At 48.3% G+C, this 144179-nt stretch overlaps 1 protein-coding gene across 1 annotated transcript; it reads right to left on the bottom strand.

The window, feature by feature from the left end:
- Positions 1-27363: 27363 nt before the first annotated feature.
- Positions 27364-115257, bottom strand: DOK5 (docking protein 5). The gene is made up of 8 exons (XM_066586818.1): positions 115033-115257; positions 63027-63134; positions 52026-52140; positions 50215-50334; positions 49567-49756; positions 47474-47609; positions 37561-37681; positions 27364-29317 (listed from the first exon to the last, which is right to left on the bottom strand). The coding sequence occupies exons 1-8, from the start codon at positions 115096-115098 to the stop codon at positions 29253-29255; spliced, it is 921 nt and encodes a 306-aa protein (XP_066442915.1). The 5' UTR covers positions 115099-115257; the 3' UTR covers positions 27364-29252.
- Positions 115258-144179: the final 28922 nt, after the last annotated feature.

Genomic DNA, 144179 nt, shown 5'->3' with positions numbered 1-144179 from the left:
TGCCCGTATCACATCTTGTATCCCAGCTAGAGGTGGTACAACAGGGTACTAGAGCCTCCATGCCTGCCTGTATCAAATCTTGTATCCAAGCTAGAGGTGGTACAACAGGGTACTAGAGCCTCCATGCCTGCCCGTATCAAATCTTGTATCCAAGCTAGAGGTGGTACAACAGGGTACTAGAGCCTCCATGCCTGCCCGTATCACATCTGGTATCCAAGCTAGAGGTGGTACAACAGGGTACTAGAGCCTCCATGCCTGCCAGTATCACATCTGGTATCCAAGCTAGAGGTGGTACAACAGGGTACTAGAGCCTCCATGCCTGCCCGTATCACATCTTGTATCCAAGCTAGAGGTGGTACAACAGGGTACTAGAGCCTCCATGCCTGCCCGTATCAAATCTTGTATCCAAGCTAGAGGTGGTACAACAGGGTACTAGAGCCTCCATGCCCACCTGTATCACATCTTGTATCCAAGCTAGAAGTGGTTCAACAGGGTACTAGAGCATCCATGCCCTCCCGTATCACATGTTGTATATTTCGGGGGTGGGGGTAACTGACTACAAATATATATACACTCCTTCCAGGGGGGTGCTACTAACAATGACTTAAATAATTAATTACCAGCAGGATTTGCCGGTTTTACGGATATACAGAAATTGCCCTCTTTTTTGATGACTTCTTCTACTGATGAGGATTGGTATTAAGTCAGGGGCCGGCGAGAGCGTCTTTATTAGAACTCCGCCCCCACCCATACGGCTCCTCCCCTTATGATTTCCGCTTCTCTACAATCACTCTGCTCCATCTGTACGTTGGGAACAGGAGAGTCACACGAAGTCCGGAGTGACAAGGGTGAAATCTACCGAACAGAACTCCACCCTCCATAGTCAGAGGAGAAGATGGCGGCGACCCAAAAGGTTTAATTAACACAAGTGTATTTTCAGTCCGTGTGCCTTTCAGATCTACAACACAGCAGACTCTGACCGCACGAGGACACAAGGTGGTCAGCGCCGATCTGCTCAGCTGTTTGTGTCCCACAGGCACACGGCGCTTAAAAGGCAGCCAGCATTCCCTAAAAGTGCGCAAGTGACCAACTACCGCGACGGCGATGACCCCCACCCAGATGCCATAGTACAAACAAACACCGACCCAGATCCTCCCATCAAACTATAGCTTGTCATTTAATGGGTTATACAAATACGCACCTGACGGCCGCGACCAAATGGCCGCCATTTTTGTTTTCTTTGCGCACAAGTTAATAAGCTGGAGGGGTTATCGTCGGGATGTACAAGCAGCCGCAGTACTTAACGATGTTTGTGCTTAAATACTCGTAACGCGCCAGCCACCTGTACATCAGCCGCGCGTGTGCCGCCATAATAATGGCGTCCCTTTACTACCGCATTAACACCTAATATTTGTGGGGTGGAAAAAAACTTTCTGTAAAACGATGAAAGAGTCAGAATTTATTTAGATTTCTTCCCTTTATGAGCTCGGAATGAAGTAACAAGCTGCAGAATAAACCAACGCTGAAACCGCGGAGCTGCGCGTACAACACCGCCACCCTGTACATAGGGACAGGAGGACACCTAGTGGCCGGCAGCAGAACTGCAGGAGCGGAGGATACAGAGAAGACTGTGCTGGTAATATACGGTCCAAGCTGGAGAAGAGACCCAGCAGCACAGAGGAGGTCAGCAGAGGAGAAGAGACCCAGCAGCGCAGAGGATGTCAGCAGAGGAGAAGAGACCCAGCAGCGCAGAGGATGTCAGCAGAGGAGAAGAGACCCAGCAGCACAGAGGATGTCAGCAGAGGGGAAGAGACCCAGCAGCGCAGAGGATGTCAGCAGAGGAGAAGAGACCTAGCAGCGCAGAGGATGTCAGCAGAGGAGGACGCTGGTCCTGCTGGTGGTCACAGATTAAGGTTACATTCACACATGCGAGCGCAATATTGGGAAACTCGGCTTGATATCGCACTTGCCAACATTTTTTTTCTACACAACATTTTTTCAGAAACGCCTTCTCATCACTTTTGTGAAATTGCGATTCTCAGGCGTTTATTTCACATCAGAGAAGCGCAAGAGTGTCTCACTGATTTCAATGGGAAGCATAACATCGCACACGCGTGCACGTCACACGGGATACGAGCGCCATGCGATGTCTTGTAAGGACCCATTGAAAACAACGGGCGAGGCGTTCTGCGGGACGCCACAAGATAGAACACACTGCGATTTGTACATTCGCAGCATTGCTCATGTGAATAACTCCGTTCTAAAGAATAGAGTTCATATCTGCGCACCTCGCAACGGACAAAACCCACGCACGATTCTCCCCCGTGTGCATGTAGTCTAGTGGTTAAGCCAAATGCACACGGCCGGGTCAGATCCTGACTGCGAGATCTCGCTGCGGAATCAGTCCCTGTGCCCCGGCAGTGCCCCCGCGTACCTGTCATGTTGTCTTCTCTCTGCTCTGTGGATGTGCCGGCTGGCGTGCCGCCACACATGCACAGTGCAGAGAATGACGCACCGGCATCAATGGAAGCTGTCTGTGCGAGGTTCACACTAGAAAAGGAAATGCTGCAATATTTTTTTTTTTTTTTCTCCCCACGAGCGGAAAATCGCAGTTGATTTCCGCTCGTTGGCATGGAAAAGCATTTTGCCAAGCATGTCTATGGGCAGTGAACGCTCGCTCCGGACCCCGCAGTGCGAACACACCCGTGTGCCTTAGGCCTTACATAGTGGAAGAAGCATGGCCGCCCAGCAGCGCAGAAGATTTCGGCAGAACAGTGACATGCTCTTGTGGGGGGCCAGATTAAGGCAGCTTTCACACGACCCAGATTTGTGTGCTGCGAGATGCACAAGTCGTACACGAATATGAACTTCATTCTTTTGAATGGCGCCATACACATGAGCGGGGTTTTTTTTTCCCCACCTTGCGGCATGGGAAAAATCGCGGCATGTCCTATTTTCGGGCGTTCCCTCGGATGGGGCGAGCACAGCATCACGCAGCGTGCGAAGTGCACTGCGATGTGGGGTTTCCCTTGAAAATAATGGGAAACAATCCGCAATCCTAAAAGCGGCGGCGGTGGAGCGCTACGTCCCTGAAGCCATGCGAGGCGTCTTTAACATATATGAATAAAGGTTCGGTCCGGTGTCATCAGAAGAGCGAAGTGTGAGAGAAGCCAAGTCATCCTGTAGATAGGAGACCTTGTAATGGCTAACAAAGATACATGATATCACAGCGAGCCTTCGGGGATATCGCCCCCTGCCTCAGGCTAATGAATGAAACGAGTGTGGATGGCACACAATTATAACATCCAGATGCAGAGGGGGGGGGGGCACTCCTCTTAATCTGAATAAATGTTCACACACAGAAAATTGACACGAGAAATAATACAAGACACTCTGAGCAAAGAGACAAACACTAAATCAGTCCACTGAGCTGAGGAATGCGACAGTTTTGTGATGTTTCTTATCACTAATGCACACATATGAATATAAAATACTACCTCAACAGCACCACCTATTGGATAGAAACATTCTTACAATCAACATCTGAATACTTATGAGAAAAACAAACAATGATTGGGAAGAGGACCCCCATCTTGACCTCCTTCAGACCTTTCATATTCTCCACTTATGCAAGAACCCCGGGCTGAGGTTCACTCCATTCTTGAGGGTATCAAACGTGGCCATTAATTTGTACTCCCTAATTCTTCTGTGACGCAGCGACTTGAAGTCTCCCTTCAGTATGATAACTCTCATCTGCTCTATGTTGTGTCCCTGACCACAAAAATGTTTTGCCACAGGTAATTCCGTCTTTCCCTCTCTAATTGTGTGGCGGTGAGATCTCATCCCGGCTCTCAGTTTTTGTCCTGTCGGGAAAACATTCCTCATGTGTATGACACCATTCAAAAAGATGGGGTTCGAATTTTGGCGAGATCTGTGCATCTCAAAAGGCACAAATCTCACACGATTTTATTGCCCCTGTGAAGCCGGCCTGAGTTGTGTAGTGCAAAGATCAGGGTTTACAGCAGCACAGAGTGTTTCAGCAGACGATTGTGCAGATCCTGTGGGAGGCTGAGAGCTGCGCAGAGGGAGGATCAGGATGCCACAGCAGCACAGAGTGTTAAAGCAGATGATTGTGCAGATCTTGTAGGGAGCTGACAGCTGCACAGAGGGAGGAGCAGGGTGCCACAGCAGCACAGAGTGTTTCAGAAGATGATTGTGCAGATCTTGTGGGAGGCTGAGAGCTGCGCAGAGGGAGGATCAGGATGCCACAGCAGCACAGAGTGTTTCTGCAGATGACTCTGCTATGCTCCCTTCTACTTTTTTGGCCCCCCCCCCATAGGAGCTCCATCCGCCCTCAAATTCGTTCTACGACTTTCTAATTATACGATTAATTCCTGCAGACGTGTTCTGTAAAATGTTCTGTTTCGTGTGATTTAGCGCCGTTCAGCCCGGTTTATGGCGCGATGTCCGAGTAATTTACAAGAGGAAAATGAGAAAATGAAGCAAGAAAATTGCAAGCTGTGAGTGCCATCTGGTGGTGCTGCCCGGTACTACAAGGAGTTGTGCATCAGATGTTCACACCTGGTCGGAGGCTTCCCACATCTCATGGAATAATGGCACTCCTTCTGTCTAGACGGGACGGGTTGTCGTGTCCATCCGGCGCCGCTGATCTCTTCCTGCGATGGATCTGGCAGAACGCAGTGGGAAGTGTGAACAATATATCATCAGATGCTTCCAGGCACTTCACCCTAGGATGCCCCACAGCAGCACAGAGTATTTCCAGGAGGGGGGGGCAGGTGGGTATATTCACACAAAGGATTTTTTCCGTCTGATTCTCTGATTGAAATCGGCCGGAAATAAAGCGCAAAACCAATTATTTTATGGTCTCATTCACACATGCGATTTTTTTAGAAATCAGATAAACAATGAGAGCACAAAAATATCACCCGCGTCTAATTATGGCGCTATTGTTGAATGAAACTTGCTCATTCCGGTCTACAGGTGCGATATAAGCCAAACTGCCATTGTGATCCGTGTATTTGTAACAATGGTAACCATAAACAAGCCGCGGGACCGCTGATTACACCTTTGGCGCAGCGCGAGTTTTGTTTTTTAAACACATAAAAATCTGATGCAAAACTGATAATTTGTGCAAAAATAGCAGAAAAACAAACAAAAAAATCACCCAGAAAATTGGACCAATTTTTCATGACTAAAAAACCAGCTGTGTGAATATAACCTTAGGTGGGACAAACAGCGGCGTCCGGCGGCACCGAGGACTGCAGCAAGGGGGCGCTGATCCTACGGGAGGTCACAGAGCCGCATAGTGGATGGTGCTTCTCAGCAGCACAGAGGATTTCAGGGATGTCAGGCGGAGCTTCATAGAAGAAAGCATGGAGGAGCGTGCCGGCCTTACGGGGGACCACAGACTGAGGGCGCCGGCCTTACGGGGGACCACAGACTGAGGGCGCCGGCCTTACGGGGGACCACAGACTGAGGGCGCCGGCCTTACGGGGGACCACAGACTGAGGGCGCCGGCCTTACGGGGGACCACAGACTGAGGACGCCGGCCTTACGGGGGACCACAGACTGAGGACGCCGGCCTTACGGGGGACCACAGACTGAGGGCGCCGGCCTTACGGGGGACCACAGACTGAGGGCGCCGGCCTTACGGGGGACCACAGACTGAGGGCACCGGCCTTACGGGGGACCACAGACTGAGGGCGCCGGCCTTACGGGGGACCACAGACTGAGGGCGCCGGCCTTACGGGGACCACAGACTGAGGGCGCCGGCCTTACGGGGGACCACAGACTGAGGGCGCCGGCCTTACGGGGACCACAGACTGAGGGCGCCGGCCTTACGGGGACCACAGACTGAGGGCGCCGGCCTTACGGGGGACCACAGACTGAGGGCGCCGGCCTTACGGGGGACCACAGACTGAGGGCGCCGGCCTTACGGGGGACCACAGACTGAGGGCTCATTCACACGTTTTCACTACCTCCGCTATACGCTGCCCATCTGATGCATTGGTTTCCAATGCATGTGTTCAGATGGGCGATTTTACGCAGCATGAAAGCACCCAGCCGGTGAAGATAGCGCATTCCGCTGCACGTTCTGGCTGGACGCTTTTACACCGGCTGCGAAAGATAGTTCTGCACCTATTTTCCTGCTTGAATACAGCGGCGACTCCATAAACTCCTATGGGAGCCTATGACAGCTGCTGGATGCCGGAGCTGGGAGGGAGTTTAGCAACGTGACTGCTAAACTCCCTCCCTCTTCCCACCTCCTCTCTGCCCCCTGCCGGCTGTCTGTAATGGGAGGGGGCGGGAGCTTGTGCGCTAGCAGTCGACAAGGGGTGGAGAGGGGGCGGGATAGAGTGTGGTGGGAGGGGTAGTGTGCTAAACTCCCGCCCCTTGTCGGCTGCTAGCACACTAGCTCCCGCCCCCTCCCATTGCAGACAGCCGGCAAGGGGGTGGAGAGCTAAACTGTCTCCCCCGCCCAACGGTATTCCGGATACGGTTTATGATCGCCGCACTTCGCTGTCTGAATGGGTGCTAAGACGGGAGTTTTAACACTCCTTCACGCAATTTTCAACCATAACACGGCCGGCTGAAAACCTTCCCGCCCGTCTGAACAATCCCTGAGGCTGCCCTGACATGAGCGTATATATATACACCGCTAATTACCCATCTGAGTGACTGTATAGATTCCGTGTGTTCATTCAGCTGGCCCGCACGGGTAAATAGCTGCGTATATATACGCTCGTGTGAAGGCAGCCTGAAGTGCGCAGTGGAAGGAGCGGGACTCCAGCAGCACAGAGGATGTCAGCAGAGCGGGTGCGGGGATTAATGGGTTCGCTCACAAGTATTTTGCGTGTGCAATTCAATTGTGCAAAAAAAAAATCCGCAGTAAGTTCCGTTTTCTGTATATTTGTGCAGAGAGATAGAAGCTATGAAACTAATGAGGCTAATTAGCCATTTCCGTGTACGGGACCGCGGCTGCACGATTCGCACGCACAAAGACTTACAGTATATAAAACGCAGTTGTGCGAGCGAATATACAGTGTGTGCTGCGCACAAACGCCTGCCCTCGTGTGACCCTGGCCTCAGCGGGGTCCTCGGCAGCGCAGAGCATTTCAGCAGAGGGCGTGGCTGATGGAGTCTATGATCCTCTCTCTAATCTTGATGATTTAGGGATCGTTCACGCGGGCGGAAATATTCTGCAGCGCAGCGGATGGTTTTGCCATTGTGGGAAAAAATTGTGTACCAAAATCCACTTGTCAAACGTGATGCGGAACTGAAAATGGCGCATTCTGCCACTGCTGCACAAATGTTCCACCCATGGGAAAGGCCGCCACGTCCGTCTCGGTATTTATCTTCTCGTCTCCGCGGATCATGAAATGCGTTAATTAGTGTTCTTAGGTACCACATGACCACCTTTGTCCGATGCTCTGCGGCGCGGTCCGCGAGGGGCTCTGGATTATTATGACACTGGTCTGTACAAGATGTGCGCGGTTTTGTTTCGTGATGTTTTTCCGCCGCACACCTTGCGCAGGTGAAGCGCATTACAATCAAGCGCTCCGTGTGTAATTAACAACGATGTACAATCGCCATCGGAACGCGCTGGAAGCGCCAGAACTGTTCCTGGGCTTGTTACTCCCCGTTAGCAGGTAGTTTTAACTCTTTCCTCTCCGGCTCGTAGGGAGCCGCGCTCATGATGTAGGCTGATCGCTGGATCCACGGTAAAGGGTTAACCTCTGTATTCCTCCGGACCCGTTAGGATATGATGGATGACTGCGCCGCAGGCGATTTACTGCTGTGATTTAACACGACGACTACAACATCATAACGGACAAAGAGTCAGATAAACCGATTACTGAGGAACGTTCAGAGATCCCATGGAGGGAGGAGCAATAATACCTCCTAGATAAAGTCTTACATGGGACTGCAGATCACATCTACTATATCATCTGTACTCAGGGTTATCACTGTGTTATTTGTGGTTTTACATGGGACTGCTGAGCTGCTGTATCCGCCCTCTGACTTCCTGTGTGCAGTTGCTAACAGCTCCAGACTTCTCTCTATTACCTCCCAGGGCCGGGGGCTTTTGCCCTCTCTTACCCAGGGAACGGTGAGGTCCTGGGCCATGGTTAGAGGGCGGCCCACTCCCCCCACTCTTGGAAGGCAGCAAAATGCTTAATGCAGCTGCCAGGGACTGGAGGGCGCTGTTAGGATGGAAGGGGTGGCGACCCACATTAGGAAGAGGCGGAGAGAAGTATTAGGAGGGGTGGAGATGGGGAAAGAAAAAGAGGAAGCAGAAGGATGAAGAAAGAAGCAGTTTGGAGCCAGGAGTCAAGTGCAAGACAGCAGGAGAAGACCCGGGCGGCAGGAGGGTCATGGATGGCTGGAGCGGCTCTTGGAGACCTGCAGGACGTCGAGCACGGAATAGGAACAGCCGGCGGGGGATGGAAGAGCGGTGAGAAGTAGGCCTCAGCAGCGGTGAAACTCCCCAGCGCAGCTCAGCCCCATCCTGGCCGTGAAGCACAGAAGAACCAGAAGGGGGCGAAGGACCTGACAGCAGCAGGCACTGGCGAGGAGCGGCGGCATGTGCCAGGGTGCATGGAAAGAAATTCCAGTGGAGGAAGCGGTGGAGCGAGGAGAGCTGTCTGGAACAGGTAAGAGGACCACGTGGCCATCCAGCGTGGCGGCACATGTGCGCCATAGCCCCGGGGGAAGAAAGTCACGTGTCAGGAGGTGAAGAGGGGGTAGGAGTCAGCCGGGGGATCACAGGGTAGCTGAGGCTTTGTTAGTGGGTCACTATTCAGCACAGGGGGAATGTGCAGGGGAGCTCAGTTAAGTGTGGATCAGGGGGAGAGGACAGGGGAGAAGAACAGGTGGGGGGGGTGAGCTCAGGGTCTGTTGATAGAGCTGGAGTCAGTATAGAGTTGAGGGGGAGCAGCAGGGGGCTGAATGCATGTGGCATACAAGGAGCAGCAGGCAAAAAGGTAGACGGACAGAGGAAGGGGAGGGCTCACTGGGGGTTATCTGCAGGCAGTTGCACAAAGGTTGGAGCTTGGTAGGAGGAAGAGACTGGGTGAAGTGAGTGCCCAGCAAGTAGTAGGGGGAGCCAGGGCATCGGCAAGGCCATGGGTAGTCACAGCAAGGTGGGAAGGCACAGGGAATTTAGGGTGTAGGAGAGAGGAGGGGAGAGTGATGAAATCTTGTGGTCAGTTGGAGAGCACCAACGGCAGGGAGAGTCCTGCATTTGAGAGTGCACAGTTCATCTTTGTCTGTTTCCACAGAGGGACACCAGCATAACCGGAGGAGCATTGGACGAGAGTATACTATCCAAAGGCGGGTAGTGGTGATAGACAGAGAAGGCAACATGGATGGCCTTACCGCTCAGGATACCACTGTTCGTCGTCAGCTTCATCCTCGAGATTTTCGGGTGACGCACAGGTCAGGCAGCAGAGGAACGGAAGAGTATCAAGTCAGCCAACCCGAGGCCTTTCCAGAGGTTGTCGGAGCAAAAGCTTCCGTGGTGGCTTGTCTAGGTGCTTCGAGGAGCAGCACACCTCAACGCAGAGCAGGCGACAGCAGTCCGGAATGCACGGAGTCCACCCTTGGCGAAGGCGGAGAATGGACGGGCCAGTGAGTTGATCTGTCAAGATGCTTGGGGAAATTTGGTGATTCTGGTGATTTGTATTGGCGTTAAAATCCCTGTTAAATTATTTTGAAAAGAAAAAAGTCTTTCAGTGTCCTATGGTTCACCAGGAGGCTTGGTTAGCCCACCTGATGTGAAAAAGGGGCTTTTAGTGTCCTGTGTTTTACCAGGGGGCTTGGTCAGCCAGCCTGACAGGGGATCCGCTGTGGACGGTTTAACGTTCGCAGATTCCAGGTCTTGTGGAGTGGCCCCCTTGGGGGTGGGTGAAGCAGAAGAAACATTTGAAAAGATTAAAAATGGACAGTATGGGATACGGGGGATAGTGATTTTGTTTTCGTGCTAAAATCGCTGTTGAGTAATTTTAAATGCGAAAAGGGGTTTTAGTGTCCTGTGGTTCACCGGGGGGTTTGGATAACACGCCTGAGGGACATCCGCAATGGATGGTTTGAGGTTCGTGGATTCCATGTTTTGTGGAGTGGCCCGCTTGGGTGCCCCTCCTGCAGTGGGTGATACCGGTGGTACGGGTTCGATCCCTAACAATGTGTTTGCAACGAACGTTGGCAAAAAGCAATTTCCCGACGGCCGTGGTTGGATAGGTACCACAGGACGCAGGAGGCATACCTACTCAGGAAGGGCTTCTCTGAGGGGTCTTTTATCATGCTTTTTTCCAAACATCACTAATGTTAAGTGCTGAGATAAAATCGGTGTCAGAATTGTTGAACTGGTTAGCTAGCAACTTTGTTGTTACTCCCCGCTGAGCTAGGTCGTATGGTGGGCTCATTCCGGAGCCCCCCCATTTACAAATTTGTGCAGGCCCCAGTTGAGTTTAATTCCTAAAAAAGCCCTTCACAGACTAGAATCTTTAAAATAATTATTCTTTATTGGGGTTAATTATTCTCGACAAATGAGCCTCACTTTGGGCCTGTAGTCCCCCACTCATCGCTTTGAGCCTGTAGTCCCCCACTCATCGCTTTGAGCCTGTAGTCCCCCACTCATCGCTTTGAGCCTGTAGTCCCCCACTCATCACTTTGAGCCTGTAGTCCCCCACTCATCACTTTGAGCCTGTAGTCCCCCACTCATCACTTTGAGCCTGTAGTCCCCCACTCATCACTTTGAGCCTGTAGTCCCCCACTCATCACTTTGAGCCTGTAGTCCCCCACTCATCACTTTGGGCCTGTAGTCCCCCACTCATCACTTTGGGCCTGTAGTCCCCCACTCATCACTTTGGGCCTGTAGTCCCCCACTCATCACTTTGGGCCTGTAGTCCCCCACTCATCACTTTGGGCCTGTAGTCCCCCACTCATCACTTTGGGCCTGTAGTCCCCCACTCATCACTTTGGGCCTGTAGTCCCCCACTCATCACTTTGGGCCTGTAGTCCCCCACTCATCACTTTGGGCCTGTAGTCCCCCACTCATCACTTTGGGCCTGTAGTCCCCCACTCATCACTTTGGGCCTGTAGTCCCCCACTCATCACTTTGGGCCTGTAGTCCCCCACTCATCACTTTGGGCCTGTAGTCCCCCACTCATCACTTTGAGCCTGTAGTGATGCTCATTTGTCGACAATATTTAACCCCAATGCACTATTGAGACCCTCTGCTCCTTATCCATTACACCCGACCCTTACACTAGGGATACGGATGGGCATTGGGTCTCCTCGTATCACCATCTTTAGCCCTTGATGGGACTTGACTAGAGAGTGGTGTCTCTCCTTGTTCTTGTTTGTGTCTGAGTCCGTTTTTGTGTGTTTTTCATGGGATTTGGGGGCATATTTACCCCTATCCCATTTGGTCTAGGCCTGTGTGTATGTTTTTAGATACGTTTCCATAAAGAATAATCATTTTAAAGAGTCTAGTCTGTGAAGGGCTTAGAATATTTCGAGACTTTCTGCACGCTGTGAATACTAATTCCTAAAAATGAAGCCGGTAATTTCAGGTTGAACCACCATTTGTCTTTCCCCGCGGGCGAGTCGCAGCGGCATTTCTAAGGAGCAAGCAGCCGTGCCCTTTACATCATTTGATCGTGCAGTATTGTTGGGACATTGAGTCAGCATTTCGCTTATTGCCGGTGACCCGGACTGCTTTTCCTCACTGGGTTGCAAGCGCCGTTTTTTGCTGATATGTGCGTGCCGGTGGGATGCCCCATTTTGTGCTATTATTACAAGCTGTTTAGCTCACTTTTGTACTGTAGGCTGATACACGAGACGGGCATCACATGGGTCCTTACGTTTCTGGATGATTTTACTGGTGGGCCCGACAGAGTCCCCGGTCTGCAAATTTTTTCTTGTTTATTGAAGTCATTCCACAAGCTGATAAGACACGCTGGTGTCCATATGTCAGAGCTGGTTTCGTGCTGAGTTTCTGGGTATTGAAATTGACACGGACGGGCATCAAATACAAAATGCTCTTAGGACTGCTGAATTTTGCAGCTTTGCTACTCACTATCCCAAAATGGCGCCCAGCCACGTGTCCCAATCAAGAGACAGGGATTCACCTACAGCCAGTCCTGACAAGAAGAGACCCAGGCTAGAAAATGCAGATCCCACACTACTCCCCCCACCCCACCCCACCCCCATCAGATTCGGCAGAGCTAATAAACAAGGTCCCATCCTGAGATCAGCCTGCGTCAGAGGCTTTTACTAAGGAGATGATGCTGGCATTGAGAAGCTCTTTGCTTGGTGACCTCAATGCTATTTTCAAATCTTTCAGCTCTTCTATAAAGAAAATTGAAGAAAGAACCTCGCATGTAGAACATAAGATGGAAGAGCTGACCAACTCGCATAACTCTTTAATATATGTGCACTATTCCCTTGAAGAGGAAGTGGATCACATTAAAGCTAAGATGGTAGATTGGAGGACTGTAATGGACAGAATAATATTAAATTCCGGGATTTCCCCAAAAAAATTGGTCCAACAGAACTTGCGGACTTCCTGACACATTTAATGAAAAAGCTTCTGCCATCCGTCCCTAATCAGGAACCCATTGTTGATAAGGCGCACCGTTTACCGAAACCCAAATTCCTCCCTGAAAATGTTTTGTGAGAAGTCATCGCAAGAATTCACTTCTTTCACATTAAGGAGGCTCTTATGGCTCCCCAAAAGGTGACAGATCTTCCGGACCAGTTCGCAACTACCCAGTTGTTAGCAGACCTATCCTCAGTTACAATTCAGACCAGGAAGGCGATCTCACATATTACTTCCACGCTTAAGAGAGAAAAAATCCCATATACATGGAGCTATCCCACTAAGCAGAGGCGTAACTTGAAGCTCCCGGGCCCCGATGCAAAGCTTGTACCAGAGCTCCCAATTATAATGCTTTATTCATAGTACTGGGCTCCCTATATGGAGAAGAGAGGCCTTATGGGCCCCCTAAGGCTCTTGGGCCCGGGTGCAACCGCAACCCCTGCATCCTCTATAGTCACGCCCCTGCCACTAAGCTAATATTACACAGAGATGCATCCGAATACACGTCCAGCAGACTGGAAGATGGTGAAGAGACTCTCTTGTCCTGGCGAATGTGCCTTGAAAACCCGTGAAAGAAAGCAGATAACAACCCCGCCGGAGTACCCCATAAGAATACACAACCCTCCCCGCTGAATCAGTAACCAGAATGGAGGGTTATCTAACATCAGGCAGATTCTCTTCTCCCCCATGTTACGCAGGCGGTGAGTCCTGCTAGAAGAGACCTGTTCATGTTGCTTTTGTTTAGGCTCTCTTGGTTTCTGAGCATCAGGTTCAGGTAAAGTTTCTCAGCTTGCGTCTCTTATGTCAGTCCTGGTCAGCTGCGTTTGTTGAAATTCTGTGTGTTTCCTTTTCTACCCCTTCAAAAAGTGGCAGTGCTCTGAGGGTCCAAGATTCTTGTAATCCCTTCCCAACTTTAAAATGGTGATCAAAATATGTTCACTCAACGCTAAAGGGCCAAATTCCCCATTTATAAGATCAGCAGCCTGGAGAGACGTGCTTCATGACAAAGTGGACATCTTATGCCTTCATGAGACGCATTTAGCGTTTGCGTCTGCCTCGTGCCCTTCATTTTCTCACAGAAAATTCCACCCATAATGGAAAATGTATAATCTGCGTCAATTTTAATATAATTCCAGACAAGCCACTTGACTCCCCTGACTGTCTTAACAGATCTTCCCCAGTCCTGGCTCCACAGGGAAGCATTATATGACGTATTTAGATGCCTTAACTCCTCCTCCAGGCAATACACATACTACTCTCCCCAACATAGATCCTTCTCCAGGATTGACTGTTTCTAGTCGATAGATGGACCCTCCCTGGCGCTCTGTCTGCAGAAATGGGCGATACAACCTGGTCAGACCAGTCCCCTATTTCCCTTACTCTCGAAATGACTAACCTTGCAAGGCGCTTAGGAGCTGCAGAAACAATGTTTCCATCATGACAATTCCTCAATACAAACAAACGAACAAGGAATCCTTGGATACTTCTCAGTCAATGCACACCCAGACACGGACATACTCTCCACCTGGAATGCCCACAAGGAGGTCATGAGAGGTATTAGGATTAAAATTAGTTCTCAACACAAGAGGAAAAAACAACTTCTCATAACTAGCATTCTTGCAAAGAATTCAATCCTCTCCCTCGACCTCGCTTCATAAAGAATTAATGTCATTGCAGCACAGCCTTCGTCGGGCCCTGAATATGATAAATTTTCAAGGTTTTCTAAAATTAATTATTACACGTTCTTTATCAAGTCTTCGAGACTAATGGCCAGGCTTGTTACATCCAGCGTTCATTAAATGTGCGCCAACAAATAATTCACAGCGACCGGGTGGGTTCCACAAGGGGGAGGCAGGCATCTGATGGAACTAGAAGTAGACTCATGGCAGTGGCGAGGTCAGGCCGTGTTCCATCTTTGCTTCTGTCTCTGGATACAGAGAAGGCCTTTGACAGGCTACATTGGGAGTTTGCTTTTGCTACGCTAGAAAAATGTGGCTTACGAGGTGATATCCTTAGAGCCATACCGGCTCTCTACAGCTCTCCCTCTACCAAGCTCCTGGTGGATGCTACCTTCTCAAGAGCTTTCCAAATAACAAATAGAACTCAGCAGGGGTGCCCCTTGTCTCCATTATTGTTTACGCTAGTTATGGAAGCTTTTGCAGAATCCACTATATTAAACATGGACATCAAGGGGATTTCAGCAGGCCTTAGGCAGCATAAAATTAGTCTGTTTGCAGATGATGTCTTATTCATTCTCTCAGACCCCATAGTGTCACCAAGAGTGGTATGCAAGATGATTCAACGCTTTAGCAGAGTATCATACTACAAATTGAATATTGATAAATTGCAGATTTTGGGTATCAATATAGACAAATCCCTAAGGGACAACATCCAAAGAGTTCTTAGTATTGATGTTCGGAAAGCGGCTGAGGATCGCTAGTTGGTTGTTTGGACAAATCAGTTCTTATCCTCCAGGTATGGGGAGAGCTGCAGAAACAGTTGGGGGTTTCTCTTGACAGAGAATCTCCCCCAAAATTGGAAATGATAGAAAAAGCTATTAGTAAAAAAAAATCTGCACTCTTGAACTGAAAGGTTCAACAACCAATATCGTCACAAGACTGAAAAAAAAAAAGAATGACACTTACTCAGGAGGAGGGGGGTATGATGACGAGAAATCCCCCTCCTTGAAGTGTCAGCTTCTTAGACTCAGTAGACTACCTCTTTACCGCATCAACAAAAGAATTTTGCCTTTTATTCCAAGTTGGAGTGAACGGTACAAGGGTGGACAACGCGTTTCTGTGCTCAGCGGCACCTCCTCAGCTCTCCAACATAGATGTTGCGATCGTGTGGGCAGGCAAAGCACGGGACCCACACGATCGTGACCAAGAGGGCACACACACGGGTTTCATGCAACAGGCCCTGGCTATAAGGAGGTAGACCTGGCCCTACCTAAGTGGGGACATTGCCCCAATAAGGGCAGCCCAGCGGTCTTCGGATCTAGGCTCTAGCTGATCCTGGGTGCAACGCACCAGAACAGGATGCATTCACATGCCACATGACAGACCCAGAATACACTGCACACAACATGCAACCACTAGTAATGGATAAGCTGAATATAAATACCAGGTATTAGTTGACATTTTGTACAAGATGTTGAAAGCTAGCAGGCTACTTCACAGCTCCTGGTTATACTGCTAGTCCCTACACTAACCAGGAGTCCAGCAGAACCGGACACCGTTCACACTGCACACTGCAACAGGACAGGACACAGATAGCAGGACACACAGCAAGCTAACACAAAACTGACAGAATTTAAACGTACAAACGAACATAAACCAAGTCACACTGCAAACCTCACCAGACAAGCATTCATGACTGCTCACCTTAGTGGCCATACAGAGACTGACCAGGAGCTGGGTTTATATGCGACCAAACCAGGGGATTGGCTAGCAGACAGTACCACACCCAGCCAGCTCAATCATTAACCCTGAGAGTGCTGTGCTGCTGGAATCACAATAGTACAACATGTCTCAGCAACACACGTAACAATAGACACTTCAAGATGCTCAATATAAGTGTAACAAATCTTCAGCTGCGCAGTAAGTCGACACAGGGTTTCCACCTCTGGATGTAAATATGTTCCTGCTCTCTTTCAGCATTCACGGATTGATAGAAGAGGGCAGGTATGAGCAACACAGCGCACACCATGCAGACAGCCAGATGGCTATATGGAGGAGCAATTTTTGTCCTGGGTAAAGAAATGCAGCAAAATAATTTTGATAGCTAAAGGGAAAAAAATGGGCAATAAAACTACCACATGGGTAAAATCCCTGTCTGGTCCTTAAGGTACAAAACAGCCTGATCCTTAAGGGGTTAACCTCTGACTTCTCTGGGACAGTGAGTGAGGACAGTAGCCCAGGAGGATGACTAATGGCATATATAATGCACCTGGAATCCCCTGGAGGCCTAGAGGGTCTCTGCTTTGGGAATGACCTCTCTGAACAGGACTCCCTGGTTAAAAAAAAAAAGTCAAGAGACCGTTTGATTACTATAGAGGGTGAAGCACGCAACCGGTCTTTTTGGATGGGTTTGATGTCAGCTTGGTGAGACTAGAGGGGCTTGAGCTCTGCTGGTCAAAGTACAAGCTGGCTCAGACAAAACCCGAGTGGATTTTGTGGCTCAAGCAATTTCCCACCAGAATGACACTAAGAGAGTGACTGTTGAGACTAATAATGGGGATATTTCCCATCCTCTCCAGAAAAACAGGGGTGTGCACAGTATCTGGTCAGGGGCCTGAACTGTCGTAGTTAAATTGAAATGTTCAAGTAATTCTGTTGCCCACATCCCTTCTTCGGCATTCTTGGGAAGGGACAAGATTCTGGTTTTCTACCAGGGGAAGCTGAATGTCTACACAGGTGCAGTGACCCCACATACTTTAGTGCACAGTGCAAGGTGCTGGTATATGCGGTGTGTGGTGGAAGAGACCACCCACCCTCGTCACTGTAACCTGTGTGGTGCTTCAGGACACCCATTCAGTCACTGTCCTTTCTCTTTTGTCAACACTGGCCGGGCACAATTGGAGAGTCAGCAGGCCCGTCCATCTGTAGGCAAGGCTGGCAGGGATGAGGAGAAGGAAGAGCTATGGGGTCTCAGTGAAATGCCTGACCAGCTCAAATGGGAGAGGCGTCTGACTGCTGGAGGGAGGGGTAACATAGTAACATAGTATGTTAGGCTGAATGAAGACCATGTCCATCTAGTTCAGCCTGTTTCCACCCATTCCTTGTTGGTCCAGAGGAAGCCAACCTTCCTGACTCCATAATGGCAGCTAAAGTAATCCCTGGATCAACATTTGAGATCAACAACCCCGCTGGTCACCTAATGTCTATATCCTGTAATATCATAGCGCTCTAGAAAGGCATTTAGTCCCTCTTAAACTCCTCTATGGAGTTTGCCATCACCATGTCCTCAGGCAGAGAGTTCCACAGTCTCACTGCTCTTAAAGTAAAGAACCCGCTTCTATGTTGGTGATGAAACCTGCTTTCTTGTAGACGTAGCGGATGCCCTCTTGTTACTGTCGCAGTCCTGGGTATAAACAGATCATGGGAGAGATCCTTGTATTGTCCCCTAATGGATTTATTTGATCGCTTTATCGTGTTTTTTTTTTTCTTACCCTCTTTGACCGGTTATGCACTTCCTCCTGTGTTAGGCATGCAATATTTAGTGGGTGGTTCGTTTCATTCCCCTGCATCTCATGTGATTTTTTTTTTCATTTGTGAATACACTAGGGAAAAAAACTATTTAATAGATTTGCCTTTCCCCCCACCGTCTTCTATGGTTTCTCCATTATGTGTTAAAGGGCCAGCGCTCTCAGTGCAAATCCTTTTACTGTTTATAAAATTGAAGAATAGTTTCGGGTTGTTTTTGCTCTCTTTGGCGATCAGTCTTTCTGTCTCCTCCTTAGCAATTTTGATCTTTTCTTTACATATTTTGTTTTTTCCCTGTATGATTTTAGCGCTTCTTTGCTGCCTTCTTGCTTTAGTAGTTTGAACTCTTTCTTTTTTTCGTTTATTGCCTCTCTTACCGTCTTGTCGAGCCACATTGGTTTCCTTCTACTTGTAGTTCTTTTGTTTTTAAAGGGTATGAACTGTTCAAATGAGGTGATTAAGATGTTTTTAAACTTTTCCTATTTGTTGCTGTACTATTATTTTTGAGGATGTTGTCCCAATTAATGTTACCGATAGTAGTTCTCAGCTGATCAAATTTTGCTTTACTAAAGTTTAGTTTTTTTGTCGCTCCCTGATAGGGCTTCTTAAAAAAATGACAGCTGGAAATTAATTATATTGTGGTCACTACTTCCCAAGTGTCCCTCAACCTAGACCCCCATGATTCGGTCCGGTTTATTTGTTAATCATCTAGGATTGCTCCTGGCAGGGAAGTGCACCCCGCTGCTGAGACCCCAAGGGTTAGTGATGTGGATGAGGAAACCAGAAGGGTAGAGAGAGAAGTGGTGACTGCCAGTTCTGCCACATCCTCCCATGAAGACAGTGCGGATGAGGAAGGCAAGAAACTACAAAAACAAGAGAAAAAGGGTAAGGCAAGACCAAGAAGAAAAAACAAAGGTTCTTCCTCTCTAGAGTGGGATCATTTGGTCTTACTCATTCTGGTAGAGATACCAAGGGAAGGCACAAGTGGTTCCTCTTTGATCGACCTCTCTAACCAGTTCCAAGTCCTTGATAACTCCTCCTCTTAATTGTCAGAGGGAGAAGCCAAAGGGTGAGGTGCCGGAAATGGTGGCAGAGGTCTTTAAGGAAGGAACCCCAGGAATGCTGAGTCTCTTTTAAGGGGAAAATGTTTTTTCCTATGGGAAGGGGCTACCCTGAAGCCAGAAGGGGAATGTAAGAATGTGAGCAGGGGTATGGATGTCTGTTTCTTTAAAAAGAAATAAAGGGGAGACCTCTTCCTCGGATAGGGAGGAGGGGAAGAGTAAAAGGAAAGACGTCCAGCTTGATCACCAATGATGGTGGCACTCACCCTATTGACGCTGGCATCCATTAATGTTGCCAGCATTAAGTCAGATGCGGCTAGGTTTGTGGCCTTTGATTTTCTAAGCAGAGTTGAAGCTGACATTTTATTTTTGCAAGAGACCAGGCTGACAGATTTGTTGGCCATATACAAAGCTAGGCATGAGTGGAGGTGTGGAGCCTCCTATTGGTCTCTTGTAGCTAAACCATATAGTAGGGTGATGGTCCTTTTTTAAGACTATACAGGTAGAATGCAGTCAGGTTATCGAGCTGTGAATGAAAAGGTGCCTGATCTTGAAAGTTTCCATAGAAAGTTAAGAGTTGCATCTTATCAATATCTATGGACCTCAGTCAAAGTGAGGGTGCAAATACTTTTTATGAGAATTAGGCCTTACCTTTTTACAAGCCAGCAAGTAATCTTTAGAGGAAACCTTAATAATGTCACAAGGCTCTGTGATAGAGAAAGTTCCAATGATAGCATTGCATTAAATAGCCTTGTGGATGTCCACCTTCGGCACACCCCAGGGCACATGCTGTTCACTTACTTCAAAGGTTGTAATTGTAGGTCTAGGATAGATAGGTTTTATTTAAGGAAGGAAGTTGTCTCCTCGGTTATTGGTGCTAGAGGTGGAGTTCTCCTATCATTGTCTTATTACATTTTCTCTGAATGTTGCAGAAAGTCCTCAGATGGGCAAAGGTTTATGAAAGCTGAATTTGTCACTCCTAAACGAAGCGGAAAAAACGCTCTGTTCCCAAACCATGTTTATTGCCATGCTAAGTGTTCAAGAGGCTGTGGCGTGGGGCGGGCATGGCAGGTCTCAAGAAAGGGTTTTTTAATTTGCCTGGATCAGGCAAAATGTTTTGTTTAAGTAAATCATGAGTATCTTTGTCTTTGTGAGTTACAGTCTACCAGTGGGTTTTGTAAATTGGTTAAACACGTTGTACTCGGGCTGAGAGTTTCCCACTTGTAAACGGTTGGGTTGGCCGTCCTTTTGTCTGATCTGGTGTCCACCAGAGATGCCATATGAGCCCCTTACTTTACTTGTTCGCTGTTGATCCCTTCCTCAGAAGGGCAGACAGGTGACTGTTGGCAGAGTTGAGGATGGACCTGGGAGTGCCAGGCTCGGTTATGTGGACAGTGGCGTATGCTAGCGATGTTACTATCTTTGACTCCACCAGAGGACAGGCAAGGTGGTAATGTCAGAAATTGACTGCTACTTGGATGTCTCCAGGTCAAAGATTAATAGGGAAAAGTGTGAAAGTCTCTGGTTGGGAGGGGAAGATTCCGATTTTGATCTTTTGGAGACTTGCCAGGAACTCCAGGATTCCGCTAAGATTTTAGGCATTGAATTTGACGAAGGGAATTATCCAGAGAAAAACTAGGAAATTAGATTGAGGAATGCCGCTCAAAAGGTGGATTAATGGGAAAGTGTGATTTTTGACTTTAATAGAAAGGGTTTGATGATTATCCATTTAGTTGCATCCGACCTTCCGTCACTCTATGGATCAATGTTCTCCACGCACTCCAGTCTTTCACTGCTTCTTTCAGTTCGGCAGTTGACATGTTCATTCTGGCCTTGATTGTATCTGGCCATCTTGTTCTTTGTCACCCTGATCTTCTCTTCCCTCTGACTTGGCCGAGCATCAGTACTGTTTCCAGTGAGTTCGCGCGCATCACGTGGCCAAAAAAGGGAGCCGCTGTTTGATGATTTTGCCCTCTAGTGATATTTCCAGTTTGGCGCCATCTAACACTACCTTGTTCATTGTTATGGCAGTCCAAGGTATCCGTAGTATTCTCCTCTAGCACCAGAGTACAAACGCGTCCATTTTTCTTCTGTCTGTTTTCCTGAGCTTCCAACTTTCACAGCCGTACGTCATTATGGGAAAGACGATTGCATCAACCAGTCTGGTTTTTGTTGCAATGTTAATGTCCTTGCTTTTCCAGATCTTTTCCATTCCTTGCATTGCACTCCTACCAGGTGTAATCCGTCTCCTGATCTCAGGTCCAGATTGCCTGTTGCAATCGATTTTGGATCCAAGGAAGATGAAATCTTGGACCGACTTGACTTCTTCATTGTTAATTTTTATGTTCACTGTACCATTGCTTACTATGCTCATTACTTTCGTTTTCTTGCTGTTGAGGTACAGTCCTATGTATTTGCTTTCTTTTTGCACTCATTGGATAAAGTATTCCAGGTCCCTTTCTCTTTCCGCAAGCAGGGTGGTGTCATCTACTTATCGAAGGCTGTTGACATTTCTGCCACTGATTTTGACTCCGGATTGCATCGCCTCATGATGGTTTCTGCAACTAGATTGGAAAGGACTGGTGATAGAATGCAGCCTTGCCGTATGCCTTTCTCTATTCCAAGCCAATCCATTTTTCCATAAGCTGTCCTAACTGTTGCTTCTTAGTTGTTGTAAAGCCACCTTATAACCTGTTCAATATGTTCTGGGACGCCCATTTGCTTTAGGCACTTCCAAAGCTTATTATGTTCAACACAATCAAATGCCTTGTTGTAGTCGATGAAACACATGTACAAGTCCTTGTGATACTCTCTGGTCTTCTCCATGATCCAGCGCAGGTTCGCCATTTGGTCTCCGGCGCCACATCCTTTGTGGAAGCCAGCTTGAACATCCAGCAGTTCCCATTCAACAATTGTCGCAATGTGTTTTTGTATGATCTTTAGAAGGGTTTTGCTGGTGTGCGGTATGAGGGCGATGGGGCGGGAATTGGGACATTCCTGAGCATCACCTTTTTTTGGAAGTGTAATGAAGGCAGATCTTGTCCAGTCTTTGGGCCACGATTTGGAGCTCCAGATCTTCTGCCATAGATCGGTTGGGATCTTGACTGACACTGGTTTGAGCAGCTCAGCTGGTATGTGACCAACGCCCGGAGCTTTCCTGTTTGGTAGTTGTTTCAGGGCCCATGTGACTTCTTCCTCCAGAACGCCCGTTTCTTGTTCTACTTGTAGAACGGGATCCAACGGGTTGTCTGCCTGATCATCTGCATACAGCTCTGCTGTATATTCTCGCCACCTACGCTTGATCTGATCTTGTTCTTGTAATAATTTGCCATCCCAGTCTTTGATGGTTGCTGCTTTGCATGGTGCGTCAGTGCCCGGGTCTGCTTCACATGGGCGAAGAGAGCTCGGGTGTGGCCTCGCTAGTCTGCTTCTTCCAGTTTTGTGCATTGGTCGTTCCAGTAGTGCTCCTCATCTCGTCTGATTTTTCTTTGAAATTTCGCGTTTAGCTGTCTGAATCCAACGATGGTGCCCGCTGCTTTAGCTGCTCGCCGCTTGTTGGCAATTCTGATGGATTAATCAGATATCCATTGCTGTCGTTTTTCCGTTTTTTTTTTTGTTTTTTTTTGAGAGGGATGAATCATTCAGCTGTGTTCTGTGTGACGGATTTGATTTCCTCCCATAATTCTCAGGGTCTTTTCCGATGGTGCTGAGTGCTTCAAATCGGTTATTCACTTTGACTGTACATCGTGAAGGGATGTTGTCTGCATCGAGACGGCGTAGTGCTGGTGACCTTTTGATATTGCTGAATCTGAGCTTGATTTTTGCAACTAGTATCTGATGATCAGAACCCCAGTATGCTCCCGGAAGTGTTCTCACAGCCATAATTGAGCTTTTCCAACGCATTTCACATAGGAAGTAGTCGATTTGGTTTCGGTGCATGCCATTTGGGGCCTTTCATGTGTACAGATGGCGTTTCAGCTGCTCAAACCATGTGTTCACGATCGATAGGCAGTTTTCCGTACACATTGAACCATACGGTCGCTTGCATTATTCCGCTCACCCAATCTGAATTTGCCAACGATAGGTAAGTCTTCTCCAGAGCCAATTTTTGCATTAAAATGCCCTGTTATAAAAGTGGTATCCTTGGCAAGGGTCTGATTGCTTGCTGGAGATCGGCATAGAATTTTTCAATGTCCTCATCGGTTGCATCGGTTGTGGGCGCATAAACTTGCAGAATTGTGATCAAGTGAGTATTCCCATTGATGTGGATGGATATGATCCTATCGTTTATGGCACTGAAGCAATGGACAGCTTTGGCGACTGCCTTGTTTGCAATGAATGCCACTCCACTGCGTCTGATGGTGTCATTGCCTGAATAGAAAATGGTGTAATCATCGCTATTTTAAAAAACGTTGCCTGCCCAGTGAAGATCACTAATACCCAGCAGGTCCATGTTGAGCCATTCCATTTCATTTTTTAGGATTTTCAGTTTGCCCGTGTTCATGCCGCGGACGTTCTGAGTGCCGATGTTGTGAATCTTTGAGAAATGCAAACGAAACCTTTCACTTGGAGCTGCATGAGCAGACCGGCATCCAAATGGCTTTGTTCCCCCGCTGTGGGGTGTCTCTATTATTGTGGTCCGCTGTGGGGTGTCACTTACTGGGGGCCGCTGTGGGGGTGTCTCTATTACTGGGGGCCGCTGTGGGATGTCTCTATTACTGGGGGCCGCAGTGGGGTGTCTTTATTACTGGGGGCCGCTGTGGGATGTTTCTATTACTGGGGTTCGCTGTGGGGTGTCTCTATTATTGGGGTCCGCTGTGGGGTGTCTCTATTACTGGGGGCCGCTGTGGGGTGTCTCTATTACTGGGGGCCGCTGTGGGGTGTCTCTTACTGGGGGCCACTGTGGGATGTTTCTATTACTGGGGTCCGCTGTGGGGTGTCTCTATTATTGGGGTCCGCTTAGGGGTGTCTCTATTACTGGGGGCCGCTGTGGAATGTCTCTATTACTGGGGGCCGCTGTGGGGTGTCTCTATTACTGGGGGCCGCTGTGGGGTGTCTCTATTACTGGGGGCCACAGTGGGGTGTCTCTATTACTGGAGGCCACTGTGGGATGTTTCTATTACTGGGGTCCGCTGTGGGGTGTCTCTATTATTGGTGTCCGCTTTGGGGTGTCTCTATTACTGGGGGCCGCTGTGGGATGTCTCTATTACTGGGGGCCGCTGTGGGATGTCTCTATTACTGGGGGCCGCTGTGGGGTGTCTCTATTACTGGGGTCCGCTGTGGGGTGTCTATTACTGGGGGCCGCTTTGGGGTGTCTCTGTTACTGGGGGCCGCTGTGGGATATTTCTATTACTGGGGGTCGTTGTGGGGTGTCTCTATTATTGGGGGCCGCTTTGGGATGTCACTATTACTGCGGGCTGCTATGGGGTGTCTTACTGGGGGCCACTGTGGGATGTTTCTATTACTGGGGTCTGCTGTGGGGTATCTCTATTATTGGGGTCCGCTTTGGGGTGTCTCTGTTACTGGGGCCGCTTTGGGGTGTCTCTGTTACTGGGGGCCGCTGTGGGATATTTCTATTACTGGGGGCCGTTGTGGGATGTCTCTATTATTGGGGGCCGCTTTGGGATGTCACTATTACTGCGGGCTGCTATGGGGTGTCTCTATTACTGGGGGCCGCTGTGGGGTGTCTCTATTACTGGGGCCGCTGTGGGGTGTCTCTATTATTGGGGGCCGCTTTGGGATGTCACTATTACTGTGGGCTGCTATGGGGTGTCACTATTACTACGGGGGCTGCTGTGGGATGGCAGGGTTGTTTCAAACTAGACGGGGTGCAGATTTTGACTGCTTTTTGGATGAGGAAATGCTGCAGAATTTTCCACAGTATTTTCCGCTGAGGACATTCTGCAGCATTTCCGCATCCAAAAAGCAGTCAAAATCTGCACCCGGTCTATTTTGAAGCGGCCCGGTCCTTTTATAGAACGATGGGGGTAAAATCGTACGTCGTGATAAGCCCCGCCCCCTGACTTGTTGGCACTTTGAAATAAATAAGTGGGTTTTGGGTTGCAGTTTGGGCACTCGGTCTCTTAAAGGTCCGCTCGCCATCACTGCTCTACAGGGATGCAGGTGAGCATACATTTTTTTTTATTTTACTGATAGAACCCTTTAAATGAGGAAAATTGGCTTCCACCTCATTGGGGGGTTTGGCTTCCTCTGGATCAACATTGAGAGGTAATAAGCTGAGCTGGATGGCTGGGGGTCTTTCTTTAACCTTTGATACGATGGTTTGTTGAATTTCAGCAAAATGTTTGGTTTGGTCCTAATTGGTTCAAACTGAACCGTAACGTTACTGATCCCCTAAACCAGGTGTATAACACGGTCTAAGAGCCCTAAGACCCCCGTGTAACATCCTCAGGTCTCCTGGAAGGTCTCCAAGGACGGCTGAGCTGTTGTAAAGGCAAAGTGAAGAAACTTCCACCGACGCCTTTTTTCTTCATCGTTTTTTGCAGCTTCTCACCGAACTGAACTTTTAGTAGGGATCGCCCTGAAGCGTTGTTTGACTGTTTCGGTTCTCCACGCTGTTTGCACATCAGCTGCAATCTGTCCGCTGGGTATCCGCCGCTGGGTGGTCCTCAGCCCCGAAGCATCCGCCATATGAGTGGACTGGAGATCATGCAAGTGCATCGTCACCTCGTTCATTTCAAAGGGGGCAGCGGAGACAATTTCAGACGCCCCCATGGAAACGGGGTGGCAGCGCGCATGCAGAACCTCCACTCTGCTCATGCAAGGAGCTTTGGGACCCCTGTTCTCAGGGTTGGTGGGGCGGTCGGACCTCGACCAATCAGCTCGTTATCATTCCATTAGTGCTCATTCACATGGACGCATTTACATTCCATAAATGTGCATATTTTCACGCACCGGTAACCTGGACAGATTAACCCTTGATTTGCCTCGGGGTATTCAGGGGAGGGTATTTTTCCTTCTACATTCGGTTGCGTGAAACAAACCGCAGCAAGTCCTATTGTGCATTCACAGACCGAAAGCGCCCATTAGAGTCTATGGGATTGGGTAAATCTGTGTTTTTATGCATGTTGGCAGTAGACAGTGTTTAAAGAAAATAGTGCCATCACGTGGGCTTACCTGAGTTTTTACCTGCATTTTTTGCGCACATTAAAAAAAACACCGTGCATATACAGAAAATACGTGAAAAACCCCAAATATGCTGCAAATATCCGCGACTGAATACGCATACGCCCGTGGGAATGAGCCTTAGGGGCCATTGTTGTCACTATGAGGTGTAATCACAGGGTTTGTACTTTGAATCCTCATCCAGAACCTCCTAGTAATCACCCCAGCTGCTGCAGAACCTCATTACGCTGTTTATAGTTATACATTCTAATGAAGAGGAAAACTAGAAACACAAAGCAATCATGAGGTCATTTATTTCAAGAGGTCAGTGAAGAACGAGGATGACATCATCAGGTGGTGAGCAGCTGAGGCAGGAACACTGCAGCCGGAAGTGAACGGAGCAAAGTCCAAACAGAAGAGTAATTCTCTGTTACTGGCCTGCAGAACATCGCGCCCGACGACCTGCTGCATAATGATCCGTCCCAAAACACCAACAAATGCGCAGAATATGCAAAAGAACAATGAATGTTTATTGATCATCACAATCCAAGACATTTAACCCCTTAAGGACGCAGGAATCTCTTTTTTTTCATTTCCATTTTTTCATACCTACTTAAAAAGTCCCAACTCTTTTATTGATCATCGCCGTCGCTGGGGGGGGGGGGGGGGCTTGTTGTTTGCGGGACAAGTTGTAGTATCCGACGATACTATTTAATGTACCGTATAATGGGCTCAAAAACTATCCAAAAATTCTAAGTGGAGTGAAATGGGAAAAAAAACGCAATTCCGCCATCTTTGGGGGTCTTGTTTCTACGGCGCACACACGGCCGCAGAAATGACAAGATAGCGGCTGCTCGCGATTTTCTCGCACAATTTTGCCCCGATTTTTAACATTTTCTAATGTTAAAAACACCTTTCATCACACGAAAACCGCAAGTTTGTGCTACGATAAAAAGAAGGCTCCATTGGGAACCATGGGAGGTTTAAATGCCCATGTCAGAAGTGATGGCAAACTTCAAAGGGTCAAAGACAGCCGATGCCCACAGAGTCAGATGTAGCAGTAAGTCATGCAACATTAAGGGGTTAAACAATGCCATGATTGTGACCAGGAGGGTGAAGGTACGTGGCATTGATGACATTAATTGTGGCATCAGAGGTAGGTACGTGAACAGATATTCGCACCCGTGGAGGGTAAGTGGACAGTAATGTCAGGTTTCGCAGCCCCGAGGGGCTTCAATGGGCAAAATAACCCCCCTATACATTTGGTATCGCCGTAATCGTATTGACCCGCAGAATAAAGTCGTGTCATTGGTGCCGCAGTGTGAACGCTGTAGAAACAAGACCCCTCCCCCCAAGATGGTGAGATAGCGCGTCTTTTCCGTTTCCCTTCACTTAGAATGTACTGAAAAAGCTTAAAAAGTTATACAGTACATGAAATAGTTGGAAAATACACCTCGTCCCGCAGAACACGAGAGCGAGCCGCCGGACCGCGACGGCGAGGGATGAATAAGGGGGGAGGAGAAACCGAAAACCAAAAAGAGCAGCGTGATTAAGGGGTTAATATGTCTGGGGCGGCCGGCGGGGGGCGGTAGTGCTGGTACTTTATAGTTCCGGCGTTGTGCTGTTCCTATCATGGATTCCATAGTATGCGGTTACCTGCTGCAGGTGCAGTGATATACTATCGGCCCGGACACACGGGGGCGCTGTTCTCTCCGCTGCGGTCCTGAACTCCACGGATTCATAAAATGATCATCAGGATTGTGTTCCATTTCTGGTGTTTCCTGCATTTGAATCACTGGGGGTCCCGGACGCGGGCGCCGCCGCGGTATATGTGACGCTCAGCAACAACATGCTGCGGCCGAGAAAATGGCGCAAAATTTGTGCATTGTTTTGAATGAGGTCATACACTGAGCCCGTGTGAAACCAGCCCAAATATGTCCTGCAGATTATCACCCCGCTGACCTCCAGAGATCTGCAGAACATCACTCTGTCCTCTCTACCTACTGATAGATACATTGAAAGCTGAGCCTTGCCGCACCTTCTGGCTGCGCTATTCTGCACTACTGCCTCAGGTGTCATTTGTGAAAGCCAAGACCCCCAGACGCTCCCGAGATCTTCCATTTTTTGGGGTGTTTTCACACTAACGAGTTTTTTTGTCCAATTGACAGACAGGATAAATCGGTTCAAAATAGACTGCAAATAGAAGCCGCCGCTCCGGAGGGCTTATTCACACGACGTCTACTCCACGCGGACCAACAGTCCAAGTAAGATAAACGCAGCAGGTCCTACTGCCGCCATTCTCAGGCGAAAACTGCTCCTTCAAGTCTACGGCTGCGGTTAAAAAAAAAGATTGCATGATGCGAATGCGATCCGTTTTTAATGTAGGTAACCATGGGAACCATAACGTAAAAAGAAAAACCACACGCACTAAAGAAATGTCACGGAAAACAACGCAAATCCGCATGAAAATCACAGACGAGATCGCACGTCCAAACTCTCAAACGCCCGAGTGGATATACCCGCCATCAGAAATGTATTGGGGGATCAATTTCCTGAAATTCAAAAATATCCAAAAATTCTGGAATTCAAAACCGGAATATTACACATTTCAGATTTTGTCCAGAACATAAACATTTCCCGGATCCAGCGATTCGCAGTCTCCGTGCGGCTAATGATGATGTCACAGAGGCCTTGTGCGCAAAACACTGACCATGAACATACAGAGACAGATGGACAAGACCCCCAACCCCGACATGACGGAGAACACAAGACAGAGCGGATCTATAGCGCCTGTAGGACTACAAGTCCCAGCCGAAGAACCACTGGATGCTCACCTACAGCAAGTTCTACAGTGGAGGTCTGCAGCCTGCCGCTCTGCAGCTGGTGTGGAACTATAACTCCTGGCAGTCTCTGACATAATGCTGGGAGTTGTAGTTCCACCACAGGAGGAGGGCTGCAGGCTCAGTCTGAGGTCGCTGGTGAGAACAGAAGACATTTCATGATGAAACGAGGTCAAAGTAAAACAGTTCTTCCTGAAGGTGTAACGCGGTCCTGGTGAGCGGAACGCGCGGTCCTGGTGAGGGTAGAAAAGTTGCATTTCTGAGTGTAGAAATAGTGAAGCTGATGGTTGGCGCCGCTCATCTCGCCGCTTCCAGGAGGTAAGTAGTCCGAGCTTTCTCGTTAGCCCCAAGTAGTTTATTGTTCGAAGTGTAACCATGAAATCGGCGGCAGCGTCTGTCAGTGCTCCGAGCGGTACGTGGGAAATGTGTCCGTTCGATGAAACTTCTGTGGGTGGGAGAGGTCTTCTCGTCAGTCGGAGGGGAGCAGAAAGGGAAAATGAGAAAAAATATATTAATAGTTATGATTATATTGGACCAATAAAGTGAGCGCTGTGAGCCAGATAGTATCTATTATACATCAGGATATCCTCTCAGGGCTCCGACTTATTATCTCAGGGATCCAGATTTTATCTGCTAGTAATTATTAGGACATTATAGTACCAGTATTTCTGGTTGCGCAGTGCACCACACAGCTCTGCTTCATGGTACATCCATTATGATCCCCACTCATCACACTCACAGTAGCTTGCTTACCACAAATGAAAAACACAGCTTGGCTCCTCCCACAGCAGTGACATCACCACAGGTCCTTCAGCCCGCCGGATCTCTGTGGTGGAGGTAGGTCGGTGTCTTCTGTCAGGACCGCTGAGTTGTGTCCTCTGAGACAATAGCGGTTTAGTTGTATTCTCATTTTTGCCCTCCCCTTCCAAGAGCCCTAACTGTGTTGTTCTTCTGTTGGTCAGACTCTGTGTTGTAGGACCTTCAATGGCTTCACCAGAGGGTGGAGCGATGGCGTTACCAGGGGCGGAGCATAAGAATCACTCACACACATACATACAGGCAAGTGGTCGTTAGTAATTTGATTATATATCAGGATATCCTCTCAGGGCTCTGACTTATTATCCCAGTATACTATATCCTACCGTGGGTAATATTATACCTGGCCACTGATTTATTAGCTCAGACATCTAGAGATTATCTCAGGGCTCGGACTTATCAGCTCCGTAATCTGGATATTGTGTCAGGATACTGTGGTGTCCCAGAGTTGGGCACTACAAAACGTAGATGCGTCTATTCATATGTAAAGTGTGTGTGCCTTAAAGTAAATGGTGTATATTTATTACTGATTATTTATCCTGCTAGACAACCTGCAGCCTCTCTCTGATTGGCTGTCAGGAACATTATTTTGATTGGGTATTTTACCACCCAACAACAGGTCGGTGATTGGTGGAGGAATTACAGTCAGAGTAACTTTAAGTGTGCGTATGCTGGCCGTTGAGAGGAATGAGAGAGGAGAGCGCATGGAGAGCCCGAGGAGAGCGTGAGGAGAGCGCATGGAGAGCCCGAGGAGAGCGCGAGCAGAGCCCGAGGAGAGCGCGAGGAGAGCCCGTGGAGAGCACATGAAGAGCCCGAGGAGAGCGCGAGGAGAGCCCAAGGAGAGCGTGAGGAGAGCCCGAGGAGAGCGCGAGGAGAGCCCATGAAGAGCCCGAGGAGAGCGCGAGGAGAGCCCGTGGAGAGCACATGAAGAGCCCGTGGAGAGCCCGTGGAGAGCCCGAGGAGAGCCCAAGAAGAGCGCGAGGAGAGCGCATGGAGAGCCCGATGAGAGCCCGAGGAGAGCGCGAGGAGACCCCGTGGAGAGCGCGAGGAGAGCCCGTGGAGAGCACATGAAGAGCCCGTGGAGAGCACATGAAGAGCGCAAGGAGAGCGCATGGAGAGCCCGAGGAGAGCCCGTGGAGAGCCTGTGGAGAGCACATGAAGAGCCCATGGAGAGCACATGAAGAGCCCGTGGAGAGCACATGGAGAGCCCGTGGAGAACGCGAGGAGAGTGTGAGGAGAGCGCGAGGAGAGCCCGTGGAGAGCGCAGAAAGAGCGCGTGGAGAGGACATCAAGAGTGCGGCAAGAAGGCAGTAGTGTGCGTACTAACACAAGACAAGAACCAGGATTAGAGCCCAGATGTGGTTCCTGCACTCGTATAGAGAATAATTGACCTCATGAAGTGAATATTCGTATATTGTAAACGGCTCTCAAAAGAAATAAACTGCTGTTTTAGTTTACGGATCATTAATGCCTCCAGGAGTCCCTTCTTGCCCCAGTAACACCTGCACTACAAGTACCACACTAACCCCATCATCAAGGGAAAGGATCATCCCCCGACTTTCGTTTTATCCGGTTTATTTTATTTTTGCCTGGAGCCGGTTGGGGGCGGCGCGGGGGCCGGCGTCACGAACTGATTTGTTACCATCATCCCCTACTCCATCACGAGTAGCATATCAATTAAAGTCAGTTTATCCTGTCGGCCGCTGACGTTTTGGGGGGAATAGCAGCGCCACCGCCATTACCATCCCCATTCTGGCGCACCACAATACTGTATTCTTATTTCAGGCGTCTGGATCGCAGACAGCCTTCTTATTAGTTGATGCATCTAGATATTAACTCAGCTCTCTGACTTATCAGCTCCGCCATCTACATATTATCTCTACAGATTCTTGCAGAGCACTTCCTTATCTCAGACATGTAGATATTATCCCAGAGCATTGCCTTATCCCTGGATAGTAGATTCCTATCTTAGACATCAAGATATTATCTCACAGAACTGACTTATTATCTCAGACATCTACATACAGGGTTATTCAAAAAAGGAGCAGACTTGGGGATTTAATTACAAGCTACAAAAGAGAGGTCCACAATCCACAAAAATTACTGAGAAGAGGGTCCACAGTTTTTATGACACCAGTACGTTCCCTTTCTGCCACATTGCAGCACTGGGGGTCTTGCTTACAGCCTTCTGGTCCCTGAGGTGCGTGGGGTGGTACGCATTCAGCATGGAGCCCGTGTGTCACACAACCACTAGTCCATTTCTTGCCACTTACAAATCAGCTGCTTTTCAGTTATTGAATTCACAGCTTCAATAATTCGCTGTTTGAGATCTTGAAGCGTAGTAGACATAAGTGGGCCAAAGACTCCATCCTGTATGCACCCCAACAAATAAATACTACATGGGGTAAGGTCGGGTGACCCGGAGGTCACTGTCGAAGAACAAGATCATGTTGTCCCCCTCTTCCAATCCAGCGTCCTGGAAGGGTGCCGTTGAGATAACGTTGGACCTCTAAGTGAAAGTGAGGCGGCGCACCATCCTCCATGAAGATGAAGTTTTTGGACTCTTCTTCAAGTTGGGGAAACAACCAGTCCTGCAGCTCGTCAAGGTGCGGCATTCCTCTCACAGGTCGCTCTGCGAAAAACAATTGCAGAAATAGCACAAAACACATTCACCTCCATTAGGTCTCTGCAACCACTGCACAAGGGTCTCCAGTCCTCCAAAATCCAGGACTGCAGCACAAACCTGCTGGTGGTCTAGATGCAATGCTTGCAGTAACTGCAGCTCATACGGCGGCGTGTGCAGACGCTCTTCCAGAACACGCCACACACTTGCTTGAGGAATTCCAAGGTCAAGGCTAGCTCTGCTTGGGGATTTCCTTGAGCTGTTTGAAAGCACCCCTAATACGCGCCATATTTTCATGAGACGTGCGTGGGCGACCAATGCTTTCCTGTGCCATTTGTAAACTTGCTTGTGAGAAGGCAGCACAGAATCCATGTTGGACTTGAACAATGGATTCACACTCAGCGAACTCCACCAATAAAACCTATTTAACGTCTTCTCCTGTCGGGTCACAATTATCCTATAGTCTGTAAACAACAAGAATCAGCGCTGCGGCAGAAGATGGAGCTTACCGGTATGTTATAAAAACTGTGGACCCCCCTAGCGTCAGTCATGTGCGGATTGTGGACTTGTCTTTTGTAGCTTGTTTATAATTACACTCTTTGCAGAAAACAATACACCCCCAGAAGAAGTTGTCGTTTTGCTGCAGACCCCGGCATGCGGTTCCATCTCAGGCAGATAATGATGAGAGTTGTGGTGATTAGATTAACGGTCACCGGAGGTCTTAAAAGTGGTTCCCCCTTGGCCTATAAGAGGTTCTCAGAGGCTCCTTGTGTGTAGTGGCCTCTTCTTCCACTTGTAGAGCTTGTTGACCACTAGACGCCTCTACGGCGCAGAGAAGAGATTTCACCCATTACCAGAGTCTGAGAGGGGCGCATTATTGGCATGTGAGTACCTGAAGGGTCATATCGATGAATTGTCCCCCACCGGCCATTCTGTCCAGACTGTTATGAGGTGTTAAGTCCAGTGGAAGGGGGCACACAAGGTGACCGGGGTTCAGGACGCCCCCTGCAGACCACTAGGAGAAAGGAGCAGCTGACTAGACTGTTAGATGGTGTTGGGAACAGTGGATGTGTGAGGGCACACAAGGCAACCAGGCTCAGGATGCCCCTACAGACCACCAGTAGAGAGGAGTATCTGACCAGACTGTTAGGGGGTGTTGGGACCAGTGGATGTGTGAGGACACACAAGGTGACCGGGCTCAGGACGCCCCCTACAGACCACCAGTAGAGAGGAGTGTCTGTCCAGACTGTTAGTAGGTGTTGGGACCAGTGGATGGGGGCACACAGGGTGACCGGGCTCAGGACCCCCTGACAGACCACCAATAGAGAGGACTGTCTGACCAGACTGTTAGGGAGTGTTGGGACCAGTGGATGTGTGAGGGAACACAAGGTGACTGGGCTCAGGACGCCCCCTACAGACCACCAGTAGAGGAGCGTCTGACCAGACTGTTAGGAGGTGTTGGGACCAGTGGATGTGTGAGGGCACACAAGATGACCGGGCTCAGGACGCCCCCTACAGACCACCAGTAGAGAGTACTTCTGACCAGACTGTTAGGGGGTGTTGGGACCGGCGGATGTGTGAGGGCACACAAGGTGACTGGGACAGGACGCCCCCTACAGACCACCAGTAGAGAGGACTTCTGACCAGACTGTTAGGGGGTGTTGGGACCGGCGGATGTGTGAGGGCACACAAGGTGACTGGGACAGGACGGCCCCTACAGACCACCAGTAAAGGGGAGCATCTGACCAGACTGTTAGGAGGTGTTGGGACCAGTGGATGGGGGCACATAAGGTGACCGGGCTCAGGATGCCCCCTACAGACCACCAGTAGAGAGAAACATCTGATCATTCAACAAGCACAAGCAGCTCCAACTGTTTCATTGTCCACCATCCAGAGACAGGGGGCGCCATCTTTACACCCTGGTGTCTGTCAGCACCATTTCCATTTGGTCTCACGGCCCCCCTTACATGTACGGCCTCTGACACCCATTGTCACTCCCATTACATGTACTGCCTCTGTTCTTGAGTTTTTTGAAAATGAGTGTATTTTTATATCAGGCATCTATGTACCAGATCTCAGGGCTCTGACCTATTATCTCAGTTATTATCTTGGGACACTGATGTATTTCAGAGCTTGATGAGTGCCGGCCTTTTATACATCATTGGCCTCTATACTGGACATCTTATATTGTCTCATAGGTTATTCTGGATATTTTTGGGCCGCTGATTCTGAAAATTCCACCAATTTGCTTCTAGGAGCTCCAGTCTGAGATATTCCCGATGTCATTATCTATTTCTGTTATATTTATCCTCCCGCCAGCATCCGCTTACTATTAGTACATGTGGTACATATCGCCACCGCGGCACAATGTAAACAATGTGTAATGACATTGAAGATGAATGGAAGGTGTTTCGGCTCCAAATGTAGAGACTTTCCTGCGATGAGTCTGGAGAAGCTGAAAGCAGGTGAATTCGATGGACCGCAAATCCGGGAACTCATGAAAGATCAGTGGACAACGATGAGACGCGGTCGTTGGTTTGTAGGGTTTTAAAGCTTTTCCTTGGGAACTATAGGATCGCTAACTACGGGGAACTTGGGGAGAACATGGTGACTTCTGGTTCTGAACACTTGGGTATAACATGAGCATCAGATCACAGGACTGGCAGTCATTGTGGATGGACGTCCAGATTATATTGGTGATGTAAGTGATGAACAGGGGGGGGACGACTTCACCAGGAAATAAGGACGGTGGAAGAACAGGACTGCGGCCGATGGGAGACGCATATGATGGCGGACTACTGGGGAAACACCCAGCGCGAATGTCCAGGAACATCTCATTGCAGGAAGTCACAGAAATGTAGCTACATCAACGTCTCAATGAAGAGACTCTTGTTTAAGTCGTGTTCTCGGCTTCTTGGGATTTATCTTGTACCTTCAGCTTCTGATTGGCCGTCATTACATGTATAATACAATATATAATAATACAATATGTGTGCATGGATACATTTATATGGACATATGTCTTGTCTTGATAAGCAGACCTGATGAAGAAAAACTGTTATTTTCAGAATCTATGACCCCAAAATACCCCCCAAAAAGTTCTAACATCTCAGTCACCAAAGCTTGTGTTCCCCAGCATTATCACAGAGCCGGCTCAAGGTTCTGACTTACTATCTCAGAAGTCTAGATATCAGCATGAGAGTAGAAAACCCTTTTTATTTTGTGAAAAATCGGGCCACTCTTGTCCTTGGGCTGTGCCCGGTACTGCAGCTCAGTAATAACATGACCTGTAATATTAGACGCAGCCAGTGTATAAGAGAGGCAGAGCAGCCATGTACTGTATATTAAATGTGATGAAGTCGTCTGAGGTTTCAGAGCACGGATTATGGGAAACATGTAATACTCCAGTTCACCACTAGCCAGCGCTGTTGGACCATCGCCGGCTGCATTGTTGGGAGCTGCACTGAAGCAGCAATAACATTGGATTCTGGAGAAGGAAATCTATTTCCTTCCTAGATGGCAATTATACATTCCAATAATGCGTCCGAGTAAATGAAGCCAAGTATGTTGGGACTCCATAACGTGTCTGCGGCGGCGGCCGCGTGTAATTGTGATTGATGCAGATCATTTCCTCCCATATTTATGGCGATATCACACAGCATGTTTTATTTTTCATTTAATTTAATTATGCGCCCTGATTTCCACGTGGAGCGGCCGCCGGCTCCTCTGTATGTAAACTGATTTACTTTTCATTAGAAGACAAGTAATTAATAATCCTGCACAAATATTAATGGCGGGTGTGAGCGGCTGATTAATACGTTTCACCTTCACAGCGGTTGTACCGTGGGTCGTTATACTGCTGCCTCAGCAGTCGGCAATCAGCCAGTGTACCATGTGATCTATTGTGAGTGCGCTGACAGCGCTGAGGCGGTAACACTGCGTTTACACGGAACAATTAGCGTTCAGAAAACCGTACAAATGAGCAAAACTGGTCACTTTTAGCGGGCATAAAAATCAGCGGCGCCTCGGGCACTTATTGGGAAGTTCAAACGCTTATCGTTCATATAGGAATGTGAAACACTGAACGATAAGTCAACAAGCAGTACGTGATTCTCAGCAAGAATCAGGCAGGCTAATCACGCTGCCTGAGCGCAGAGGAGACGGTGATGACATCATCAGCTGATCTGCTCGGACAAGCGAGAACCGTAAGACTCTCGGCCAGTGTAAAAGGGGTATAGGTCAGAGCCAGGAGATAAGTCAGAGCCCTGAGATGATAAGTCGGAGCCAGGAGATAAGTCAGAGCCCTGAGATGATAAGTCAGAGCCCTGAGATGATAAGTCAGAGTCTGGAGATAGGTCAGAGCCCTGAGATAATAAGTCAGAGCCAGGAGATAAGTCAGAACCCTGAGATGATAAGTCAGAGCCAGGAGATAAGTCAGAGCCCTGAGATGATAAGTCAGAGCCAGGAGATAAGTCAGAGCCCTGAGATGATAAGTCAGAGCCTGGAGATAGGTCAGAGCCCTGAGATGATGAGTCAGAGTCGGGAGATAAGTCAGAGCCCTGAGATAATAAGTCAGAGCCCTGAGATAATAAGTCAGAGTCAGGAGATAAGTCAGAGCCCTGAGATGATAAGTCAGAGCCAGGAGATAAGTCAGAGCCCTGAGATGATAATTCAGAGCCCAGAAAAGATATGGTTGGTAACCCCGCTTACACTCTCCTGGTTCTGCTTTCTCTGTACTGCAGGAGCGCCGGCCGTCGCGCCGTCACGCATGCGCAGTACAGAGAAAGCCATGTGGTGGCTTGGCGATGACATGGATTTCGTGACCCTTCTGTAGTGCTAACTGCAGAAGGGATGGAAAACCGTGATGTGGAAAACTGCACAGAATGGAGCATGCAGCGTTTTTCCTGCCATGAGCGGAAATTCCCCCTTGTGTGCAGGAAGCAGCGGTTCCCATAGGAGGCCATAAGTGGTATTTGCTGCGGAATGCTGGGACAACCGCCGGCCCTGGATTCTGCAAATCAAATCGGAGCATGTGCAGGAGCCCTAAGTCTGAGCCATGAGATGATAATTCAGAGCTCAGAAGTGATTAGTCAGAGCCAGGAATTAAGTCACAGCCCTGACATAAGTCACAGACCAGAGTTTAGTCAGAGCCCTGAGATGGTAAATCAGAGCCCAGAGTTAAGTCAGAGCCCTGAGATGATTAGTCAGAGTTCTGCTATAGAAAGGCTCTGGTCGTGAGCACTGGCTGGCACTGCTGGTGCTTTACCTTGCAGGCTGTAAAGTTGTCCTGTACTGTGCTGTCTCGTAATGTGCTGCCAGTACGCGCTGCGCGGTAATGGCACCATTGTGTTCAGGGACACCGTCCTCTCGCTCATCCTCATTTGAAGCTGCAAGACAAACAATTACATGATTAGTGACTTTGTGGCTCCCAGTCAGTGACCGCCGTAAGATCGGCGCCCCCCTCTGGTGAAACATAACAGCTGATGTATGGGGCAAGCACCCCACCATGACACGTTCTAGCATGTGGGGGGCTACCAACACCACATGCGCTCTGCACATGGTCCTTCCGTCAGTTATAATGTCCCTTGTAGATTGCAACATTAAAAGGTACATTTTCTGGGCTCAGAGGTACTCAGGGGCCCTTTAAAATCTTGGAATGTGGCCCCACTCCATCCAGCTCCTGATCATTTCAGTCTCTGCTGTCCCTGCATCCTTCATCAGTCTCCCTGTGATCTGCATTCATTTTCCCATTCAGACTGGTGCTGGGCCCCTATAGTTGTTGGGTCCCCAGTAGCCAATATGCCAGGAGTTACACCCATAACTGTGATTAATGAGAACATAAATATGTTCTATCCCGGAGGATAACAGCGATCACCACCCAGTCCGGGGACTTAGGAACCTGTATGATATACACTGGGTGATGGGATATCAATTTCAGCACCACGGAGAGCAGCGGCGAGTGGAAGGCATCTTATACTGAGCAGCAGCTGCTCCAAGGGCCGATAGCATGATGACACGCTGACACTTGGGGGACGGGATAATGACACGCTGATATTAGGGGGACGGGATAATGACACGCTGACACTTGGGGGACGGGATAATGACACACTGATACTTGGGGGACGGGATAATGACACACTGACACTTGGGGGACGGGATAATGACACACTGATACTTGGGGGACGGGATAATGACACACTGACACTTGGGGGACGGGATAATGACACACTGATACTTGGGGGACGGGATAATGACACACTGATACTTGGGGGACGGGATAATGACACACTGACACTTGGGGGACAGGATAATGATGCGCTGATATTAGGGGGACGGGATAATGACACGCTGACACTTGGGGGACGGGATAATGACACACTGACACTTGGGGGACGGGATAATGACACACTGACACTTGGGGGACGGGATAATGACACACTGACACTTGAGGGACGGGATAATGACACGCTGACACTTGGGGGACGGGATAATGACACACTGACACTTGGGGGACGGGATAATGACACACTGACACTTGGGGGACGGGATAATGACACGCTGATACTTGGGGGGACAGGATAATGACACGCTGACACTTGGGGGACGGGATAATGACACGCTGACGCTTGGAGGACGGGATAATGACACGCTGACACTTGGGGGACGGGATAATGACATGCTGACACTTGGGGGACGGGATAATGACACGCTGAAACTTGGGGGACGGGATAATGACACGCTGACACTTGGGGGGCGGGATAATGACACGCTGACACTTAGGGTACAGGATAATGACACGCTGATACTTGGGGGACAGGATAATGACACTCTGATACTTGGGGGACTGGATAATGACACGCTGACACTTGGGGGACGGGATAATGACACACTGACACTTGGGGGGATGGGATAATGACACGCTGACACTTGGGGGACAGGATAATGACACGCTGACACTTGGGGGACGGGATAATGACACGCTGATACTTGGGGGGACAGGACAATGACACGCTGAGACTTGGGGGGACAGGATAATGACACACTGATACTTGGGGGACGGGATAATGGCATGCTGACACTTGGGGGACGGGATAATGACACGCTGACACTTGGGGGACAGGATAATGACACACTGACACTGGGGGGACGGGATAATGACACTCTGATACTTGGGGGACTGGATAATGACACGCTGACACTTGGGGGACGGGATAATGACACGCTGACACTTGGGGGGACGGGATAATGACACGCTGACACTTGGGGGACGGGATAATGACACGCTGACACTTGGGGGACGGGATAATGACACGCTGACACTTGGGGGGACAGGATAATGACACGCTGATACTAGGGGGACAGGATAATGGCACGCTGACACTTGGGGGACGGGATAATGACACGCTGATACTTGGGGGGACAGGACAATGACACGCTGAGACTTGGGGGGACAGGATAATGACACACTGATACTTGGGGGACGGGATAATGGCATGCTGACACTTGGGGGACGGGATAATGACACGCTGATACTTGGAGGACGGGATAATGACACGCTGACACTTGGGGGGACGGGATAATGACACGCTGACACTTGGGGGACAGGATAATGACACGCTGACACTTGGGGGGACAGGATAATGACACGCTGATACTTGGGGGACGGGATAATGACACGCTGACACTTGGGGGACGGGATAATGACAGGCTGACACTTGGGGGGACGGGATAATGACACACTGATACTTGGGGGACGGGATAATGACACGCTGACACTTGGGGGGGGGGGGATAATAACACGCTGATACTTGGGGGACGGGATAATGGCACTCTGACACTTGGGGGGACGGGATAATGACACGCTGACACTTGGGGGATGGGATAATGACACACTGATACTTGGGAGACGGGATAATGACATGCTGACACTTGGGAGACGGGATAATGACACGCTGACACTTGGGGGACAGGATAATGACACAGTGACACTGGGGGGATGGGATAATGATAGGCTGAGACTTGGGGGACGGGATAATGACACGCTGATACTCGGGGGACGGGATAATGATAGGCTGAGACTTGGGGGACGGGATAATGACACGCTGATACTCGGGGGACGGGATAATGACACGCTGACACTTGGGGGGACGGGATAATGACACGCTGACACTGGGGGGATGGGATAATGACACGCTGACACTTGGGGGGACGGGATAATGACACGCTGACACTTGGGGGGATGGGATAATGACACGCTGACACTTGGGGGACAGGATAATGACACGCTGACACTTGGGGGACGGGATAATGACACGCTGACACTTGGAGGACGGGATAATGACACGCTGACTCTTGGGGGGACGGGATAATGACACGCTGACACTTGGGGGACTGGAAAATGACAGGCTGACACTTGGGGGACGGGATAATGACACGCTGACACTTGGGGGACGGGATAATGACACACTGATACTTGGACGACGGGATAATGACACGCTGACACTTGGGGGACAGGATAATGACACGCTGACACTTGGGGGACAGGATAATGACACTCTGATACTTGGGGGACAGGATAATGACACGCTGACACTTGGGGGACAGGATAATGACACGCTGACACTTGGGGGACAGGATAATGACACGCTGACACTTGGGGGACAGGATAATGACACACTGACACTTGGGGGGACAGGATAATGACACGCTGACACTTGGGGGGACGGGATAATGACACTCTGACACTGGGGGGACATGATAATGACACGCTGACACTTGGGGGGATGGGATTATGACACGCTGACACTGGGGGGACGGGATAATGACACGCTGACACTTGGGGGACGGGATAATGACACGCTGACACTTGGGGGACGGGATAATGACACACTGACACTTGGGGGACGGGATAATGACACACTGACACTTGGGGGACGGGATAATGACACGCTGATACTTGGGGGACGGGATAATGACACGCTGACACTTGGGGGGACGGGATAATGACACACTGATACTTGGGGGACAGGATAATGACACACTGACACTTGGGGGACAGGATAATGACACACTGACACTTGGGGGACAGGATAATGACACTCTGATACTTGGGGGACAGGATAATGACACGCTGACACTTGGGGGACAGGATAATGACACGCTGACACTTGGGGGACAGGATAATGACACGTTGACACTTGGGGGACAGGATAATGACACGCTGACACTTGGGGGACAGGATAATGACACTCTGATACTTGGGGGAGGGGATAATGACACGCTGACACTTGGGAGACGGGATAATGACAGGCTGACGCTTGGGGGGACGGGATAATGACACGCTGACACTGGGGGGACAGGATAATGACACGCTGACACTTGGGGGACAGGATAATGACACGCTGACACTTGGGGGACAGGATAATGACACGCTGACACTTGGGGGGACGGGATAATGACACGCTGACACTTGGGGACGGGATAATGACACGCTGACACTTGGAGGACGGGATAATGACACGCTGACACTTGGGGGGACGGGATAATGACACGCTGACACTTGGGGGGACGGGATAATGACACGCTGATACTTGGGGACGGGATAATGACACGCTGACACTTGGGGGACTGGATAATGACACGCTGACACTTGGGGGGACGGGATAATGACACGCTGATACTTGGGGACGGGATAATGACACGCTGACACTTGGAGGACGGGATAATGACACGCTGACACTTGGGGGGACGGGATAATGACACGCTGACACTTGGGGGATGGGATAATGACACGCTGACACTTGGTAGACAGGATAATGACACGCTGATACTAGGGGGAACGTGATAAGGACACACTGACACTTGGGGGACGGGATAAAGACACGCTGACACTTGGAGGATGGGATAAAGACACGCTGACACTTGGGGGGCGGGATAATGACACGCTGACTCTTGGGGGGACGGGATAATGACACGCTGAGACTTGGGGGACTGGATAATGACAGGCTGACACTTGGGGGACGGGATAATGACAGGCTGACACTTGGGGGACGGGATAATGACACAATGATACTTAAGGGACGGGATAATGACACGCTGATACTTGAGGGGACGGGATAATGACACGCTAATATGTGGGGGACAGGATAATGACGCGCTGACACTTGGGGAGACGGGATAATGACACGCTGACACTTGGGGGACGGGATAATGACACGCTGACACTTGGGGGACAGGATAATGACACGCTGACACTTGGGGGACAGGATAATGACACGCTGACACTTGGGGGGACGGGATAATGACACGCTGATACTTGGGGGACAGGATAATGACAGGCTGACACTTGGGGGACGGGATAATGACACGCTGACACTTGGGGGACGGGATAATGACACACTGATACTTGGACGACGGGATAATGACACGCTGACACTTGGGGGACAGGATAATGACACGCTGACACTTGGGGGACAGGATAATGACACTCTGATACTTGGGGGACAGGATAATGACACGCTGACACTTGGGGGACAGGATAATGACACGCTGACACTTGGGGGACAGGATAATGACACGCTGACACTTGGGGGACAGGATAATGACACACTGACACTTGGGGGGACAGGATAATGACACGCTGACACTTGGGGGGACGGGATAATGACACTCTGACACTGGGGGGACATGATAATGACACGCTGACACTTGGGGGGATGGGATTATGACACGCTGACACTGGGGGGACGGGATAATGACACGCTGACACTTGGGGGACGGGATAATGACACGCTGACACTTGGGGGACGGGATAATGACACACTGACACTTGGGGGACGGGATAATGACACACTGACACTTGGGGGACGGGATAATGACACGCTGATACTTGGGGGACGGGATAATGACACGCTGACACTTGGGGGGACGGGATAATGACACGCTGATACTTGGGGGACGGGATAATGACACACTGATACTTGGGGGACAGGATAATGACACACTGACACTTGGGGGACAGGATAATGACACTCTGATACTTGGGGGACAGGATAATGACACGCTGACACTTGGGGGACAGGATAATGACACGCTGACACTTGGGGGACAGGATAATGACACGTTGACACTTGGGGGACAGGATAATGACACGCTGACACTTGGGGGACAGGATAATGACACTCTGATACTTGGGGGAGGGGATAATGACACGCTGACACTTGGGAGACGGGATAATGACACGCTGACGCTTGGGGGGACGGGATAATGACACGCTGACACTGGGGGGACAGGATAATGACACGCTGACACTTGGGGGACAGGATAATGACACGCTGACACTTGGGGGACAGGATAATGACACGCTGACACTTGGGGGGACGGGATAATGACACGCTGACACTTGGGGACGGGATAATGACACGCTGACACTTGGAGGACGGGATAATGACACGCTGACACTTGGGGGGACAGGATAATGACACGCTGACACTTGGGGGGACGGGATAATGACACGCTGATACTTGGGGACGGGATAATGACACGCTGACACTTGGGGGACTGGATAATGACACGCTGACACTTGGGGGGACGGGATAATGACACGCTGATACTTGGGGACGGGATAATGACACGCTGACACTTGGAGGACGGGATAATGACACGCTGACACTTGGGGGGACGGGATAATGACACGCTGACACTTGGGGGATGGGATAATGACACGCTGACACTTGGTAGACAGGATAATGACACGCTGATACTAGGGGGAACGTGATAAGGACACACTGACACTTGGGGGACGGGATAAAGACACGCTGACACTTGGAGGATGGGATAAAGACACGCTGACACTTGGGGGGCGGGATAATGACACGCTGACTCTTGGGGGGACGGGATAATGACACGCTGAGACTTGGGGGACTGGATAATGACAGGCTGACACTTGGGGGACGGGATAATGACAGGCTGACACTTGGGGGACGGGATAATGACACAATGATACTTAAGGGACGGGATAATGACACGCTGATACTTGAGGGGACGGGATAATGACACGCTAATATGTGGGGGACAGGATAATGACGCGCTGACACTTGGGGAGACGGGATAATGACACGCTGACACTTGGGGGACGGGATAATGACACGCTGACACTTGGGGGACAGGATAATGACACGCTGACACTTGGGGGACAGGATAATGACACGCTGACACTTGGGGGGACGGGATAATGACACGCTGACACTTGGGGGATGGGATAATGACACGCTGACACTTGGTAGACAGGATGATGACACACTGACACTTGGGGGACGGGATAAAGACACGCTGACACTTGGGGGGCGGGATAATGACACGCTGACTCTTGGGGGGATGGGATAATGACACGCTGAGACTTGGGGGACGGGATAATGACACGCTGACACTTGGGGGATGGGATAATGACACGCTGATACTTGGGGGACGGGATAATGACACGCTGATACTTGGGGGACGGGATAATGACACGCTGATACGTAGTGGACCGGATAATGACACGCTGACACTTGGGGGACGGGATAATGACACGCTGATACTTGGGGGGGACAGGATAATGACACGCTGATACTTGGGGGACGGGATAATGACACGCTGATACGTAGTGGACCGGATAATGACACGCTGACACTTGGGGGACGGGATAATGACAGGCTGACACTTGGGGGACGGGATAATGACAGGCTGACACTTGGGGGACGGGATAATGACAGGCTGACACTTCGGGGACGGGGATAATGACACGCTGATACTTGGGGGACGGGATAATGACACGCTGATACTTGGGGGACGGGATAATGACACGCTGATACTTGGGGGATGGGATAATGACAGGCTGACACTTGGGGGACGGGATAATGACAGGCTGACACTTGGGGGACGGGATAATGACAGGCTGACACTTCGGGGAGGGGATAATGACACGCTGATACTTGGGGGACGGGATAATGACACGCTGATACTTGGGGGACGGGATAATGACACACTGACACTTGGGGGATGGGATAATGACACACTGACACTTGTGGGATGGGATAATGACACGCTGACACTTGGGGGACGGGATAATGACACGCTGACACTTGGGGGGACGGGATAATGACACGCTGACACTTGGGGGATGGGATAATGACACGCTGATACTTGGGGGGACGGGATAATGACACACTGACACTTGGGGGACGGGATAATGACACACTGACACTTGGGGGATGGGATAATGACACGCTGACACTTGGGGGACAGGGAAAATGACACGCTGATACTTGGAGAACGGGATTATGACTCGCTGATACTAGGGGGACGGGATAATGACATGCTGATACTTGGGGGGGGGACGGGATAATGACACGCTGACACTTGATGGACCGGATAATGATGCGCTGATACTTGGGGGACCAGATAATGACACGCTGACACTTGGGGCACGGGATAATGACACACTGACACTTGGGGGATGGGATAATGACACGCTGATACTTGGGGGACGGGATAATGACACGCTGACACTTGGGGGATGGGATAATGACACGCTGATACTTGGGGGACGGCATAATGACACGCTGACACTTGGGGGACAGGGAAAATGACATGCTGACACTTGGAGGATGGGATAATGACTCGCTGATACTAGGGGGACGGGATAATGATACACTGATACTTGGGGGACGAGATAATGACACGCTGACACTTGGGGGACGGGATAATGACACGCTGACACTTGGGGGAGGGGATAATGACACGCTGACACTTGGGGGACGGGATAATGACACGCTGACACTTGGGGGACGGGATAATGACACGCTGATACTTGGGGGACGGGATAATGACACACTGACACTTGGGGGACGGGATAATGACACGCTGACACTTGGGGGAGGGGATAATGACACGCTGACACTTGGGGGACGGGATAATGACACGCTGACACTTGGGGGACGGGATAATGACACGCTGATACTTGAGGGAAGGGATAATGATACGCTGACACTTGGGGGATGGGATAATGACAGGCTGACACTTGGGGGACGGGATAATGACACGCTGACACTTGGGGGACTGGATAACATCCGCCACATGAAAGGTTCCTGCAGTACAATAGATGAGGTCTGTGACTGATACATTGTAATCTGGGCTGCCATGATGATATAATTATGAGGAAACGTTTCCAGTGACGACAGAGTTACATTTCTTCCTGAGATTTCTTTTTGATGTGCTGCAAAATCTACTCGTTGTCCTCATTAAACCCTTCATGACAGACATGCGGCTGTATACGTCCTGAATGCACATACCCCATGTAATTAGGATGTCCTTAGCCGTCCTCAGCATATGCAGTTTATAGAGTTTATAGCCCTGTGGATATTCACGCTCCCTGAAGGATAACTCTGATCACGTCTGTTAACTCTTTAAATGCCGCTGTTAGTTCTAATGACAGCATTTAAATATCCCAATCAGGACTTAATTGTCCCGTACAGCCCCACCGCGATGATATTGCAGGGGTGCCGTCCCGTGTGTCATGGCAGCCCGGGGACTTCTGAGGGCCCACAGGACTGCTATAATTATTTGCCTATTAAGGACGCACTTGTGGTCTGTGGCAGCTCTTTAATAGACAGCCTGTTAAAGCCCATATAATGCAATACCACAGCATTGCATTATAATCTATATGTGATCAAACAATCAAAAGTGTAAGTACGCTGTGGAGATTAATTACGAAAAAAGGAGAATTAGGAAAATAAAGACTTCCTTAAATTATTATAAAAATAAAAAATAATAAAAGGAAAAATACGTTATATGGTATGTTAAATGGAACCACAGAAAATACAACTTGTTCCACAGAAAACAAGCCCTTATGTAGATGATGTAGACGGCACTGCAAACAACAACGTTAGGATTTTTTGAACGTGGGAATACCAGAACTTCAGAATGCGACCTGGATGCTGGAGCATCAATGACCCTTGGTCATGAAAGGGTTAAAGATCTGCAGAACATCTCAGCCTGCATGTTACTCCATAATAGAGGCCTGATAATAGCACTGGTATTCACTATAAGTCAGTCCTCGTGGATGATGAATGGACGGACAGCTGGATGGATGGCAGACAAACAGACGGACAGACATTAGAATCAGGATTATCTCTACCTACCATTGAGTTCTTGACGCTCTGCAGTAACCGCTCGTGTTGTTCGGCTATTGCCAGTGCAGCTGAATGAACCTTATGATAAATGGCTTCACCTTCTCTGGTTTGGAAGATGAACAGCCCTTCCCCAGTATCACACATCCTGCCAACAGACAAACACAACATCACATGAGGCTTCTGCAGCCAAATGCATTACCCCTGGAGCTCCACCACCATCACAAAGGTGACATCCAGCCCTGTGCAAACACACAGCGAGATAAGAATATTATCACCCTTCCCAGGATTACCAATCAGTATGAACAACCTGCAAACTGCTAAGCGGGTGCTCAGGTAGTGTCACATGAGGGATGTTCTCTAGAAGGTTAGAGATGGGCAGAACAAGACGTAATGTTCATGAAGATTTTAGAGACTCATTCTGTAGGCTTCTAATAATAATATAATAATAATAATCTTTATTTGTATAGCGCCAACTTATTCCGCAGGCTTCTGCCTTAAGTAGATGCTTAATGGGTGATATTTTATGCCAGAACCTCCATGATAACATTGCCAACTTGGAGACTGATCTATACAGCAACCTATTTGCTTCTACAAGCGAAATCCAATGATCAACCTACAGTCAATGACAGACATTCATCCAATGATGGTCCTGCATCCAATGATAGTCCTACATCTAATGATGGCTCTTTATATCTTGATGGATCTTCACTTCATGATGGTAGGACCAACAGTTCAATGATGGACCTTTGTTTAATGATGGATCTTTGTCCAATGAGGGACCTACATTCAAATAAAGAGCCTACATTTCAAGAATAGACCTCCATCTAAGGATGGACCATGATGGGCATACACCCAATGGTGGTCTCACATCTAATGATGGTCCTATATTCAATAAAAAACTACATTTCAACAAAGCACCTTTATTAATGAGGAACCTTTATCCAATCAACCTACAGTCAATCATAGATGTTTATCCAATGGTGGTTCACATCCAGTAATTGCACTGGATCTAATGATGGGCCTACATCCAATGATGGTCCTGCATCCAATGATGGACCTACATTCAATGATGGACCTACATCTAATGATGGACCTACATTGAATAAAGGAACTACATTTCAAATATGGACCTACATCTAATAATGGCTCTTTATCCCATGATAGATCTCTAATTTATGACGGGGTTATATCTCATGATCGACCTATATTCAATGTAGAACCTACATTTCAAGGATGGATCTTTACATAATCGTAGACCTTTATTTCATAATGGGCTTTTACCTACTGTAGATCTTTGTCCAATGAAGGGCCTACCTCAAATAAAGGACCTACATTTCAAGGACAGACCTACATCTAATGTTGGACCATAATCTCATGATGGATCTACACTCAGTGGTTGTCTTACATGTAATGATGGTCCTACTTCTAATGATGGGTAAGAGAAATAGAAAAACAGACCAAGAAATCACTGAAAATGGATATATAGTTACAAATTTACTAATACAAGAGGGCAGGTAAAACACCACATCCCTCAACATGCAAAGAGCCAAACTGCTGTATGGAGGAGCAATTGTTGAGGGATTTGGTGTTTTTACCTGCCCTCTTATATTAATACATTTGTAAATATATGGTTATTTTCAGTGATTTCTCACTTCTAATGATGGACCTAGGTAATAAAGAACCTAAATTCTACTATTAGACCTTTATATAATGCTGGATCTTTATCCAATGATGGACCTTTCGCTAATGATGGTCCTGCATCCAATAATGAACCTATATTCAGTGATGGACCTTTATCCAATAGTGGTTCTACATCCAAGGATGGACCTTTATCCAGTGATGGTTCTACATCTAGTGATGGACCTTTATCGAATGAGAAACTTTATCGATGATGGACCTTTATCTAATAATTGGCAGTTATCCAATGATGGTTCTATATCCAACGATGGACCTATGTTTAATAAAGGATCTACATTCCAACAATGGACCTTTATTTAGTGATAGACCCGCATCCAATGATAGATCTTTATCTAATGATGGGTCTTCATCCAATGATCATATAACATTAAGACAGCAGGTCATGGATTCTTTTATCTACCCACCTTCCAGCTTCAAATGTGAACCAGGCCGGGTCCCGCCCGTACCTCCGCAATGAGCTTAGCGGCCAAGACACCAGCTTCAACCTGGGGTTCTGCACGTCCCATAAGCTAATGTTCTCAAAGGTGATCTGCAGCGTGCACTCCCCATGGACATCTGTATTAGGGGACGGCATCAAATACACATTGAATCTCTCTGGGAGAAAAACAGAACGGCCGTCAAAAATCTTTAGAAACGATATCGAGATAGAGAACAGCAAGAGCAAAGACGAGAAGAGAATATATAATGGCCTGACTGCAGCGTACACATCTGCACACGGCACTCTGTAACTTAACAAATGCTTCATTTCAGATACTCCAGTTACATCCAAAGCTGCATTCACAGTTATGACGCAGGATGTCATGTCTCACTGGTTCAGTGTCTGTAGAGAACATGTGGTGAGAAACCTTAACAGGGCAATGTGTAGTAGACTGAGGTGATAAAGAAACCCTACATCTCCCACAAAGCAGTGGAACTGAACACACTGCATGGGCTGTGTCTGTCAGCACAGTACTGATGGGTTCCCGGTAACACAAGGCGGTAGATTGGTGCAGCTTTGGCTGTGATTGGAGTATTTGCAGCTATTGGTGTGTATGACGGTCATGAGTTCTCACCGTTCTGCTCTCTTTCTACACCAGATGCCAGTAAATCCGGTTCCCCCAGACTGATGTCATTAATCCGCGCCGCAAGACACTCTGTATGCAGCACCTTACACCACTCATCAGCCTCCAGGTCTGCGGGAGACACAAAACATGGCGGTTATTCCGTATGCAGCTCTTAAAGGGCCGATCCAGTTATAGGTAAATGAAGGGTTAAGTAAACTTTCTAATAGACTTTCTGTTTCAATTCCTCACTATTTGCAAGATTTCTGCTTGCTGTCACTGGATGGAAACAGTCTCATTCATCATCAGATGCCATAAATCCATGTGGACGTCCTGCTGCTCGTACCGCTGATGGTTGCTTTTCTTCCAAGTGTGTTTTATGTTGAAATCATATAATTGGCGCGGCTCCAGCCTATTAAGGCCGCTTTTCAGACACATTGACCGAGAGTCGCCCTGTGACTCATATCGGACTACGCTTCTTGCTATGAAGCGGATTATTGATGGTCTTCAGAAGTGATCAATAAGTTTCTCATCTGGTTTCCGGGCTTAATCCGTGGAAAATGAAGAACAGGAAATCGCCGCTCTCATTAATCGTGTAAATAGCAGCAAAAGGGTCCCGGGGCCTGAACTGAGAGGAGACGCCTCAGGAAGTGCAGTCAGTAAGGGGTTAATCTACCCTGTAGCTCAGCTTGGAGGAGCTCCATGTACGGCTGCGTCTCGTCTCGCTGTGCATTTTTTGTTACATTGTTTTGTGCATTTCTGAACGACAGCGAAACAAATACATAAAAGATCCAATGCGGCATTGTAAAAGCTTCAGAAGTTATTTTGCTTGTAAATTGGCGGTTTTCTATGCATTTTTTTGCTGCAGTTTAGAAATGCGCCAAAAGAATTCACCAAAAACACAAATTGAGATAGCAGCCTCCTCAACAGCAGCGGTGCAGTTATGTCTTAAAGGGAAAGGACACCTTTAGCTATCTACTGACACAGTCCCAGCTTACAGACCCCTAATACCAATAGTACTGCTGACAACCAGCCTGTATATCATGTCTGAAAGGTAGTCACAGCCCCGCCCCCTGGTGATGACATCACTGATATAATGACATAACATATAATTACACAGATAGTCACAGCCCCGCCCCCTCTTACTGATGACAACACTGATATAATTACACAAGTATTTAGAGCCCTGCCCTTTCCTACTGATAACATCATTGATATAGTTACACAGGTAGTCCCAGCCCCGCCCCTCTTACTGATGACATCACTGATATAATTACACAGGTAGTCACCGCCGCTGCCCCCTCTAACTAATGACATCACTGATATAAATACACAGATAGTGACAGCCCGACTCCTTTTACTGATGACATAATTGATATAATTACACAGGTAGTCACTGCCCCACCCTCTTACTAATGACAGCACTGATATAATTACAGATAGTCAAAGCCCCGCCCCGTCTTACTGATACCATCACTGATATAATTACACAGGTAGTCACAGCCCCACCCATCTTACTGATGAGAACACTGATATAATTACACACATAGTCACTCCACCCTCTCTTACTGATGACATTACTGATATAATTGCACAGGTAGTCCCAGCCCCGCCCCTCTTACTGATGACATCACTGATATAATTGCACAGGTAGTCCCAGCCCCGCCCTCTCTTACTGATGACATCACTAATATAATTACACAGGTTGTCACAGCTCTGCCCTCTCTTACTGATGACATCACTGATATAATTACACAAGTAGTCACATGTAATTACACAGGTTGTCATAGCCCCGCCCCATCTATACATTACAGACGTCTTACCTGATTCACAGGCGAATGTCCTTGAGGTGTCATCGATGAAGAATATCCCCACCGCGTGCTTCTTCGTGGTTTTCGGAAGTCTGATGATACTTTTTACATTGTTGAGTTCTGTGACCTGGAATACAGGGAAGCGGAGTTCTGTAATGGTCACCATCCTGGTCATCACTGAGAAGCGGGGACCCCGCCATGGAGTACGACAGGATAAATTGTATTTTGGGGGACACATCAGCCTGGAATTTTCCACAAGTCTGCTGGGGGGCGCTCAGAGCTGTGCGCTCTCCTCGCTGCACCTCGTGTCACAGAAAATGTACAAGCAGCTTCATTAAGACAAGAAAGAGCTGACAGCGGTGCCCAGTTGACCCCACCTGACCCCAACGCCAAACCATTAACCCTTTCCAATTCAATGTCGGGCCTGCCCCGACATCATCATTTTCCTCCACAGCTCCGATGTCGGGGCAGGCCCGACACTGCAGTGCAGGAGTGGATCTGCACCCGATCGTCAGACACATCGGGTGCAGATGCACTTCTGCACTGGTCCTCATCAAGGACGCCCGAGGAGAAGGCAGAAAGGGTTTTTAACCCTTTCTGTCTTCTCCTTTACACATTACATAGCACTCAATTAGTGCTATGTAATGCATACAGATTCCAGCCGGCGATCATGTGACCACCGGGGTTACCTGACCCCCAGCGGTCACATGAACGCCGAGCCGGGAGCCTGCACCGTGGGAGGACCTGCTTACCTGTCCGGCGTCTTCCGCATTCTCCTTCTGTCTCCCGGCCCGGCGATCATGTGACCGCCAGGTGCCACCTGACCCCAGCAGTCACATGATCGCCGATCCGGGAGGCAGAAGGAGAATGCGGAAGACGCCGGACAGGTAAGCAGGTCCCTCCGTGCACCCTCCTGAACTCTGTCAGATCAGGAGGGTGCAGGGAAAATGTATTTTTTCTCACCCATTCTCCCCAACTCCAATTTATTTGGAGCTGGGGAGAATGGGTGAGAAAAAATAAATGGATTGGAAAGGGTTAAGGGCTCATGCACACGGGTGGATTTTTGCTGTGGAATCCTCAACAATGTCCATCCATAGCATAGAATGGGAAAGTGATTTTTCATGCACACAAGTGGAAATCAGTGGTGGTTTGAGCTCGTGAATGAAAAATCGCAGCATGTTCTATGGGCCAATGCACATGGCCTGATTTGCATTGCGGAATCCAGAGCGGGCGTCTGCCTCTGGATTCTGCAGCAAGTACCGACCATAGCATGCTATATAAAAGCGGGTTTCCATGCCCACGAGTGGAAATCCATAGCGATTTTCCGCTCACAGGGGGGAAATTGCAGCATGCTCTATTTTGTGCCGGATTATACCTAGCGATGGTACATTTGCATTACAGATGAAAAAGCACTGCGGACAGTTCCGCAGGGGTCAATGGCTAGGCAACGGGTCAGATTACACTGCAGGATTCCAGGACACTATAGAAACCAGGATGTACCACTGGATTGGCACATTGCCAATGTGGTTCCAATATACAAAAAGGGGTCCAAACGAGAGCCTGGTAACTACAGGCCGGTAAGTCTCACTTCAATAGTAGGCAAAATATTCGAGGGGTTTTCTGAGAGAGACGCCATCCTAGAATACCTCAAGGAGAACAACTGAATAACTCCTCACCAGCACGGGTTCATGAGGGGTCGATCATGTCAGACCAATCTGATCAGCTTCTACAATAAAGTAAGGCTGGACCTAGGAGAGTCTATTGGTCTTGTATATCTGGATTTCTCTAAAGGCCCATTCACACAGGATGAGTGTCGGGCATCGTTCCTGTGTCTCCATGCTCCCGTGCTCCTGCACAGGAGCTAGCAGAGCTTTCTCGCTATAAACTATGGACAATAGCTCATCACTCATCATGCAGGTTGATAAGGTTCTGCACATGGGCAGGAAAAACGGATGTCACCAATATACACTAAATAGGGTACTGCTAGGGAAAAGTGATATGGAAAAAGACCTGGGGGTACTAGAGGGCTGTAGACTAAACTGCAGCAATCAATGCCAGTCAGCTGCTGCAAAAGCTAATAAAGTCTTGGGGTGCAGTAAAAGAGGTATAGGGGCAAGGGACGAGAACATTATCCCCCCCACTATATAAGGCACTTGTCAGGACTCACATGGAATACTGCGCACAGTTCTGGTCACCGGGGCTCAGGAAAGATGTTACAGTACTGGAGGGGGTTCAAAGAAGGACAACTAAACTAATACATGGAATGAGAGGACTGGAATACCCAGAGAGGCACCAAAACTGGGATTATTCACCCCGGAAAAAAGATGGCTAAGGGGCGACCAAATAACTATGTATTAATACATGAGGGGACGATACAAGGATCTCTGCCAGGATCTGTTTATACCCAGGACTGCGACGGTAACAAGAGGGCATCCGCTACGTCTAGAGGAAAGCAGGTTTCATCACCAACACAGAAGGGGGTTCTTTACTGTAAGAGCAGTGAGACTGTGGAACTCTCTGCCTGAGGATGTGGTGATGGCAAAATCCATAGAGGAGTTTAAGAGGGGACTAGACGTCTATCTAGAGCGCTATGATATTACAGGATATAGACATTAGGTGACCAGCAGGTTGTTGATCTCAAATGATGATCCGGGGATTACTCTGCCTGCCATTAAGGAGTCAGGAAGGATTTTTTCTTCCTCTAAATGAGCTAAATGGCTGCTTATTTTTTTTTTTTGCCTTCCTCTGGACCAACAAAGAAGAGGGAAGGGGGGTTGAAACAGGCTGACCTAGATGGACCTTGTCTCCATTCAGCCTAACATACTAGGTTACTATGCGGAGTCCGACCCGGTCACGGGCACTCGGCCTATTTGAGTGCATTTTCCACGTGGATGGCTTACATTGAAGTAAATGGAAACCGTCCAATCCGCGGCCCTTCCACAATCACTATTGCGGAAAGGCCATGGAATCGTGGCATTGCCTACCGACGGTGCGGGGAAATTGTGACCCATCCGCAATACAGAAGAAAAGAATAAAGGACAGGTAAGCAAGCTTGCCAGCAGCAGGCATGGGTGAATTCCGTGCAGGCGGCCTAACACTCTCATCAACGGCCCACTCTCTGTTGCTTCCTGCGGCGTAAAGCGTGTCCGCGGATCCGTCTGCGCTGGCTGGACTGCTGAGCCAAGAAAAGGAGATTATTACAGTAGGAGCATCTGCAGCAACTTCATACTCAGCAGCACAGAGGGTTTCAGGAGAAGAGGATGTTGGTTTCATTGCAGATCACCACCCAAGGACTCATGTCCATGGCCGTGTACTCACCGCGTATTATGTGTGTGTAGCACGGACGCGTGATACACGGTGAATGGAGTCGTGTGGACCATCCACAGTACAGATGAAGATATAGTAAGCAGGCACGGGCGGATGCCGCTGCTGCCATGGCTGGATGCCACTGTGGGATTCCACATGTGAATGCGACTTACCATGTGAAGGGAACCAAAGTCTGAGTATTATGTACTGCGAGCGCCTCACAGCAGCACACAGTGTTATAATTAGCGGTTTGCGGGTCTTAAGAGAAAATATGCAATGTATGATATAAGATATAGTTCCCTACATGAGGTTCAGGGGTTGCTGGCAGCGCTGAGCTCTTCCAACTACCTGCCAGTCTGGCATAATCCATAATTATTGGCAGCAGTAAAAAGAGGACATTAATAATCGAAACCAGCAAATTCTGCAATACTTCAATTACTGCACTCAACACTAATGATTGTGGACCCAGTATGACCCGTTCTGGTGTTAGGGTCGTGACTGGGTTAGTCAGTGCCCAGGCTCCAATTTAGGGCCGTCCTTGTCAGGACGATGACCCTGCTCTCTGTTAGGCAAGGATTTCATATTCCTCACCAGTGCAGGGCTAGCTCAGTCCTAGTCTCCACCTCGTACCAAGCCATGCTCTGAGGAGTGAGTATCCGGTCTCTGGGCAGCTGTCAGTTTCACAAGTGTTTTTCCTGCCCAGAGGGACGACACAGTGGTTCTACATTCGAATATGTAACAAGAATATACCTCCAGTCACAGTGCAGCTGAAGCCAGGGGCACAACCGGTGTCCATCAAGCAATGCCGCCTACCATCTGCTGCCTACCAGGAAATCACACTGCATCTGGAAAAGTTTCTGAAGTACGGTATCCTGAGGAGATGCCAATCACCTTGGAACACCCCTCTCTGGCCTGTAAAGAAACCTGGAATAACAGAGTATCGCCCAGTCCAGGATCTCAGAGCAGTAAATCAAGCTGTGGTTACTTTGCATCAGACAATGCCCAGCCGGCCATACACACTGCTTGGACTGATACCAGGAGAAGCTACTCGCTTTACTCTGCTGAATTTGAAAGACGCTTTCTTTACCATCAGGCTGACAGAGAACGGTCAGCGCTTATCTTTGCATTCCAATGGGAAGACCCAAGAACTGGAGAAACGTGCCGCTTGTCCCGAGGGGACAAGAACTCACCTATACTCTTCAGGAAACTCTCTCTACCTTCCCAGGCAATGTATTGCTACAGTATATGGATAGCCTCCTCATAACCGGATCTACCTCTGAATGGAGTCTGTAGAACACTAAGACAGTGCTTCGTCATCTCTATGAAGCCGGATACAAAGCCTCAAGAAAAGAAGCCACAGATCAGCCAAGCAACTGTCAAACACCTGGGATCTCACATCTTACAAGGAAAGGTACAACTAGGAGTTAAAAAAAGGAAGCCATCTGCAATATCCTTGTACGAACCACCAGAAGAAATAGTCAAAAAATTCCATGGAGCTGCCGGAGTCTGCAGAATATGAATACCCGGTTTTGCTGAAATGGCCAAACCCCTCTATGAAGTCACAAAGGGAGGTGAAGATGCCCCCTACTGCTGGAAGCAGGAATATACAAGGGCCTATGACAACATCAGGCAAGCTCTTCTAAAAGCACCCTCACTAGCCTCGCCTAATCTGGAGAAGACACTTATTCTGTATGTTCATGAGAAGAAGGGACTTGCGATCGGCGTTCTCACCCAGATGATAGGATCATGGCATCAACCAGTTGCCTATCTCTCCAAGCAATTGGATAATGTGGCCATGGGATGAGAAGACTGGCAGCAACAGTGGCCTTGGTTATGGAAGCTGACAAGCTAACCCTGGGTCAAGATCTTAGAGTACGAGTGCCACCTTCTGTCCTAACTCTGATGGACGCCAAAGGTCACCACTGGCTGACAAATGCTCGCATGACCAAGTTCCAAGGCCTCCTATGTGAAAACCCAAGACTGAAGTTGGAAGTGTGTACTACCCTAAATCCAGCAACTCTGTTGCCGACCAGAACTGGAACCCCTGGCCACAACTGCTGGGAGGTGATGGATGAAGTCTTCAGCAGCCATCCTGATCTACGGGAAACACCTCTTGAAGCTCCTGATGTCGGATAGTACACAGCTGGTAGCAGCCTCATGGATAAAGGCATACGCTATGCTGGATATGCAGTGGTCACCCTACAGACTACAAGAAAAGCAGAACCGCTGCCCAAAGGAACTTCAGCTTAAAAGGCAGAACTTCATGCACTTATCAGAGTCCTACAGCTGGCAGCTGGGGTGAAAGTCAGTATCTTCACTGACTCAAAGTATACCTCCCTCACACTCCATGTTCATGGGGCCCTGAGAAAAGAGTCTGATCCCTTCAGTGGGTCAAGAAGTGAAGCACGTTCCTCTCATTCTGGAACTGTCAGAAGAGGCGTGGGTCATTCACTGTAAAGGAAAACAAAAGGGAGACTCACTCGTTGCACAGGGAAACAGAGAGGCAGATGTTGATGCCAAGCGAGCTGTCAGTCTCTGAAATGCCAAAAGTTCTGTCAACCTACAAGACTTTATCCTGGTTCCACTCAGCAACTGGAACCCCTGCTACAGTCAAAGTGAACAGGAATGACTAAAGACGGAAGATGAAAAATACACACCTGAGGGCTGGCTAATCCTCTCGGATGGAAGAAGCGTGGCCCCAAGAGCACTAGCAACAGAGATCGTCAAGAAAGTGCATGAGGACACACTATGGGTCCACCACTATGGAAGATCTAATCCAAGATGCTCTGTGCATCATAAGACTTACCAGGCGAGCACCAGGAAATGTGTAATTTAAGCTGAAAATAGTCCCGAACAAGGACCTCTGAAGACTCCAGGGATACAATCTTATGGAGCTGCTCTTTTCCAAGACGAACTGATGGACTTTACTCGAATGCCGGCAGCTGATGGATGGAAGTATCCACAGCTCTTTGTCTGCACTTACACGGAGTGGGTGGAGGCCTACCCCACTAGGGCTGAGAAATGAACCGAAGTGGCCAGAACACTACTGAGAGACATAATTCCAAGACACGGCCTACCGTGATAGGCTATGAGCCAGTGATAGCTATCAAAGGGAAGGAAATGTGGTATGGGGACTTATAAGCTATTGGTTCTCTGCTACCAGCCCGAAGGCTGAAGCATATTAAATATATATTGCGCTGTTACACATAAGTATAACTGTAATTATATGTATCTAACAAATGAAATATAGCTACTGTATAATAACTTCACCTGTTCTTTAAGTTCCCTAACTATAAACATGTGTATGCAATCTCCTTTTTTTAAGAATAATATTATCTGCTGTATCTAATGCTACCATGGGAGATATTCTCTGCTGAGCTGTGTATCTAAGCTTTTCATGTGCAAGGTCAAATGTCAATCAATATATTTTTAAATACGGCTTAGAAGCAGGGAGATGATACAGGATCAGTATAGGAAGCATTTTTTTACACGAAGTTCAGGGGTTGCTGGCAGCGCTTAACTCTTCCAACTACCTGCCAGTCTGGCAAAATCCATAATTATTGGCAGCAGTAAAAAGAGGACATTAATAATCGAAACCAGCAAATTTTGCAATACTTTAATTACTACACTCAACACTAATGATTGTGGCTGCAAACATCACTTATAAAGGAAAGAGCAAGGAAGATACAGCCACTCTGCTACACATTATGTGGGGCAACATAATACTGCCCCTATGTACAAGAATATAACTACTATAATACTGCCCCCTATGTACAAGAATATAACTACTATAATACTGCCCCCTATGTACAAGAATATAACTACTATAATACTGCCCCCTATGTACAAGAATATAACTACTATAATACTGCCTCCTATGTACAAGAATATAACTACTATAATACTGCCCCCTATGTACAAGAATATAACTACTATAATACTGCCCCCTATGTACAAAGAATATAACTACTATAATACTGGCCCATATGTACAAGAATATAACTACTATAATACTGCCCCCTATGTACAAGAATATAACTACTATAATACTGCTCCCTGTGTACAAGAATATAACTACTATAATACTGCCCTCTATGTACAAGAATATAACTTCTATAATACTGCCCCCTATGTACAAGAATATAACTACTATAATACTGCCCCTATGTACAAGAATATAACTACTATAATACCGCCCCCTGTGTACAAGAATATAACTACTATAATACTGCCCCCTATGTACAAAGAATATAACTACTATAATACTGGCCCATATGTACAAGAATATAACTACTATAATACTGCCCCCTATGTACAAGAATATAACTACTATAATACTGCTCCCTGTGTACAAGAATATAACTACTATAATACTGCCCTCTATGTACAAGAATATAACTTCTATAATACTGCCCCCTATGTACAAGAATATAACTACTATAATACTGCCCCTATGTACAAGAATATAACTACTATAATACCGCCCCCTGTGTACAAGAATATAACTACTATAACACTGCCCCCTATGTACAAGAATATAACTACTATAATACTGCATTCTATGTACAAGAATATAACTACTATAATACTGCCCTCTATGTACAAGAATATAACTACTATAATACTGCTCCTATGTACAAGAATATAACTACTATAGTATTGCTCCTATGTACAAGAATATAACTACTATAATACTGCCCCCTATGTACAAGAATATAACTACTATAATAATGCCTCCTATGTACAAGAATATAACTACTATAATACTGCTCCTATGTATAAGAATATAACTACTATAATACTGCCCTCTCTGTACAAGAATATAACTACTATAATACTGCCCTCTATGTACAAGAATATAACTACTCTAATACTGCCCCCTATGTACAAGAATATAACTACTATAATACTGCCTCCTATGTACAAGAATATAACTACTATAATACTGCCCTCTATGTACAAGAATATAACTACTATAATACTGCCCTCTATGTACAAGAATATAACTACTATAATACTGCTCCAATGTACAAGAATATAACTACTATAATACTGCTCCAATGTACAAGAATATAACTACTATAATACTGCCTCCTATGTACAAGAATATAACTACTATAATACTGCTCCAATGTACAAGAATATAACTACTATAATTCTGCCCCCTATGTACAAGAATATAACTACTATAATACTGTCCCCTGTGTACAAAAATATAACTACTATAATACTGCTCCCTATGTACAAGAATATAACTACTATAATACTGCTCCTATGTACAAGAATATAACTACTATAATACTGCTCCTATGTACAAGAATATAACTACTATAATACTGCCCCCTATGTACAAGAATATAACTACTATAATACTGTCCCCTATGTACAAGAATATAACTACTATAATACTACCCCTGTGTACAAAAATTTAACTACTATAATACTGCTCCCTATGTACAAGAATAGAACTACTATAATACTGCTCCTATGTACAAGAATATAACTACTATAATACTGCTCCTATGTACAAGAATATAACTACTATAATACTGCCCCCTATGTACAAGAATATAACTACTATAATACTGCCCCCTATGTACAAGAATATAACTACTATAATACTGCCCTCTATGTACAAGAATATAACTTCTATAATACTGCCCCCTATGTACAAGAATATAACTACTATAATACTGCCCCTATGTACAAGAATATAACTACTATAATACCGCCCCCTGTGTACAAGAATATAACTACTATAACACTGCCCCCTATGTACAAGAATATAACTACTATAATACTGCATTCTATGTACAAGAATATAACTACTATAATACTGCCCTCTATGTACAAGAATATAACTACTATAATACTGCTCCTATGTACAAGAATATAACTACTATAGTATTGCTCCTATGTACAAGAATATAACTACTATAATACTGCCCCCTATGTACAAGAATATAACTACTATAATAATGCCTCCTATGTACAAGAATATAACTACTATAATACTGCTCCTATGTATAAGAATATAACTACTATAATACTGCCCTCTCTGTACAAGAATATAACTACTATAATACTGCCCTCTATGTACAAGAATATAACTACTCTAATACTGCCCCCTATGTACAAGAATATAACTACTATAATACTGCCTCCTATGTACAAGAATATAACTACTATAATACTGCCCTCTATGTACAAGAATATAACTACTATAATACTGCCCTCTATGTACAAGAATATAACTACTATAATACTGCTCCAATGTACAAGAATATAACTACTATAATACTGCTCCAATGTACAAGAATATAACTACTATAATACTGCCTCCTATGTACAAGAATATAACTACTATAATACTGCTCCAATGTACAAGAATATAACTACTATAATTCTGCCCCCTATGTACAAGAATATAACTACTATAATACTGTCCCCTGTGTACAAAAATATAACTACTATAATACTGCTCCCTATGTACAAGAATATAACTACTATAATACTGCTCCTATGTACAAGAATATAACTACTATAATACTGCTCCTATGTACAAGAATATAACTACTATAATACTGCCCCCTATGTACAAGAATATAACTACTATAATACTGTCCCCTATGTACAAGAATATAACTACTATAATACTACCCCTGTGTACAAAAATTTAACTACTATAATACTGCTCCCTATGTACAAGAATAGAACTACTATAATACTGCTCCTATGTACAAGAATATAACTACTATAATACTGCTCCTATGTACAAGAATATAACTACTATAATACTGCCCCCTATGTACAAGAATATAACTACTATAATACTGCCCCCTATGTACAAGAATATAACTACTATAATACTGCCCCCTATATACAAGAATATAACTACTATAATACTGCCCCCTATGTACAAGAATATAACTACTATAATACTGGCCCATATGTACAAGAATATAACTACTATAATAATGCCCCCTATGTACAAGAATATAACTACTGTAATACTGCCTCCTATGTACAAGAATATAACTACTATAATACTGCTCCTATGTACAAGAATATAACTATTATAATACTGCCCCTATGTACAAGAATATAACTACTATAATACTGCCCCCTATGTACAAGAACGTAACTACTATAATACTGCCTCCTATGTACAAGAATATAACTACTATAATACTGCCCCCTATATACAAGAATATAACTACTATAATACTGTCCCCTATGTACAAGAATATAACTACTATAATACTGCCTCCTATGTACAAGAATATAACTACTATAATACTGCCCCCTATGTACAAGAATATAACTACTATAATACTGCCCCCTATGTACAAGAATATAACTACTATAATACTGTCCCCTATGTACAAGAATATAACTACTATAATACTGCCTCCTATGTACAAGAATATAACTACTATAATACTGCCCCCTATGTACAAGAATATAACTACTATAATACTGCCCCCTATGTACAAGAATATAACTACTATAATACTGCCCCCTATGTACAAGAATATAACTACTATAATACTGCCCCTATGTACAAGAATATAACTACTATAATACTGCCTCCTATGTACAAGAATATAACTACTATAATACTGCCCCCTATGTACAAGAATATAACTGCTATAATACTCCCTCCTGTGATGAATAATAACGTGCAGCTCGTTGTCTCATATTTACCTTGTGGTAACATCGGAAGTATGCTGCTCGTTCATCTGAAAATTTTTCGAGCCGCTTTGGTCCTTTACTGGACGCCTTCTTGAATACTAACCAGCACCTCTGATAAATCTGCAGGTAGAGAAGCAGAGACGTGTCACACTGTAATAGTCTGCTACAAACGTAAGCGCCATAGACTGTGTTATGGGGCTCCAATGTGAAAGAATGGGGCGTACGGGGAGGTGTGTATCGTAGTATCGCCCGCTCCAGGGCTGGGCTCTTACAAAGGAGAACATAGCGGTAGATTGTGGCGCCTAGTGAGTATAAAACATACTTCCCTGTACTCCTCGCTCACTCACCTTTGAGCCCTATAACATAGTTCATGGGGTTCTAAGCTGATAACAGGTCCCTTTAAACCACAATGTAAATAAAGAAATGCATTTTAACGTCTTGTCCTCCACTCACATCCAGAGCTGCATTCATATATTCTCTGGTTAATGGCACTTGGAATGTGACAGCACTGTATTGTCAGAGGCGCTCATGGGGTGTAGCTGAGTCGGCATCATGTATTGGACTTTGCATTGTGTTGCGCTCGGCATGCAGAACCGTTTCTGATCCGCTACGTTAACAGATCATGAAGGAGTGTCACCGTCTGAGACATTTATGGGATATCAGAGTGATATGCCATGTCTGATATGTGCCCGATCCAGCACTCTTCAATATTTGCAGAACGGGGTCTCCTTATCCTCCATTCTCACTCTAGAGAGATAGAAGCCAAGTATGCGTTTTAGTGAGTGTTTCCCGTAAACTAGACTCATTCTCAGTATATATACGCTCTAAACCACTGTTATACAGCCTCTAGCTTGGATACAATATGTGATACAGGCAGGCATGGAGGCTCTAGTACCCTGTTGGGTCACTTCTAGCAATTCATCGATACGACCATCCGTCTTTTTACATCCCAATAATGCGCCCTCTCTCAGACTCTGGTAACGGGGTGAAATCATACATGACACCACTAAAAATGGGGGTGAGGGTGGGTGCAAGAGACGTACACGTACTGGCCGTGAGACCAAATGTCCTTCAGCCAAGCACCTGGGAATGGTTTCGACAAACACAAGGATGTAAGAATGGCGCCCCCTGTCTCTGGATGGCAGACAATGAAACAGTTGGAGCTGCTAGTGCTTATCAGATGCTCCTCTCTACTGGTGGTCTGTAGGGGGCGTCCTGAGCTCGGTCACCTTGTGTGTCCTCATCCACTGGTCTCAACACCTCCCAACAGTCCGGTCAGATCGGCCGGTGGGAGACAATTCATCAATACGACCATCCAGCTTCTCACATCCCAATAATGCGCCCCCCTCTGGTAACGGAGTGAAATCTCTTCTCTGTGTCGTAGAGGCGTCTAGTGGCCAACAAGCTCTACAAGCAGAAGAAGAGGTCACTACACACAAGGAGCCTCCAAGAGCCTCTTATAGGCCAAGGGGGGAACCACTTTTAGGGCTTCGGTGACAAGACCATTCATCTAATCACCACAACTCTCATCATTTACAGATCTGCCGGAGATGGAACCACAGGACGGGGTCTGCAGCAAAACAACAACTTTTTCCGTGGGCGGAGGGTTTTCGGTAATGAGTGTATTTACGCCAAGTCTTTGACGGTTGTCAGACCTCAGTCAGGAGATCAGCGGCGTTTGGACCGTGACCTTATTGTGGCGACTTCTTTCTCTCTATAGATTTCAGACTGAATCCCAGGAACTGATTAAGCAGTGTCTCATTCTGAGAACATCCACCGCGGGGTCGGCACGCATTTCAGCGAACGCCTAATTTGCTTCTCTCCGCCACCGGCCAGATCCGACACCAGACAGCTGTTAGAGCAAGGGAACGATTCGCAGAAATAGATTGTCCTACATTATAGGCTGGCAGCGAGGTTAATGCTCAGATTTCGCGTCTCCAGAAGATTTCCAGGATTTGCATTAAAGTCGCCGTGGGAAGAAAGCCTTTGTTTCAAGCAGCGGAGACTATTCTATGCCACAAGAGCGGCGGGGAGGAGGGGCGTCCTCTCTATTAGTATCTGTGGATATGGATTGCACTTTGGCTGCCCCCTCATACTGACCTTTTACACTGACCCCCATCTCTTTACAATGACCCCTGACCTTTTCCAATGACCCCCGACCCTTTACACTGACCCTCAACTCTTCACAATGGCCGCTAAATTTTCACAATGACCCCCAAATCTTCACACTGACCCCCGACCCTTCACACTGAGCCCCAACTCTTCACACTGACCCAAGTATTTTACTCTTTTATCACACATTTGTTCAGTGACATAAGACCAATCATCCAGTCCGGCGCCATATTACCCAGGAGGCTCAGTTGTGACCCTTTCATATAACCTATAATCATTTCTCATATATTCATAGTTTTCCATCATCTCCTAAAATACTCTGTGCTGCAGAAACAAAAGCGTTCCATTCTATAACTCTATCTGTGACGTCCGGCAAGAGCAAGATTTTCTGCCACTGACATCTCCTGTGCTGCTGGTGTGGTGACCCAGAGGGTCCATTCGGGACACGAGGCCCACACGGAGGAGCTGGGAGGGTAAAGCTGTCACGGTTGGCACCTACCAGACTCCTTCCCGGAGGGATAACACGCGGCCTCGGCCCTAGCACTACTAGGATAGGGATGGCCAATAAACACAGAACAGGAAAGTACTTACTTGTCACGCGTGACGCCACCGTTCCCTTCCCACCAGTATAGGACTTCGGCAGAAGAAAGAATCCACAACTGTTTAATTTTAAGTACCTCAGTCATTGGGAGTGGTCAGAGCCTGATAAACTTACTTGGGGAATACTTGATACAAGGGACAAATACAAAAGCCGCCGTGCAGGCAAAACAGTAGATTGGAGGTCAGGGAGGAAGCACAGGGTGACACCGGTCCTGAAGGCCAAGTTATCTCACAGGAACCGCTTCTGGCAGGGGAAAACTAGTAAGACAGTACCTCTGCATGGTGATCTCGGCCTTTTCTGCTCACGCTTACTCTCAAACTCTCTCTGATTTCTTTCTTACTTTCTCTCCTCCACGATTCCTTGCATAAAATAAAGACCCTCAGGAACTGCTCCTCTTCTTCCATTTTGAACTATTGTATCTTGTCACCACCAGGATTATGGGTGGAGGTGGCCTAAGGTAAAGAGAACGCCCAAAGGTTCTCATTGGCAGCCAAATACACGCCCTCACTGGCTTCATGGAGGAAGCTGCCTCTGTTGTGTAGTCGCTGGGTTGTCATGGCAACAGAACACCAGCTACAGGCATCCTGCTTGCCATTCAGGAACCCTGGCAACTATCTCAGCAGAGGGAGCTCCCTTCATGAAGCCGGTGAGGGCGTGTATTTGTCTGTTCACCCCCATCTTCCCCGCAGGCTGGCTCCCGCAGTCCCTTCCCCCACCACTGATAGCCGCAAGCCGGATCCCACTGTCCCCCCACCACTACACCGCTGACAGCCGCAGGCCGGCTACCACTTTACCCCCCCACCGCTGACAGCCGCAGGCCAGCTCCCGCTATCCCCCCCCCCCCCCCAACGCTGATAGCCGCAGATTGGCAATTTTACACATTTCTTTACTTTTTGCGATGGCTGAGCCATTTCACTTGGGCGCAAGACACGGCCACACTCTGAAAAGAAATTAGCTATTTACCCTAATTAGTTCCCGATGTGTTCTTTTCCCTTCAGAATTGCGCAGAGTATTGCGCCATTGTGCGGGTATTGAGTGCGCATTTGCAACCCCCCTCCCCCCCCATAAACTCCTATGTGCACTAAAATAGAGCATGCTACTTTTTTGCGCGTGCGCGGAATACACAGACAAGAGCAGGCGTAATGTGCGCGCAAACAAGCTTCTGCGTCCCTTCCTCCACTCCCACTAAGTGTCTGTGCTCTGCTCCTTGTGGAAAGTGATGTGAGACGTGTCGGTCTTGCGCAGGACGTGTCTGCATCGCTTTGCTTTGTACATAAAACATCATCCCAAAGCCAATAATCAGTCTTGCTCTAGAGCTGCGTCCTCCCTGGAGACGACCGCCGTCGTGCAGCGACTTCTCTCATCCGCCGCGTCTGTGCAGATATCAAGAGAAGTTCAGAGAGATGTAGAAAGTTCTGTCCGGGGGCGAAAGTCCAGCGCTGAATCCCATGGTGTCCCTCACCTCCTGCCGAGGAGACGCGGAGAGACCGCACTGGCCTTCTGTCATACAAAGAGCGCAAAGACGGCGACACACGTAATATATATCAATACAGCAACGGGATCCGCGGAAGCAGATGAAGGTGAATGGAACTGGCGCCAACACTGATGTCCTGGGGAAGATCTCATTACATGCAATGCCAGTTGTCAGGATTTCCTGGGGGACAAAACATTTCCTATGCAGAGAGAATGAATCCTCAGCCCCCCCCCCCCTCCAGTAGTGCATTCTGGGTAAACAGAGGGGGGTCCGCTGTTCTGGACCCTCATCTCTTGGCTAGAGTGGAGAGGGGTTACAAAGAGCATCTTAACAACACCGGCTGGATGGTTGACAGCGGGACTCTCCTTCACTTTTAGCAGTCACCTCTCCAGGGTACTAGCCATGTCCCCCACTACTCAGATACGCCCAGAACTTACAGTACAGCCGAATTATCTAACAACCAGACATTGCAAGAAAATGAAGCACATATCACAACTGTGTACACACAAATGAAACTAGGGACTCACTACTAAATGAAGGACAGAAGGTGAGGATGGTTACCGATGGCAAAAATAGAGATGAATTTAATGAAATTGACGGTGTAGACTGGAACAGATAGTAAAGAACCAAAATAACAAGCAGAGAAATGCTGACCCTAACATGGTCTCTCCCTAATTTCTCCCAGACACTGACCCTAACACCCTACCCCACTACCCTTAATCAACCCTAAATTAACGCCTACAGATGAACCTGTCTAAAACACTATCCACAAGAACAAGGGGGAACTGGGGCAGAAACAAAACGCTAAGCTGAAATGCTGGAATAACCCAAGGCAGACACAAAGAAGCAAAGATTAGACAACCTTCAATCTAGGAAACAGACAGGACTAGAAAACTGAGCAGCAAGACTGACTGGAGAGACTACATCAGACTGGACTAGAGAATCGAGGAGCAAGACTGACTGGAGAGACTAGATCAGACTGGACTAGAGAATCGAGGAGCAAGACTGACTGGAGAGATTAGACAAGACTGGATGGGAACTAGAACAAGGAATCCTTGATAGAACACATGTTGACACAGCTATCATCAACCACACCACACTGCAGAAACCAAAAGTATTTCTAGAAAGGTGAACCAATCAGACTCTCCTCTCTGTAACAAGGCTGAGCAGTGCGCTCCGCTGACCCCCTCTAATGGGTCATAGCAACACCTCCAACAACTATGAAAACAGGGGCAGGAGATAATGATGCAACAGACCTCCCACTGGTCTTAACAGCATCTCTCTGGAGGAGGTCTCATGTCCTACATTACACTAACAGCTCATTGATGTGAATGGATACAATGTAGCGCTTCCTTTCACCTCTAGGGGTATTGCAGGAAAACTGAACACTTAACCCTGCGTTTCCCAACAGATTACAAATAATCACTAAAATTCCCAGCAAGAAGACACTTTATGATCAGCTCATTGTCAAAGACCCTTCTAAGGAGTGAAGGACCACTTTATGTGGAGGCAACACTAAGAGTGAGAGTATGTTAACTTGTAGAAGTAGCTGAAATGGAAATGGTCTTGAAACGCGTTGCACTGTCATTATAGAACTACACAACAAAACTGGTATACCGAGTTCTATCTACTTCCTGATACATTCGGCGCAGAGGCTGTAAGCAAGTGACAGACAGGCGACAAATTTACCGCTAAGTAACAATCACATCAATACTGTGGAGATGATGGCACGCTCCTAACGCTGCATTGGTGCATCCTGGATGCATCCCTAGGGGCACAACAGCCAAATGGGGCAACTGATGCAAAACGCTAGGTGTTCAGTGCGGTGCCACATTATGGGAGGGTAAATACCCCGGCACCATCCCGGGGTCTCCACCTCCTTCCTGTAGATGATTCTTAGATGACTGTATTATTCTCTCACTGCAGCTATTTGGACCCTTCAGCAATAAATCAATAGGTGGAAGATCCCCAGCATTGTCTATAGGACCCGCACTCTGCCCTGGGGCAAAAAAGCCTGTCCTGTCCCTTTAAATGTGAACTTGTGCTTGTGGGTTGTATCCACTTGCTATATTTGTCTTCCAGGCTGTTTCTCGCTGTCCTCCCCCACACGGATGCTTCTTGCAGCATTGCTGGCTTGTTTTAGTGTTGCTACACTTTGTAAGACGTCTTCAGGGTAGAAGGTCGGATCTTGTGCTTGCAGCAATGGATTGTGTTCCTACATTTCCAGCTTATTAGTAAAGCATTGAGGGGGATCTAAGAATCAGCATCCCTATGTCATACCAATATCTGTAGTCAGCTGAAGCCCCGCCCCTATTTGCAGATCCGCTGTCCTCTTGTGACTCATCTTAAAGGGAAAGTGTCACTGGAAAATGACACCTTTTAGAAATCCACATTCTATATCAAACATATTCTTTTGGGATTCTTGGTGATTTTGTGTTTTCCCTTTTGATGCCACAATCTATATTTAGGCCAGATTCACACAAGCGTATTTGTGCGTGCATTTGTGTGCTTTACTGTACCTTTTACGCACATTCACATGCAAAAAAAACCACGCCCCGACGCCCTCAGCCTTTGCAATGGCCAATTAGTTTAATGAATCAAGATGTGTTCCTTCTCTCGGTAAATGCGCAGGATAATAGAGCATGCTGTGTAATTTATGGTGTGACGGAATTGCGTATGCCAATGACAAATGCGCAGGTGAACGAACCCATTGAAATCAGTGTATTGCATCTTCTGCATATTGCATGCGCAACTTTTTTTGTTCACAAATACGAGTACAAGTAGATTCATGGGACGCCGGCCTTAATAAAATCTTACAATCCCGCAGTTCTCACACCGACCACTAGGACAAATAATAGTCTGACACTTCCTGTTCTGTAGAGAAAACGTCTTAACGTCATGTCATTATCATCACAGGCAGGATTACACTGAGAGATGACACCACAGGTCCACCATTCACAATAGATTTACAATAGGGGATGTCACAGCTCACCTCCTCCCCCTCCCTGCACACTGACTACTATGATTAATAATAGTCTGATACTTCCTATTCTGTAGAGAAAACTTCTGAATCATTATCTCATTATCATCATAGGTTGGATTACACTGAGAGGTGATATCTGTACCTATATAACACAGCATCCAGTATTCACAATAGGTGCTGCCACAGCTCACCTCCTCCCCCTCCCTGCACACTGACTACTAAACCTAATAACAGTCTTACACTTCCTGTTCTGTATAGAAAACTCAGCTGTCATCTTATTATCCTCACAGGCAAGATTACACTGAGAGGTGACACCTAAATATAGATAACACAGGATCCACCATTCACAATAGGTGATGTCACAGCTCACCTCCTCCCCTCTTTGCACACTGACCACTAAAGCCTAATTATAGTCTGACACAGACCATGTCCACAACAATCTCCCACAGAAGTCTGTAGTTCTTCCCCATCCTTGCACAAGTCACAAAACCTGTCCATAATATTCTCTTACAGAAGTATCTATGTGGGGGTTACAGCTCACCTCTTCCTCCTCCCTGCACAAGTCACACAGTATGCCCACAACACTTTTGTTACCTTTAAAATTCAGGATAATGTAAATTGTTCACCTTTTCTGACAAAAAAATTGTCTTTCTGTTGCTTTAAACTCACCAATGTATTTATAACGCCGTTTGCTCTACAAGAGGAACAGAATCGCAGCTCCCTGCAGAAATATCTTCTGTTACATTGTGAAGTGTTTGCATAAAATAATGTAAAATCTTTGATTGTATCAACGCTTCATTGTGTAGCAGCTCAAGGACAAGGGACTGAGGTGCAGTACCAGACATGGCCACTATAAAGAATCTGGCGCTGTGCCTGTTAAAAACTGAAGGGGAAAGCAGTTGATCTGATATCAATAGCATCTTAATCTGTAATCTCAGAGAACCCCTTTTAACCCCTTACAGCCGAGGACATAACGTTGCCCAGGATCAGCAGGGGCCGTCCAACAAAACGTGTTCTCCTCTATGCACTACTGCGCTATTCATTTCAGTGTGACTGCGCATGAAGCCTGCTATCTCCGCTGGTGCACATGTGTGACCACCACTGCCTTCTTTGTGGAATGCCCCAGACCCCCCTTCCCAATAGTTGGACCTCTACTGATCAGCAGGTTATCCTCTCTCAAGTGCAGAGGGCATAACTTAATTTTTTGGGAAAGCCCCTTTAATTTACTTAAAGGGGTTGTCTCACAACAGCCCATATCTGAAATGCAGCCCTGGCCACATCCTGAAGTGTATGGCGGCAGAGGGCGTGCAGGTTCAGCTACGCTCTCATTCACTTCAATGGGACCGCCGCTGAGACAGCCGACTCCAGGTATGGGCTGTAGTGAGAAAAGTGGGAGGAGCTTCAATATCCATGATGTAAGAAGTACAGAAACACCAGAAAGTGGAGGCGTCTGAGAATGACTGTAATTTCCTTCTTCTCTTCGTTGTGAAGATCTAATTAGTCACTTTCTAATTTGAGCTCCAGCCGAGGAATATCATGTATCTGCCGGAATATACTAATATGCCCAGAATTCCACAGCATTATTTTGGAAGCATCATGAGGCTCTCCAGGACTTTAATATTAATGGTCTATCTTTAGAATGGGTGTCTGGAGGGGCAGCGTGTACTCTTGCTTATCTAGCACAGCACCACGCATGCAGTTGTGGCTGCGTCTGGTACTGCAGTTCAGTTGCATTCACTTGAGGAGGACTGACAACAGTGGCGGGTGCAGACAGATGTGTTCTTGGTGACAGTCTGTGCTGAGTGTGATTGTTCTCAGCGAGAGAAACCGAGTCATCTTATAGATATGAGACCTTTTAATGGCTAACAAAAATATATGATGTTACAGCGAGCTTTCAGACCTCTCAGGGTTCTTCCTCAGGCATAGTCAAATGGATCCGAAGAGGCATAAATGTTATATATATATATATATATATATATAAAGCCCCCCAACATGACATTCACTGCCCCAGATCAGGTACACAACATCAGACGTGGAGCATGTGAATGTCCCCAGGAGTCCTGCTGTGTGTTGGGGTTATGTATCCTGTCTGCGGTCCATACATTTCAGCAGGTCTTACAGCCCCTTACATTACAGGGATCTTATAGTCCTGCTGTGTTGGGGTTATATATCCTGTCCGCAGTCCGTACATGTCAGCAGGTCTGACAGCTCCTTACATTACAGGGATCTTATAGTCCTGCTGTGTGTTGGGGTTATGTATCCTGTCCACGGTCCGTACATGTTAGCAGGCCTTACAGCTCCTTACATTACAGGGATCTTATAGTCCTGCTGTATGTTGGGGTTATGTATCCTGTCCGCGGTCCGTACATGTCAGCAGGCCTTACAGCTCCTTACATTACAGGGATCTTATAGTCCTGCTGTGTGTTGGGGTTATGTATCCTGTCTGCGGTCCATACATGTCAGCAGGTCTTACAGCTCCTTACATTACAGGGACCTTATAGTCCTGCTGTGTGTTGAGGTTATGTATCCTGTCTGCGGTCCGTACATGTCAGCAGGTCTTACAGCTGCTTACATTACAGGGATCTTATAGTCCTGCTGTGTGTTGGGGTTATGTATCCTGTCTGCGGTCCGTACATGTCAGCAGGTCTTACAGCTCCTTACATTACAGGGATCTTATAGTCCTGCTGTGTGTTGGGGTTATGTATCCTGTCCACGGTCCGTACATGTTAGCAGGCCTTACAGCTCCTTACATTACAGGGATCTTATAGTCCTGCTGTATGTTGGGGTTATGTATCCTGTCCGCGGTCCGTACATGTCAGCAGGCCTTACAGCTCCTTATATTACAGGGATCTTATAGTCCTGCTGTGTGTTGGGGTTATGTATCCTGTCTGCGGTCCATACATGTCAGCAGGTCTTACAGCTCCTTACATTACAGGGACCTTATAGTCCTGCTGTGTGTTGAGGTTATGTATCCTGTCTGCGGTCCATACATTTCAGCAGGTCTTACAGCCCCTTACATTACAGGGATCTTATAGTCCTGCTGTGTTGGGGTTATATATCCTGTCCGCAGTCCGTACATGTCAGCAGCTCTGACAGCTCCTTACATTACAGGGATCTTATAGTCCTGCTGTGTGTTGGGGTTATGTATCCTGTCCACGGTCCGTACATGTTAGCAGGCCTTACAGCTCCTTACATTACAGGGATCTTATAGTCCTGCTGTATGTTGGGGTTATGTATCCTGTCCGCGGTCCGTACATGTCAGCAGGCCTTACAGCTCCTTACATTACAGGGATCTTATAGTCCTGCTGTGTGTTGAGGTTATGTATCCTGTCTGCGGTCCGTACATGTCAGCAGGTCTTACAGCTGCTTATATTACAGGGATCTTATAGTCCTGCTGTGTGTTGGGGTTATGTATCCTGTCTGCGGTCCGTACATGTCAGCAGGTCTTACAGCTCCTTACATTACAGGGATCTTATAGTCCTGCTGTGTGTTGGGGATCTGTATCCTGTCTGCGGTCCGTACATGTCAGCAGATCTTACAGCTCCTTATATTACAGGGATCTTATAGTCCTGCTGTGTGTTGGGGATCTGTATCCTGTCTGCAGTCCGTACATGTCAGAAGGTCTTACAGCTCCTTACATAACAGGGATCTTATAGTCCTGCTGTGTGTTGGGGTTATGTATCCTGTCTGCGGTCCGTACATGTCAGCAGGTCTTACAGCCCCTTACATTACAGGGATCTTATAGTCCTGCTGTGTGTTGGGGTTATGTATCCTGTCCGTGGTCTGTACATGTCAGCGAGTCTTATAGCTCCTTACATTACAGGGATCTTATAGTCCGGGTCGCCTGGTAGCTCTGGTGATTCCCGGGTAGCCTGGTGGCTCCTGTGATTTCTGGGTTTCCCGGTGGCTCTGGTAATTCCTGGGTACCCTTGTGGCTCTGGTGATTCCCGGGTACCCTGGTGGCTCTGGTGATTCCTGGGTATCCTTCTGGCTCTGGTGATTTCCGGGTATCCTGGTGGCTCTGGTGATTTCTGGGTATCCTTCTGGCTCTGGTGATTTCCGGGTATCCTGGCGGCTCTGGTGATTCCTGGGTATCCTGGTGGCTCTGGTGATTCCTGGGTATCCTTCTGGCTCTGGTGATTTCCGGGTACCCTGGTGGCTCTGGTGATTCCTGGGTATCCTGGTGGCTCTGGTGATTCCTGGGTATCCTTCTGGCTCTGGTGATTCCCGGGTACCCTGGTGGCTCTGGTGATTCCTGGGTATCCTTCTGGCTCTGGTGATTTCCGGGTATCCTGGTGGCTCTGGTGATTCCTGGGTATCCTGGTGGCTCTGGTGATTTCCGGGTATCCTGGTGGCTCTGGTGATTTCCGGGTATCCTGGTGGCTCTGGTGATTCCTGGGTATCCTGGTGGCTCTGGTGATTCCTGGGTATCCTTCTGGCTCTGGTGATTTCCGGGTTTCCTGGTGGCTCTGGTGATTCCTGGGTATCCTTCTGGCTCTGGTGATTTCCGGGTATCCTTCTGGCTCTGGTGATTTCCGGGTATCCTGGTGGCTCTGGTGATTCCTGGGTATCCTGGTGGCTCTGGTGATTTCTGGGTATCCTGGTGGCTCTGGTGATTTCTGGGTATCCTGGTGGCTCTGGTGATTTCCGGGTATCCTGGTGGCTCTGGTGATTTCCGGGTATCCTGGTGGCTCTGGTGATTTCTGGGTATCCTGGTGGCTCTGGTGATTTCTGGGTATCCTGGTGGCTCTGGTGATTCCCGGGTATCCTGGTGGCTCTGGTGATTTCCGGGTATCCTGGTGGCTCTGGTGATTCCTGGGTATCCTGGTGGCTCTGGTGATTCCTGGGTATCCTTCTGGCTCTGGTGATTTCCGGGTTTCCTGGTGGCTCTGGTGATTCCTGGGTATCCTTCTGGCTCTGGTGATTTCCGGGTATCCTTCTGGCTCTGGTGATTTCCGGGTATCCTGGTGGCTCTGGTGATTCCTGGGTATCCTGGTGGCTCTGGTGATTTCTGGGTATCCTGGTGGCTCTGGTGATTTCTGGGTATCCTGGTGGCTCTGGTGATTTCCGGGTATCCTGGTGGCTCTGGTGATTTCCGGGTATCCTGGTGGCTCTGGTGATTTCTGGGTATCCTGGTGGCTCTGGTGATTTCTGGGTATCCTGGTGGCTCTGGTGATTCCCGGGTATCCTGGTGGCTCTGGTGATTCCCGGGTATCCTGGTGGCTCTGGTGATTTTTGGGTATCCTGGTGGCTCTGGTGATTTTTGGGTATCCTGGTGGCTCTGGTGATTTCTGGGTACCCTGGTGGCTCTGGTGATTCCTGGGTATCCTGGTGGCTCTGGTGATTCCCGGGTATCCTGGTGGCTCTGGTGATTCCCGGGTATCCTGGTGGCTCTGGTGATTTTTGGGTATCCTGGTGGCTCTGGTGATTTTTGGGTATCCTGGTGGCTCTGGTGATTTCTGGGTACCCTGGTGGCTCTGGTGATTCCTGGGTATCCTGGTGGCTCTGGTGATTCCTGGGTATCCTTCTGGCTCTGGTGATTTCCGGGTATACTGGTGGCTCTGGTGATTTCCGGGTATACTGGTGGCTCTGGTGATTCCCGGGTATACTGGTGGCTCTGGTGATTCCCGGGTATCCTGGTGGCTCTGGTGATTTCTGGGTATCCTGGTGGCTGTGGTGATTTCTGGGTATCCTGGTGGCTCTGGTGATTTCTGGGTATCCTGGTGGCTCTGGTGATTTCTGGGTATCCTGGTGGCACTGGTGATTTCTGGGTATCCTGGTGGCTCTGGTGATTCCTGGGTATCCTGGTGGCTCTGGTGATTTCTGGGTATCCTGGTGGCTCTGGTGATTCCTGGGTATCCTGGTGGCTCTGGTGATTCCTGGGTATCCTGGTGGCTCTGGTGATTCCTGGGTATCCTGGTGGATCTGGTGATTTCTGGGTATCCTGGTGGCTCTGGTGATTCCTGGGTCTCCTGGTGGCTCTGGTGATTCCTGGGTATTCTGGTGGCTCTGGTGATTTCCGGGTATCCTGGTGGCTCTGGTGATTTCTGGGTATCCTGGTGGCTCTGGTATTTCCTGGATATCCTGGTGGCTCTGGTGATTCCTGGATATCCTGGTGGCTCTGGTGATTCCTGGGTATCCTGGTGCCTCTGGTGATTCCCTGGTATCCTGGTGGCTCTGGTGATTTCTGGGTATCCTGGTGGCTCTGGTGATTTGGTCATCAGTTGAGGTGGGATGCATAAGAGACGGCTGCAGTACTGATCATGACCTCTAGGTGTTCCCTCTACAATCTGTGTTAACATAAGAAACTGGAGTTTGAGTTTTACAGTGAGCAGGAATCAGGTGTACTTCAGAGGGGCGGTGTACACAGACAGCTCCGTCAGTCGCCTCTTTTGACCTTTAGAACTGCAGCTATTTCTTGTAGCAATGATTCCACTCTGTGATGAAATGGTTCTGCAGGAATATCGGCCCCTGCGGACAGTAAGCTTGTAGTTGCTGCAGATTAGATGGCGATGCTGACATGTTCTGACCAGCTGATTTTAACATTAACAAGTCCCATAGACACCTAGAGAAAAAAAAACGCTGCGAATTCCGCAGTGAAAAAGAACTGTAATGGGTAGGCATCCTTAGAGAAACAAGGCCTTTCTCCCCGCTGTCTCCTTGGCTGTGGGCCCACTCCTCGGACGCTGCAGTCCAACTCCTGATCCCTGGCTGCTCCTGCTCAGATGGTGCTCAGTCCCGCACCTGATCCCTAGCTGCTCCTGCTCTGGTGATGCTCAGTCCTCCACCTGATCGCTGGTTGCTCCCGCTACAGTGGTGCTCGGTCCTACGCCTAAACCTTGGCTGCTCTCGCTCCAGTGGAGCTCAGTCCCTCACCTGCTCCCTGGTTGCTCTCGCTGTGATAGTGCTCAGTCCCCCACCTGTTCCCTGGCTGCTTCTGCTCCGGTGGTGCTCTGTCCCACGCCTAATCCCTGGCTGCTCCCACTCCGGAGGTGCTCGGTCTCCCAACTGATCCCTGGTTGCTCCAGCTCTGATAGTGCTCAGTCCACCACCTGATCCCTGCCTGCTTCTGCTCCGGTGGTGCTCGGTCCCCTGCCTAATACCTGACTGCTCCTGATCTGATAGTGCTCAGACCACCACCTGATCTCTGGCTGCTTCTGCTCCGGTGGTGCTCAGTCCCCTTCCTGATCCCTGGCTGATCCCATTCTGATAGTGCTCAGTCCACCACCTGATCCCTGCCTGCTTCTGCTCCGGTGGTGCTCAGTCCCCTTCCTGATCCCTGGCTGATCCCATTCTGATAGTGCTCAGTCCACCACCTGATCCCTGCCTGCTTCTGCTCCAGTGGTGCTCGGTCCCCTGCCTAATACCTGGCTGCTCCTGCTCTGATAGTGTTCAGTCCACCACCTGATCCTTGGCTTCTGCTGCTCCGGTGGTGCTCAGTCCTCCGCCTGATCCCTGGCTGATCCCACTCTAGTGGTGCTCAGTCCCCCACCTGATCCCTGGCTGATCCCGCTCCGGTGGTGCTCAGTCCCACACCTGATCCCTGGCTGATCCCGCTCTAGTGGTGCCCAGTCCCCCACCTGATCCTGCTCTAGTAGTGCTCAGTCCCCACCTGATCCCTGGCTGATCCCGCTCTAGTGGTGCTCAGTCCCCCACCTGATCCCTGGCTGATCCCGCTCTAGTGGTGCTCAGTTCCCCACCTGATCTCTAGCTGATCCCGCTCTAGTGGTGCTCAGTCCCCCACCTGATCCCTGGCTGATCCCGCTCTAGTGGTGCTCAGTCCCCCACCTGATCCCTGGCTGATCCCGCTCCAGTTGTGCTCAGTCCCCCACCTGATCCCTGGCTGATCCCGCTCTAGTGGTGCTCAGTCCCCCACCTGATCCCTGGCTGATCCCGCTCCAGTTGTGCTCAGTCCCCCACCTGAGCCCTGGCTGATCCCACTCTAGTGGTGCTCAGTCCCCCACCTGATCCCTGGCTGATCCCACTCTAGTGGTGCTCAGTCCCCCACCTGATCCCTGGCTGATCCCGCTCTAGTGGTGCTCAGTCCCCCACCTGATCCCTGGCTGATCCCGCTCTAGTGGTGCTCAGTCCCCCACCTGATCCCTGGCTGATCCCGCTCCAGTGGTGCTCAGTCCCCCACCTGATCCCTGGCTGATCTCACTCTAGTGGTGCTCAGTCCCCCACCTGATCCCTGGCTGATCCCGCTCTAGTGGTGCTCAGTCCCCCACCTGATCCCTGGCTGATCCCGCTCTAGTGGTGCTCAGTCCCATTCCTGATCCCTGGCTGATCCCGCTCTAGTGGTGCTCAGTCCCCTTCCTGATCCCTGGCTAATCCCGCTCTAGTGGTGCTCAGTCCCCCACCTGATCCCTGGCTGATCTCACTCTAGTGGTGCTCAGTCCCCCACCTGATCCCTGGCTGATCCCGCTCTAGTGGTGCTCAGTCCCCCACCTGATCCCTGGCTGTTCGGCCCCCTGCTGTACTCTTCCTCCAGCTGCAGTGATGACTCCCATCACAGGGACTTGTGACTGCTGCAACCAATTACTGTCAGTATATAAGGATCCTTTTACACAGATTGGTTCTCGGTTCTCGGTTCTCAGTCCAATGTAATGAGAGGCCAACTGACAAATCTCGTCGATCATCACTGGTGATGAACAAGTCTACAACCATAGAGCCGTCATCGGTCAACTGTTGGATGCCTGAACTGCGGTAAACACGCCCAGAGCGCAAATTTAATGTTATAGTCTGTTTTGTTGAAATTGAAGGATTCTATTTGAAATTTTGTGACCTAAAGATAAATCTTTTCTCTGCGGAGAAATCCGTATAAGATGTTGTGTGTAATATCTGTCCAGCCCTCCTCTGGCAGGGAAAAGGGTAACAAATAAATCCCACATTTACGGGACGCTCCTGACACGGTCCAGGTTTCTCCTGCCTGTTTAGTGCTCGGACAGCAGATCCTGAGTGTCCAAGAAGCTGCTCCTTCCCCGCGGCGTCTGCAGGGCTGAACACATTTATATCTGGAGAGTCGGATGATGCCAGTAACGCCAAGATGGCCGACATGAGGGCAAGAGTGGCCCCGTGTCCAGGTGCCCCAAATGATGATTTATGAAGCGAATCCGAGCCGCCATTACTGAGAGCGCAAAACCAATCAATGCTTTTGTTATGGTTCTCAGCAGACAGAATCCCTTAATGATAGGATTAGACATAAAGCTCATGTATTTATGTACCAATGTTGGTCCTAATGCTCTTTTTATTGTATGATCTTGGTTCTGGTTCTGTACTTATGTTAGGAGCTTGGTTCTGGCCCTGTCTTTATGTACTGAGACTAGCTCTGGCACTGTATTTATGTCATGACCTTGATTCTGGTACTGTATTTATGTACTGAGCTTGGTTCTGATGTTATATTTATAGTATCGGAGCAGGAGCAGCCAAAATTCCATACAGGGTGCCATCTAACCGAAGGCGAGCACTGGATACATTCGGTACAGGAGCTCAGCAGACAGTATCACACATAATAGGCTTAGATACGGCAACGCAGGAGACACTATCACACAAAATAGTAACTCAGTCCTTTTTAAGAGCAACTCCTCTGATTCACAAGTCAACTGATTTTACGGCTTCTACTTCAGGTGAATTAAAGGGACTTTATATGGAATGATTATAATAAAAAAACAAAATCACTGGATCGTATGAATGTGAGCGATAATCGATCAGTGTAAATACGGCCAACGATCGAACGATGAACAATAACTCGTTTGCGGACCCCTCAGTGTTCACCTCCAGCAAGGTCATCATTGGCTCGTTCACTGATCTTCTGGTTTAAATACTGATCATTCAGTCGTTCTCATTCATTGGTACAACGAATGAGTGAACAACTTACCTGTCTGCAGGAGCGAACTCTGCTCTGTGTAAAGGCACCCTAACTGGTGTCTTACTGCCTCCTAAGGGCTGATGCCTTAACTCTCCTCCAAGGTCTGAAAAGGTCACAACCACTTTGGGCGCCATCTAGTGGTGGCCGGAATGGTTGTCACTTCCGTTTAGGGTTGCCACCTATGTCACGAAAAAATATCGTCCATGGTTTTAAAAGGGGGCGTGGCTTGTGGGCATGGCTTATAACGGCATATTATTTGACCTCCGGGCACCCGGTGACCTCTAGTGATCACAGCCTTGCTGGCTGCTGCATCACTGGACACAGTCACCCCAGTAGAAATAGCAACCCCCCACAGTAATATCCTCACACAATGTCCTCCGTGCCGGAAGAGTATTTCTTTCTGGAAGCGGAGCTTGAATTCCCCGCCTCCAGCAAACATAATGCTCTGATTGGCTAGCCCAGCACCAGCATCAGCCAATGAAAGCCGGAGCTGGGTTAACCAATCATAGCCATTCAATGACGTCATTGAATGGCTGTGATTGGTTAACCCAACGCCGGCTTCTAATTGGCTGACATTGGCACTGGCTACCCAATCAAATCATTATCTTTGCTGGAGGCAAAGGGGACCCGCAAGCGCACCGGAACGCCGGCAGTAGGTGAGTATTAGACTCCCCCCAGTGTGATTACCAGCGGAGAGCTGTGGCACCCCAGTTGGGAATCACTGAGAATACCAGCCTCAGTGTCAGATGGGCGGTCCGGGCTGGTATTCAAAAATACCGACCTATAATATGTCTGGTAAAAAAAAACATACTGGCACCGGTCTGGCGGGCAAAATGCTGGCCAGGCTGGTGAATTAACGGACGGGTGCCAACCCTACTTCCGTTGTACAGAAATGCAACAATATGGAAACCCCCTGAGGCTGCTGGTTCTTGGGATTTTTTTTCTCCGTCTTGTGGCCCCATATAGAAGAAGAAGCCCTCCTACGATCCCCCGTACAAACTGTATACAAATGGAACATTTCGGAGGTCCGAACTACCCCACGCCTCAGTGCTGAATGTATCGCAAGCTCAGCCATCTGACTAGGCTACAAGAGGCAAAAGCCATCATGTCTCTTACTGACGCATTTCAGGCAGAAATTACGGCTCAATTGGACTAAAAAGCTGATTCGCTGCCAGTGGGACACAAGAAGGCAAATGGAGCTGCCAAGACTCCGGCCCTATACACCAACAGAAACCCCAATATTCAGCCAAATCCACGTGGGAGGACTGCTGAATCAGCAGAACTCAAAACGCGTGGAATAATCTGCTCGTCTCCAATTGCAGTTGTACAATGAATTACTCAAAAAAACGCCAGCGCTTCTTCATATACAGAACCTACCGGCCGTCACATGCACCGATATAATTAACCCTTAAAGGGAACACTTCACTGCTATAATTAACCCTTAAAGGGAACACTGCACATTCTATCTGGCTGATATTTTTGATGTTCGTCTCTTGAACGCCATTTGATTAAGATGTAGATTGTCGGCGTCCTTGAGGGCCCATCGTTAAACTAGGAAAGCAATATTCCCTCCGCCTGGGGAAATATCCATCCCTGTAAACCTTTAATCAATGTTAAAACATCTGGCAGCCGATGCGTTACATCACCAGATCATTAAGGACTGACGCGTTTCACTGCCACAAAGAAACACAAATAAAATTACATTTTAGAAAAACGAAAAAAATGTTTCACTTTTTTAAATGGAAATTGTGACTTTATTAATGGTCAACAAACACAATAGACCCCGCGGGATGCTCCCCTCCCCCGACTGTCGAGCACATCGAGGGTTTCACTAATTGAACCTGCTGCAAACTCCGTCTACGTTTGTAATAAATGAGGCGCGAGCTGAAGCGTGACTCAATTTGTGAGAAGTCTCTCTGTTGTATAAATTAGAAAACTAAATGAGGGTTTATTACATGATATGTTAAATAGGGAAATATGCAAATGAGGTAACTCACCTGTTGTAGTAAATGGTCTTAAAGGGCAAGTAAGCGCATTACACCAGAGAACTGACAATAATAGACGGGGTAGATACTCCCGCCACAAGCTCCATTATAATACACAGCGGGCGCTGATATTACTTGCATATCATCGCTGGGACCGGAGGTGGACGCAGACAGCACAGCGCCCCGATGTAATTGCAGCATATGCGCCCCTTCCCCTCTTGTACCTCCTCACAGATCCCCCCTAATGCCTTTGAATACCCACACATATTTGCACGTTATATACTCCCGTCCGTTACATGGCATTTATTAGATGGTGAGAAGGTGACAGTAACAAGTAACCACGAAGCCCCAAGACCCGGTATGAGCTCCAATCCGCCATGACCGCCGTCGGCCGTTCAGAGTATGCAGAGTTCCTGATGTCACAGTCCAGGCATAATAATATAATGATCTCTTGCATTACACAGATAGGGTTACACGCCGCTCTATATATATGACATTTTCCGCCTATACAGCCCCCATCATACACAGTCGCGCTCATTTCCATCTTAGGACTCCTGTTTATTCTATATTAGTCCAGAATCGTATTACTTGTCTGAGTCTTGCAGACAGCAGAGTTATTGTCTGGTTGTGCAGCTGTCCTCGCCTGCGCCGAACCTCAGGATGCCGGACCCAGCAGTAATGTTGGGGTCATCGGCTGAGAAATGTAGACGTGGCGCAAAATATCCTCATTACTAAGAAACTACAGTCATTGCCCAAAACAATCCACCCCAGAAGGAGTGTATGTATATATATATATATATATATATATATATATATATATATATATATATAGAATCGGTGTTAGGAAACAAGATGTGATACGGGCAGGCATGGAGGCATACAGGTTCTGTATGGTATCCTGCCGCATATCCTACCACATTTGCTGTAACTGAGCCTCTAGATCATGGAAATTCGTCGGCTATGGAAGTTGGTGTCCCGTATGGTGCCATACATGTTCTATTGGTAATAAATCTGGTGACCGGCCAGCCACGGAAGCATGACAATGTTGGGGGGTGATTACGAACACGGCCGTCGTCAGCGCCCAAACAAAACCTGGATTCATCGCTGAAGACAACTTGGTTCCTCTCCGTAGCGTCCAGTTTCATTGTTCATAACACCACTGCAAATGGAGGGGATGGTGGGTGTCAGAGGCTGTACATGTAATGTGGGCGACGGCGAGGGTCAGAGGCCATACATGTCATAGGGGCCATGAGACCAAATGTCCTTCAGCCAAGACCCTGTAAATGGTGCCAACACACACACAGAGGTGTAACGATGGCACCCTCTGTCTCTGGATGGCAGACAACAAAACAGTTAAGGCTGCTGGTGCTTGTCGGATTATCAAACGCTCCTCTCTACTGGTGGACTGTAGGGGGTCCTGAGCCCGGTCACCTTGTGTGTCCCCATCCACTGGTCCCAACACCTCCTAACATTCTGGTCAGACGCTTCTCTCTACAGGTGGTCTGTAGAGGGCGTCCTGAGCCAGGTCACCTTGTGTGCCTCCATCCACTGGTTCCAATACCCCATAACAGTCTGGTCAGACGCTCCTCTCTACTGGTAGTCTGTAGGGGGCGTCCTGAGCCCCGTCACCTTGTGTGCCCCCATCCACTGGTCCCAAAACCTCCTAACAGTCTGGTTAGATGCTCCTCTCTACTGGTGGTCTGCAGGGGCGACCTGAGCCCAGTCACCTTGTGTGCACCAATCCATTGGTTCCAATACCCCATAACAGTCTGGTCAGATGCTCCTCTCTACTGGTAGTCTGTAGAGGGCGTCCTGAGCCCCGTCACCTTGTGTATCCTCACACATCCACTGGTCCCAACACCTCCTAACAGTCTGGTTAGACACTCCTCTCTACTGTTGGTCTGTCGGGTGGTCCTGAGACTGGTCACCTTGTCTGCCCCCATCCACTGGTCCCAACACCTCCTAACAGTCTGGTCAGACTCTCCTCTCTACTGGTGGTCTGTAAGGAGCTTTCTGAGCCCGATCATCTTGTGTGCTGTCGCACATCCACTGGTCCTAACACCCCCTAACAGTCTGGTCAGATGCTCCTCTCTATTGGTGGTCTGTCGGGTGCTCCTAAAGCAAGTTGCCTTGTGTGCCCCCATCCTCTAGTCCCAACACCTCCAAACAGTTTGGTCAGACGATCCTCTCTACTGATGGTCTGTAGGGGGTGTCCTGAACCCAGTCACCTTGTGTCACCCCATCCACTGGTCCCCACACCTCCGAACAGTCTGGTCAGATGCTCCTCTCTACTGGTGGTCCCTAAGAGGTGTCCTGAGCTCGGTCACCTTGTGTGTCCTCACACATCCACTAGTCCCAATACTTTCTAACAGTCTGGTCAGACGATCCTCTCTACTGGTGGTCTGAAAGGGGGCGTTCTGAGCCCGGTGACCTTGTGTGCCTTCACACAGCCACTGGTCCCAATACCTCCAAACAGTCTGGTCAGATGCTCCTCTCTACTGGTGGTCTGTAGGGGACATCCTGAGCCCAGTCACCTTTTGTGCCATCACATATCCACTGGTTCCAACACCTCCTAACAGTCTGGTCAGACACTGCCCTTTACTGGTGGTCTGTAGGGGGCATCGTGAGCCCGGTCACCTTGTGTGCCACCATCCACTGGTCCCAACACCTCCTAACAGTCTGGTCAAATGCTCCTCTCTACTGGTCGTCTCTAGGGGGTGTCCTGAGCCCGGTCACCTAGTGTGTCCTCACACATCGACTGATCCTAATACCTTCGAACAGCCTGGTCAGACGATCCTCTCTACTGGTGGTCTGAAGGGGGTGTCTTGAGCCGGTCACCTTCCGTGCCCTCACACATCCACTGGTCCCAACACCTCCTAACAGTCTGCTCAGACGCTCCTCTCTACTGGTGGTCCACAGGGGGTGTCCTGAGCCCGGTTATCTTGTGTATCCTCACACATCCACTGGTCCCAACACCTCCTAACAGTCTGGTCAGACGCTTCTCTTTACTGGTGGTCTGTAGGGGTCATCCTGAGCCAGGTCACCTTGTGTGCCCCTACCCACTGGTCCCAAAACCTCCTAGCAGTCTGGTTAGATGCTCCTCTCTACTGGTGGTCCCTAGGGGGTGCCCTGAGCCAGGTCACCTTGTGTGTCCTCACACATCCACTGGTCACAATACTTCCTAACAGTCTGGTCAGACATCCTCTTTACTGGTGGTCTGTAGGGGGCGTCCTGAGCCCGGTCACCTTGTGTGCCCTCACACAGCAACTGGTCTCAACACCTCCTAACAGTCTAGTAAGAGGCTCCTCTTTACTGGTGGTCTCTAGGGGATGTTCTGAGCCCAGTCACCTTGTGTGCTCTCCCATATCCACTGGTCCCAACACCTTCTAACAGTCTGGTCAGACACTGCTCTTTACTGGTTGTCTGTAGGGGGTGTCCTGAGCCCGGTCACCTTGTGTGTCCTCACACATCCACTGATCCCAATAACTTCTAACAGTCTGCTCAGGCGATCCTTTCTATTGGTGGTCTGTAGGGAGCATCCTGAGCCCAGTCACCTTATGTGCCCTCACACATCCACTGGTCCCAACACCTCCTAACAGTCTGGTCAGACGATCCTCTCTACTGGTGGTCTGAAAGGGGTGTCCTGAGCCCTGTCACCTTCTGTGCCCTCACACATCCACTGGTCCCAACACCTCCCAACAGTCTGGTCAGATGCTCCTCTCTACTGGTGGTCTGTTGGGTGGTCCTGAGCCAAGTCGCCTTGTGTGCCCCCCATCCACTGGTCCCAACACCTCCCAACAGCCTGGTCAGACGCTCCTCTCTAATGGTGGTCTATAGGGAGTGTCCTGAACCTGATAGCCTTGTGTGCCCTCACTCATCCACTGGTCCCAACATCTCCTAACAGTCTGGTCAGAGGCTCCTCTTTACTGGTGGTTTGTAGGGGGCGTCCTAAGCCCGGAAACCTTGTGTTCCCTCACACATCCACTGGTCCCAACACCATCTAACAGTCTGGTCAGACGATCCTCTCTACTGGTGGTCTGTAGGGGGTGTCTTGAGCGCAGTCACCTTGTGTGCCCTCACACATCCACTGGTCCCAACACCTCCTAACAGTCTGCTCAGATGCTCCTCTCATTCCAATAAAGTGCCCTCTCTTAGACTCTGGTAATCGGTGAAATCTCTTCTCTGCGATGTAGAGGCGTCTAGTGGTCAACAAGCTCTACAAGCGGAAGAAGAGGCCCGAACATGCCACCTGCACCTGAGGAACATGGCTTACTCTCCCCTCTGCAATCCATACTAAATGCAGCAGTTAGGTTCATCTTCCTATCCAGACGTTTCTCAGACGCCTCTGCACTATGCCAGTCACTGCATTGGCTACCCATCCACTGCAGAACTAAATTCAAACTCATCACCCTCACCCACAAAACTCTCCATGGCCCCTTGCCACTGTACATCGCCTCCCTCCTGTCCGTACACCACCCAGCCCACACACTCCGATACGCTAACACACTCAGACTAAACATCCTCTAATAGGAACCTCACATGCTTGCCTCCAGAACTTCACCAGAGCTGCACCCATCCTCTGAAGCACTCTACCACAAGGCATCCGGACATCCCCAATGCACTGAACTTTAGATGCACCTTAAAGACACACCTCTTCAAAGTAGCATACCAAACCTCCTTACCTAGTCTCGCACCCCCACAATATGCCCCCTGCCCCTCCTTATGGCTTTCCACTTTTGTCTATCATGTACACTTCCTGCCCAGCACCTTCTGTACTGCCCCCACCCTGTTTGTGTATATCACATGTTTTCGTTGCATTGCTGTGTTCCTCCTCACTCTACCCCCTGCCCGATACCTTCTGTATCACCCAACCCCTTTGTTTTCAAATAATTGCATACCACATGTAACTTTTGTAATTTCTGTAGTTTTCGTATTGTTTGGGTTCCCCATGAGCTTTGAAAGCGCTGCGGAATAAGTTGGCGCTGTACAAATAAAGATTATTATGATTAAAGGGGTTTTGCAAGGAGGAAAGGTTCTCTCCTATCCTGTGGGCATGGGATAACTTAGAGATCAGCGGTGCCTCCCCATTAGCGCTCCGGCACACTTGCGTTTTTCTTGCATGTTTTTTTCACGCAGTGTCAATGAGACTTTCTAATGTTAAAAACGCATCAAGCAAAAATCACAAATCACAAATCTGCGACGCATTTTTAACATTAGAGCGTCCCATTGACAATTGCGTTAAAAAAATGCAAGTGTGTGGGAGCCCTTAGGACGCTCTCTGATCCCAGTAACTTTTAATACTTCTCTGTATGACTTGAGTCAAATGACTTTCCTACAGATTGTAAGCTCCTATGGTCAGGATTCTTACCTCTCCCCCTCCTCTCCTACCTTCTTCTACCAAGGCTTTTTTTTTACACGGCAGTGACAGACAGCACTTAATGGGTTAATGCACCTTGGTGTCTTTCCTCTCGCACATTCCGTCTTGCCGACTTCTCTGTTACTTTGCACCGTTTATTTAGCTCTGCAGCGTTGCCGGATTCTCCGTTCTGTCAGCAGAGGAACTACAAGGCCGACATTTACTGTGACATTTGTCTGCTAATTGCTGATTTGTCTGTGGAGACGGCGCGCTATCCCGGGTGATATCTGTCTGATTCTGGAATGTCAAAGTGGGAGCGTCACCAGAAAAACACCACTAGATGAGGGGATCGGAATGATTACGTAGAAGGAAAGTCCAAGTGTGACTCCTAATTTACATGTGATATCTTGAGATAAGATATATAAATACTGATGCTGAGTTACATCCTGTATTATCCTCCAGAGCTGCACTCACTATTCTGCTGGTGGAGTCACTGTGTACATACATTACTTCTCCTGTACTGATCCTGAGTTACATCCTGTATTATACTCCAGAGCTGCACTCACTATTCTGCTGGTGGGGTCACTGTGTACATACATTACTTATCCTGTACTGATCCTGAGTTATATCCTGTATTATACTCCAGAGCTGTACTCACTATTCTGCTGGTGGAGTCACTGTGTACATACATTACTTATCCTGTACTGCTCCTGAGTTACATCCTGTATTATACTCCAGAGCTGCACTCACTATTCTGCTGGTGGAGTCAATGGGTACATACATTACTTATCCTGTACTGATCCTGAGTTACATCCTGTATTATACTCCAGAGCTGCACTCACTATTCTGCTGGTGGAGTCACTGTGTACATACATTACTTATCCTGTACTGATCCTGAGTTACATCCTGTATTATACTCCAGAGCTGCACTCACTATTCTGCTGGTGGAGTCACTGTGTACATACATTACTTATCCTGTACTACTCCTGAGTTACATCCTGTATTATACTCCAGAGCTGCACTCACTATTCTGCTGGTGGAGTCATTGTGTACATACATTACTTATCCTGTACTGCTCCTGAGTTACATCATGTATTATACTCCAGAGCTGCACTCACTATTCTGCTGGTGGAGTCACTGTGTACATACATTACTTATCCTGTACTGATCCTGAGTTACATGCTGTATTATACCCCAGAGCTGCACTCACTATTCTGCTGGTGCAGTCACTGTGTACATACATTACTTATCCTGTACTGCTCATGAGTTACATCCTGTATTATACCCCAGAGCTGCACTCACTATTCTGCTAGTGGAGTCACTGTGTATATACATTACTTATCCTATACTGCTCCTGAGTTACATCCTGTATTATACTCCAGAGCTGCACTCACTATTCTGCTGGTGGAGTCACTGTGTACATACATTACGTATCCTGTACTGCTCCTGAGTTACATGCTGTATTATACTCCAGAGCTGCACTCACTATTCTGCTGGTGGAGTCACTGTGTACATACATTACTTATCCTGTACTGATCCTGAGTTACATCCTGTATTATACTCCAGAGCTGCACTCGGTATTCTGCTGGTGGAGTCACTGTGTACATACATTACTTACCCTGTACTGATCCTGAGTTATATCTTGTAGATCTTTTATTATAAAAGTAAAAAAACACAACAAAGACAGACTGTAACAATAAGAATAACCATATAAAGCAATATAAGGCCCTTCACCCACAGTCCATGATCCATAAACAAAGTAAATGTCCATATCCGGGTTTCCCCCCGCCGTACACACCCACACACATACATACACACTCAACATATAACACAATATACAACTATAACACAATATACAAGTGGATACCTAAAATATAAAACTAAGGAAACTATAACTACATAAACCCTGTAAACTATAACTACATAAACCCTGTAAACTATACCTCCCGGTCCAGCCGTACCGCACTGCACCCACACAAAACAAATGTAAGCAATAACATAAACAGCATAAAGAACTGAAATAACAACATAAATAACCAAATTTAAACAGAAAGGCCGAGCCAACTGGCATAAAACTAACTAAACATTTTTTTTTTGTTGTTTGTTTTTTTTTGGGTCCCCAGTGCAGCTTGGGGGCCAAGCCTGCTCCATCAGTCCGTGCCCAGAGTTCTTAGTTCAGGACGTGCCAAGCCACACCAGGGTTTTTGTTTTTTTAATAAATACCACACAGTGCCCGCCGCAGCCTGGGGGCCATGCCCGCTCCACAAGTCCGTGCCCAGAGTTCAATGTTCGAGACGTGCCAGGCTACGGCTCAAGGCGTGAATCCCACTCCCCCCAACTCCCCACCCAACCTACCTACCACCCAAAACATGAATATATACAATATATACAAAACCATAATACACTCCAACCAACATACATAATATATACTATATACATAACCCGAAAGCCTAAGGTCAGCTCTCCTGCAGCCCTACTTCATTCCATTTTGCCCAAATCAAAACAAAAAGCTTCATGGTGCCATCACAGCCCCCCATCGGGATTGGAGGTGATAAGCCGGGCACATACATCGCAATGTTCTATCCCTTGAATTTAAAAAAGGTTTCCCTATTCTCTCCCTAATTTGCCCTAGACTGTCCTTAGTCTGCCCCTCAGTCTGACCCTTCATAGAAAATCTGTCCCAGCCCTATCCCTCCTCTCTCCCTATCCTGTCCCTCCTCTCTCCCTACTCTGCCCCTAGAAGATTAAGAAAAGACTGTCCCTAACGAAATACAAGCCCTCTCCATAGGAGAGAAGCCTTAGATGTACCCAGCCTCTCATACTCCAAAGAACGTACCTTCACCAGGTCACCCAGGATGTTCCTACATACCGTATCCACGGGGAGGACTTTCAGTTCCGTCGAGATTAAACACCGTGCACTCCAGATGTGGAACCTGACCACTAGGCTAACTAGGAATAAAGTGCAGCGGTCCCTGCCACCAAGACCTCTGAAGGCTCCATAAGCCCACTCCGCATAGGAGAGGTGTGCCAGCTGACGCCAGCCTATGGAGACCCCTACCCATTGGTATACCTCTGTATTAAAGGGGCACTGAAGCAGGAAATGCTCCATGCTTTCCAGCACGTCACTGCACTCCTGACGGGGGCAACCCCTGTCAATCAGAGGCCTGCTCTTCAAGTTACCCCTTACGTACAGTCTCCCGTGAAAGCAGCGCCAAGCCAAGTCCCAAAACTTCAAGGGGACCCGGGTTGAATTCAGTAAACGTAACCCTCCCTCCAGGTCCCGACTTGGGCAGTCCTTGAGCGCCAGGGGCTTCTGGAAATGGGTCAACAGGACTCTTTCGTCGAGGAGCCTCCTCGTCAGAGTCCTGATCTCCCACATCCCCAAACCGCACCGGCGTATCACCTTCAGAACCAAGGTAGCGTAAGCCGGGAGATATCCGTGCTGCGTGCGAAGGTCCTTCACTCGCCCTCCTGTCTCCCATTCCTGGAAGAAGGGCCGAAACCATCCCCGGCAGGAGTAGACCCACGGAGGAGCCCTCTCTTGCCAGAGGTTGCCTATGTTGATCTTAAAAAAGGTGTCTACAAGAAACACCACAGGGTTGACCATAGACAACCCCCCTAGTCTTCTCGTGCGGTATGTAACATCTCTCCTGATCAGGTTCAACCTGTTCCCCCACAACATTAGGAAGAACAGGTTGTAGACCCGGGTCCAGAGAGGCTCTGGCAAAATGCATACGCCTCCCAGGTAGATGAATAAAGGGAGCAGGTATGTTTTGATCAAGCTAACTCTTTCCCGAAGGGTTAAAGACCAACCCTTCCACTGATTGACCTTGTGAGTGGCACCGTCCAGCCTGTCTACCCAATTTTGCATGGGGTAATCCCCCTGGCCAAATTTGATGCCAAGAACTTTTGCTGAAGTCTGGGGCACCGGAAGAGTGTCCGGGAGATCAAACACAGGATCCCCCCTTCCTAACCAGAGACTTTCGCACTTATCCCAGTTGACCCTGGACCCAGATGCCTCTGAGTAGCCATCCACCTCTGACACCACAAACTCCGCCTCCTCCCTTGAGGATACGAAGAGCGTGACATCATCGGCGTATGCCACTGCCCTCAGGGTAGCCTCCGGCACCGCCCGGTCCATCCCGACCCCTGCTATAGGTCCACGATCAACCCTCCTAAGGAAGGGATCTATCGCAAACACATACAACAGGGGACTTAGAGGACAGCCCTGACGCACACCGGACCCCACCTCGAAAGGGCGGCCAAGCCAACCGTTCACCAGCGGGAAAGTCTCAGCCCCTGCATACAATGTTCGCAGCCAATCAACAAACCCCACTGGCAGGCCGTATCTCAGAAGGACTGACCAGAGGTACTCGTGGTTAACCCGATCAAACGCTTTGGCCTGATCCAAGGACAGCAAGTACCCCTCCCAGTGACCAGCCCTACCCTGCTCCACTGCCTCCCGGACACCAAGAACAGCGCTAAAGGTGCTACGGCCTGGAACAGAGCAATGCTGGGCGCCCGAGAGGAGCCGGGGTGCAAACTTGACCAACCGATTAAACAGCACTTTTGCCAGAACCTTCCTGTCCGTATTGAGAAGTGCTATGGGACGCCAGTTCTCAATACGGCTCGAGTCTTTACCCTTTGACAGAAGGATCAAAGCTGACCTCCCCATTGACTTTGGCAGAGTGCCCGAGGAAAGACACTCATTTAATACCTCCGTCAAGAGGGGACTCAAGAGGTCCTTGAAGGTCTTATAATACTCGGATGTTAGTCCGTCCGGTCCTGGCGATTTTTTTGAGCCGGAGCCCATCAATCGCCAGTTTAACTTCCTCTATTCTGATCTCTCCTGTCAAAACATCAAGAGAGGTGTCTACCCCCGGCTCAGGGACAGTTTCAGCCAGGAAAGCCGACATCACTTCCGAATCTAGATCCCTCTTTCCCAAGAGTTGCGAGTAGTAGGATCTGACGACCTCCACAATCCCTGATCTGGATCGATTCAGGGATCCTGTACTATCGATCAGTCCAGTGACCACTTTACTATTCACTGACATCCTACAGTTTCTGTAAGGGTCGGGCGAGCGGTACTTCCCGAAATCCCTCTCAAAAACCAAGGATGCGTGTCTATCGTACTGGCACTTCTTGAGCAAAGATTTCACTCTGGAGATCTCCTCGCGGCTACCTCCAGTCGAAACGAGATGTTCGAGTTTCCTCCTCAGGCCGTTGTACAGGCGGTACCTGTCCAGACATCTGAGGTTGGAGAGCTCTCGGAAGAACCTCGCCGCCCTCCTCTTGAACATCTCCCACCACTCTGACTTACTGCTACAGAGATCCAGTAATGGTACCTGGCTCTGCAGAAAATCCTCAAAGGACTGTCTTATCTCTGCTTCCTCCAGGAGTGATGAATTCAGTCTCCAAAAACCTCTACCCATCCGGGGGGTCTCTGCAACATTCAGAGAAAACAATATTAGACAGTGGTCGGAGAATTCCACCTCAACAACGGACATTGGTGAAGAGATGGCTTCCTCCTTCAAATAAAACCTGTCTATTCTAGACCTGCTCTGACCTCTATAATAGGTGAACCCCTCGTGGCCTGGGGTGTGCCGGATGTGGACATCCACCAGGCGAGCCTCGCTAGCTACGCTATTAAGTGCGACGCTGTCAAAAGTCAACCGCCTGTCTCCAGAGCCTCCCCTATCGCGGGCTCTTGTGACTGCATTAAAGTCACCTCCAAAGACAACTTGGCGGCTGGTAAAAAGGTAGGGCTTGATCCTCATAAAGAGACTCTTCCTGTCCTTTTTTGACTGGGGACCGTAGATGTTGACAAGTCTTAATTCTTGTCCCTTCATGAGGACATCTAAGATCAGGCACCTTCCCATTTCTAATTCAATAACTCGTCGGCATTCAACCGCTGCGGTAAAAAGTACCGCCACTCCGCTATACAGCTCGGCCGCAAGAGACCAGTAGGAAGGGCCTGACCTCCACTCCCTTTTTGCCTTATGTATGGCTGCCAAGTCAGACAACCTGGTCTCCTGCAAAAATAAAATGTCGGCTTCAACGCGGCCGAGAAAATCAAAGGCCGCAAATCTAGCCGTATCCGACTTAATGCTGGCAACGTTAATTGATGCCAGAGTCAGCGGAGTGGGTGCCGCCATCATGAGTGATTAAATTAGACAGCTTTCTTCCTCAGACCCGCTTCCTCGGGGTCAGAGGAAAGCCCCTTGCCTCTTTTTTTGGACACAGATGTGTCCATAGCAGGGGATCCCCCGACCCAGTCATCCTTGTTTCCAGGTTCCAGAGTAGCCTCCACCCCGGAAGGAACTATGCCCTCACGAGGTGGAGACTCAGCGCCCCCTGTTGACCCTTCCTTTGCCCTAGGAACCTTGCCCTCCGCCTCCCCCTCAGAAGAGGAGGAAGAGATGTCTTGGAGGGCTCGGAACCTATTGGAGAGTCCAACTGGAGGTGAGCAGGCTTTTCCTTCCAGTACTTGGCCCGGGGTGGGAGAAGATCTTGAATCCCCCCTTCGTTTCCTCCTCGTGGCACCTAGCTTACGCCGTTTCTCTAGCCATCTCTTGCCTTCCCCATCCACACTTTCACAGTGGGAGGAATCTGCAGAGTTGGTCTCCTCCCTCTGGATCCTCCTGTCCTCCTCATCTAAATCGCTGTCCCTCAAAGCCTCAGCCGCGAGATTTGCTTCTGGAACAGGGGCCACCATCGACCCACCTGCTGTGGGCGCTCCTGTCAGCTCCCTGCTCCGTCTGCGTTTCTCCTGACGCCTCTGCTCCGCAGGCGTCTTTTGCCGGTTCTTCCCTGGCTCCTGAGCTCCTCCACCTCTGCTGGTCCCCTCACCCCCAGAGGCCACATCATGACCCCCATCCGTAGGTGCTGAAACCGCATTGGCAAAGGAGCGTGGACAGCGACTAAATGGGTGACCGAGGTCACCACACAGGTTACACCTAATCTCTGTACAGGAGGCGGCTAGATGACCCAGACCCCCACACAGAGCGCACTTCAAGGTCTTACAAGCGGCGCTCAAGTGTGAGGGGTCGCCGCACCTGTGGCAGAGCTTCGGCTGCCCCTGGTAAAAGGCCAAGATACGATCCCTGCCGAGGAAGGCTGCAGAAGGTATGTGTGCCACTGAGTTACCTGAACGCTTCAGCTTGACCATAAACGTCCAGGCCCCGGACCATATGCCGTGCTCATCCCTGTTCTTTTGGGGCATCTCCGTCACCTCTCCGTACCTACTGAGCCACGTCATGATGTCAAAGCAAGAAAGTGACTCGTTACCTTCTTGATATCGTTCTGGCGAGACACCACCTGGATTGCAAAGTCTCGCCAGCCGGGCTCGTTTTTCACCAGCTCGAAATACCCCGAGAAGATTTCTAGGCCCTCTGGGCGAACGAAACTGATGTCAAACTCAGACGTGCGGTAAGGATGGATCAGGGCAAAGATGTCAACTGCCCTGAAGCCCATCTTCAGCAGAAGCTCCACTACCCTCGCCCTCGGGGGGCATGCATCTTTGCCTCTCCAACGAAGACGGACCACATTCCTACGACCTGCGTCCTGCCCGGGTGTCGGTAGGGACCATACGGTCTCCCCCCTTTGCTCTCGGAAGGTACCCAAGCCATGTCTCTCTTTCCAGAGAGATAGATCCACCTCTCTTCCTCCAACTGTGATTGTACTCTCCCCTTCCGTAAAGCCGCCAGGAGACGCTGTTGCAAAACGCCCTCTCTAGAGCCTGGAGACACGGAGGACCCACTCCCTCCAGCGGCGACACTGGCATAACTCCTACCAGTTGTTGTCGCCGCTGGAGGGGCGACTGGACCCCGTGACCCCTCTGGCCTAACCACCTTATCTCCTGGGCCTCCAGATCCCTGGCTGGTGCCAGGGGTACCCGAGGTGCCCGAAGGCCCAGCAACTGCAGAGAAACGTGTACTCTCGGTGTTGTCCCTCACATCCACCACACGCTCTTGCACATTCATCCCCGGATCTACCACTTTTTTCCTTGGATCATGTGGTCCGTGGGTCCTGGCCTCTCTGGAGGTAGATGGTAAAGCCTCCAGGTTTTTGCTTGTGTTTTTACTTTTTACTTTTTTCTTTTTTGCCTCCGCATTACTGGAGGCACGGGATCCGGCCTGACTTACTCCCAGATTATGGGGGACCCCTGATTTTAGGTCCGCAGCCCCCTCCGCATCACAGGCAGCACTTGCTGCATTAGTGGCACCTCTGCCACCCTCCTTGCCGTTACCGCGACCTGCATCTATACTGGCCTTTACTGCGCCTTTCTTACTGACCTCCTTGCTCCTGTTACCAACTAACACAGGGACAGGGGGTCTGACCAGCTGGGCCCTTTTCTCCCCAACTCCCTGATCCAGGCCTACCACAGAGTCCGAGCCAGGGGGGTTTTTGGGGTCAGAACTCTGATCCGACTTTGCAGCCAGATCAGTCCTCACGGGAACTTTGACAAACACAAGCTTTTCCTGCAGCTTAACAGGTTTCTTTTTCTTTATCTCTACATCCTCCTCCGGCATCTCATTGCCAAACATAAAGCCCCCAATATGCAGAGAGGCTTCTGGCTGTGGGGTCTTCTGGACTTGTAGCCTTCCTGCGTTTTCCTCCACCTCTGATTCCCCTGAGGTAGATGGCAGTCCAATTTCCTCAGGCAACAGCTCTCTGGAACTTGTAGTGCCACTGGGTGTTGGTACTAGCTCTTGTGAACACACGGGCTGCTCCTCCAGGGTCTCCTGCACATCCTCAAACAATTCCTCATCTGAGGCTTCATCATCGCTTGACTCGCTTTGCTCCTGGCCACTGCACCTTGCCGCCATCTTTGCAAACCGGTCATCATTTATTATTTTTTCCTTAAAGGGACCGCTCTCCTCCAGTATTTTCTCCCTCACCGCTTCCCACATTCTAATGCAGTCCTTGCATTTCTTTATTGCCCTTCTGGCTTCTGCCTTTCTGTCCTTAGAAGCATTTTGCTCCATGATCAGCTTGGCATCGCGCACCTTCCCCTTTTGCATGACCAACATTTTTCCAGCAAAGTTATAGTCATTAATACTCTTAGCCAGCCTGGAGGCCAGCTCAATCACTGATTCCTCCTTCTTTCGCTCCACTTACCCATACTTGCCAGGGTCTGCGGCTCACCTGCTCTCCTGCGGGTCTGGCTGCGGGTCACAATCTCACTCCCTGCGCTATCAGAAGCCGCCGTGCTGACAAATGGTGCCACGCTGCTGCAGCCACGACCAGGTCCAAGTCTCTTCTTACCTCCAGCAGAAGCTCCTGTCTTCCTGCGTGCTGCTGGCTTCTCCGGCACCAGTGGCAAACTTTCTTTCGGCATTGCTGATGCCAGCACTGCCTTCACTTCCCTCCCTCCCCACGAGTGGCCCCGCGGGGAGGAGGTGCAGGACTCCATATCCAAAGAAGCCCAGAAAGGTGCACCTTCTCTGGGATCCAAGCTCAGCAAACCTTCCTTCTCAGACCACACCCTGGAACTTGAAGAGCTTCACCAGCACACACCTACTCCAGAGCTGCACTCACTATTCTGCTGGTGGAGTCACTGTGTACATACATTACTTATCCTGTACTGATCCTGAGTTACCTACTGTATTATACTCCAGAGCTGCACTCACTATTCTGCTGGTGGAGTCACTGTTACATATATTACTTATCTTGTACTGACCCTGAGTTACATCCTGTATTATACCCCAGAGCTGCACTCACTATTCTGCTGGTGGAGTCACTGTGTACATACATTACTTATCCTGTACTGCTCCTGAGTTACATCCTTTATTATACTCCAGAGCTGCACTCACTATTCTGCTGGTGGAGGCACTGTATACATACACTATAACTGGTGTCCTCTTTTACTACTACACAGTTACTGTCACTAGCAGGAAATGAGTAGAATTGTGAATGCAGCTCTGGATGTGATTGGAGTAAGAGACAAATTAAGATAGGAACCAGTGAGCTGGAGCATCGTAGTCTTCCTGCACAGGAGATCTTTGCTCTTGGACCCTGCGGTGCGATTATGGGATGTACGGGGACCGTCTCCACCAGTATGGATCCGGCGCGCCATTAATCACTGGCGGGACGGGATCTATTAATAATGCAGAGCGCTGCCATCCGTAATTAATAGCTCTCCTGGCGGGACAAAGCGCGTTGTGGGATATTTAGAGATTAGTTACCCGGGGCTGCAGGACGCAGAGTGATGCCGGGGGGCTTTTTCCTCACATCCCACATTAACCCTGCGGATTCCGGGTCATGTATTATTTCGCGGGTCTGTAGACTTTTGCAACCAAGATTTCTTTTTCACTCCTTTGCATCCAAAATAAACAGTCAACCACAATCCAAACAAAATCTCCAGCCGTTCTGAGTATGCAGCTTCTCTGCAGACATGTGTGTCTCCATGGTTACAGACACCTCCTGTGGTAGAGTGAGACTCCATATGGGGTTTGTTTGTAGTCTGTCACCATGGAAACCCAATGCTCTGCAGAGGATCTGTATAACTAATTGGTGGCAGGCTTATTTTTATTAAGACTGTGTAACTCACAATCTCCAAAGAACGAGGAAAAATCCACGCAGGGCGCCGCGACAGACTTGTCAAGCCACGCCTCCAGTCCCGCCTATGTGCTGCCCCATAGTAATAGTGCCCCGTTAGCAGAACCGTCTATCAGTAAGATGTCCTTGTTATCCACAACAACCAATCACAACGCAGCGTTCATCTCTCAAGCTGCTGAGGTCAGCGCTGCGCTGTGATTGGTCGGGCAACGAGGACGTCTTACTGTTACACAGTTTTTGTAAATGAGGCCCAAAGTTTTATTCTGCCGCAGTCGTCGCTACGAAGACAGGAGAGCGTTTTGTGTCCTTGATTTTCACGTCTCCCGGTCTGTTATTAGTGTACAACGTCCTTCTCGAACAAAGTCTGGTAAAGCTCCGCCCAGCGGGCGCAAAATTCGTAAGCGGTGCTCCGATTTTAAGGAAAAAGGTGGCATCTGTCAGCAAAAATCATCCAACCGTCCACCAGTAACCGTGGAAACTGCGGAGCGTGTCCGTGCAAGCTTCACACGAAGTCGTCAGAAATCAACTGTCAGAGCGAGCGGAAAACCGGACGTCCGACCGCCGACTGGTGGAAACATGCTGAGCAAATGTCTACAATACTATCCTTCCGATTACAACTGTTACAGACCTGAAACCGGACGACAAAGCGAGAGGATGTGAACTAACAGAAAGCGACGGCGGAGGGGAACCACCGGTCTACGTGGAGCATACTGCGATTACCCCATGGTGAATGTGGGGGAGGGGAACCACCGGTCTACGTGGAGCGTATGGTGAATCCCCAGTGATGAATGTGGAGAAGGGGAACCACCGATCTACGTAGAGTGTACTGTGACTCCCCTGTGGTGAATGTGGGGAGGGGAACCACCGGTCTACGTGGAGCGTACGGCGACTCCCCTGTGGTAGCTGGATGTGCGACAGACATGGAGTCTGCCGCAGCCAGAACAAGAAATCCCAACGACGCCCCCCCATTATCACAGTGAGGTCAGAAGTGGGGGGCGACCAAACTGGTGTATCAGCTGTCCGAGGGTGATGATAGTGACCTCCTCCACGTTCCCCGGAGCTTACGCCTTGTGATTAGAGCCTACATGCTCCCTGTACCGCCCACCATGATCTGCGACATCCCAGAAGCCATTGCATCAGCCCGTCGTGATCCGCTACATCATGTATGACCCCAGGCTCCGTCCGGCGGTAGGGGGGGGGGGGGGGGGCGCACCGACACCTCTAAGGGGGGAACATTCTTGATGTTTTGTAACAAAAGCTTTTGAGTTTCTGTTTCCACTGATGTCAGCTTTCTGTATCTGAGGGTCATTCTATGAGTTCTGGGGTCTCACATCGGGGGGATCATGTGGAACAACCCCCTATAAGGACGCTGTCCGGAGGCGGAGTCACCTCTTCACCATAACAGTCATTCTAGTGTAGAGTAAACCCAATTGGGGTGGGAAGGGGTTAAACCGGCGCCGCTCCGATAACAGGACTCAAATATTGACTGTAATTCCGTTCCTCCTCTTTAATCTCTGGCGGGTCGGCTGCCAAGTCTGAGTTGGCATAAAGTTGGCAGCCGGTCAGATCTGAGTGAGATCTACATTCTGCGGCAGAGCGGCGGGGAGTCACTTGAAGGGTTGTCATGGGGTTCTGTACATCATGATCGCGTGACAAACTCCTGATATACGGGCTCACAGGAGAGGGGCGTCCAGAAAGTAATCAGAGATGCCGAGGAGTAATGGAGCCTCTTAGAGACGTCTGCAGCCCTGGAGGGCGACGTGCCAAGGAGCCGGCGGCGGCCGTAAATATAAACATCCCAGAGTCGCAGCTCCAGATTCATCTCTGAGAAGGAAAGTCTGGAAGGGTCTGTTTTGGGGATTATTTCTGTGTGGATGCGTGTGTCTACCTGTAGGTGGCAGTCATGAGCAGCGGCGCTACTCCATCCTCAAGAAGGCGAAGCTCCCCAAACCCAACTGTCAGCCAGGGACACGGCCATCAGATGACGGGCTACTGTACAAGTCCTCCACCACTGGCCAACTAATGCCCTGTGCCCACATGGGCAGGAGAGGGGCACACGCCGGGCAGATATCATTAGGGTCTAATGGACCCTACTGGCAGCGATTGGTTCCAAATGGGGCCGTCTTCTGCTGGACCTTTGTGCCCATTATGGTCAGACGGGCGGCTCTCTGGAGGATCTCTGGGGGTCAGTCTCACCTTCCTCATACATCTCAGACTATAAGGGCGCCTTCACACTTGCGAGAAAAATCGCACATTTTTTGAGCGATACAAGTGAAAACGTAAAATTATGACACGAATGCTTTCCAATGGTTTGGTTCCCATTCGCGATGTTTTCACTCCTGCGCTGCGTCCGATCTTTCTGCGTTTTCCGTTTTTTTTACCTTCTATGTTTCCCTATGGATCCTCCTTTTTATCGCAGACTCAGGATTTCCGTGCGATTTGTTTTTAACATTAGAAACTCCTACTTGACTTTCGCGCAAGAAAATCAGGACGTGAAAAGAAATCAGGAAAACGCATCGCTGACGCTCAAAAATCACGGGAATAAAGACACGATTCTCTTGCGGTAAAATCGCAATCGCCGGTGTGATCCTCTCACATGTAGCGCATTTTTGGTGCAGATTCCACCTCCTCGTCTGAAAAAGTGAGGTCTGCCCGGATAACCGGCAGCATAAAGTGACCCGCCTGATAGACAAAGCAGCTTGGCTGCAGTTAGTATTCAGGACTCTGAGCTTCAGTGTAAAGTATGGGGGACAGATAGGGCAGATAAGCTGTAGTCACTGGTCATGCCTGCGTCCTGATGGAGTAAAGCTTCGGTTTATAGGTGTTTGGGGAGGGACGGGGCAGTTACTGAAGCTTCTGATGAGACACCAGATGCATTTTAGACCCCCTTAGGCTACGATCCCCCATAATGGGCACAGCGAGGCTAGCTCAAGTCTTCGCTGTTGCAGTGATGCGACCAACATGTGACCTAATTGTGCCACAACCGCTACATGGGACCGTACCTTCAATGTCCGATAGCCAATGAAGCTCAGCTGGAGTCACTGATCATAGCTATACATTAATGGAGCAGAGCTGCCATGTAAAGTATGGGGGAAAGACAAATACTCTGCTAAAGCTTTCATAGCACAGGAAGTAGATTTCAAGCTCACCAAAGCTGTGACAATGCAGCTCAGCTGGAGTCACTGAGCATAGCTGTGCACTAATGAAGTAAAGCTTCAGTGTAAAGTATGAGGGAGAGACAAAGGCAGATGCTGAAGCCTCAAATCAGACAAGAAATGCATTTCAGACTCCAATAGAACAATACTTCAAACCAATGCAAGGCTGCCTTCCAATAGGTGGCGCTGCAGGGGTATTGTGCTATCTTCCCTATTTGCATATTACCCAGAGGCGCATGCATGGCCTTATAAGTCTCTTGCTGCTCTCCCTAAGGGGTGATGTTACCCCTTCAGACTCCAATTGAAAATGTATCTGAGCTGGAGTGACTGGTCATAGCTGTATACTAATGGAGCAGAGCTGCTGTGTAAAGTAGGGGGGAGGAGCAGCCAAAGCCTCTAATTGGACAGGAAGTAGATTTTAGACTTGCCAGGACTCCAATAGACAATGCAGAGGAGCTCTGCTCTAATTAAGTAAAGCTTCAGGGTAAAGTATGGGGGAGAGACAAGGCAGTAGCAGAAGCCTCTGATGAGCGAGGATATGTAGTTCAGACACCAGTAGCCAATGCAGCTGATCGGGAGTCACTGGTTAAGCTGCAGCTGCAGTGTAAAGTATGGGGGCGGACGGGGCAGACAGCAGATGTTCGCTCACGTGGCTTACAAACTGTCAGATCCAGGTTGGATTGTTCTCCGGCTGCAGATTTGTCCCCATTCAGCAGGGTCGATCTGCGTGCGGCGGCCTGACACGGCTTCTGCACAAAATGTGCGCCATGAATTGTCATTAGGCCTCTTCGTGTTTTATCCGGCATTAACCCCGCGTATACAGAGCATAAGTCTTGATGGCAGGAAGCGACATTAAGGAGCCATTAGCCGGAAATCGTTCTCGACCGCAGGGGACTCAGCGCCGTAACGGAGCGCTCCCAGAAAAATGGATGAGACTGGTGGATGCGGCGGGGCTGCGAGCGCTCCGGGCACATCGCCGTTTGTACGCTTTATTGAAGGAAGCTGCATTGATCTTCAAGCAGTAAAGATAAACCCCCCATATTAAGAGATCCGGGTGAGGAGCGCTTCATTAGCAGCGATGAGTCAGAAGCGCGCTGAGCCGCCGCCGCCACCGGGGAATCTGCGTCTGGAATGGATCTGTATATGATGTAGATTATGAGGAAAGCATCAAATACAGTTAATGACGGCGCGGCGCGATGACGGGGGCGGCGAGGACACGCCAACACGGGCCGCAGAAAACGGCGCTCAAAACCGACGCATCTTTACTGCGATTTTGAGTGGTGTTTTTGAGCGTGTTGTACGGCGCTTGACGGCGCTTTGTAACGCACTCGATCGTTGTGATGGGTGAGGAGGGGCGCTAAAAACCGTGATAAAACGGCGCTCAAAAATCGTGGCGGTAGAAACACCGCAATGACGCGCTGATCTGTGAGGCCCTATAGTGGTAAAGAGTGGGATGTGTGCGAGTGGCCTAAGATGGCGGCTCTGCAACTAAGTACCTCCAAAACATATACACTGTTAAGGGGGTACTCAGGATTGTGTCCGGGGCGCAGGGGGCGGTGTCAGGAGTATAGACATAGATGTCACAGTCACCATCCCTGTAACAGAACGAGCCACAGTGACCCCATAATAGTGGCAGCCACAACCACAGTACCCCCATAACAGGGTCGGTTACAGCACCCCCAAAACAGAACAAGTAACGGCACCCCCATAACAGTGACAGGCACATTGTTAGTAACAGCGCACCATGCCAATGGCATCCACATCACCCCCAGAACAACGATGCCAGCTTTACCAGCCACACTACCTACTTAACAGAACAAGTACCAGTACCCCCAGAATGGTGATGATCCCGCCGGCCGCGGTCAGGCATGGACTCCGCTGTGGGGTTCCGCATCCAGAATCCGTCTCTGCCGTGTGCAGTCGGCCTAAGGCTGGATTTCCACGGGCGAGCGCGAGAAACTGGGACCAATATCACGTTTGTAAACTTGTCATTCCTTGCAATTGTGATGCGTTTAGAGAGAAAACCGCCTGACCTCTCCGCACGCACGTAAAACCGCCTGAGCTCTCCGCACGCACGTAAAACCGCCTGAGCTCTCCGCACGCACGTAAAACCGCCTGAGCTCTCCGCACGCACGTAAAACTGCCTGAGCTCTCCGCACGCGCGTAAAACTGCCTGACCTCTCCGCACGCGCGTAAAACCGCCTGACCTCTCCGCACGCACGTAAAACCGCCTGACCTCTCCGCACGCACGTAAAACCGCCTGAACTCTCCGCACGCACGAAAAACCGCCTGACCTCTCCGCACGCACGAAAAACCGCCTGACCTCTCCGCACGCACGAAAAACCGCCTGACCTCTCCGCACACACGAAAAACCGCCTGACCTCTCCGCACGCGCGTAAACCGCAGTAGGAAAAATCAGAACTGCATTGCACTCCCGTGAAAATCACATTTGCAATTTTCTTTTTGGGGCGCCTTCACCCACAAAGAGGAGATGCAGCGACCGTTCTATAATCCAGCATCCCTGTGAGAGAAGGATCGCTCGTGTAAATAAGGGGTAATCACAGGCGCAAGTTCTGTGTGTCGCAAACGCATAGATCTCGCACGTTTTTATCACCCTTGTAAATGCGCCCTCAGTAAGTGTGCCCCGATGCTCACAGTCACCCCCCACACCTCGTCACGCCTGCCACATTGTACCCACACCTCGTCACGCCTGCCACATTGTACCCACACCTCGTCACGCCTGCCACATTGTATCCACACCTCGTCACGCCTGCCACATTGTACCCACACCTCGTCACGCCTGCCACATTGTGCCCACACCTCGTCACGCCTGCCACATTGTACCCACACCTCGTCACGCCTGCCACATTGTACCCACACCTCGTCACACCTGCCACATTGTACCCACACCTCGTCACGTCTGCCACATTGTGCCCACACCTCGTCACGCCTGCCACATTGTACCCACACCTCGTCACGCCTGCCACATTGTACCCACACCTCGTCACGCCTGCCACATTGTACCCACACCTCGTCACACCTGCCACATTGTACCCACACCTCGTCACGTCTGCCACATTGTACCCACACCTCGTCACACCTGCCACATTGTACCCACACCTCGTCACGTCTGCCACATTGTACCCACACCTCGTCACGGCTGCCACATTGTACCCACAGCTCGATTGCAGCCGTCTGTCCGGGCGATCTTTCCTTAGGCCGGCTGCACACGAACGGATTTGCATTGCAGGATCCGCGCTCGGCGCCCGCCTCCGGGTCCCACAGCAAATACCCTTCATGGCACGCTGTGAATATCGCTTCTTCCTGCACATTCGTGGAAATGAATTGTGATTTCTGTGAGCGGAGAAACAAATGGCAGCATGCTCTATGTGTGTGCGGTGTCCGGCCTCCATTGACCCGCGGCCCATCTGCATTTGGCATTGTGAATCGGTCGCGGGTAACCATGTCATCGCCTTGCGACGGCGCAGGAAAAGGAGAAATTATGCAATGTCTGACGAGAGCTCGCCGCGACCATCTGCAGTACAGAGAAGATAAATGACAGGTCCGCGCGGCGCACAAGCACAATTGTATCGCCGGTGTAAATAAGCCCCTGGGCTGCGATGTTCTGCGTTGTTCTGCGTTTGCCGGGCTGTGATGTTCTGCGTCTGCCGGGCTGCGATGTTCTGCGTCTTCCGGGCTGCGATGTTCTGCGTGCGCCGGGCTGCGATGTTCTGCGTCTGCCGGGCTGCGATGTTCTGCGCATCCTCATCACATTCGGTAAGATGTGGCAGATGGATTTATTTTAATCAATGCACTTTCCATAAATCTGCCGTGTCCTAGAAATAACGGCGTGGCGGGCGGGGGAGGGGCGCCGGCAGACGGAGGGCTTCACACATCTCTGTAGACTCAGGGGTCTCATCTCTGTCCACGTAAAGCCCTCGGAGCGGGTGAGGAATGTCCACTACGCGCCGCTGGATTTGGCGCCGGGCCCAGAAGAGACGAGGAAACTCCATGTTGTGTAATACGACGCGATTCAATACTACTCCTTGTGTCGGGGGAGGGGCGCTTGTCCAACTACAGCCAGCACCGCAATGATGGGAGTTGTAGTCCTTCATCGGTGCCTGATATGGGGCTCAATATACCGCAGGACGCTGCAGGATATCCCGCTGCCTAAATCTGCGGCTCTAAATACGGATGTGGATGCAGCGCCGCCGGGAGGATCCTGCGGTTCGCAGTTTCGCATTAACATCCGCGGCGGACCTGCAGGTTTTGTGGACTTTTTTTCTGCACGGAGGAATATTCCGCAGCGTCCGCAATAATACCGTTAGTTCATGGAGAACGGCGCGGAGTGTTTACGCAGAAAAGTCGGCTACAATGGCGGCCATATACTGACCGGTCAGGGCTCTGCTGACCATGTAGGATATCTGCTGTTGAAGATAGGGGGCAGTGTGGGGAACGTCACAACTGCCAAATCATGAACTGAGGGACAGTGCTTACAGCATTTCTCATCATACAACTACAGCTGCCCACCCACCACCTTCGTGCCCCACACCCTTTCATAGTGCCCTCTCTGTGTGACACGCAGTAATCGTGCCCCCTCATAGTAATGATGTCCCCTTAGGATACCCAGGAAATCATTATGCCCTCTTGGTGGTCACCACAGTAAGTGCCCCCTTAGTGCCCCTTCACAATAGTCACTACACAGTATGATGTCTCCTTAGTGCCCGCTCACAGGAAAGATACTCCACACACAGATGCCTTTTTAGTGGCCCCAGACAGTAATGAAGCCCCCTTAGTGCCCCCATGCAATAATGACATCCTCTTGTTGGTTGCCATAGTAACGATGCCCCCCTAACTCCCCCATAAAGTTATTAAGCTCCTTTAGTGACTCCTGTGCAATAATTATAGCATCTTGGTCACCATAGTAATAATGCCCTCTCACAGTAACAAGCTCCTTAGTGCCCCCCCCCCCCCCATCCAATTCTTATGTCCATTGGGTGTTCACCACAGTAAGCATGCCCTCTTAGTGCCCCTCCACAGAGGTTGCCCCCAAAACATTAGGATGCATGCTTAATGCCACCACCACAATATTATAACCCCTTGGTGTCCCTCACAGTGAGGATACCGCACACAGATGTCTCCTTAGTGTTCCCACCACAGTATAATGCCCATTAATGCCCCCATGTAATAATTAGGCCCTCTTAGTGCCCCTTCACAAATGGTGCCTCTACACAACATGGTGCCTCCTTTTGTCATGATGCAAGTGAGGACGGGGAATCCCCTTAGTGCCCCCAGTGATGCCCCCACACAGTAAAGATTCCCCCTTAGAGTGCAGGGAGGACGCAGATACAAGTTGCATCAGTGGGGACTGCAAGATCCTGGAGAGGAGCGCACCGCCGCCGCCGCTGGTCTTGGGGATTGTGCACTGCTGTCATGATGCAAGCGAGGACAGAATAACCCGCTGCAGCTGCTGTATACGATGGCGGCTCCAATGACTCGTTCACATCAGCAATTCAGTTTTCCGTTCTGTTCTTGTATCAGCGGAGCCGAAAACCAGAAAACAATAGTAAAGGGTAAAAAACTGCTTCTGCGCGTGAGTCGCGCTCCGGTCGTTTCCGTCTGCTTTCCGTTTAATTAAATAATAGCTGCAGTCAGAACGTTTCTCCACTAAACAATAGAAAGTGGATGGAGAGCGCGCCGCCGGTGCTTTACATTGTAGTCAGCGGGGGGCGGAGCCGACATCTCGGTTTACTTCCATTGTTGTTTGTTGAATGGATCCGTTTTTAAATGAGTGCAAAAGGAAACAAAGACGAAACGGATGGAGATGGAGCAACGCGGAAATAAACCTACAGAAGTGTCTGATGACAAATCTACTGGATCCGTAAAAAACACGGAAAGCAAAACGCTAACGAATCCCGAGGACGTATTTACACGGGCGATGAAACCGCACACGTTCTGCACATTTGCGTATTAACCCATTGTTTCCTCAGGGTTCATTCACACGGATGCTGTTGGTCTTGCATGTTCCGTAGCTCAGTAAGATCGCAGAAAGCTCGCCCATTAAACTCGTATTTACGTAGACGCTTCGTGCCGCGCCATTTTTAATATTTTTCTATCAAAACAAAATGCGACTTTTATGTGTGTGAAAAATGTGAACCGCGATGCGACACAAAACGATTACCTGGCAAAAACGCATTGGACTCGCCCGGTACTGCACTCGCCCGCGTCCATACGGCCTTCGTCCGGCTAAAGCACGCGGTTTCTATACGATGCGTTCTTTGAGTAAAGTGCGCTGCGTCGCTGAACATGCGATTTTCATTCGTGTGAAAACTGCATGCTGCTTCAATAAGAAAAAATAAAATGGCCTCGCAGGCGCATGAAGTCGCATCGGTGTGCGCGGACGCGGGGTTTATGTGGCCAATTGACTATAATGTACAAGATCGGCCAATAAACAGCGCCCTGCGACATTTCCATCTCACAGCATCACTGCAAGAAAAACATCACCCAAATGAGTCGACGCAACGGAAATAATGGCTCTATTTTCGGGCAAGTTTTGTGCATCTCGCAACCCATAAAACTCACATGAGAAAATCAGTCGTGTAAATAGAGCGCAGGAACGGTTCACACACAGATGTAGCAGAGCTGAATCGGTCCTCGGACTGTTCTGTTTGTGCTGATCCTACCTGCAGTCCAACGTAACGCCATAAGGAACGAAATGACAACGATTTGTGCCAAAAGACAAACTCGGCTCTGCTACACATACTGCACATAGAAAGCATGGCATCCCATACTTCTGTCATGTTGGATATGAGGGGCGACATTTCTGCTGGGAACGCGAGAATTATATCGCTACACGAGCCATTCAGTAATCACTTCTTACCTGCTGACCTTTGACTCCGCCTCTGCCTGCTCAACCACTGATTACGAGTATGACGCAATTTGCACGTACGTGTGCGATGCGACTTTTAACTTGCCCGCAGGAAATAATGGGCGAGTTTTCTGTGAAATTGCAGAAGGATAGAACATTCTGCGATCTCTCAGCGTCGCTGCAGGAGAAAAATGGCGCTTGTAAATAGAATCATTCAAAACAAGGGTTTTATTTCCGTGCGACTTTTGCACATCTCGCAACGCATGAAACTCGCCGGAGTAAATACAGCCGGAGGCTTTATGCGCCGGACCGAAGCGCAGACTGATTTCACGCTTGTAAACCTGCGATTGTAACGCATCGCCGCACGTCCGATTTTTAACACATTTTTCAAACGTGAAAAACACATATTATTTCCATTGGATAAATAAATTGCGTTCCTATCGCCTCCGTGTGCGCTGCGGTTTTTCGGCTCCCAAAGAAAAGAATGGCGATATCGCCCAAAAATAGAACATGCTGTGAGAGAAACATCGTACATACGAATGCACAAGTGGCAAATAAAGGGTTACATCTCCGTGTGAGGTTTGTGCACCTCTGAACATCCAGACCTCGCACAGGAATGAGCGCCACGCGAATACGGCCGCAATGTGAGGCGCGCTGGACGGACGGGTGACTTTCCCTGAATGTGATGCATCAGATGACAGCGAGAAACACAACACTGAATTCGGACAGATCTCCCGCCATCTCCGGCCGCCATCCTGCATTTTCTATTTTCCGGGATTTCGCTGCTTTGCCGCCGTAGCCTAAGCTGCTCCCGGCACAGGAGGCGGCCGCAGAAACGAAGCGCACTCATGTCTGCCGCGTAAAATATTTACAGTCTGCAGGCTTCTTCTCTTTCTGCTGAATTCTACTTGGGACTGAATGGGTTAACAGGCAGGGGGAGGAGCTACAAGGAAATGTTGTTATGTAGCAAAGTTTTTGGCTTTCATGTGACAGAAGTCATTTCTGGAGATGGTGAAGGAACACAGGAGATGTATAGAAGGGCAAGATGGGGCCGTCATGGGACATGCGGGGGGCCGAATACCAGACAACTGTTAGGTGGATTCACAACTGGCTTAGTGATCGTACTCAAAGAATGGTTATAAATGGCTGCACATCCAAGTGGAAGAATGTATCAAGTGGGGTACTGCAAGGCTCTGTCCTGGGCCCAGTGTTGGTCAACATTGTTATAAATGGTCTGGAGGAGGGAATTGATGGGAAAGTGATCAGATTTGCTGATGACACAAAGCTAGGAGGGATAGCTAACACTAGGGAAGAGAGAGAGGATTCAAAAAGATCTAGAAAAGTATGAACAGGGGGCGGCGACTAACAGAATGGTATTTAAGAAGGGGAAATGCAAAGTCCTACATCTGGGCAAGAAAAATGAGAAAAGCACCTACAGAATGGGAGGAATTGGGCTAAGCAGCAGCACATGTGAAAAAGACTTGGGTATACTAAGAGATCATAGACTGAACATGAGTCAACAATGTGATGCAGCAGCAAAAAAGGCAAACACAATTCCGGGATGTATTAAGAGAAGCATAGAGTCTAGATCACGTGAGGTCATTATCCCCCTCTACTCTTCCTCACTCAGACGTCATCTGGAATACTGTGTCCAGTTCTTGGCAGCCCACTTTATAACAGACATAGACAAACTGGAGCAAGTTCAGAGAAGAGTTACCAAGATGGTGAGCGGTCTGCAAATCATGTCCTATGAGGAACGGTTAAAGGATCTGGGAATGTTTAGCAGAAGAGAAGGCTGAGAGGAGACTTAATAGCCGTCTACAAATATCTGAAGGGCTGTCACAGTGCAGAGGGATCAGCCCTATTCTCATCTGTACAAGGAAAGACTAGAAGCAATGGGATGAAACTGAAAGGGAGGAGACAGAGATTAGATATTAGACAGTGAGGGGGATCAATGAGTGGAACAGGTTGCCACGGGTGGTGGGGAGTGCTCCTTCAATGGAAGTGTTTAGAGGCTGGACAAATATCTGTGTGGGATGATTTAGTGATCCTGCACTGAGCAGGGGGTCGGACCTGATGACCCTGGAGGACCCAATGACCCCGGAGGACCCTTCCAACTCTAGCAGTCTAGGATGGGGGTCATCATGGAATAAGCAGAAGCTTTATATAAGGCAGGATTGGGGTCATTATGGAATTGCTAATTAGTTTTGTTTCCCATAAAACATGTAAATTATTACTTTAAAGGGGAACTCCACCTCCTGTGGCAGGTCATAGGACAGGCTACACAATAGCCATGATGGGGTCCATCAGACAAGGACGACACTGATTCTCAAAATGAAGCGTCTGTGAGGTGTAGAAGCACCCAAACTGTAGGGGCTTTATTCAAATGTAACAGTGATGTCGCATTTTTCACCAGAAACTCTGACTACGGCTACGGTCTGGTTCACATGGTGGATTCCACAACAATTACACATCAAAAGGCGTCCCATTCATTTAAAAGGGAATCTGCGCCATAATTTATTCATCGCGGATGTTAAATCTGCATTACAGATTTTAAAAAATGGACATTCTGCGCAGCGGCCTCAGAGTTATGGCGCCCAGATTAGTCCCAATGAAAGAGACTAAAATCCCCGGGCGGCCGCAGCGCTAAACATTAGCAGTAAAAATCTGTGACAAAAGCACGGATCTCCATGGCCGACGCTGAAGTACACGGCGCAATAGAAAGTCCGTGTCAGAAAAATCCAATGTGGCGTCTGGATGAATATTGCCTTAGGCCGCCTGCACACGGGCGGAAATCCCGCGGCGGGATTTCCGCCACTGAAAGCCTGCATAGGAGTGCATTACAATACGCACTCCTATGCAGACGGCCGCGGTTTGGCCGCGCGAAATCTCACGCGGCAAACAAACCGCGGCATGTCCTATTTTTGTGCGGGGCTCGTGTGGATTCCAATTTAAAAGGCGCAGCAGAACTCCGTGATTCAGCCGCAGATTTCCGCCGTGGACGTGCGCTTGTGTGCTTTCAGATCCGCAAACAGATTTAGTCCTTTTCAACGGGTAGATTTCCTGACACGGATTTGGAGCGACACGCCGCCATATTCTGCCCACGTACTTCAAATCTGTGTGAATAAACCGTGCGGATATACGGGCTGGGGAGCGGATATACGGGCTGGGGAGCGGATATACGGGCTGGGGAGCGGATATATGGGCTCCGGTGCAGATTTACGGGCTGCAGTGCAGATTCCCATTGAGAGTATTGGGACGCGGTTTTGCAGCTAATTTGATGTCTATTCCATGTAGATTCTGCATCAAATCCGTGGCAAAAAGAACACAGTGAGGACGCTCCCCAAGGCGCGGCTCACACGGCCGTACGGTAATTCTCTGCATAAAATTCGTGGCGTTTTACCGGCGTAGGGTACTGTGTATCCCTGCGTGCTGTCGTATTTTTGCACGTGTGGATGCGCTCCGGCTTCCTGGTTTCTTTTTTTTCATAAATTTCCTAGCATCATGCATAAAAATGCTGAACATACGTGTCCCGAACACAACTATAGAAAACAATATGGCTGTACGCGCGCAATTCGCAGTACGGTAGAACGTGCCGCGTTCTTTTTTAAGTGCGCATTATACACAAGTGTGAATGGACCAATGACAATCAATGCACCTCCATTTATGTCATTCACCATGAAGTTATCCGCGTGTATTGGGCGTGCAATACGTTGGTATGCGCCCGGCGTCAGGGCGAGTTCACACAGTGGGATTGCTGCGGATTTTGACACGGTTTTTGATGCAGAACTGATGCGATTTTCTACGCATTTTCTGCAGTGGAAGCCCTGCACCAATTCCTCTGTGTGTGGACTTATCCGTAGGGCTCATTCACACATCACTGATTGCCCCACACGAGGGCGGTTTCAGACAACCGTATGCACAACTTTTTTTTATTCAACCATTCAAACTCCGCGCCATAATAGCACAGAAGTTTGAAAAAAACTGCGGTTAGATAGCGGCCGCCCAATCCGTCCCGCACGTAGTTAGTACCATATACAGGGCCGGTCCGATCTTTTCTCGGACGTACAATTAACGGGTGAGAATCCCGCTAGTGAAATCGAAGCCACTGAAATCCATTGCGATCAGGCGTTTGGTTTTGTCCTGTTTTGCGTCCGCGATTATCATGGCCACATAATGGGTCAAAGAGACGCCGGTGAGTATAAGCCCTCATACTTTGGCGCGTTCTGCTCTGACGAAAAATCAGGACCAAAATCTGCCTGACTAACGTACGGACTTTGATGTCAGTTTGAAAATGGCTTCATTCTGCATCAAGATGTGCATTCAGACCGGAAGACTGAAGGATCTGCGGGATGTTCCACTATATGTGACATATCAAGTCAGCGGGCTTCAGGCTCAGAGTGAGGAGAGCCGCAGCGATGTGACCTGCTGAGGGGGGATCCCCTTAGGTTGGTTCTAGGTTCCCCACATGATCAGATCATTCGGCTCTCAGTCGCTAACTAATCTCTGAGGCTAATTTCACAAGGGCGAGTGTGAAGCTCATATCGCACTCAGGAACAGGCAAGGTACCCCCGTATGCCAGGGTCAAAACCGCCTCCCATCACTTCAGTGCAGATGCCATCCTGCGGCGCGGCTTTCAGCCATGCTGGAGGACTGGCTAGTGCTTCCCATTGTTTTCAGTGGGAAACCTCGCCTCGCACGCCTTATGATGTGTTTTCTGGCCCCATTGAAAACAATGGGCGATGCGTTCCAAGGTAACGCCCAGAGATCGGACCTGCTGTATATGACCGCATTCAAAAGAATGGGGTCCAGATTCGTGCAGGACTTGTGCATCTCGCAACGCACAAATCTTGAACGATTTTTTCTGCCTCTTGCAAGTTGCCTGACAATTAGGAAGGGCTTCTTCGGACGACCGTACTTGGGAACGTAAAATATACGCGAGCAATAGAAAGAGTAGAGAGAATAGAACCCATTGATGTCAGTGAGCTCGCTCACATCAGAGTGTTGTGCAACGCATTTCGTGCGCATTCAAAAGAAATAGGACCTGCTTTATCTTTCCATGTATTGCGCATCAAAGGCCCCCATGTAAGCCTATGGGAGGTGGGTGCGCAAGTGTGCAATACGCTGCGCAATTCCATGAAAAAGAGCAAACATCTGGACCTCATAATACTAAAAAGCCTTTTATAACAGGGTGGGGGTGATCTGCGCGCACATGTGACCCGGCCTGGATGTGCAAAAGTACAGTACTGCGCACCAACACGCGCGCAAATCAACCTCATTCACTGCACAAGTACATTGCACTGAGGCGAGCGTATTTGCACCCCCAGTCGCCTGAATAAGCCCTGCGGCTGGACTCATATGGGCGAGTTTTATCTGCTGCATTCACACAGATAGACCCCATTGTTTTCAAGGTGTCTGTTCACGCGGGTTTTTACTCTCGAAGCGACGCTGCAAGACGGTAAATATATACGGCACGCCCTGTTTGTCCACGAAATTGCAGAAAATTCGTCTTTTTTGCTGTTGATGAATTCAAAAAATCACGTCGCACTCGCAGGCGCTCGCAGGTTTCATGTGAGAGTGATGCGAGGTTTTCAAATTTTTCTATTGAAAACCGCGTATTCAATGATGTGAGGCAATGTTCTCACAAATCACAGGGAAAATCATATTTTTACAAGCAGTCTGAGTTTCTTGGACAAATATTGCGCTCGCCCGTCTGAATCCAACCTGAGGGTTTATTCACACGGTCAATATCTGATATCACATGAACAGAACATATTGCCTTCCATGTGTTTATCCACATGAGCGACTGTTCTCTCACACCGATCGCTGAACGTCCTGCTTTGGGGCGATTCTGTGTCAGAACCGCCCAATATTCCCTTTGACAGTGAAACCAATCACATCGCACTCACATGCAGATGCAACGTTCCTGCGAGTGCGATGCAATTTTTATATTTTTTTCTATTAAAACATGCAATTTTCACGTAAGTGAAAAACGTGCTTAAAAATCGCATGTTGTGTAGATGCCAAGGGTTTTTTCGCAAAATGCATCGCACTCGCAGCAGAAATTGCAGCTGTAAGATATCATTCCGGGTTTCACAGACTGATATCGTATTCACCCATGTGATCGCATCGAACACATCGATCAAGACTGTTACATGCTGCTATCACTATTACCCATAGACTCCCCTACTAGAGTGGAAGCTCTTGGGACTACTCTTCCTAATTCAAAATATCCCCGTTTGCCAGTCGCCAAGGCTTCATGGTGTTATGATATTATTATTACATAGCTTATTATTGTATACACTATTTGATCTGTACAATTTATGTATCCTCCGCTTATACTGGAATTGCGCAGGTTAAATATCCAGATCGCTCTCTACAGCAACGATCTGCAACCTGTGGCTCTCAGGCTACCGTAAAACAACAACTCCCAGCATGCCCTGATAGCCGCAGTTGTAGTTGCTCATCAGCCTGAGAACAACACAGCCCCACCAGCCGCCTTTCATTCATAAATCCCTATCCTTCCCCGGTGATTAGGATGTGCAACCTCCCTCCTCCGCAACAGAGACTGAGCCCACATGTCACACCGAGGTACCGGCGCCCTATTGTGTGATGTCAGGAGGAGCTCGAGACAGAATTAATCCCCCCAGATGACTGGAAGCATTCAGTAGACTCTGCCTAGCAGTCCTATGGCAACATTGTATCAGTCCAACAGCAACCTGTTCACTAGATACAATGTATCAGGTGTAACCACTGCGTGGATCCAGAAGGAGCAGAATCAGGGAACAGGTACACGGTGACAAGTGCTCATCACTGCGGTGGAGTCACCCAACCAGGGCGACATTTCCATGGAGTTTGTATGTTTTCCCCGTTTCACATAGGTTTCCTCCAACACATACTTTGGCTAAGTGGCTTCTTGTGAAATAAGACTTGGCATGCAGGTTCTACATATGCAGCCCCTTAGAAACAAAGTGCAATATCACAAATCCTACAGTACTGCGGAATATGTTGGTGCTATAGAAATAACAGATGAATGGTAAGGAGTGAGTTACTTACCCCGAGTCGCCGGCTTCTTATCCTGACATAACCCTGTTTGACAATATCGTTAAAATTTGAACCCATTCCCGGCAAGTGTCGGAGGGAAGTGGGAGAGGGAAAGTTGGGAGAATGGAACGAAGACTGAAACGCGTGTGGTGAGCGAGAAGAGAGCACATCGGATTCTTCTTGCGTTCGCCGCTCGCTTTTTTGGCTTTTTTTTTAAATCCACTTTGAAGAGGAGGAAAAAAAGTGAGATGTAAAAAGGAGGCTGCGAAAACTAATGAGACTGGAGCAGGCGGCAGCGCTGTCAGCTGATAGATCTGCCTGGTTTCTATTCTGGGCTGTACCATTCTGATGCAAGTCGCCATTGTGCAGGGGGGAAGGCGTTGTGCATTGTGGTAACCTGCAGCAGCCATGGCAGCATCCACCCTCTGCTCCTCCATAGTGTGGGAAGCACTGAGGGAAAGCAAACACTCTCTCTCTCTCTTTCTGATTAGCATAGAAGCAAAGCAAACAGAAGCATCCAATGTATCTTCCACAAAGGTCAATGCAAAATTACTGACACCCCAGCTGCTGAAATCCTCTGTGGAGCTCTGCACAGCCAGGAAGGCTCTGGGATTGCTGTGGTTCTGCGTGCCGTTCATCTAACATCGTACCATAATCTTATAAAGTCTGCCTCACTATTCTACTGCATTGTGTAACTGATACATTTTGCACATACGGATTGCGGTCTACATTCCAGAGAAAGCAATGGAAAAAAGCGGTATTATCATGAATGGATTGTATCAGCACAACTGCACAATTATTTGTTATGTGATTGCGATACGATAAGCCAGCCGGCAGCATCGGGACACCAGAAACAACACAACACAATGTATCACATTTCACAACAAGTGTAACAATGTTACAAAATAAACACATAGCCATTTATTACCCCATCTAGTAGCGCACATACACCGACCGCCCCTCTATTACCCCCATCTAGTAGAGCACATACACCGACCGCCCCTCTATTACCCCCATCTAGTAGCGCACATACACTGGCCGCCCCTCTATTACCCCATCTAGTAGAGCACATACACCGACCACCCCTCTATTACCCCCATCTAGTAGCGCACATACACTGGCCACCCCTCTATAAGACCCCAACTAGTAGCGTTGGACTCCTTTGGCCTTCAGATCCGCAGTGGTTCCTCGCGATGTAGATTCCACTTGGTGATGAAATGGTTCTGCAGGAGTATCGGCCCCTGCGGACAGGAAGCTGCTTGTAGTTGCTGCAGATTAGATGGCGGTGCTGACATGTTCTGACCGGCTGACAGGAAGGGGTCAGCGATTCATGCTGCTTGCACCAAATTCTGACCTCCCATCAGCAACAGAAATCTGCATCCATCTGACCAGGAGATGTTTCTCCGCTGCTCAGTGATACAAGTTTTGAGCTTTGTTTTTGGTCGTCTGCTGTTACAGCTGAGGAACAGCGAGTTGTGCATTCAAACCAGCTGTTGGACAGAAGGATGCCTGACATCCGCCTTTTGCGCATGTAGAAAAGCTGCGTAATGAGGTGTGCAAAAAAGCAATAGAAAAGGATCAGCATTTAGTCTGTGAAAACACTGCATTTTCACATACCAAAATATGTTCCCGACCGTGTGAGTGAGCCTATAGCGGGCAACACTGGGCACAACTAAGAGCCCACCAAGTATTATTGTAGTTATATCCCTGTACATAGGGGGCAGTATTATAGTAGTTATATTCTTGTACATAGAGGCAGTATTATAGTAGTTATATTCTTGTACATAGGAGGCAGTATTATAGTAGTTATATTCTTGTACATAGGGGGCAGTATTATAGTAGTTATATTCTTGTACATAGGGGGCAGTATTATAGTAGTTATATTCTTGTACATAGGGGGCAGTATTATAGTAGTTATAATCTTGTACATAGGAGGCAGTATTACAGTAGTTATAATCTTGTACATAGGGGGCAGTATTATAGTAGTTATATTCTTGTACATAGGAGCAGTATTATAGTAGTTATATTCTTGTACATAGGGGGCAGTATTATAGTAGTTATATTCTTGTACATAGGGGGCAGTATTATAGTAGTTATATCCTTGTATATAGGAGGCAGTATTATAGTAGTTATATTCTTGTATATAGGAGGCAGTATTATAGTAGTTATATTCTTGTACATAGAGGCAGTATTATAGTAGTTATATTCTTGTACATAGGGAGCAGTATTATAGTAGTTATATTCTTATACATAGGGGGCAGTATTATAGTAGTTATATTCTTGTACATAGGGGGCAGTATTATAGTAGTTATATTCTTGTATATAGGAGGCAGTATTATAGTAGTTATATTCTTGTACATAGGGGGCAGTATTATAGTAGTTATATTCTTGTATATAGGAGGCAGTATTATAGTAGTTATATTCTTGTACAATGGAGGCAGTATTATAGTAGTTATATTCTTGTACATAGGGGGCAGTATTATAGTAGTTATATTCTTGTACATAGAGGGCAGTATTATAGTAGTTATATTCTTGTACATAGGGGGCAGTATTATAGTAGCTATATTCTTGTACAATGGAGGCAGTATTATAGTAGTTATATTCTTGTACATAGGGGGCAGTATTATAGTAGTTATATTCTTGTATATAGGAGGCAGTATTATAGTAGTTATATTCTTGTACAATGGAGGCAGTATTATAGTAGTTATATTCTTGTATATAGGAGGCAGTATTATAGTAGTTATATTCTTGTACAATGGAGGCAGTATTATAGTAGTTATATTCTTGTACATAGAGGGCAGTATTATAGTAGTTATATTCTTGTACATAGGGGGCAGTATTATAGTAGTTATATTCTTGTACATAGGGGGCAGTATTATAGTAGTTATATTTTTGTACATAGAAGGCAGTATTATAGTAGTTATATTCTTGAACATAGGAGCAGTATTATAGTAGTTATATTCTTGTACATAGGGGGCAGTATTATAGTAGTTATATTCTTGTACATAGGAGCAGTATTATAGTAGTTATATTCTTGTACATAGGGGGCAGTATTATAGTAGTTATATTCTTGTACATAAGGGGCAGTATTATAGTAGTTATATTCTTGTACATAAGGGACATTATTATAGTAGTTATATTCTTGTACATAGGAGCAGTATTATAGTAGTTATATTCTTGTACATAAGGGGCATTATTATAGTAGTTATATTCTTGTACATAGGGGGCAGTATTATAGTAGTTATATTCTTGTACATAGGAGGCAGTATTACAGTAGTTATATTCTTGTACATAGGAGCAGTATTATAGTAGTTATATTCTTGTACATAGGGGGCAGTATTATAGTAGTTATATTCTTGTACATAGGGGGCAGTATTATAGTAGTTATATTCTTGTACATAGGGGGCAGTATTATAGTAGTTATATTCTTGTATATAGGAGGCAGTATTATAGTAGTTATATTCTTGTACAATGGAGGCAGTATTATAGTAGTTATATTCTTGTACATAGAGGGCAGTATTATAGTAGTTATATTCTTGTATATAGGAGGCAGTATTATAGTACTTATATTCTTGTACATAGGGGGCAGTATTATAGTAGTTATATTCTTGTATATAGGAGGCAGTATTATAGTAGTTATATTCTTGTACAATGGAGGCAGTATTATAGTAGTTATATTCTTGTACATAGAGGGCAGTATTATAGTAGTTATATTCTAGTACATAGAGGGCAGTATTATAGTAGTTATATTCTTGTACATAGGGGGCAGTATTATAGTAGTTATATTCTTGTACATAGAAGGCAGTATTATAGTAGTTATATTCTTGTACATAGGAGCAGTATTATAGTAGTTATATTCTTGTACATAGGGGGCAGTATTATAGTAGTTATATTCTTGTACATAGGGGGCAGTATTATAGTAGTTATATTCTTGTACATAGGAGCAGTATTATAGTAGTTATATTCTTGTACATAGGGGGCAGTATTATAGTAGTTATATTCTTGTACATAGGAGCAGTATTATAGTAGTTATATTCTTGTACATAGGGGGCAGTATTATAGTAGTTATATTCTTGTACATAAGGGGCAGTATTATAGTAGTTATATTCTTGTACATAAGGGACATTATTATAGTAGTTATATTCTTGTACATAGGAGCAGTATTATAGTAGTTATATTCTTGTACATAGGAGCAGTATTATAGTAGTTATATTCTTTTACATAAGGGGCATTATTATAGTAGTTATATTCTTGTACATAAGGGGCATTATTATAGTAGTTATATTCTTGTACATAGGGGGCAGTATTATAGTAGTTATATTCTTGTACATAGGAGGCAGTATTACAGTAGTTATATTCTTGTACATAGGAGGCAGTATTATAGTAGTTATATTCTTGTACATAGGGGGCATTATTATAGTAGTTATATTCTTGTACATAGGGGGCAGTATTACAGTAGTTATATTCTTGTACATAGGGGACAGTATTATAGTAGTTATATTCTTGTACATAGGGGGCAGTATTATAGTAGTTATATTCTTGTACATAGGGGGCAGTATTATAGTAGTTATATCCTTGTACATAGGGGCACTATTATAGTAGTTATATTCTTGTACATAGGAGCAGTATTATAGTAGTTATATTCTTGTACATAGGGGGCAGTATTATAGTAGTTATATTCTTGTACATAGGGAGCAGTATTATAGTAGTTATATTCTTGTAGATAGGGGGCAGTATTATAGTAGTTAGATTCTTGTACATAGGGGGCAGTATTATAGTAGTTATATCCTTGTACATAGGGGCACTATTATAGTAGTTATATTCTTGTACATAGGAGGCAGTATTATAGTAGTTTATTCTTGTACATAGGGGGCAGTATTATAGTAGTTTAATTCTTGTACATAGCAGGCAGTATTATAGTAGTTATATTTTTGTACATAGGGGGCAGTATTATAGTAGTTATATTCTTGTACACAGGGGGCAGTATTATACTAGTTATGTTCTTGTACATAGGAGGCAGTAATATAGTAGTTATATTCTTGTACATAGGGGGCAGTATTATAGTAGTTCTATTCTTGTACATAGGAGCAGTATTATAGTAGTTCTATTGTTGTACATAGGAGCAGTATTATAGTAGTTATACTCTTGTACATAGGGGGCAGTATTATAGTAGTTATATTCTTGTACACAGGGGGCAGTATTATAGTAGTTATATTCTTGTACATAGGAGCAGTATTATAGTAGTTATTCTCTTGTACATAGGGGGCAGTATTATAGTAGTTATATTCTTGTACATAGGGGGCAGTATTATAGTAGTTATATTCTTGTACATAGGGGGCAGTATTATAGTAGTTATATTCTTGTACATAGGGGGCAGTATTGTAGTTGTTATATTCTTGTACATAGGGGGCAGTATTATAGTAGTTATATTCTTGTACATAGGAGGCAGTATTCTAGTAGTTATATTCTTCTACATAGGGGGTAGTATTATAGTAGTTATATTCTAGTATATAGAAGTAATATTATTGTAGCTATATATTTTTTTTATAGGGAGCCATGCTATAGTAGTGGTATTCTTGTTCATAGAAAATTACTGCTAGAGCTAATTATTTGATGCCTGAGTTCCCAATTGATTCTAAATTCCATTTAATTGGAACATCAGAAGGTGCTTTTGTTTGTACATCCCTTTTAATACCTACAAGAAGCTTTGTTTAGTTCACAATGCACAATGACTCCTTCTACATCTTTTGCAACAATATGAAGGAGGTTTGGGCGGAGCTGTCATTTCTTATATTTATGGCGACACATAAATATCAAGAGCAAAATGTTGTATCTGCAGCACTACAAATAATTCAGGAAAAGCGACATTTTACCTGCGATCTCCGTATACGGCTCTACGTAAATCCCCGTTGAGCTCTGGGTGTGATTTTAATGCATATTATATTGTTGACATTAAATTATACAGTGAAAAGACAAAGCGCAGACAGGACCAATATGTCTCCTCCACAGGTGAGGATCAAGTCCAGGAAAAGCATCATCTGTTTTGTAGGTGACAACCGATAAAGATTCGGAATGTGGTTTTAGTGTCGTCCTGATATCTGTGTTATTCCAGGTGTCTTTCTGATAGATTATTATTACCATAACACTATGATGAATCCGAGACAATGAGCACAAAACAGCCATAAAGAATTATACGGCGCAGCAGCCGCCACGCCATTCGTCTTCATTAGCGCAGCTCCTTGTCTCCGATCACACACAAAGCTTAGATTACATTACAATGTGCTACTTTAATTTTAAGGCAATACATGGATGTAGTGCTGCAGATTTGGGTGACACTTCACATTTCAATACATAGCAGTATTGTTTTCTTGCAGACAGGGGGCAGTATACAAGTCATTTTATTATGCTAGCTTTCTGAATTCTGAACCTCTGCTTGTTTAATGTCTGCATGCACCATTCTCCAGTATAGTGCATTAAGGGTGGCTTCACACAAGCATGTTTTTGTGCGTGCATACGGACGCACAAAAACACGCTTCTATTTGCAGCACTGCATTCCCTATGGTGTGTGCACGTCTGTGTTTTACAGGTGCGTGCCTGCAAAGATAGGACATGCGTGCACCATAGGGAATGCACGCATTGTTTTCAATGGAGCCGCGGCTGCTGCCGGCAGCTCCATTAAAAACAATGATCTGCCGACACCCCTAATTGTTTTTCAGGGAAGGGCTGTACATATAAGCTCTTCCCTGAAAAAGAAAAATTTTAGTGTAAAAAAAAAATATATATATTGTGGGAGGATAGCTCGGTAGCGTGCGGGTTTCGTGATATTCAGAGACGGAACACCAGCGCATGCAGTCCAAAAGCAGGCGTGACCTGCGTTCATTTTTATAACAGCAACATAAAGTCCAACCTTAGCTTCAGGCAAACAAATAATAGTCCACAATCTCGCTATCAGGTCGCACTTAGCAGGTGCAGCGCACAGCAGGGCTTCTATCTCCAGCCCGTCACACAGGCTGCCAGGTCGCAGCAGCCATCTCTTAGTTCCCCTGTGTCCGTGCACCTGCTATTTATGTGCACACTAGCATTGGCTCAGCCTCAGCACCTCGGCTGATTGAGCTCGCCCACACCCTGGAGTGGAGGAGGTGGAATGGACAGCCCCACTACCAACCTGCCATCCATTCCAAAAAACCAGGCCCAGATATTTTTAAAGAACAGATCTCCAGCAACTGCTTGCTGGAGACCACATTATGCTCCTGGTTTCTTGCATCTCCGAGAGCGACACATGACCTTCCTCCAGTCCCCTCATGCATAGTACCGGAACCTGGGGTCGACGTAGCGACCGTCCACCACTACGCCCCTCCGTACCTCACATACCCTCCCCCTCTGCTCAAACCTGTAGGGGTGAACACTTTTACTAACCAAGCAGTGGGTTCGGGACAACGCATCAGCATTTCCCTGTAGCTTACCAGCCCTGTGCTCTACATTAAATTCAAAATTCTGTAACGAAAGGAACCACCTCATCACCCGAGCATTTCGCGCTTTGGCCTGACTCATCCAGGTAAGAGGGGAGTGGTCTGTCACCAATCTGAAATGTCGTCCAAGCAGGTAGTACCGTAGGGACTCTAAAGCCCACTTTATTGCCAGACACTCTCGTTCCACAATGCTATAATTTCTCTCTGCGGGGGTAAGTTTCCTACTAAGATAGGTGACTGGGTGCTCCTCGCCTCTAACCACTTGGGAAAGGACAGCCCCCACGCCTACATCAGATGCATCTGTCTGTACTACGAATGTTTTGCTGAAGTCGGGAGTAATTAAGACCGTCTCTCTACACATGGCTGTCTTTAACTTCCGAAATGCCTGCTCGGCCTCGTCATTCCACTTAATCATGGTGGAACTTCTTCCCTTTGTTAGCTCTGTCAAGGGCGCTGCTATGGTGGCAAAGGTAGGGATGAACCTGCGGTAGTAGCCTACAATCCCTAAAAACTCTCACCTGTTTCTTGGTTAATGGTTGGGGCCAGTTTTGGATGGCCTCTACTTTATTAATTTGGGGCTTGATAACTCCTCGTCCTATTATGTACCCCAAATAACGTGCTTCTTCCACTCCCAACGTACACTTCTTGGGGTTCGCCGTTAACCCTGCATCCCTGAGGGAATTAACTACCACCTGTACTTTGGCCAAGTGACTCTCCCAGTCAGTACTAAATATAATGATGTCATCCAGATAGGCGGAGGCATACCGACGGTGCGGCCTCAGGATGATATCCATCATTCTTTGGAACGTAGCTGGGGCCCCATGTAGCCCAAAAGGTAGGCAGACATACTGGAAGAGTCCCTCGGGAGTAGAAAAGGCAGTCTTTTCTTTGGCCTTGTCGGTAAGTGGTACCTGCCAATACCCTTTAGTCAGGTCTAAGGTAGAGAAGAACCGAGCATGTCCTAGCCTTTGTATTAGCTCATCTACTCGTGGCATCGGGTAGGAGTCAAACTTAGAGACTTCGTTCAACTTCCTGAAGTCGTTGCAAAACCTCAAGGTGCCATCGGGCTTAGGAATCAGGACAATGGGACTAGACCATTCACTTTTTGACACTTCAATGACCCCAAGGTCCAACATCTTCTTTGCTTCCTCTGACATAGCCTGTTTACGTGCTTCAGGAATTCTGTAGGGTTTCACCCGTACCTGAACGTAGGGTTCCGTGACGATGTCATGCTTGATTACTGACGTACGCCCAGTAGTTCTGAAAACAAATCCGTGTTTCGAAGTACCAACTCCTTTGCCTCCTGTTTCTGTACCTTAAATAGTGACCCTGAGATAGCCACTTCAGGAGCTTTGTCCATGGACTTCACAAAAACCTGGCTGCTCAGCACATTTACTGCTGCCAGAGACTCTTGTTCTTTCCAGGGTTTAAGCACATTCACATGGTACACTTGCTCCGGCCTCCTCCTGCCAGGTTGGTACACTTTATAATTGACTTCTCCTATGCGCTCCAGCACCTCATAGGGCATCTGCCATTTGGCTAAGAACTTGCTCTCTACTGTAGGCACCAAAACGAACACCCTATCTCCCGGGCAAAAGGTTCTGACTTTGGCTGACCTGTTATAGACTCGACTCTGTGCCACCTGTGCCTGTTCCAAGTGTTCCTTCACAATGGGCATGACAGCTGCTATCCTGTCCTGCATTACTGAAATATGTTCTACCACACTTTTGTAGGGGGTGTGTTCACTTTCCCAAGTTTCTTTCGCGAGGTCGAGAAGACCGTGTGGGTGTCTACCATACGGCAGTTCAAACAGAGAAAAACCTGTGGAGGATTGGGGAACCTCACGTATTGCGAACATCAAGGCTGGCAACAAACAATCCCAATCCTTCCCATCTTGGCTAACCACCCTTTTTAGCATACTCTTCAACGTTTTGTTAAACCTCTCGACCAGGCCGTCAGTTTGCGGGTGATATACTGAGGTACGCAGTTGTTTAATCTTTAGAAGTTTGCACATCTCTCTCATTACTTTTGACATAAACGGAGTTCCTTGATCGGTAAGGATCTCTTTGGGAATACCGGTGCGGGAGAACATCTGGAACAGCTCTCGGGCAATGTGTTTGGAGGAGGTGTTTCTCGGGGGAATTGCCTCCGGGTACCGCGTGGCATAGTCTAGAATGACCAGTATATACTGATGTCCCCTAGCGGACTTCACTACTGGTCCAACTAAATCCATGGCGATCCGGTCAAAGGGTACCTCGATAACGGGTAAGGGCACCAATGGACTCCTGAAATGAGGTTTAGGGGCCGTTAATTGACATATAGGGTATGAGGCGCAATACCGCTTAACCTCCTCATGTACCCCGGGCCAATAGAACCGTTGCAACACTCGTTCGCGGGTTTTTTCCGCCCCCAGATGACCTCCAAGCACATGTTTATGAGCCAGGTCGAGGACTATCCGGCGATAGGGTTGGGGTACCACTAGCTGTTCCAGTTCTTCCCCGCGCACCTTATCCACTCGGTACAACATGTCATTGTTAACAGCCGTATACGGGTATACTTCACTCCCACCTGGAGTTTGAGGTACCCCGTTTACTTTTTTACGGCCTCACAGGCCCTGATCAACGTTGGGTCTTTCAGCTGAGCAGACCCAAAATTTTCACGGGACACCTGAAGTTCCGGCATGGCAGGAACGTCTGCCGGACTTTCAGTGTCACCAGCCAGTACAGCTAGGGGACAATCGTCATCGTCACTGATGGTCACCCCGACCCAGCCGTGTCCGGGTCATACGGCTCAGGGCTTACCTCCTGACACACAACATTATCAACCACATTCTTATTGTCCAAAGTCCTTTTCCTCCACAAGGCCCAGAATAGTGGAAAGTCCCTTCCCATTATAGCCTCGTGCATTAGGGACTTAACCACTCCTACCTCGTGGGTAGTGGTGCCGCAAGGGGTGGCTATTGGTACGGTAGTGGTGGAGTATTCCCGAGTGTCCCCGTGGATGCACAGTACACCCACTCGGCCTCCATTGTAGGAGGTTGAGTTCACCAATGAACCATGTACCAGGGTCACAAGGCTCCTGGAGTCCAACAGAGCCTGTACGAGGAAGTCCCCAATGTTCACTGAACACACCTGTGGCTCATCCTCGGACAGGCTTTCGCCGGCTAGCGCGGGGCGTGTGTATAGGGAGACCCTCCGCCCAGAGCTGCAGTCCATGGGCTCGGAGCCTAGGGGGCAGTGTGCCGCAACATGACCCCATTCGTGACACCGCCAGCACTGTAGGCATCTGGGGTCCTGCTCTCGAGCGCCCTGGTGTGGGCCAACCGCTGGCTTGCCTCCTGAGCCCCCTCCCTTCTTCCACACAGGCCCCCTGGGAGCAGAATGTGGTATAGTCTTACCATCTCGACGGGAACCCTTTTCCTCTCTGGCGCGGCCCCGTCTTGTAGAGGCTTGTAACAATTCCTCCGTGGCACAATACCTCTCAACCAGGCTCATGAGGTGGTTGGCGTCAGTCGGCCCAGCCTGTCCCACCCAACGCTGTACCGCAGGTGGCAAGGAACGGTGGAAGATATCCAAGACGACCCTCTGCACCATTTGCACAGGAGTGCAGTCCTGTGGCTTCAGCCACTTGGAAAAAAGGTGTATCAAATCATGCATTTGGGACCGCGGTGGTAGGCTCTCCGAGTACCTCCAGGCATGTACCCGGCCTGCACGCACCTATATGGTCACTCCCAGTCGTGCCAGGGTTTCAGCCCTCAGTTTGGCGTAGTTACGGGAGTCCATTTAACTAAGGTCGTAATAGGCCTTTTGGGCCTCCCCCAACAGAAAAGGGGCCACGACAGCTGCCCACTGGTCCGGGGGCAGCCCTTCTCTTTATACAACCCTCTCGAAGACGTGAAGGTAGGTTTCCACGTCGTCAGCGGCGGTCATCTTCTGCAGCGCAGCTTGCACCGAGGCCTTTGCGGATGGTTGTCCTCCTTGGGCCCCTGGGGGTGGCTGCTCTGGCTGGCTGTGATCGCCGGCCGTTGAATCACCACGGCCTCTCACAGTGTTGCCATTTGCTCTATTAGGAGGCGATTAGTTTCTTGTTGCATCTGCCTTCCTCTGCCTGGGCGTTTTGCTGCTGTAAACATATCTGCACCAGCTGTTGCACCAGGTCCTCCATGGCCGCAGTCTTTTTCGATAGGGCACCAGCGGCTTTTACCCAGGACATGCAGTGTTACCTGCCGGTGTCAAATCGTTGCCCGCATCCTCCACCATATGTGGGAGGATAGCTCGGTAGCGTGCGGGTTTCGCGATATTCAGAGACGGAACACCAGCGGATGCAGTACTTTCTTTTGAATGTAGTTATTCACAGGAATGTTTTTTTTCCCCCACAGCGACGCATCTCCTATTTTTTGACTATCTCTCGGAATGTCTCAGCTATTGCTCTCAATGGGACCTTTAAGGAGCGCAATTTCACATAAGTGATGCAAGGCTTTTTGGAATGAAAAACGTCTTGTATCCGCCCGTCAAACGCACGTTGACACGTTTTCCCAGCCTGATGTTGTGCTTGCCCCCATGTGAATGTAGTCTTATAGATATCCTGTCTACAACATATTTTTGGGGGAAGGGGGCTCAATTCGGAGTTTTGCTCTGGGGTTTCATAAGTTCTCAGTACTCTGCGCACATGATGTAAATGTAGATCCATGCAAGATACGTAATGCTTCGTGTTTGGAAACTTTTTCTCTATTACATGTGGATAGAATTTATGACAATTGCCTGCTTTGTTCTCGGAGAGTAAAGGAAACCTTGCTCAGTCCGCCCTGGCAATGAAGGGGTTAGTAGGAAGGCCTCGCTGGGATATTTCAGCCAGCAGCGTAAATACGGAGAGATCTCGTCTTGTGCCCGTCTGTCTGTCAACTTTGACTTTAAGTCTTCCGCATTTTTATTTAGAGACTAAGCTTCTAATTGTAGCATCTCCATGGCGACCTAAACGGAGATCCATCAGCGCCTTACGGGGCTAAATGTAGCGATTTATTTTTCTCACACTTTTACCTCAGCGATCGGCTCCATAGATGATGATGAGGTCAGGCCTGTAAAGCGGTGACGCACCGCAACATAGTAACCGTTCATCTGCCTCTTCATTCATTAATTACAGGACAGCTGCTACTGAGTGTTCTCCTGTAGACGGGTCACATGAGGATTACTCAGAGGGACCGCGGTTAATGATGAATGATGGAGAGGGGCGAGATGGGAAGAGCCAAGAGGATGGGACGTCAGATCTGCAGGAGCAAGAGCAACCCAAACCAAACAATCCGACACCGGGAATGTAACAACATGTGAAGCCATCCTGCAGGGTGGATGGGGCTAACAGGGTGTTACATGACCATTTTTATAGGTTACTTCAATAGAGAACAAGCCTCAGATGCCCCATGAGCGCGCGTCTACCATAGATGTCCCCAGACGTGCAAGTGGCAGTGGCTCCACATATCACTGGTTCTCTATTTTCCCCAAGTGTCCTTTTCTTCTCTAAGCCTCCCAGGCATGAAGCCGGACCATGGGGACCTTTTAAAGGCAACGCCAACGTACCTCAACCCTGTTCTATCAGGCCCTTACTGCTCCCTAAGCAATGGAGTATACACCAAACAGCCCTTTATTAGATGTTGGACCTCCTTCCTTCGGCCTTCGCAACTGCAACAATTTGTCATGGTGTAAATTCCACTCAGTGATGAAATGGTTCTGCAGGAATCTCGGCCCCTGCGGACAGGAAGCTTCTTGTAGTTGTTGCAGATTAGATGGTGGTGCTGACATGTTCTAACCGGCTGACAGGAAGGGGGCAGCGATTTATGCTGCTTGCACCAAATTCTGACCTCCCATCAGTAACAGAAATCTGCACCCATCTGACCAGGAGATGTTTTCCCGCTGCTCAGTGATACAGTGGAGTCTCGGCTTTCTGTTTCCCTTAGACACAATGGCACTGGAAATGGTCAACTGCTGTTATACCATCCGTGCGGAGGAACGGCGAGTTGTGCGTTCAGACACGTTAGTTGGAGCCCCAGCGTTGTATTCGGCTGATTGTGCACAACTGCTGTATCCTATGACGGCGCCCACACATGGTGTGAATTAACAAAACATGTTCTGCTCTACTGGCTATTTCTAGATCAAGGACTTTATATATTTGCTACTTTTGGATTTTGTCTTCTGTGTAGTTTATGGTCCCTGACTCTCATCTCCTGGACCTCTTGGGCCCGAAGTTTAGTACATGCTGGCAACTTTAGTACAACTTTGGGGCAGCCACTAAAGTCTGCCGACTTTCTGCTCCCCACACTGTGTGCCATATGACATGGTGCTCGGTCATGTTGGTGGAGACACGGAGCTGTACCCGAGTATTACCACAGGGGAGGTGATGCCACATTGTCCGGGGTGTCTCTGTACCCATTGGCGCTGGGAGTGGACTTCACTATAACCAATGGCCTTCGTCCTTCCTAGCAGAAACCCCCCCACATCATAACAGAACCTCCTCCAAACCTCACTGTTGGGATGACCGGTCATGTAGAAACCGCTCTCCAAACAACCGCCACACCCAAGTGCTGCCATCCAATTGGAAGATGGTGTCCATGATTCATCCACAACACTTGCTTCCACTCACTTACAGTCCAATGCTCCAAGTCCCATCGCAGGCGCTGCTGTGCAGCCACTCGTCCATAGTAACCCTTCCCATGCCATTCCCTACTGATGGTTCTGGTACTAATGGATGTCCCCATGACCTGTGAGACCTCCTGAGCGAGGGCAGACGATGTGTGTGATGTCTTCATAGCTCCTACAAGGCTTTGTTTTCCATGTTCTATCAGTTTACGAGGTCTCCCTGAACGTGGCTGCACCGCACACACCAGATGGTTTCAATCTCTCAATAATATGGCCAACAGTGGACTCTGGAAGTTCCAAAAGCACTGCGATGTCCCTTGCTGATTGGTTGGTGGCATCCCAGCACTAGACCCCGTTGTCAGCTCTACACCTGGTGACATCCCCCCACCAGATCCTGTTGTTGGCTTTATACCTGGTGACATCCCCCCAACAGACCCCGTTGTCAGCTCTACACCTGGTGACATCCCCCGCCAGACCTCTTTATCAGCTCTACACCTGGTGACATCCCACCACCTGACCCCGTTGTCAGCTCTACACCTAGTGACATCCCCCCCACCAGACCCCGTTGTCGGCTCTATACCTTGTTAGATCCCACCACCAGACCCCATTGTCAGCTCTACACTTAGTGACATCCCCCCACCAGACCTCGTTGTCAGCTGTATACCAGGTGACATCCCACCAGCAGACCCCGTTGTCAGCTCTACACCTGGTGACATCCCCCGCCAGACCTCTTTATCAGCTCTACACCTGGTGACATCCCACCACCTGACCCCGTTGTCAGCTCTACACTTAGTGACATCCCCCCACCAGACCTCGTTGTCAGCTGTATACCAGGTGACATCCCACCAGCAGACCCCGTAGTCAGCTCTATGCCTGGTGACATCCCCCCACCAGACCCTGTTGTCAGCTCTACACCTAGTGACATCCCCTCGCCAGACCCCGTTGTTAGCTCCACACCTGGTGACATACCACCACCAGACCCCATTGTCAGCTCTACACCTGCTGACATCGCACAACCAGACCCCATTGTCAGCTCCACACCTGGTGACATCCCACCACCAGACCCCGTTGTTAGCTCTACACCTGGTGATATCCCACCACCAGACCCCATTGTCAGCTCTACACCTGGTGACATCCCACCACCAGACCATGTTGTCAGCTCTACACCTGGAGACATCCCACCACCAGACCCCATTGTCAGCTCTACACCTGGTTACATCCCCCCACCAGACCCCGTTGTCAGCTCTACACCTGGAGACATCCCACCACCAGACCTCATTGTCAGCTCTACACCTGGTGACATCCCACCACCAGACCCCGTTGTCAGCTCTACACCTGGTGACATCCCCCCACCAGACCCCGTTGTCAGCTCTACACCTGGTGACATCCCCCCACCAGACCCCGTTGTCAGCTCTACACTTGGTGACATCCCACCACCAGACCCCATTGTTAGCTCTACATCTGGTGACATCCCAACACCAGACCCCATTGTCAGCTCTACACCTGATGACCTCCCACCACCAGATCCTGTTGTTGGCTTTATACCTGGTGACATCCCCCCAACAGACCCCGTTGTCAGCTCTACACCTGGTGACATCCCCCGCCAGACCTCTTTATCAGCTCTACACCTGGTGACATCCCCCGCCAGACCTCTTTATCAGCTCTACACCTGGTGACATCCCACCACCAGACCCCGTTGTCAGCTCTACACCTAGTGACATCCCCCCCACCAGACCCCGTTGTCGGCTCTATACCTTGTTAGATCCCACCACCAGACCCCATTGTCAGCTCTACACTTAGTGACATCCCCCCACCAGACCTCGTTGTCAGCTGTATACCAGGTGACATCCCACCAGCAGACCCCGTAGTCAGCTCTATGCCTGGTGACATCCCCCCACCAGACCCTGTTGTCAGCTCTACACCTAGTGACATCCCCTCGCCAGACCCCGTTGTTAGCTCCACACCTGGTGACATACCACCACCAGACCCCATTGTCAGCTCTACACCTGCTGACATCGCACAACCAGACCCCATTGTCAGCTCCACACCTGGTGACATCCCACCACCAGACCCCGTTGTTAGCTCTACACCTGGTGACATCCCACCACCAGACCATGTTGTCAGCTCTACACCTGGAGACATCCCACCACCAGACCCCATTGTCAGCTCTACACCTGGTTACATCCCCCCACCAAACCCCGTTGTCAGCTCTACACCTGGAGACATCCCACCAACAGACCTCATTGTCAGCTCTACACCTGGTGACATCCCCCCACCAGACCCCGTTGTCAGCTCTACACTTGGTGACATCCCACCACCAGACCCCATTGTTAGCTCTACATCTGGTGACATCCCAACACCAGACCCCATTGTCAGCTCTACACCTGATGACCTCCCACCACCAGACCCCGTTGTCAGCTCTACACCTGGTGACATCCTACCACCAGACCCCATTGTTAGCTCTACACCTGGTGACATCCCACCACCAGACCCCATTGTCAGCTCTACACCTGGTGACATCCCCCCACCAGACCCCCTTGTCAGCTCTACATCTGTGATATCCCACCAGTAGACCCCATTGTTGGCTCTACACCTGGTGACATCCCCCCACCAGACCCCATTGTCAGCTGTACACCTGGTGACACCCCACCACCAGACCCCGTTGTCAGCTCTACACCTGGAGACATCCCCCCACCAGACCCCATTGTCAGCTCTACACCTGGTGACATCCCACCACCAGACCCCGTTGTCAGCTCTACACCTGGTGACATCCCACCACCAGACCCCGTTGTCAGCTCTACACCTAGTGACATCCCCCACCAGACCCCATTGTCAGCTCTACACCTGGTAACATCCCCCCACCAGACCCCGTTGTCAGCTCTACACCTGGTGACATCCACCCAGCAGACCCCATTGTCAGCTCTACACCTAGTGACATCCCCCACCAGACCCTGTTGTCAGCTCTACACCTGGTGACATCTCCCCACCAGACCCCGTTGTCAGCTCTACACCTGGTGACATCCCCCCACCAGACCCCGTTGTCAGCTCTACACCTGGTGACATCCACCCAGCAGACCCCATTGTCAGCTCTACACCTGGTGACATCCCACCACCAGACCCCATTGTCAGCTCTACACCTGGTGACATCCCACCACCAGACCCCGTTGTCAGCTCTACACTTGGAGACATCTGATGGTTTCTGTATTAGGATCTCCTGTGTGATCCTATCCTTTATACCTAATGCTCACACATCACCTGACAGCACAGGATTGGTGGGGGCCAATACTTTTGTCATCATAGTGTATGGTTACCTCTATGGTACAAAAATAATTGCGTCCAACCACGTTGCTCCACTATGTATTTTAATCTCTATGATAATGGTCCAGGGCACAGGACAAGCCATGAACAACCCACCAAATAATGACTGCTCTATCCGCTGGTCTGGAATATGTAGTATTGGACTCTCTTTGAGATATCGTTGCCCTCCTTAAAGGGGTTTTCAAGCCTAAAACATGTCTCACCTACCCACTGGATATTTGACAAATGATAAATTGTTGAGATTCTTCCACTAATACCCCCCCCCCCCCCAATCACTAAAATAAGGGATGTAAGTTCCTTGTTCCTCCCTCCCAGCTGATCACCACAGCAAGGAGGAGTTTGAAAAGAGTGATGGTCAAGGTCTGTGGTCAAGCAAGCTTGGGCCAGTGTAACCCATGCCAACCACTATCACTGTAGCAAGGAACAGGAAAGGTATTGTTTCTCCTTAGGGAGAGCACCTAGAAGGTGTGAGGAGTCTTATAAGGCCATTTATGCTCCTCTGGGAAATATGCAAACAAGGAGATGGAACAATGCCTCAACAGCACCACCTACTGGAAGGCAGCATTCCTGCAAGTTAACACCAGATCTTATTGCAAGCTGTGAAACAATGATTGGAAATTATGAGCCAAAGGCAGAGTCTTCTTCGGTGGGAAGAGAGAACCAGACAGTAAGGCCGCCTGCAGCCGCCCCTTGAAGCTGCCATAGGATTGCTTTAACAAACGCAATCCTATGCAGACGGCCGTGATTTGGCCGCGCGAAATCTCGCGTGGCAAACAAATCGCAGCATGCTCTATTTCTGTGAGTGGGGCTTGCAGAGGCCTGCACAGAAACGTCACTCACCGGCTGCCGGCTCCGCTCTGCGCATGCATCGGCTGCCCGGCAGCCGGCACATGAAAGAGCCGAGGCCGCGGGAGCAGGTGAGTGTCATGGTGCTCTCTGCAGACGCTCGGGGGTCGGGTCCTGCTGCGAGAATTCTCGCAGCTGAATCCGACCCAGCCGTCTGCAGGCGGCCTAAGAAGAAACAATACTCTTCCTGAGCCACATCATATGCCTCTCGCTTAGCCAAGCCAGCACACTGCACACTGATGAGTGGCAAAAGACCCTGAGACAGTCTGTGGATGGTTCTCTTTTCCTGGCTTTGACTTACAGTTACAGTCATTGTTATAAATCTTGCTAAAAGGTCTCTCATTGACTTGAAGGAATGCTGCCTCCCAATAGGTGGCGCTGTAGAGGCATCTTTCCATGTGGCAAGGAAAGAACAGATCAGCTTCATAACCTGAAGCCAAGAAAGTGGCGTATGAACAAAACATCATCATTCATGGGTAGATATTACCGCCAGCCCCCCTGCGGTGAACTTTTTTTTTTATGGTTAAAAGTATATTTAAAATAAATGTAACCAACGGGTCATTGTCTGACGACACATCGCATTTAAGGGCTCCCACCCACTAGGGTTTATGTAACGCTGTGATATCGCTGCGTTTTTTTTTACTGCACATGTTAATGGGACTTTCTAATGTTAAAATTGCATCGCACAAAAATCGCAGAAGCGCAAACTTACGTTTTTTTTGCAATGTGATTTTAACATTAGAAAGTCCCATTAACATTTGCAGTAAAAAAAAATGCAGTGATATCGCAGCGTAAAAAAACGCCAGTGGGTAAAAACCTTTATGGGGAAATTTGACAGTGAAAAAACATTTAAAGAAACAAAACCGCTTTCTTGCTTAACAATGAGGGCAGCAAAAGAGAAGAGGGTAAATAGTGGGCAGACGCTGGCAGCGAGCCAATGATAGATGTGCTTGTTACATTCTACAACTCTATGAGAACACTGTCATTACTTCAGTTGTAAGAAATTGGTAAGTCTGAGAGCTCAGATCTTACCCCCATTCCCAGTGTTCAATATGGCATTCCATGTGACCACGGCCAGATCAAGGTCTTTGGAAACCCATGAGCAGAACACTCTGAGGGCGCTTCCCATTTTTTTATAAAAGGAAAAGTGACGGTTGTAAACTGTGGAAACACATATATAAAGTTACCGTGACAACGCTCCTACTTACCTCTCTGTCCGCTGATGACAACTTCCGGTCTGCTGCACTGGACAGCCGGCATGATCAGCGGAGGGATGGTGGTACCAAGTGGCAGACCCCTGTCCATCTATTGATGGCCTAGACTACCCCTTTAGGGCTCATGCCCACGGACGGAGGGGGATACGCCTGCGGTTTTACGCTGGGGGAATCCTGTGGGGATAAACAAAAAAGTCCCTGCTGGCGATCGTGGAAAAACGTGCTTTTACCGTATTTTTCCACAGTCTCCATTAATACTATATTAATTGTAACTCCCACCATGGAAAAACGCAGTAAAATAGAACATGCCGTGATTTTTTTCCCCGCGGCGTAAATCCACTGTAGAATCCCGCATGTGAGGACTGAGTTAGTAAGTTCAATAGAACCAAATAGCTGTGTTATTCCGACGTGGATTTACGCCGCACAGTACGCGGCATAAATACGTCCGTGGGCATTAGCCCTTAGGCATCGTTCAGACTAGCGCTGTTTTTGTGCTGCTATAGTCCTGAAAAGATCACTTGAAGTCGCCTGCTCACACAATCTGAGGCGCGTGCTGCGTGCCTTTAAGGCTCCCATAGGAGCCTATGGAAAACACGTAGCAGAGATAGGACACGCCCTATCTGTGCGCACCTCGGAGCCAACATGCGGGTTTGCACTATCTTGTCCTATCTTTGTTGAATGCGCTGATTCAGCGTGTCTAACAATCATCCATGTGAAGGCTTCTATAGGTTCCTATTGGTCCCTACAGAAGTGCGTTCTGAGCCCTGCGTTAAAAACACAATCGTCTGAATGAGCCTTTAAGCTGCCTTTCTCAGGATAATTAACAGCATGCTCTAATTACCAGCATGTGGTGTTCGACTTGAGAACCAAGAGCAAGACTGTCTGACACATATATAGCACTATTTATTAGAAGACGTTTATTAGTATTCTGACATTATATGGCATAGTGGGAGCTTATCTATCATTTATTATTAGAGATGAGCGAGCACCAAAATGCTCGAGAGCTCGTTTCAAGTAACGAGCCCTATTGAAGTCAATGGGTGACTCAAGCATTTTTCATGGTGCCCGATGCTCTGCATTGTTTTCAATGGAGCCACGTCTGCTGCCAGCACCTCCATTGAAAACAATGGTCTGCCGGTACCCATGAATTGTTTTTCATGGATGGGCATTACATATAAGCCCTTCCCTGAAAAACTATAATTTTAGTGTGAAAAAAATAAATAAATAAACTTACCTCTCCACTTACCTCACCTTACCGCTGCCATGTCCCCCGCAGGGATGAAGAACACATCTGCTGCATGCGGCACATGTTTCCTTCACCACCACTAGTAAAAAGAATTCCCTGCTGCTGTGACAGATGCAGCAGAGGAATTCTTCAATTCCCTATTGCAGCTGTCACACATGACAACTGCGGTAGAGGATCCTGCTGTCGGCACCCGGTAATTGTTTTTCAGAGAAGGGCTTTAAACATAAGCCCTCCCCTGAAAAACAATAATTTTAGTGTAAAAAAAAAAAAAAACTTACCTGTCCACCCCTACCACATCCCCGCCGAGATGAAGAACACATCTGCCACATGCGGCAGAGGTTTCCTTCATCCCTGCGGGGAATAAAGAATTCCCTACCACAGCTGTCACAGATGACAGCTGCGGTAGAGGATCCTGCTGCCAGCACCCGATAATTGCTTTTCAGGGAAGGGCTTTAAACATAAGCCCTTCCCTGAAAAGCAAGAAGAAATGGTGAATAAAATTAAAAAAAAAGAATACTCACCTCTCTTTAGCTGCTGGGGCTCAGCCGCTTCCAGCCGGCTCTTCTCCCTGCTCTGCTCTCAGTAGTATTCAGCGGGCAGGGATTTAAAATCTCCACCTGCTGAATGGGCTGCCTCTGATTGGCTGAGCACTGTGACCAATCAGAGGCAGCTCTCAGCTATTGAATAACAGCTGAAAGCTGCCTCTGATTGGTCTCTGCGCTCAGCTAATCAGAGACAGCACTCACCCATTCATGAATTCATGAGGCAGCTCTCAGCTATTGAAGGACAGCATTTGTTTTGTTGTTGTTGTTGTTTTTTACACTAAAATTATTGTTTTTCAGGCAAGGGCTTATGTTTAAAGCCCTTCCCTGAAAAACAATTACCTGGTGTCGGCAGCAGGATCCTCTACGGCAACTGTCATGTGTGACAGCTGTGATAGGGAATTGAAAAATTTCTCTGCTGCATCTGTCACAGATGTGGCAGGTGCAGCAGCAGGGAATTCTTTTTACTAGCGGGGATGAAGGAAACATCTGCTGCATGCGACTGATGTGTTCTTCATCCCCGCGGGGACACAGCAGCGGCGGAGGGTAAGTTTATTTCTTTTTTTTTTTTTTACACTAAATTGATTGTTTTTCAGGGAAGGGCTTTTGTTTAAAGCGTTTCCATGAACAATAATTCAGGGATGTCGGCAGACCATTGTTTTCAATGGAGCCGCCGGCAGCAGCCGTGGCTCCCTTAAAAAAAACATGTGGGGAGGAGAGGGTAAAATTTTTTCGAGTGCCGCATAGTGCTCAGTTCGTGTAACGAGTACATCAAGCAGGCTAATGCTCAGATGAGCATGCTCGCTCATCTCTAATACTCACCTCTCTGCTGCTGCCGGGGCTCAGGCGCGTCTAGATGCTTGGGTCCCATCACTGTAATGAAGTTCTTTCAGCAGGCGGCAAATGAAAATCCCTGCCTCCTGAAAGGGCTGTATCTGATTGGCTGAGCGTTCAGCCAATCACAAGCAACGCTCAGCCATTTATTGAATTCATTAATTTTTTTTCCCACCATTATCTCCGTACCATCTATTTAGACGTGTGCTGAAGAAGAAGCTCATGTACGTACCCAAACGCATTGCACCAGAGCTTACCCCAGTTTTGTACACTAGGCTTTTACTGACGGTGTCCTTAATAAACTAGAATTTTGCACTCCAGCGGACATTGGCATTTGATTGTACACGACGACCTGGGACCCTCTAGGGTGGAGATTCACCTGGTCATCAGCCAGGTACCCCCCCCCCCCCCTTCCCTTCTGAGCGAGTACCTTCTTTTCTTCTCTGGGCTTTTCAGTCTGAGCCCATTGGGCCCCACTCTAACTGTTTTCCACCCCCATTCCACATATGGGGGAGTTTACCATTTCTCCATATGCTGCTCTCCACTGATGTGGATCAGATGAGAATTTGAAGAAGATCTCCCTCCCTCCTCCTATGACCAACATTACCTCCTGAGGCGCTGCCCCTCCTTTGTTCTTCTATACTCTTAAAAGTGGGTGTGGCCTGCCAGATTTACTGTCATTTATGGCAAGACTAGCGTATATCATAGCTGAAGCCTACAGACTGCTATGTGTGGGCATACCGAAGAGGCGACAAGTGGAGGCTGTTGCCTCTTAACACATTTGTCGCATTTCTCTCCAATGGAAGCTTTTCTTAGGCTGCGGTCCAGAAGTCTTTCTAAGTAAATTCCCCATTTGTGCCTTTCGTCTGTCGAGTATACAGGACTCGCACCTGCCTGTCATCATGAAGCATACGCTGATGATGGGGGTTGTGTTCCGAGCTCCTGCCTGGGTATATATAGATGGGGCAGATCCGTGTATCAATATCTGACCTAGGATTGTGGAGAAGCTTCTGATTGTCTCATAGACGCTCCAGATGTCATGACCGCGGCGTCTGGTTCATGGCCGGGCTTCTAATTAAAGATCGCAGCTCCTCGATGAAGCGTCTGGCGCGCGGATTCCTTCACTGCTATAGATCGCAGACGAGATTCTTGCCAGCTGGAAGACGCTGAAAGCACTTAAGGATTAGCAGGAGCTCCTAGAAGTCATCTGCTTAATGAAGCCTCGTGTGAATGTACAGGCCGCGACACAGGGTCACATGATACCGGCACGCCGCGCGGCGCTGCTAGATCGCTTCTGTATCGAAATTTAAGACGATGCATACGAGCTGATTAAACGCACGAGTCACTTTCTATAATTGCATCCTGGGAGATGCTTCTTTCCTTACTACGAGGTTAAAGAGCAGCCCAACTCCTATGGAGATGAAAAGCTCTGAAACCTACTTGGCTTTCAATTTCTCACTGTTTTCAAAATTTCTGCTTGCTGTCAGTGAATTAGAACATTCTTGTTGACATCCAGAGGCTGAAAACCTGCACAGACCTAATACTGCTACAAAGTATTCATTCCTCTCCTCTGTGGACTCCAGACTGATACATTTTACCTGCATTGATACATTGTGACAAACTATCAGGACAGGAAGGAAATCTGAGCTGCTGATGGGTGTATTCTGCAGGGCATTGCCTAGACTGCATACAATGTAACAAACACTCAGCTGCGAGAAGAATGAGATCAAAATGACATTTCAGCCTCTGGATGTAAGCAAGAATGATTATGTTCACTGACAGCAAGCAGATTGGATACATAAAGTACAGAAGGAAACTGCAGGACGTTTCTCAGCGGGGTGATTAAAAGCTTTGATTGGCAAAAAAACCCTGTTAAATGGGTTCTCCAGGCAGAAATACTATTGAATCCTCAGGATAGGTCATTGATAGATGATCAGCCGGGGTCTGTGGCGCGGGACCCCAACTAATCAGCTGATTGGACAACCACAATCAGCATCATAATGCACAAGGATAAAAAGTGGAAGCTGCTGCTCCAACCATGTGGTGGCCGGTGCTTGTAAGTGCAGGCTGGGGGCTCATTGAAATCAATGGGAGCTGCACCTGCAGTTACAAGCAGCGACCACCACTCCGACCCCTGCGTATCCCGACGCTGATTGCAGCTGAGGTCCTGAGTGGCAGAGCCCTGCTGATCAACTCTCCTATCCCGAGGATTTACCATCAGTAGTAATCCCATGGAAAACCCCTTTGCTGCAATTTTTTTTGCAAAGCTATCTTTTGCGCAATTTTAAAGTCCGTGTGAATGAACCCTAAGTCTGCCATGGCCTATGATGGCCTTGTAATAGCAATAATACATTGCAGTACAACTGTACTGCAATGTATTATCATAGTGATCATAGCTTCACCGGCTCAAATCCACTACAGGGACATTAAAAAATGTAAAAATAATAATAATAATAATAACAAATATATAAAAAATAGTAATAACAAAAACTTTTTGCGCACTTTCCCTTCTTTGTTTTAAAAAAAAGAAATATGTAAAAACCCAGATATTTGGTGACATCACATCTGCAACAATTAACAATTTGTACGATAAATTGAAGATATTTTTTATACTATGTGGCAAATGCCATAAAAAAAGGGGGTGGGGAAATGCAATAAAAATGATCAAAAAAGCAATATGTACCCCAAAATGGTACCAATAAAAACTACAGCGCCTCTCTCGGTAATCAAGCCCCACGGAGCTCCGTCCATGGGAGGATAAAAGAGTTCTGGGACTTTGAGCGCAGCGATGCAAAAAAATAATAATTTCCAAACAAAAGGATTTTTATTGTGCAAAAGTGGAAAAACCTAAAAAGATTCATAATTTATAATTTTAGTCGTAATCGTACCGAACCGCAGAAAAATGTGTCCAAGTGTCCTTTATGCTGCCTGATTAACGCTGTAAAAAAAACAATGGCAGAATTGATGTTTTCTCTCCCATCTCTATAAAAATTACTAAAAGTTCTACGATACATAATATGTACCCAAAATATGGCGCCAATAAAAGCTCCAGCTCGCCGCCAAACGGCCATGTTGATAGGAAAATAAAAAAAGTTCTGGCTTTTGCAAAGTGGAGTTGAAATTCCCCAAAAATCGCCTAGAACTAATATAGGCCGCGTCACTAAGGGGTTAAGGAGCTAAAGTCCCGGTTCTACTCCTGTCAAAATGATGAATAAATACTTTGTTTCAGGCGCTGATAACATCTAAAATGTAGAACTATATAAGTTGTGGCATCATATATCGTGTAGCGTGCGCAAAACGCAACGAGCGATATACCGGTCGCACTTGGAGTTCCCCGCGGAGGCGCTCTGAGCGCATATATGACATCAGAGCTGATACGGCATGAAATATCTCTGCAGCTTCACAGCATTCCAGGCTGCGCGCGCACGGACGCCGTATGGAGGGAAAAATCCCTACGAAAATCCAACAGAAACAGCGCCCATTCCTTTCAATTGCTGCATGCGTATGGGCTTCTCTTTAGGCTGCTTTCACGCGCCCGTGAGAATCGCATGAGATTTGTGCGCTGCGAGACGCACAAATATGAATCTCCTTCTTTTGAATGGAGTCAGATACATGAGCGATCTTTTTTCAGGGATCGCACTGCGGTGCAGGAAAAAATTGCGGCATATCTTGATTTTGGATGCATCGCCCATTACTGTGATTGGGACAGGAAAACACATCACACGGCGCGGGATGCGCACGCAAGTGCGATGCCAGGTCTACCGCTGATAACAATGAGAAACACTTGCCAATCCGGCGACACAGCCGAAAGCCGCGCCGGAGGATCTCAACCTCACAGAAGTGATTGGAGGCGGTTTTTACAGAAAAACACCCTGCATCCGCCAATGCGTCACACGAGTATGAGTGCAATGTCGGGCTGAGCTTCACAATATTGCGCTCGGCCGTGTGCAGGAAGCCGAACTCAGACGAGAAGTGGAAGTAAATAAATCACAGCATGTTCTATTCTTGTTACATTTCCGGATGCCGATAGCGCATGTCAGACCGCACACGTCAGTCGACCATGTGCAGGTTGTCTCGGGGCTCAATCACACGGCGTGCGTCACCCGCATATTACACGAGTATTTTTCACCTGCTGAAGGCTCATTGACTTCTATTGGCCGCTCACACCTGTGATGTTTTAACGCATGCATTACAAACATAAAAAAACGAAGCATGTCCAGCTTTGGCGCATGTAGTAGAGTTATGTGGAAATTGGCGCATTTTGTGGAGCAAAATAAAATACATGGATTTGGTGTTTTTGATGTTTTTGTTCCCATTTTATGTCTTAACATCAGTCATTTGACGGCGGACTGTTTTATCTGAGTTCATAAAGCAGAACTGGCACCTTTCCTATTTTTGGTGCAGCATAAATTATGCCAAATTTATAAGTCCGTGCGCCACACTTCTAATTTACAAGATTGGCGCAATTTAAGGCGGTCGAGTTCTAAAAAGAATGACACAATCCAGACTAAGGGCCGATGTACATGGACTAAGAGGTAGTTTACAGATATAAATGGCGCGCACCTGCTATACTCCATACTGTGTAAATGGCGCACTGATCTCTCCTTGTATAATTAATCGCCGCTGTGACGAACACGTGATTTCCCTCCTCTCGGCTTTCTCCTAGACACGTTCTTTGATCACGTTTAACTAAAAGTTGTGATTCTTTGGATATTCCGTGCTGGACCCTTTAATAGCTTCTATATTTTACTGGAGGCTCCCTGCGTTGGACTGCAGACTGCGGTGTGAGCAGCGGCTTCCAATACTCTGTCTCCCAGAATCCCCGGCAGCTCTGCAGCGGTGCACTGTGGGAGTAGTAGTGCTTATATCTTGTATAAGGCCGCCTGCAGATGACCGTGTTGGATCCGGCTGTGGGAATTCTCACCCCAGGACCCGACCCGAGCGCCTGCAGAGAGCAGCGCGTACTCACCCTCGCCCCACAGCTCTGGCTCTTTCATGTGCCGGCGGCCGGGTGAGTGACGTTTCTGTGTGGGGCTCCGCGAGCCCCGCACAGAAATAAAACACGCCGCGGTTTGTTTGCCGCGCGGGATTTCACGCGGCCATCTGCATAGGATTGCGTTTGTTAACGCAATCCTATGCAGGCTTCCAGCGGCGGAAATCCCACCGCGGAATTTCCGCCCATCTGCCTAAGGAGCACTACAACTCCCTGAATACAGCGCTGCAGAGGATCCTTCAGCGTATTGCTCAACAGATTCTAGCCTTGTTTTTAAGAACATTAATTAGGGTAGACGCAGCCGGCAGAATTGTGAATGCAGCTCTGAATGTTACTGGAGTAAAACACTTGTTAGTGGCATTATAAGGTTTCAGCTCTTGCCTGAGATCTCCTGCCTTACCCAAGACTATGATGTAGCAGAGCCCATCCGGCTGACCTGGCATTGGTATTGATGGTGTGGTGTAGATTGACCCGATGTCCGCGAACATAAAATGATAGGAAAGGTACTGGTAAATGTTTTAAAAATTTCTTATTTTAATTGGCAAGGACTTCAGGATAAACTACATTGTCAGCGGACCAACTGCCATCTGAGCGCCCCCCTTGAATCGGGGTATATTTAGACTTTTAGGTTCTGTTTCTGGGTGACCCTGGAAATGCTACATACAACATTCCATGAAGGAGCGCGGGGCGCTGAAGGTAAACTCCAGCATTGTTGAAGTCTGTCCTTGAGATTTGTTGATAGTAATCGCAAAGGTCAGTCGAAGTGGAAACTGCCTCCTTGACAATACGAAGGGGAACTCGGTTTCAGGAGATGTTAGTTTGATTTTTGGGATAATTGTAACAAATCCTGCTTGTTCACCAGTTATAACACTACAGACCAGGCAATGACTGCCAATGTCCTTCACACTTAACCGAGTTCCATTCACTAAGCCAGCATTTGAGTTAAGGTTTCTAATCCACATCATGATAGCTCCAACTTTTAGAGACAACTTATGGGGTGGAAGGCTTGAAGGCGCGAGTGAATTGAGGAGCTCAGTGGGATAGATGACGGCTGCAGAAGGATCAACAGAACTGAGTTACCAGCAATGCGAGAAATAACCTCAGAGTTTAAACTTCAACATCTTTGCTAAGTGGACTAAGGGGGACTTTTGACGAAAGAGTTTGGATGTCTTTTATATCAATGTTGGCACCATACATCTCATCAATCAAGCATGTAGCTGAAATATATTCTTGAGGCACATTGATGCTGAAAGGTGATATTTCCATGTTTATGGCCAATTTTCCACTTCCAACTTTCAGAAGTCACTTGGTGTAGGTAACTTCATCTGCACCAACTGCTGTTGCGCTCATCTTGGACTGCCAACCAGAAACAGGACACGAAGGGCAGCCAGAGCAGATGCCAGGAATGCTCCAGAATACAGGTGCCTAGACGCAGAACAGACAGAGAGTTGATAGACAGACAGACAACAGAGGTAATAGACTAAACTAGAGCACAAGCTACAGAAGGGGAACTGACCCTGTGCTGAAGGGAAGATGGCGAGGCCCTACCTAACAAGTGGAGCAATCGCCTCAAAAAAGGTGGCCCCGTGCTAGAAACTCGGCCCTGGCTGTTCCAGAAGAGGTGGTACATGGAACCAGGACAAGTACAGACAAACCCAATGCCCAAACACACTTACCATACAACCTTGCATGCTAAAGCAGATAGTAATACTGAATATAAAAGCGAGGGATTAGTTTGTGCATTGGCCAATGAACTTAAGCTGCAAGGCCGCGACAAGGCTCCTCATGGCTTGCAGTCCCTATATGAGCAAGAAACATATCAGGCAGCACAGGACACAGTTCACACATCCTGGGACCCAAACACAACAGAACACACAGCAAGCTGCAAGCTGACCATACACTAAATACAAACCAACAAGACAGACAAACTCCAGACAGAGGAGATGCCAGCTTGCTCTAACAAAGGGGCAGGGGTATATATAATATATACATACACCCAGACCCTGCGGATTGGCTGAACTGCGTTAACCACACCAGCAGCCAAATTATCCCTCACCTGTGCAGATGTGCT

Source organism: Eleutherodactylus coqui, chromosome 13 (genome assembly GCF_035609145.1).
Source record: "Eleutherodactylus coqui strain aEleCoq1 chromosome 13, aEleCoq1.hap1, whole genome shotgun sequence".
NCBI lineage: Eukaryota > Metazoa > Chordata > Amphibia > Anura > Eleutherodactylidae > Eleutherodactylus > Eleutherodactylus coqui.
Note: the sequence above shows the minus strand (reverse complement) of the source record. Positions and strands in the feature narration are given on the sequence as shown.

Bases quoted from the DNA above. Each gene is read 5' to 3' on its own strand.
- DOK5 (XM_066586818.1), bottom strand. From the start codon at position 115,098: ATGGGTTCAAATTTTAACGATATTGTCAAACAGGGTTATGTCAGGATA. The intron at 52,141-63,026 runs GTAAATATGAGA...CCTGTATTCCAG, and splicing joins ACTTCCGATGTTACCACAAG to GTCACAGAACTCAACAATGT. The intron at 29,318-37,560 runs GTAAAGCACCAG...ACTGACGAGAAG, and splicing joins ACAACTTTACAGCCTGCAAG to ACCTCTCCCACCCACAGAAG.